This window comes from Lytechinus pictus, chromosome 1 (assembly GCF_037042905.1).
Source record: "Lytechinus pictus isolate F3 Inbred chromosome 1, Lp3.0, whole genome shotgun sequence".
Lineage (NCBI taxonomy): Eukaryota > Metazoa > Echinodermata > Echinoidea > Temnopleuroida > Toxopneustidae > Lytechinus > Lytechinus pictus.
In genome coordinates, this window is record NC_087245.1 from 4,196,038 (window position 1) to 4,340,216 (window position 144,179).

Genomic DNA, 144,179 nt, shown 5'->3' on the forward strand with positions numbered 1-144,179 from the left:
AAAATATCATTCTTGTGTAGAAGCAGATCTTAGTTATATCCGCCCCCACTAGTTTTCATCACCATGAATGAAGTGATGGTTGTTCATGGGAAAGGATCTCTGGTTATCCTCCTTAGTCATTAAGATCGATCGAGTTTGTGATTCCAACCACGAAGCTATCTGTCAATCACCGGTATCTACTTACTACTGATTGGTAGCTGATAAGGACAGGTTGATTTTTCAAGAACACTTTGCGATCACAAATCAACACCAACGTAGTCATGTGGCGTCAAATGCATTTGTATTATGATTAACATTGTGGTCTAAATTTTAACAATATACATGTAGTCTAAAGTAGTGTACCCTTTGGTGACATTGATTATTGCGCTTGAAGGTGATTAGTTTTATTCATTTTGCAATTAACATAGTTATATACATCCTTCCTTTTGAGTTGTTTTTAGGAGAGACGTGAAGATGTGATAAAAGTGGGGCTGAAGTCAACTAATTATTTTTTTTTCTCAGAAGCGAGATCATCCCTAATCATTATATAGTTGGTGAGAATCGTAACCATAGACAATGTTTTAGTCTTGTTCTTCTGGGCGTTAGTGTATAATGTCCTGACCTTTATCAACTTGGTCCATATATTTACTTTTCGTGGATACTGTCATCGGTAACGTAACGTAATAATTATAATGAGTCTTTTATCAAAGTAAATAAGTAAAACCCTTCTCCCATTCTTCTCTCTTTATTTCTCTCTCTCTCTCTCACACACACACACACACACGCTCTCTCTCTCTGATTGTTTATATAATGTGTATGGTTATGTCTTTAGGTGCAGCTATTAGCTCCAGTCGGTGTCTTTGTACCAATTACATTAATGTACATGTCGAGTATTGTAATGAAAAGGCATTTTATCAAATACATTTTACAATAGCACAATGGACTCACCCATCTATTAATGCCCATCATCAATTTACTCATTATATTAAATCTGATTATTACTTCTATCTGAAGATGTCTAATTTAGAATATATTCTGTCTAAGGTCGGTTTTATACAGAACTTAAGATTAGGGTAATTTACTACCATTATAGTAAGGTTGCCATTATGTTACGTTTTCATGGTTTCTTGCTTTCTCTATTCAATAAGGTGATTGAAAACCTGTTAAGCTGCAAGGCTTTTTTCAGCAAGTAAGAAAAATTAACTATTTGGCAAAGTAAAAGTAACAAGGATGCTACAAATCATTTAAAAAAAACGAAACGTTACATTAAACAGTGTTAGAAAAGATCAGGTATAGCAAAAACTTTAGGGGGAAAACGCTATAAAAACAAACAGAACATAAAATCTATAAACCACAATGACAAAATTACCATGTTCGTGATTCTAAAGAAAACGAGGCACAGATTAAAATCCCCCTTTCCGATTTCAAAATCACGTTTCTAATAAGATGCATTTTACCTTCCTGAACACTCCTAGTATTTCCCATGAAGATAATGTACGGAAACAATGAAATGAGAGATAGGAAGAAGATACTGATTTTTCTCCCTGTATAAAAGCTTCCTTTAGCCAGCAGCATTTGCTCGAAGCTCACTCACTTAAATTCTAACCATTTATATCAATTAGAGGTGATGCATGTGCTATTAAAAGGAACCGATTTCCTCTTTCGTTGCCCAACTTGCCTCTAAACTAATCGACATGGTTTCCTTCCCTTCCATACATTAAAGGGAATATCCAATTCTACTTCAACATTGAAACACAATGTTGTAAAAAGACGATTTGAAACTCCTTTAGAATAATAACAAGAACAATTTAAATCGTGGCCAAACACGAATCATGCTTGGGCTAGTTACATTTATTTCTCGCTTCAGAGGAAATGCGATCATTTCAAACAGATAAAAGTATAATTGAGAAAGAAGACACTAAACCACTTGTTAATGAAAATAGACCCAAACTCTTTTATTTTGTATTACCTAGTCATTTAAGTTATTGATTCAATTTACTAATTCATTTAATTTTTATTCACTACCACTTTTATTTAATTAGGGGAGACTCATCAGTTGAAAATGCAATACTGAGGGCTGTTACTGTTAGTATAGCCCACTGGCCGATCCAGGGGGGGGGGGGCAAAGCCGGCCCGTGCCGGCTTTTTGCCCCCTCCCGTGCCCCCTCTCCCTTACAGGCACAATTAAAAATTTGTAATGTAAATTGCCGTTAAAGCAGAAGTGTGCCCCCCCTGAAAGTGATTTTTTTTTTTTTTGCTTTTAATTTTTTTTTGTGGACGAAATAATTTTATATTTTGTTGAAAACTTCTTTTTTTTGCTTGTCAAATTTTTCCAGGGAATATGTCCCCCCCCCCCCTTGGGAAATCCTGGATCCGCCCCAGGTATAGCCAATAGCCCACTTTAAAGTATAAAACAGATTTGCAAGATGGTACGAAATAATTAACGAGGTAGCACATTATTTTAGTAACCAACCCCTTAGTAACACCCTATGATCGGCCCGACCTTTAATACATGCCTTTAAGAACCATCATCGATCGAAATAGAATGTTCTACCGCCAATACCTACACCTGATAACCATCCATAGTTATAGTGCACTTGTCAATATCCATTCGTCACAAGTCTGAAGCACGAATAGTATCATATATGTGATCGGCCATACCGAAATGAGAGAGAAGTCGCAAATCAAAATTCCTAGAAATTCGACGAACTAATAAAAAAGTCGAAATTTTGAAGGTTTTTGTTTTTTCATTTTCTGATTGTTCCATGTTTCATGATTACTCTGTGAAAAAAATGAGTGAATTTGATGACGGGAAAGTGATTAAAAAAAAGTTTTTCTGCGAGTGTTTTTTTCGGTCAGTTCGAAATTTTCTGATACTTGGCACGCTCGACTTGATCGAATTTCGCTTCATACTAAGCTCCGCCCCTAGCAACGTACGCCATTGTTGATTGGCTATTCATTTAAACTAGAGTACAGCTGGCGGCGTCCGACCGGCCGCTCGATCGATCGATCGATCGGTTCAATGAGCTTCAAAAGAAAGATCAAAAGCATCGCTTTCAATACGTATTCTGAAATTGAAAAGGGGGCTTCTTGACAAAAGTTAACAAACGGGATTCAACTTCTAAAGGGTTATTTTTGTGATAATGGTAGTTGGTACCAGGCGGGGGCGTTAGCGATTGATTAATAGGCCTACCTGATTTAGAGCGTATAGCTTGTCTATAATCGCGCAAAAAGTCATGCGTAAACGCAAAATTCATAACACGGTTTGTTGGCGAGGATTTATTTCATGAAACATAACATGGACATGTTGAAGATTCTCTTTATTATTTGCAAGTGATCGGGATGTTTCAAAGAGAAAACTTTATTTTCAAAAGAAATGGTTTAAAATCCATAAAAGTATTGTATGTTCGCGAATGTGGGTTAATGGATCTGCAGTATCATTAACAAAAGAAAAAAAGTTTATCATGAAAGCTTGGTGGGCTTCATTATTTCCAATTATTTTTGCCTTCAATTTCTATCATGTTTGAATGAACGATAGAGAAAGAAATAACTGTCAGAAATAACAGGAAGTCAGAGACAGTAGAATAATTATCAACTTCGACAAGGCGCGGATCCAGGGGGGGGGGGGGGGGACATCCCCCCTTGAGAAGAAAAATAAAAAATTTGTAATGTAAAAATGCCATTGAAGCCGAGATATACCCCGGGATGTACCCCCCTTTTGAAATTGAAGACCTATTCTTTTTTTTTGCTTGAACATTTTTTGGCGGGTATACGAAATATCCTTAATTTATGGTTGAAAACCTTTTTTTGGAAAATCCTGGATCCGCCCCTGACTTTGACCAATGAAATATGGCCCGAAAGGACCATTCAGTAGGCCTGCATTTTTTTATTTTTGATAATGGTATACGGGTCTTACGATATTGATTGAAAATATTAGTCATTTAAAATACACCTATTGAAATTAACATTAACCTACAAGTCATTGTCATGTTGTCCCCTTCGACTTTGTCCAGATCTATTCTCTCTTTCCCTCTCTGTTATTCTCTTACCTTCAGTTCTTCTTTCGTCTTTCTTGTGTTTTATTTCTTCCTTTCTTCCCTTCTCCCCCTTTTCGTTTGCTCTTCTCATTCAGGCCATTCGGTCTCTTCTTTCTAAATCTCCCTCTTGTTCTTCCTCAACCCCTTTCACTTCTTTAATTCTAATTTGTTAATTCCTCTTTTGTTTGCCGTTCTAGTTCCCTTTCGATCTTCTCTTTTTTCTATGTCGATTATTTTCTCCTCCTTTCCTTCTTCTCTCTCCCCTTTGTTCACCCTCTACATTTTTTCCATATTTTCCCCCTTTTCGTTTTTTTTCGTTCTTTCCCAGTTTGATCTTCTCTTTTGTGTGTGTTAGCAAGTGCCATTTTTCGTACGCCAATTTTTACCCCCAAATGCCATCACGAACGTGTTTTGTACGTGCAGCGCCTTTCACACCCGAGAAGGACCCGTTTTATGCCGTTAGAAGGGGCCCCTTTGATTTCTTATACGGTGCCCTTTCTCTTATCAGTGCCCCTTTTTACCCAAGAAAGTGCCCCTTACCAACATGTTCTGTGCCCCTTTCACCTGGGAAGGACCATCAGTTTAGTCACGGTGTTAACGAGTGCCCCTTTGAAACAAGAAATAAAGCAATATACTTCTGAAGGAAAAAAGAATAATCATACGTGCATTAAGTTTCATCAGTCAGTTGAGTGGGTAGATGCGTACAGATGGGGGGACTCTTGCCTCCCCCCCAAAAAAAAAATCACAACCAAGAAAAAAGAAAGAAAATATAAGAGAAGGAAAGAGAGATAATGATATTATTTCTGAATAGGCCTATAATTTATGTCAAAATCTAACACAAAATTTGATTTTCGTTATAAAAATGTTCATTTTTGCTCGCTCGAAGCTTCGATACTGCAGCCAATTCAAAATTTTTCGCTCACCACACTACTGTAGATTAGTCTTTCTTTTTTAACGAGAAGGTGCCATTTTTCCCAGTGCCCCCCTTCAAATTCGCTCCACCGCGCCCCTGAAGTAAAGTGCTTTAAAGGGCTTGTGATTATAATTTTTAATCTATATAAAATTAAAGGCAATTAACGGGCCGTGGCAGAGAAATGAAAACCTAGGCTCCCCCTTCCCTTTCATTCCCGCCCGTGCTTCAGAGAGATTTTAATAATTGTCTTTTAATTATATTTATCAAAGAGTTACTAACCGTCAAACGGGATGCGAAATCTGAGTTATAAGGTTGGTCAAGATTGGTGATAACGTAATAATGGCGAAATGAAAGCCAGGCACAAGACCTGTTCAAACAAAGGAGATCAGCGCTTTGTAACTTTGGTAAATTATCATTATTATCTAAAGCTCACAATCCATCGTAGTTTGGGCGGCAAGGACCCCGTAACACAAAGGCTAATGATCAATTGTTAATACGAAATCGCGCCGGCGCTCGTCGGGCGACCGCCGGGTCTACCGTAGTCTAGGTTTTGTTACTCGCAACGTCCGGGCTTTTGTTATTTCAAAACGTGTGAAGTGTTGATCATCAACTCAGAAATGGCGTGTTCAGTGCGATGTCGAAAGTCGAGACTGCATTTAAAGACGGATTATTGTAGCTTTTTAATCAGTTCTCGCACTGTTATCAGTGCTGGATCCGCCTATGAAAAAGTAAGAAAAACATACAAAGGGAAAACGGAAGGAAAGCAGGAAAGAAGAACATGTGAGAAAGAACAAATCATTCCAAAATACTATGCTAGCGTGATTAGTAAGAAAGGGAAATAAACAACAAAGATGACAAAATAGCAAACAACAGTGGGAAATTAAGGTAGAATGGAATGAGTCAAAAGTTCTATTGGAAAATTAAGAAAACAGAGAACTATAAACACAACCGGGCTTTTATTTCGTTTTATTTTTTTATTTTGAATTTATTATTATTATGTTTTTTTCTCTTTTTAGGGGGGTTCTCTCTCCTCCAAATTTAATCATTCAATCTTACAAAGACTTGTTGCACAAGGCATTTGCATGTTCTAATTCTTTATCTGTTACTGTGTTAGAATAAAATATTGGTTGTGTTTGATATCGATCCGAATCAGCATTCATGTTGGAGGTGCCGTGGCCGAGTGGTCTAAGGTGCCTGGCTATACATGGAGAGTCCGGGATCGATCCCCGCGGCTACGACACCTTTGCTCTTATATCCTTCATTCAGATAAATGGAAATGCTGTTCGCATTATTTGTAACTAGGTGTGCACTTGTTTGTTTAAAAAAATTGAAAAGCGTATCTCCCCTAATCTATCCTCTGTTGGAAATAATTATAACGGGACTTTACTCAGGGTATCTCCTCGCTCTTTTTGTTGTAGAATTAAGACGTTTATGTCAAGGTTTTTTTTTTCTGCACCACTTTTAGAATCATTATAAACCTTTTTCTATTGCCTTTTTTCATTAATATACCTTTATGTATTTTGTACTAATTTCAAATCATTCCAATGCTGTAAATTATACCCCCCCCCCAAATGATCGGTAATAGATGATATTGAACAAATTATTCGCGTTTTTGTTCTCACTGTCTCAATCTAACATAAGCATTAATAAAACATGAACACACAAGCCATTAGTAAAGGTGAGGTACAAATTATTTTGAAGGCCCATCTTACCATTATTTTTACAAGGGATAGTTTTTTTTTAACATGCGGTTAAAGTTCAGGTCATAATGACTCGCTTGATAGATTACATGTCAAGAGTCCGGGTGAGAGTAAACGCCATCGACATTCAAACAAGCCGATGGCACAATTGGAATACTCCCTCCTCCGTGGTTTTAGGTCCAACCTTTTATATCATGGCATTCTTTTTCTTTCATGAAGATTATTATAAAACCCCAGTTTAACCACTGATGTGTAGAAGATAATTGATTGACACGGAACGTTGTTTCGTCTTGCAGTCGCGCGTGACTTGCAAGTTGACTATTGTTCTCAAAGCAGCCTCCTCATTGGTTAATCGTTTCGCCTTTTTTGGCAAGCGGTTACTAGGGCATTTCGGTTAGCTCGGCGGTGGCAAAATAGATTTTTTCATGGAGCAGGGTCAAAACGGAAGTCAAACTTCAAAGGCGTTTTTCTCTTGATTTTTATTTTCAAGAGCCCAATTCTTCTTGCATTCTAAGGCTAATATCTCTACTAATATTTACTTTTAAGGGTCGAGTGATATATCAAATTAAAGGTAAAGAAACGGGGAATAATAATCACTAAAAAAATTGGATTTGGAACATTCCGACTTGTCTCTCATTTCGGTGTGTCGAGTCACATATATCTTGATATGAGATGACAAGTCGAATGTCATGTAGGGGATTCGTGACGGCATGCGACTCTTTTATGGATATCGATATCAATATCGATCCTTAAGCACTTCTCGTTTCTTGGTACGTTCACCTTTCGGGAATCACGTGATCAGTCAAATTTAAGCTGTGTTTCGCCCCGTTAGCCGATTATCTACAGTAGATATGAATGTATTTTCCCCCGATAAGCCATTAAGAACTCAATTTTACATTATAAGAAGTAGATAGAAAGATGCATTATATTAGCCTACATTTTTATATGGCCAATTTTGCTTGCTAGATCTATTTTATACCGCTTATAATTATAGAGAGCAAGAAAGGCTTTCACTTTCATACCCCCTTTCTTCTCAAAAGAGATGAAGACATCATAGGTATATTGATCTTAACTAGATAATCATATCAAATCTTTTCACAAGAGAATCTCAAAGAATTAAAGAGATTTACTCTGTACATAAACAGAAAACCATACTCATTTTAAAACGATATTTCATCCAAGTCAAAGTGAAATGTCAATAATTATGTTGTATGAAGAAAGTATGACTCAATCTTTTGCTTCGTTTATGGGTTCACGAATGTGTCAGTCAGTGACTGAAGTGTTTTCTTGCATTCTTCATGAAGATAAATTAGTTCGAAGCCTTAAGGGATTTGAAAAATTCATGCAATTCATCTGACCTGCATAGGCTGCATGTAAAGTCAATGGCCTATCTATTAATATTTTGCTGTTTTTTATAAACAGTATAAATTCACTGAAAATGGCGGTAGTATTTTTAGTTTGGTAAACAACGCTCATTTTTCTATCATTTCGAAGCGTATAATGTCATTATTTTCATAAAATAATTTTGTAAGTGATCGACAGGAAAAAATTATTATTAGGATTACTGTGAGTGAGCTACTCTTTTCCTAGGAATGTTATCGTTTTATCTCTTCATACTCGGGGGCGGATCCAGCCTTCGCCAATAAGGGGGGGGGCGAAATATTTTTTACCCATATTTTTCCCGATCGGCCGCTGAAAGTTGATTTTTATTTGTTTCTTAGAAGGGGTAGTCCTAACAGTCACTTGTTAGCTTTATTCTCACAAAATTCTCACAATAAATAATAATCTCATAAATGAGCCCTAATTGACAAGTACGAGCGCGAAGAGCGAGCTATTTTTTAAAAGGAAATTTCATGAATTTTGTCCTGAAAATTGAACATTCTGAGCAATGATTGTGATCGTAAACAAGATGTCTATGTAACTTAATAATCACTGCGAGTGCGAATATTAGTACATTGTTAGTACATTCTGGCCTGATGGGAAAACAGACAAAGAGGGTAGGTATATAACTAAACATTTCATGCGAGCGCGAAGCCCGAGCGAAAAAAAAACGAGATTTAGACCTAAAAATAGGACACACTATTCATGTTTCGTAAATCACAAAAAGGATGACTAATTGGGTATCTTCTTACATTAATAATACAAGCGCGAAACGCGAGAAGGAAATTTTTGATATTCTGATATGAAACTGGATAATTCAAGCACGTTTTGAATAAAGAACAATTAAACTCCGTATCTATTGTGTGCGCGTGTTTTGATACTTGTCCGATGAACGTTCTTCGAGCAAGACGTATAAACCTCCGCTTGAAATGCGGATGCGATGAATGAAAGTGACCCACTAGTTCCCCAAACTCATTATCTGGTTTATTTGCTAAATCCCCTTTCCCATCTACCTGATGAGTATCATTGCGTATCCGGCGGAAACCTATGGTATAAGATTCACTCTTAAGATTATCTCAAATGTTCGTACCAATCATTCAAGCTTGAACTCATGAGGCAAGGCTTATGTCAAACCAAATTGGGAAGTTAGAGAACCTCTCATGTTCATGAAACAACATCTATAGTACTTCAGTCACTTCAGAGGCATATCTCTGTCACAGAGGGGAAAAAAGCCAATTTAGCTCATAAGGCGCCATGTTCTTGGATGTAAATGTCAATGATGAGATTAGTTACTATCTGTACCAGACATCTTTATTTTGATCAGGGTTTTTTTTTATTCGGAAAGGGGCGCAGTATCAGACTCTCTGTTCATCCTAAAGCCAATTCCCTGTCTTGTGAATAAAAGATGTGTGATGTCTGTCAGGAATCTGCAAACGAGGAAGGGTTTACTTTGAAACTAAAAGTAAAAAACAAACCATCAGCCTTAATAGTCCCACCTTAAGTCCTCAAATACATATTTCTAGCCAGATGCATTACCCAAAATGCAACATTCTCTGCAGCGTAGCCTTTAGATATAGGCCCAGTTGAAGGATGAAACACTTAATCCACTACGCAGTACACTCATATCGCAATAATTATCTTAATATATCAAATAGCAAAACATGCATTCTGAATGAAAGGTAAATATAATCATTCAGTTTGATGCTCTTTTTCTATCAACACTGACTGTATAATACTGACCAATGGAAAAGCTTTGTGCCAAAGTATATAAGCTCCATGTATCCTGACTATATCCATGATTTTCTTCGCATAATATATATATATATATATATATATATATATATATATATATATATATATATATATATATATATATATATATATTTATGAGGCAAAGAGGTAATGCATTGTACTTAGTTCCAACAGTTTATTTTGAATTATTTATATATAAAGAATTATATATATATATATATATATATATATATATATATATATATATATATATATATATATATATATATATATACATATATATATATATATATTTATATATATATATAATTCTTTCGGATACACTCTGTTATTGTTTCCACTGTCATGATTGTATAGGTACTGAAATGAAATGTAAATAATTGAAAATCACTTTCTTCTTTAAAGTGCAAAAAACAGTCGTTCTCCTATATACAGCAGCAAAACTAATTTGTTACCAGTACCCATTAAGTGCTCTGCTTCACTGCCTATATCTTTAAACGAATTGTCCGTTAATTCCAAGCAAACTAATTTTCTACTGTTTTGTCATAGTATGTATAGGCATTGCATTGTGTATTTTAATTGTTTTTTTTTTTATAATTGTGATTTTATAATGTTTGAATTGTGAATAATAGCATAGCTCCCTTGTAAAGCAGGCCTCTTGCTTGAATGGGACTACCCTGCTTTTTTAAAAGAAAACATGAATAAATAAATAAATAAATAATTAAATTAAAAATAAATGAATAAATAAATAAATACATGTAGATAGATAAATAAATAAATATATATATAAACAAACACAAACTTGATTAATCGCAGCAGCAGGAAATCTGCTCTGCAGCATAAGGACTATAGTAATCTCAAAATATGTTAATAAGAAGATATGAAATCTACTTTCGGCATAACTTGAAATTCCGCAGATATAAGTCTTATGTCAGTCACTGGACCAAATGGTAGACGAAATTGTTGAATGTTGAAAACTATCACGTTCTTAATTGACCATGTCGTTATATTTCTATTTATATTTAATTCACAGGTCTCTCCCACGACTTGAGACGTTTAAATCACATCGTCTGAAAACAGACTATCTCCAACTAACTTGCCAACATGTATCATAAAACAACAACAGTTGCTCTAGCTGTTCTACTTATTGCCTTAGTCTCATTCTCAGATGCTACAAATTACTGGAGAATCGCAAAAGGCAGAAACGCTCGATACACAGCCAGGTAGGAGTTTTACATTAATTATTTCATTTACAGGGGCCTATACACATTGGTTGCTATGTACTGAACATGACGAGGTTGGTGTACAGTTTATGATATCTTTAGGAAACATGAAACGTATTCTGCTCGATCCCACTCATCGCAAATGATATCGTCCTTTTCCATGTCACCTTTTAGTGATCTGTAACCCGAGGTCATAGGTCGAATGTGATAGGTGACATCCTCTCAGTTTTAGCAATACGAAAATTTAGAGTATTAAATGTACAATCATCACATCTTGAACATAAAGTATGTTTCTATTTACCATCAAATGATGTATTTGATTGTTGAATAGAAACACGAATTGCACAATATATGCATTCTTCCTGATATCTCAAGTGCAAATTACTTTAGAAATGATAAAGATATTTTTGATGTTTATATCTAGATCACCAAGGCTGTACGACTCACTGAAGAACACACAGGTTAAAAGGTATGGTGGAATTGAAGATGTGGAAGCGGCGGAGAATACCATTGATAATTGGCTAAGAGATTGGATCATCTCAAACAGGTAAAATACTCATTCAAGTCTAGTACTTTTATATCACTCAACTTAATATATTAAATAAACTAAAAAATATGATGTATGACACCTAACCTAAGTTGTCAAACAACATGTATATGCAGGGGCTGCGGAAAGAAATTGGAAGTGCGTGGGGTATAGTATAGCCAGTACTAATACCGACATTTTGTGAGATATCATGCCACCAACAATTTCATTAATAACTAATGTAATATTAATCTTGATGCTTCATTTTCAAGGACGATGCCAGATTATATTGATGGGGGTAAGACTTGTTATGTCATTTTATTTCTTAATGGAAAGTATGGGTGTCGTAACTACGACCAAGCTACGATGATACACCAACCTGGTGGACTGTACTTTAACGGATGATGATGATGATGAAGCTCTCCAATACCTTCTAGTTTTGGGGGCCATGTCTTTCCTTTTCCCTCTGACATTTGTGTTTTAAACACTCCTGGTAATTTTGTTTAACGCTTCATCTATAATTTCTGAAGTCTCGTGATAATGATTTTACTGTATGCCCCAAAGCTACGTCAGTGTCCTTGTCCTTGAAATCAAAGTAAAGGTGCTTTCTTATTTTCGGATATATATTTAACAATTGTCATTATTGTCAAAAACATTATTCTCTTTACCTTACATTGTTCTGCTGGAATTTAAAAACATTTCTTACGACAGTATTGCGTGATTTCTTTTAGAGCATCAATAAATCTCTCACATTCCAATTTTCCATTAATTCTAGCCGTCAGGCAGTCATGTTTCCATTATTTTATATTCCGTCAGTTCAACTGAAAGATCTATGACATCGATTTTGTGATAGCTGCATCTCGATTCGATCAACACTGATATAAAACTATGCCAGAAAAAAATAAACCTTCTTTATTATTTAAACAGTAGCAAGAGAGAAAGAAAATGTGACGTACATGACATCATAAATAAATTTGTGCTTTGGTTGTAATGAAAGACAGTTTCATTGATTTTCTTTTATTTCATGGAAGCAATCATAACTATAGTATTGTTTTAGTTTGTTTGTTGTTGATATTTATCTTGTATTATGTTCGGTTGTCATAAGATAAGGTATATATTTCAATTTGCAGTAGTGGCATGATGATATTTGATTCAGTATTCCTTCAGTGATTATTATGATGTTTCAATTTAATCAAATTGTTTTGACATATTCTCTCCCGAGTCTGTGCCCTGTTTTGCTCCATTTTCAATTCCTCCATCTCATTCCCTCTATTGGTTTACAATAATGAGGACAGTGAAAAGATTTGTAAAATCTAGTTTATAGAATAAATCTGAGGATAAGAAGGATGATGTGCATTTTAATGTATACTTGTAACTAAAAATATTGAAGAACAGAGAATATGTATTATTCACGAAAGAAGGATCTTATTTTGTTAAAAGACTAAAGCATAGACAGATCTTATAATATTATCTCAATGTATACATTAAGAGGATTCTTCATGAATACTAGATCTCATTTGTATCATAGCTTGAGGACATTAAATACAATCCATTTTCACTTTCATTGTTTCAACTTAACAGGAATTTCATCAGAGGCACTCTTTTTGACGACACCTTCACAAATGAAGTATAAAGCCTTTCAATCTCCCATATTGTCTTTTTCTTGAGGTAAGTGTCCAATCAGAAAAAAAGACACGTCGAGATTATCTAGGAATTTAGTCCAAAAAATCATGAAAGCTTGAAGCAATAAATTGTTAAGTGGGTTGTATTGTGAATTAAGAATGAAATATATACAGTAAATACAGTAGGGGACATATTAAAATTATTTGAAATGTCATGATGAAGCCCCATCTGATCAAGATGTTGATGACTCAATTTTTCCCCCGAGAAATAAGAAACTTTTTACTATTGATTTAAAATGGTTTTCCAGGAAAGAACAGCAAAGGCAAAGACGACAATGCAATATAAAATGCCAACAAGGTTTCACTTTACGAGCAATACGTTCTGCTACCTTCTTCTTCTTTTTGTTTTAGAGAGTATTCACAATGGGTATGATCCAATTTTCATTGTTGCACCCGTCCCCCTTCCTCTTTCCTTTTTCAGAATTATACGCCCGCTTTGTGACCTACCGAGTTCAAACAAACGTTTTACTTCAATAATCATGATAACGCATTTCCAGTAATGTGATTGACCACTCTAATAAAACGATTACAATCTCTCTGATATAAGGACAGTGATGAATGATGATCGTAATTATTTCATATAATGATATCGTATTTAATGATATTACATGAGCGATCCGCTGTAGATATGACATCCTTAATGAAGCTGGAAAGGGAGAAACTTTTGAAAAGCCATTCGTTATTGCCAATTTGATGATTTTGTAGAGGTCCAGTCTGTATTAGGTTATTGATGGTATACTAATCAGGGGGATAAACTAATTATACAGTATTTTAGTAACAGAACTGAGAGTGTCATGTTTAATTACAATGATGGAGACGTTCGATACGGAAATCTGATAAAACATTTTAATCATGCACATTAACGATAATTGATGAGGGGTTGAATGTTAATTCATTGAATCTAATATAGGATAAGTGATGTTAGGAGTGAAGTCATGCAGGAATTATTAGAAATTTACCTCGATTATATTTTTATATGATCATAAATAGTTTCAAGTTTCAACCCCAATAGTGTATGCTGTATAAATGATAACTGGTGAAATCAAATTAGCGAAATTACTAAATTAATAAGATTGTACTTACATTATGTATCTTTGAACTGGCTTTCATTAGAAAGTGAATATTCAAGGGTGAATCTTAGTCAACTTGACAACTTATTTCATTAACTTTATAATATGAATATTAACAAAATTGCGGCTTCTTTGAATAAACTCTTTGATGTTTTAGAAATTACGTGATATTAAATATGCTACGTTGGTATATGTTTTAAGGATGTCAAAATTTACCGTTCAATTGTCATTTACCCATGTATTTTTCTTGTAAATAGTAATTACTACTATAATGAGAATATGGTTATAATGTCATTGATTTAGGGTAAAATTATGATGTTATTCTGAAGATAGTATTGATTCACATTGTTATTTTACCATTGAAGTCTATTTATGTACTATTATTACTTTAATTCGAAAAAAAATCACGATTATATTTTATATAATAATTTTCTTTTTATTCAATTTTCTACTCTTTTTTTTTTATCTCACGTATGCTTCTGTTCTTCAATTGTCACTTTTCATTCGTTTTTTTTAATTATTTTTTTTCTTTTATCATCATTTTCTTAAAACTAAAATAAATCAAATACTGGTATCTCTTTTTTTCTCGTCTATTTTGTTTGTCAAATTTAGTCCTGAGACCAACCAGTCTATGCCTGTTTTCCCAAATGCCACCGTGGTTCATGACGCTCCCTTTTTTCCTCAAAGATGAAGGGCGACCCCACTCACCATATATACATGTAGTTCATCACTTCTTCCAAAGCCAGGAAATATTATATTACGTTTGCATCATACATACTAAGTATTCATGGTTAAAAGTTGCATTTTACAGAATAAATGATCTTTTTGAAAACATGTGCTCACTCAAATAATGTAATTTGAAACATGCATGATTTAGCGCAAAGTAATAATATTTTTATCAACTATAATTTTATGTACACTGACAATCCCATTTCGTTCAAAATGTTTGTTATTGTCATTACAATGTAATTTTACTTATACATAGTTTAGATACTGAAGACCAACGCCTTTGTCTATAACTTTTTTTTTATATCAGTGATCGTTTATTTACCAGTTGGTTTTGATAATTTTTATTTTCCGTACAAAATATATTTAAAAGAAACTTGACTGTTTATATTAAGGTCGATCATTCAATCTTTCAACTCATATGTTCAGATATGTATGGCTGATATACCACCAGTCTGTGATGGGCTTAGTAATATCATATATGAAGCTTTCCAGAGACCAAGCTCGTGAATTTGAAATTATGTGTTGTGATTAGTTAATACCCTAAAAACGACGAAAGACAATATAGTTCTGCTACGACATTGGGTAATATTCTGAGGTATGAAGGTGGAACTTATTATGATATTAATCCACTGATGCATTTGATTGTACTCATATGTGATAAGTGTCAAGGTATACATGGTATCGCAGCCCTAAGCGTACCCCTATAGCGTGAAATGTTGATTGGATAAGAAAGATTACACATTCATGATTAGGAGTGTGGCTGTTCTGTTGAGTAAGTATAGCATACCATTATCTCTGATTACATTTTGATATTACAATTAAAAAAACACTTCATCTGAGATTAATCTGTACTCAGTTGAATATTTGAATGAATTAATTATGGAAATTACAATCGATGCGTTACACATTAAAACTTAGGCAAAACTTATTTGGAGAATGCGTAGTTTGAAATATTCATAGAAGGACATTAAAGAAATTATAGAAAAGGGTAATATCATTCTCAAATCAAATAATGGGGATATGTATCAGCCTCAGTGAACAGAGGATTTGTTTATTTTTTTAAAATCATAATCAGTCCTATAAGTTGGTTGGATATTGAGACTTCATAAAAAATTATTTCAAACCCTATATAATGTTCATGTACATGGATTCTAACGCCCTATATTGTCACTCGGCCTTACACCCAATTGATCTGACCCCATTCTCCATTGCCCCCCCCCCCCATTCCCGCTGCCACGCCCCCGTTCTCCTCCCCTTTCCCTCACACACTTCCTATCAATTTATTACCACTTCAAACTTCTTGATCTTTGATAATTGATTTCCTCTGCCAAGTACATTGCCATTACCCTAAGGCGAATCTTTGAAAAGGAGAACCTAATTGTCTCGATGGTCATTCTAGAGGCAAAACACAAATTATGCGGTTGTATTCACACGCATATGAAAGGTTTGCACCCATCTTTGACTGGGTTATATGCCTTCTAACTGGTTACCCCACCCCCATCCCACTCCGCTCTCTGCATCAAATTCACGATGAAAAAAAAACCTGACTCTCTTGGAGTTTAATTTTAACATTCACTAATGATCTATTTTACTGTAACAAAACTTAAAAAATTGTTACATTTTTTATATGGGAACAAAACTAATTTGATCACTTGAAATTGTATTTATAATGTTTGTATCCAGGATACACCGAATGTGTTTGATAAGACATATATGTTTTAAGTGCAATGATTTTCTTCAAGTAATTTTTGGACATATTCATATCAGACGAGTCCCTGCATTGTAATAGATGATCATAAGGAAGAAGAATTCGAGCCATTTTTTGAATTATTATAAAGGATAGATATAATATAGAAGTGACTCTAAAAATATTTTGCTTGATCAAATTCCTAATATACTGAATACGAAGTTTAGTTATGTAAGGTTAAATAACGAATGTAATGAGGGCGTGTGCTCTTATGATAACATTTCAATCGCACTTAATCATATTAATATAAGATAATATACATGTAGATTACATTGATTAAATTCATAACGAAGAAATTGTTTATATCATTTATTTGAAATTGCCGACATTGATATCTTAAAGAGATCTTAGTAATCATTATACTTTTCAAATTCTAATGTATTGTACAAGAATAATTATTGCCATTGCTGAAATAATGTAGAAGCACACAATATTTATCCAGCGCCACCTTATCCATGTTTGTATTATCCTTTTAAGAGTAGTGTGTAATGTATAGTTGATATAATGTGTAGATTTAACAAATAACTCAAGATTATTAATGCTGTTTTATTCATCTTGTATTATAGTATGTAAATAGAAATATTTTCCTTTGCTTCCTCTTATAAATGGAATGATTACTTATTGAATATTCTGAATATTGTTCATGAATAATGTTTCCTCGTCAAACAGTGTTATATAGGTTGTAGATCGAGAAAATTCTTAATTGAATTGATATTCGAATGCATTGTATATATTTGTGTGATCATTTTCTGGGATTATAATATTCGGATTATCAAGCAAGTATTAAACACTTTAACTGCTTAAATAGAAAATCAATCCTCGCTTTCAAGGCGGTATGACGAGTATATATTAACATGATAATAGTGAAGGAGAAAGACATTAATCATGATTCATTTCACGTGAAGATGTTAAAACTACTATCATGTCACAAAATATTGTTTGATTTTTTATTTCACGTCATGTCATGTTTTGAAAACACGGTCGATAGATCTCTATCCTCATCAGCCACCCCATGGCATGAGCATCAGGACGATCACCACCGCCACTACCAACACCACCATCACCACCACTACCAACACCATCACCACCACTACCACCGCCACTACCAACACCACCATCACCACCACTACCAACACCACCATCACCACCACTACCAACACCACCATCACCACCACTACCTTCACCACCATCACCACCATCACTACCACTACCAACACCACCATCACCACCACTACCAACACCACCATCACCACCACTACCAACACCACCATCACCACCACTACCAACACCACCATCACCACCACTACCAACACCACCATCACCACCACTACCAACACCACCATCACCACCACTACCAACACCACCATCACCACCACTACCAACACCACCATCACCACCACTACCAACACCACCATCACCACCACTACCACCGCCACCACCAACACCACCATCACCTCCACTACCTTCACCACCATCACCACCACTACCACCGCCACTACCAACACCACCATCACCACCACTACCAACACCATCATCACCACCACTACCACCGCCACTACCAACACCACCATCACCATCACCACCATTGCCACCACCACCAATACCATAACACTATCACCGCCACCACCATCATCACCCGTACAACCTCCACCACCGTTACCACCAACACCACCATAACTACCACTACAATCACCACCATCGCCAACACCATTAAAGAAAACACACTCATCAATCGTTTTAACCTATTACTGTTTATCTTTGTCAATTAATAAATTCTTGCAACCTTACAATAAGTGTCAATACGGTGTATTGAGAAGAAAAGCCTTTGTGATGCTGATTGAGGGAGACAATAATTGAGAGAGAGAAAGACAGAGAAGGGGGCATACGTACAGACACATAGACACACAGGTATTGCGACAGAAGAACAAATTTGTAAGTCATGAAGACATTACAACCAATAAAACAACAGTTCTTTTTTATATCCTCTTTATTAATCATAAATCATCTGTATAGAATTTATTCATAAAAACAATGCATTAAATGAAACTATACATCTCAATACTAATGTGTATATAAATTTGCCTACACCTAATTTCACATAAATAAGACATTATAAATACAAAGCCATTACTTAACGTAATATATCTTTCTCATCGCCGTATCCTGTACTATTTTGTTTCCCAAGGAGCAAACTGCCTAAAAAATTCTAGAATGAATGAAATAACGAAATGAAGCGACCGAGATGATTGTGGAGGAAATTTTGTAAGTTTAAACAAGAAAATTAGATTCCAGTGAAGCCCCTACCCCCCCCCCCCTGCGTACGGCTAATTAATTGTTAAGAAGATTGAAATATATTCGTGCATAAGATACAGTATTGCATCGAATATCTTATTTTATTCATATGAATTACAAATTTCAATGGGATGGCAAAAAACCCATTATGGCTTCAATATCTGTTGGATCGTTATATGACCATTTAACGCAATTTCGAAGAAGATAGGAGTAGAATAGTACTTTGTTTTTAATACGTTAAAAAATGTATAATTTATGTTTTTAGAAACACATAAATCGATGAAAAACTTATCAACCTGGGGGCCGTTTCATAAAGCTGTTCGTGAGTTAAGAGCGACTTTAAGAACGACTGGTGAATCTTTCTTACATGCTAAATTATCACCAATGAACATTTAATGGTGAATATCATTTACCACAAGAAAGGATCACCAGTCGTTCTTTAAGTCACTCTTCACTTACAAACAGCTCTATAAAACACCAAGCTGGTCTAATGAGATTTCAACTGAAATGGAAACTTATTGATTTATTAAGGAATGAAATCTAAACATTGATGACATTGCTCGTATTCGATGTTTATGAGATTTGGTTATCGTAGCACAACTCATCAACTGGGTTGATTCATGATCCAGAAGAGCCAAAATGGCGTTAAGTTATGTCTGACGATCTGTCCTATCCCGTCGCCCTATACATCCTTGCTATTCAATAGACTGACTTAATAAAACATTATACCATTTTTTATGATAAGTATTTCACTCAACGGGACGAACAAAAATGTAATTTTTCTTTCATCTCATTTGACCCAACCATTTTCACATCAATGTTCTCAGTCAGTTGATAACAATATATGCATCATGAATTTACGTTTCACTGATTTACTATTGAAGTGTAGGCCATTGTAGTCAATAATTATCAGGAAGAGGTGAGAAGGGTGGGGGCTTTGGGAAGGGGTCTGATCAATAATTATCAGGAAGAAGTGAGAAGGGTGGGGGCTTTGGGGAGGGGTCTGATCAATAATTATCAGGAAGAAGTGAGAAGGGTGGGGGCTTTGGGAAGGGGTCTGCTCAATATTATCAGGAAGAAGTGAGAAGGGTGGGGGCTTTGGGGAGGGGTCTGATCAATAATTATCAGGAAGAAGTGAGAAGGGTGGGGGCTTTGGGGAGGGGTGTGATCAAAAATTATCAGGAAGAAGTGAGAAGGGTGGGGGCTTTGGGGAGGGGTGTGATCAAAAATTATCAGGAAGAAGTGAGAAGGGTGGGGGCTTTGGGGAGGGGTCTGATCAATAATTATCAGGGTGAAGTGAGAAGGGTGGATTTCTATTGTTTTCACCAATAGACTTGCTCTTAGCCAATCAAATGACAGTATTTCAGTGGCTTATAATAGTTGTCGATGAAAATCACTCGCAAATTGCTTCATGAAAGGCTTCAAGGCTTGCCATTACTTGCTAAATGCGATTCACTATGCCTCTCAAAACGAATCATTACTGTTGACTTTTCCACACATTTCGTAATGACAGTCATGGCATTTACACCATCATCATCCTTTTAAATTCGGATAGGATTGGTTTGATCTCCAGCTGATCTTATTGCACCTATGTTCAAGTAGAATTATCATGATTATCGATGTCCGATGACGATGTTGGTGATTCTGATGGCATATCGGTAGCATCAATATCGTTTTCCATATCAAACTCTGTTGGTGATTCTGGAGATGTACTGGTAGCATTGATATCGTCTTCCATTTCAAAACCAGTGTTATCGTGGCTATTATCGATATCCTCCGAATTAGTATCATTCACTTCTTCAATCTTTTCTGAAACATCTTCAGTATCAACGTTCACATCGTCGGATAATTCACTCTCTTTTGTCGATACATGATCGTCTTCTTTATTATGACTTTCGATCGTTGTTTCGTCAGGGGGGTCGTACGGAGGATCATCCGGAGGATCAGTCGTAATTATCGAAACATCCTGTTCAAGATCAGTTGGAGATTGACTTAAGTTCCTTTCATTATCACTCTCCTCTTCTCTACTCGATTCCCGACCCAACTTAATTGGCCCGTTAAATAATGATGTTTCAAATATTTCGTCCAATCCTATATCAAATCCTGGATTATCGAATCCTACGGACAGCGGGCGTTCATTGACGTCCTCGGCAATCGTCGGCAATTTCGAAGTTTCTGACGTGATTGTTTCATTTCGTAATCGTCCATATTGATTATTCTGAATGACTTCACTATCATTAGTCCCAGCTATTAAGTCTGGTGTGGAGTAACCCATCTGCACGGGTGTGTATTCTGAAGCGTCTTTTTGTTTTTCTTGGTTGGTTATCGCTTCTTCCCAAGTAGATAGGACACGGAAAGTGGGAGCTTGATCTCCAATCGGATGTCTTTCGTGAAAACTATGACTGAAATATAAAAAAAAAATATTGAGAAAAGGAGAAATAGAGAAGCGTAAGGGTCCTCTTCTGATTAAAAAATAATTTATTTTCATAACAAACATTATGCCCATTGCAAAATATAAGTTTTCTATAGATGTAGGAAAGAATCAACGCTTTAGACGATGTATTTTAGCTATCAAATTATCTTATTAAAATGTATCATTTTCATATTTTAAGGAGTTAATGATACGGACAAGAAGTTAAAAAAAAGAAGAAATTGTTAAATGCTGCCAAAGCATGCATTCCCATTATGAAGTTGACAAACTCTTTCTTAATTCTCTTTGAGGTTTGGATTGCATATTTTTTTTCTTAAAGAAAACACTATTCAATCATATTGAGGGTAATCCCGTGGGGGTGGACGGGGGACGTGCCCCCCCTCGATTTTTGAATTTTGTACAGCAATATACGGGAGAGGGTCGACGGAACAAACATCTCACGAAATTGCCGCCTATGATTCAAATTGAAACAGAAGTCACTAAACCTCTAACATGCAAATTGTAAATTTTTTAACAGGTTTATGACTTCCCAAAAAGAAGTGGGATAGATTGAGCTTTAACATTCGGTACTTTATCGAGTGGACACTAACACACCTTACTAACTTCCTCAATAAACCGTAACCATCAAATATGCTTACCTTTGCTTCTTTCTTTTGAAATAGCACCAGAAGTATACAACAAGGCCCACAACAACAATAGCTACAACAACCGCTACAACAGCTCCAATTATGGCACCTAAAACAAAACCAAACATGTTCAAATAATTATACACAAATGTTGATAACCACATTACACTCAACAACAAAATTGAAATAATATACCTTATCACAGTGGTATAAGTTCTATCAGAAAAAAAATATTGAAAATGTTAAAATGATATTCCTTTAATTGACACGATACTTGGTTTTTGGACGATAAATGTTTCATTTTTTATTTAAAAAGATGCTAAATGTCCCTAAGGCGAGGCACATTTTGAGTAGACTATCAAAGTCTATTATTCCTGCAGTAGATTTCAGATATGAGGAATTGGTAGGCAGGTAACTACGATATCCCCCTATAAAAAAAAAAGCTGATGGAAAATGTAAGCATTATTGAATTAGTAAATAATTTCGGTTTATTATGTAGTGTGTGAATACGACACTCAGAAAGTAAATTAAAGTATATTTGTGGCAAGTTCTTACACTAATGAGAAGAGATTGTATAAATCATAATTTGTCATTTGATTTATTATTTGCTAATGGGTGAAAGTAGATATTTAATCTCATAAATCTTTCGTGAGAATAATGAGAATGAGGGGAGACATCATATCAACGTAACAGATGGCGGTATAATATTCTCTCTGATAAGCAAACAAGATCTCGGAGTGAGAAAGGGGGGGGGTGAGAATTTGCTTAATTCAGAAGACATATACAGAGAGTGGGGGCAGAAAAGAACACAACAAAATAATCAGAGATACGTGTGAAAGTACGGAGACACTTCATAAAGGAATAACAAGAGTATGAGATGAGTTTTAAGTTTCATTTTGTGATGCCGCGTTCAAGCAGCTCCTGATTAACCTGCCATGTGATTTTTTTTAATGAAAGGCTATTTCCTCAGAAAATCAAAATAACTTTAAATATGTTTTTAAGACATTATCATGCAATGATTGCTTCTCTGGAAAATTGTCAGTCATCATAAACCATTAAGAAATTGGCATTTACACTTTAAATCACAAGACATATCGGGAAAACTGCTATCAAGTAAAGACCAAAAAACAAACAAAGGGAATAATAAAAAATATAAGTTTTTCTTGACGCACAGTACACTTTAAAAAGAAAAAAAAGACTGGAACTGAATTCAACCGATATCTTTCAAAATAGATGTGACATAACTCCTTTAAAAGTGACCCTACTCCTTTTAATCCACAAGATGGCGCACTTCTGCCACGGCACTTATGTTACCCGGGATGTTACCATGGTTGTAGAAGATGCCGTTGGCCAAGTTGTGCCTTATTTTTCGTCTGACAAGGACATTACTAAAGAATCCGCACCATATTGAATGGACACGCACTATATGTGACTGATCCAGTTTATTGAACCAGTTTGCGTCTGTGAGAAAACTGGTTCTTTTTTGTTATCATGGCCACACTCTATTCCTAACTTCGGATTCGATATTTATTATTTCATTCCGAACAGTAAGGCAATCATAATGCAAACTACTTAGGGTGCGTTTATCCGCCACTTTTTTACCCTATAATCATGATTCCAATCATGATTCAAATCACGATTCTGCAGAATCACGATTGCGTTTAGTCGAAATTGAATATAATCATGATTAGAATCACAAACATGAACTACGAAAAAAAGGGCGTTTGGAAAGACGTTTCTGCAGAATCACGTACGAAAATGTTCGGATAAACGATATCGTGATTTGAATCATGATTATATGACGTCATTGTGTCGAGCTATTTCCGGTTCTTGCCAAGGCGCGCGCCCCACGTTGTCACATCACATGTACGTCGCCGACCTCCAATTAAGTGTCCAACGTTGACCTATACTTCCTGGGTCAAACTGCGCACTGTGATGCGCACTGGATCGGTCCGAATCCGAGGAGAAACAGCGTTGGAACGAAGGTCGTCTAAACCCTGATTCTGTAGTAATTGTGATTCATGTTTGTGATTTGAATCATGATTCCAATCATGATTCAAATCACGATTCTGGCTTGAGGTCGGATAAACGCAGCCCTAGTCTCCTCTGCTGCAACAAATTCTTTCTTACCTGTGTTAACCGAAGATCCATCCATATTCGGCGGAGATGTCGTCACAGCTGGTTGAGTTTGTGATTGGTTAGTTGACATCGATGACAGCCGATCGAGTCGTTAACATATATGATAATGAGTGGTAATCATCACACAATATTAAGGTGCCCTGAATAACAAAAAGAAATAGAAATAAGATGATGAAGTTATAAGCTACGGTAAAAATGTTCGTATGAACGATGCGCTCGTACGATTCTCACTGTTCGTACGAATTTTGGAGTTATAGAGAATAAATTCTTACGAACACCTTAAGACATTCTTGAGAAAAGGAATGATTTTTGGTCATACAATAGCCCTAGAATTCGTACATTTTTCGTAAGAATGCCTCGAGATATTCTTTCGTCAGACTTACGGCCATCTTACAATTTCTTGTCGTATGTGCAACTTACGGTACTCTCGGTCATTCGTGAGAAGATTTTATTCAACAGTTGCGCAAATTGCCGTAAGAGCCTTTTATGAACAACAAGGCTTTTTTACGATCATCGTAAGAATTTAAGGCGTCTACAATTGACCCTCGATCATACATCGTTCTTACGATGTTCTTATGACGTTTGTAAGGCCCGCCTTACGAAGAGAGGATTTCGTACGACGTTTAAAAATCTTGCACAAGACCATCGACCAAGAACGGGCTGACTAACATATTTTACATCATTCTTGAGAAGATCTTAGAAAATCTGGTTCAGTAAAAAAAACAAAATCACATATACGGCTTTCGTAGCCGTTCTTAGTGGTATCTATGACCGTGTCATTTCTATTTTATTCATATCTGGATCATTCGTTTCATTTTCTTTCTTTTTGTATTTTGTAGACCTGAAATATGATTTATAATTTGAATAAAGGGCTCTAATTATAAGGTATGATGATAAGAGTGAAGGTGAACGAGATGATTTATTTAATGTCCTACATACAGGGGGGAGTGAGAGGGGGAGTGAGTGAGGGGGGTTAATGAGACGGGGAAGAAAAGGATGGACAGATGGTTATAAATATAAACAGAGAGAGAGAGTGGAGTTGGAGGAGGGAACAAGGCAGGAAAATAAATAGCAACTATATATAGAGAGCGAGGGAAAATAATTGACCAGCTTTTACTTGGACTAAGATGAATAAACCGCAATACAAACGGAACCGGAAACAGATTGAGGTTTTGACCATTCTTGTCAAATCTGTTTAACAAAGACAAGTCTGCTTGTGTTTATTTATACTTATCATATTCAATGATATAGCATCGTGTATACAAAAGGTGAAAAATTGCATCTTTGGCGTATGAAATTTACAATAAGTGATGAATTGCAAGCATTAGCAGTGGTAATTAGGAAATGAATAATTGCTTACTTAATGTTCGTATTGCTTAAAGGACAAGTCCACCCCAACAAAAAGTTGATTTGAATAAAAAGAGAAAAATCCAACTGGCATAACACTGAAAATTTCATCAAAATCGGATGTAAAATAAGAAAGTTATGACATTTTAAAGTTTCGCCTAATTTCACAAAACAGTTATATATGCACATCCTGGCTGGAATGCAAATGAGGAGAATATGACGTAGTCCACTCACTATTTCTTTTGCATTTCATTGTATGAAATGTTCTAATTTTCTCCTCATTGTCAAGTGATACAACGATTAATTCCTCCCTTAACATGTGGAATTGGTCTTGTTTAATACTATATGATTCGGTCAAGTTGGTCCTTATTGTCAAATCTAAAAAAAATGAAATATTGTATAATTCAAACGATAAAAAAAAAAAATAGTGAGTGATGGACATAATCGACTGACTCACCTAATTGTGCATTTCACTGTTTTGTGAAAAATAAGCGAAACTTTTAAATGTCATAACTTTCTTATTTTACATCCGATTTTGATGAAATTTTCAGCACTATGCTAGTTTGATTTTTCTCTATTTATTCAAGTCAGCATTTTCCTGGGGTGGACTTCACCTTTAAATATCTGTTTCATCAAGGCGCATGATAATGTATCCCTGGAAAGACAGGCTGTCTACCCCCCCCCCTTTATTGTCTAAAAGCAGGATAACAATACACACCATTACCTGACCAGGTGTTTCATATAGAGGGCGTCGTGACTGAAATCCATTAGGGTGTTGACGCTGATCAACGCTGAAATGGAAAACTAATCCGTGTCTGTTCAGAACAAAAAAAATAGGGAAAAGGAATAAGTGATAAAAAATGCATTCGAACACATTGACAACACTCTGTCCCTCTTAGGAGGAACAATGAGTATCACAATGAGTCAAAATGAATAAAAATTGGGAACAAAGCACTGTAGAATAGTCGAACCTGAATACAAAATGTTACAAGATAATCGTGATATCGAAGAAAAAAAAAACAATAGCAGTGCAGTGGTATGGTATACCTGAATTGGAATTTAACCTCGCTGAAGCATGCACGAGTGCCATATTTCCGCGATAATGACAGGAAAATTCCTCCTATATTGTTAAAAATCGTGTAATCAAATCTCGAACTGGGAGTTAAACGCAGTCACATTTCACATACATAGTCACATTTCCCAAATACATCTTCAGTCTGATTAACCTGTTACAGAACATAGGCCTATGTATATTCTCTTGTAAATTGGTTACTCGAGCAGGATTCGTTGCATATCCTTTCGACAACTATTTCCATCGGCTTTGAGCGTCTCCCTTTTTTGTTGGGATTATCTTGTTCTGTGGAGATTTTGATTGTAAGATATAATTGAAGCAGAAAGGAATTTCCCCGGGCTTCACATTCTTACCATGTACTCTATTCAAATTAATCCTTAAACGAGCTATTATACCCAAGATGTAAATTCCATAAGGAATAATCATGTATTTGCATAATATGTTCGAAATATCACAGAGTATTTAAAATTTGAATAGATTTTGCGTAAACAAAGTGAAACCGTTAAATCAGTGGCGTAATAACCCCCAAATTTAAAGGGGGCTAGATATGGAGCATCGCGTAAAGTTGGTTGTGATTTTTATTTATGGGGGGAGCAGCCCCCCCCCTCCTCATCTGTACGCCAGTGATTTAAATGATGTGAGTCTTGAAGATATCATCCGAGGATATGTCCGATGACAGCCATGACTCTTATAATAGGCTAAAGGTTAAAATGAGGGTTGAACTTATTTTCACGATGTTTTGGGGTAATTCGAATTCAACTTTCTGTTATAGTAATTCATTTTCCATAACTTTATACGATGTCGCTAAATTGTTCAGAGACATTCATAGATCCAACTCAATATTGTGAAACTTTATTTTGTTGTTTCTATATTATCGCTAACTTCATAAGCTAAAAAGTCGTCATCGAATGTTTTAGTCCCATAACACCACGAACGTGTAGGAGGTGTATAAATAAAAATAAATGAATTTATTTCAAATATGTATTAATTTGATATATTAGGTGTACAATATATCCACGAGATAACACAATATGTATCAGTCACTATTAAACACAAACACGACATCATCATGTTTTGACAACCCCTTAAAAGACAAAGGATAAAACAATGAAATGGAAGAATATATGCGTAAAACTAAAAATTGAAAAACAAAATAGGAAGCAAGAGAAAAAAAGGGGGAAAAAGGAAAGATGACAGGGCAGAAAGAAAGGAGGAATAATAGACAAGAGATGTTTATTAATCCTCATTTCCACTGTATTGTGATCCATTATGAACGTGACGATTGGCCCTTAGTAGCTGATCTCGAACTTTTTAACCGTTCAATCTTTTTTCTACGATCAATTCGATTGCCACGACTAATCTAATACGATCACTACGAATACTTCACGAGTAAGATCGCCGTTTCAGTCGCGGCGCGAATTCTTACAGTGGGAACTAGATAAATAAAGATAATAAGTAGAATATCATGAATGTGATCAAATGACGGGACAGTGCTACAGGGGCAGGGGGTGGACCATTAGACTTGTACAAGAGGAGAAAAAAGGGAGGAAAGAAAAAATAGAATATCAGAAAAAAAAGGGTGGGTGTAACACTCTTTTAAAATGGAACTGGCGTCTCTTTTTGCCTCCCTACCAAATACAATGGCGCCATCCATAAATAGGAACACCTGTACAGGTACACGGTCCCCCGCCCTTCCCCTTGTCACAATTATGTACTAATAATGTTATATAATTCTAGCCCCCCCCCCCCCGCCCCTCCCTGCCCATTGGTACTTCGATTGGTTGGAATCCTTCCTAGAATAGAAAAGTATATTATTGAAGAAGTCATATCACGTTCCCATAATATATATTACTTTAATAATAAAACAAAAATGTGACTTGATATGAATTTAAACCATGAGGAAATGATCTTGACGGATGAAACCACGTTAGTTTATGGTTGATGTATTATGGTCAGGATTATTAATTAGATAGACATGTTATTGGTGATGATATTATATGACGTCATAATGATTGACGTATCCAGAGTGGGGCATGTATACTCCTATGGAAAGCCGTTTCATATGCGTCCCCATTCCGACCTCTCAACGTTTCAAGGCAAACAGAAGTCCTACAACCGATACCTCAATACATAATCGCAGCGATATTAGTATATCATTATATAAATATCATGATAGAAACTGTTATAAAGCAAAATGGTTTGGAAAAGTTTAAGGGAAGAATGTACATGTTTCGTCGTTATTGATGAGCAAAATTATTTTATTTTATACAAGCAAACAAACAATGACAAACCAATGTACTTAGTCACAGTTTACTAACCAAGAGTAAAACGCCAATATGTGAATGAAAAACAGTTACAAAAGACATTCCCTTGCACATAATTATATAGAGGCTGATTCATTCTCGAAAATAATGAAATGAAATAAAAATTGAATCACACACACGACTGAAAACAAGAACAGAACGAAATCTAAACATTTTATTTTCCTTTTGAAATGACTCAAAACATGTTTGTGATTATATTTTAAAGCCATGTTAAAAACAAATATCATGGATAATACAATGAGTCATGGTGAATAAGCTTTGTATGTAAATCCGTTTAAATGATCCATGACAAAAACTGATTTTGAGATACATTTTACTTTTAAACAGCGCAATTTGTTTGTTTGGCAAGTGATCAAAGCGTGATGTTGAAACTTTTTTCCAATAATCGATCAATAATTGTTATCGTAAAAAAATGCGGGGATAGGCTTTCTAAGAAATACAAAAATAAGGATCAACATTATTCAATACTCTGAAGGACAACATTTTAGGTATTAACATCTCAAACTCTATACAACCCCAACATCTTGTAAGGCTATTGAAGTTCTTGCAATTTCTTGTTAAAAATTTGTCTATGGCTAGGCACTTGTACAGATACTTTACAGTGCATTCAAATAGCGATAGGGCGTAAAGGTTCAAATCACCCCTTAAAATGACCGAAATTTCTTCTGAAGGAACTTTTTTTTAAGGTGGATAAATCTGACTCCTCGATCCCTTTCTACCCTTTCCGTCATTTGCGTTTTAGCTGTGAAAGGGATATAATAAGTGCTAGCCATAGAGATAGTATTACATCTCTATATGGTGCTATATAGCCAAGTACTTTGCTAGGTAGCCCTCATGTGTCGCTAAAGGAATACAAGAATCATGATTCAATTGTATAGGCCTATTACAATAATCATAATTATTTTACCAGTAGATTATTCACATATCAAAGGTCCGGGCAGGAATATAACTACACCACCGCTCTTATATTTTGGCCCGTCCTTCTTTGCAACCTCGAATGTGTTATAAAACTGAACCTAAAGAAAACATCTTTATATAGAGTTTCGTTTGTGCAATGCATAATGGTCCGTAAAATTAAATGGTTAATTTTCATAAGGAAGTGCGGAATCGAGTCAATGGAACATACTTTGAATTCATTGAATCGCTACTACATTCAATTCATGTTATTAAAATAATCTTTACATTAGGTAAGGAACATACTGTAAGATATTGCCCCTCGCTTAGGAATATTATTTTTTTTGTAAGTTTCAGACTTCAGAGCGTTCACCATGATACCTTTAGGGGCAGATAGATAATTTCCTAAAGGGGGAGGGGCACAGAAAATGATTCTACTCTTCTTGGATTTTTAGGAGGCAGCCCATGGAAAAATGAGCTCTCGTTGCCAAGAAATTACTTAATAACATCTTCTCCGAAAGTATTAACAAGGACAAAAAATGCTATCAGTTTAAATGCGGTCATAATTTTCCTGGGTTTTTTTCATGTGAGAAGTGAACAAAAACAGATTTTCGCCTTTTTTTCGGGGGAGGAGGGGTGGTCAATAATTATACAGATCCACCATTGGATACTTCTATCTTATCAATTCTACCTTTAGTTCATCTCACTCATTCCAATGCCCATGTGCTCTTAAAAAAGTGAGGAAAAAATAGATGAATATGAAACTAAGGACTGAATCACATGAAATGAAAAGTAAATCTATATCTCGCAAGTACTGTAAGAAAACGAACTATTGATTTTGTTTTCACATACTGTTTAATAGACGGTTGAGCATACTCACCACTAGGATTCGACCGTTTTTTTGTGTGAGTCTGCCATAATGATTGCTAGTTTTAAAGACGCATTGATTATTTACCTTCAGCATCTCCATCCATTGTTAAGCAGGGTCACCAAAAATCAAAGAGACATTTCTATTTTCTCGAAGCCATCAAAATTACAACGGATTCATTTGAAATGATGGTATCCTGCATGCATGTATCACACTTTGATATACTTAGAGATTTTCAGGGTTCTAATGAAGGGTTTTAGCAAACAACACAGGAAGTTTGTTGCTCAAACTTTCAAAGTAAGATTACTTCAACCAAACCAATGTAAAAACACAAACTGTCTGCCTATTGTTGTATTTATCTTTTTATTTATAAACAAAAAGTATGTCTACCTGAATAGTCACATTAATATCATAATTTAGTTGGTGACATCAAACATCGTGTTTAACATTGTCATTTATCGCGGTAGAGGTATCACATACGTATCACATGTAAATGCAAATAAAGCAGAAACTTATCCTACATGTTTTACAGGGACTAAAGTTGATATGCAATTTTCATTAAATAATTACTAGTTGCAGGTAAATAGTTTATAAAATCCATAAACTTGACCGGATATAATACTATCAGTGTGTATAGATAGATAATTGTAACAATTTTTTTTTTCTGCATTACATTACATGGACAGAAAATATGCGAAGGAAGGAAAATAATCGCTGTCCCCTATGTTCTCTTTGCTTTGGACTTTCGTGAAGAAACTAAGCTAATATTGACATAACTCCTCTCAGTATACATTCGAATACAATCAAAGTCTTTCTCTTTTTTTTTCTTACAAAGGCATTGTGTGTACTTTTATAAACAGACAAGGAATTTTTTCACTATAGGTAAGAATCCCAAGGGTTTTAGTCATAGGAATGTGTAATGAATGTTACGCCCCCAATATGAAAAACGGATGGAAAAAAATATTGGCATGCAGCGGCGTACTGATGCAAAATTTGACGGAATTGGGCTCTGATAAAGTGCATTATTTAAAAAAAATACAAGCGAGTGAAGCAAATGATATTTTCAATCTGCCTTTAATAATCAATTTGATTCTGCCATAGATTGCATTCAAAGAAATTCACAATTTTATTTTTCACAATTAAAAATATATATAAATTGTTGCGTATTTTGCGTCGGGTGGGAGACCCTTTTATCCCCACCGGTACGCCAGAATTGGTGTGATTCATTATGATACGATAGGCCTATACCATCTTACAGTTAGGTCAGGATATCAGCTTGATAATAATAATAATAATAATGATGATGATGATGATGATGATGATGATGATGATGATGATGATAATAATAATAATAATGATATGATTATGATGATGCTGATGATGCTGATAATGATGATTATGATAATAACAATAGCAATAATAATAATAATAACAGTAATAATAAAGATAATAATAATAATAACAATTTATAGTATTAATGTATTAAATAGATATCTACATGCCTTTGTAACACCTCTTTATATGATGCTTGACAGTTTAAGATTAGACCATATTACAACCAATAGTACACTCTGCAGAATATGATTATGATAACGCTATATACAGAGCATTGAGAGCAATCAAAGTATATCAACAAATAACTCTACGCCACTTATATAGTCACGGGGAATCATGGCACAGTTTTTAGCATAATTGTTTTACATTCATCATATCAAATGGTTCATCTTTTGTAGATTTACATAAGTGAGATTTCTACTGATAAAACATTACACATAGGAATCATACCTGTGAAGGCTTGCTTTAGACCCGAGATCGATCGTCTTCGGATAGTACACGCCCCACTGGCAGCTACACTCCTACTTCGCATTCAACAAGTTATTCTCAAACTCCGATGATTGCTGATACTGTATATTTCCATCTGGGTTCTGAGAATAAAGTAAAGCGTCAACTCCGCTTAATAATACCAATATATATTCCACATGTATAGTTTGTCGTATATCTGTACGAAATGGCGTCCCTTACAACGACATGTGAAACATATCCCTATCTTTTTTCAGAAAGGTTGTTCCGCATTTACGGTCTATTGGGCGAGATCCAAAATGGTATTATTCATGTTCTTTTATCTACTCGTCTCCTCTTTATCCGCTAATATCTCCCTCAGTGAGTTTCTTTTATTCTATTTCGTGAGAACGTTTATTCAAACTGTCGCCACCACTGTGTGTTCGGTTAGTCCTGAAACGACACACACCTTTGGACTAGACTATAGAAGCCCGTATAGAAGTCTCACGACGTCATTATCATCGGTGAATGGAACAAACAGAGTAGAATGCAAATGGCTGGGTCTACGAATGATGACAGAAAGGGTGATTCCCCGTTAAGCTTATCTGAAAGATGGTCAATCCTAGGATGAAGATGTGTTCCTCGAGCTAAAATCGGAGCATAGTCTGAGATTAATGTTGTTATATGTACGTTTTCCACCACCAACAGAAAGATGTAAACAAAAAAGCGCGTTTTGGTGCACAAATAACTGACTATATACCAGTAGGCCTACCGGTATTCTCATTCCTTCGTGTTTTAAGCTAGCATTTGAGGGGAACCAAAGTAACATGAAACACGTTTTTACCCCCCCCCCCTTTTCCTTAAAAAAACAACGAAAATTTCCCCTTCTTTCATCATAATTTATTATATGAGTATATCCTGCTAGACCCAGGTGAATAGAAACTTGTGAACTATAACTATACTAGTGCATGATGGGTCAAAGGTGACACTCCTTTCTTCTTCTCTCTCTTCATGTATGCCTGTCTGTATATGTCACTCCTTCTCTCTCTTCATGACCCCCCCCCCCATTCTCCCCCTCCCTCCCTCCCTCTCTCTCTATCTCTCTCTCTCCCTCCCTCGCTTTCTCTGTCATAATTTTACTGAAGAGATCTTGTTGTTTTCTTCCCATCACATACCCACCCAAGGCTAACTTGAGCTTGTTTTTCGTGTCAGGAGTCGTATTCAAGGTATTCATCAGGGCTTGTCATTTCTATTGTTGGTTTGGTTGTATGACTAACAGCCTTATTATCATGACAATAGAAGTCAACCAAAGCTATTCATGGAACGTGTTCGTATTCCCTGCATTCATTGATGACAGCTAATGAAAAGTCGATAAAAGTGTATAAAAATGCCTGCTTTGTCGGTCAATTAACAAAGGTTATTATGTCAAGATTTTATTTTCTCTGTTTATGGAAGCAAACGTCTTTTTAATTTTTTTTTCAAAATAAATCTACACCCATGAATCCCACATCATAAATTAAAACAGAAATCAACAATGAGCACATGCAAATTTTAATGATACGTAAACACTTTTTTGGGGAGTATGTACTTAGGCTTTTGATATCCAGGCTGCTGAATGAGTGACGTAATATGTTATTCTATATTGTAGCCCAACTGAACAGGTCTCTCGTCATCCCAAGATTAGTACAGAATGTCGTGTATTGTCAGTTAAAAATAAAGAACCGTTTAGTATACATGTATGTGGGTAATTATTATTTAAAAGCATATATAATTCAATGAAATATGACAATGTTTATGCGGGTAAGTCTTTCAGTGAATAAAAAATATTACATTACTTCTCAAGACAAAATCTTATTAAAAGAACATATCGCCATCTCGAAGCATCATAACTGAAAACAACCTGGCCGAGAAAGAAGTTCAAATTTATAAGGCAAAATGTTCAATATGAAGTACGCCTATAACAATCAATATACTGAGATACCGTACTGATATGTTCCCTTTTATTGTAATATTCTATGAGATGTCGCTTTATATTCATTATTCCTTTTACCTTCATTAAAATTTTAAAAAAACTTAGCTAGTTAATGTTTGTATATTTTACGTCAGACAATCTAAACCCCCTCTCCATCAGTACCCAATGGCCCCCATCCAATACGCTCGTGTCATGCAGGGGGGGGGGGGGGCAAACATTTTGAATCAAGTATAAAGTGTGCTCATCTTAGGGGCAGGGGACTCACGTCCCTGATTGGGGGTAAAGTGGGAGTAGGGGAAAGTACACCCTCCCTCTCAATTCAATCGATCTTTCATCACACCTGGATTGAATACATAGGTGACTTCATCAAACCTTTCAGTATTTTGTATGATGAAGTGACGGAGGAATTAGTTTGATCAATTGATTTAATCACAAAACACGCGACATCTTGATACCATACGAGCAAACGTACCGATCGTTGAATAATGTTTTATTGTGCGTACCGTGCGTCCCACAAAAAATGAAACCCATTTTCAGAGAAATATATTTTAAAATTATTAAATATGTTTTTACTACAAATTTGATATTTATGGTAAGAGTAGAATCTCATCATTAATATGACCAACATCTTAGCAAATCGTTCGCGCATGGCAGATTAAAAACTATAAATATTGAGGCATGTCAGAAATGATTTGCGCCGAAAGTCACGTGTGAATCCGAATCCACTCTCATTTCAGGGATCAGTGAGAGAAATTTAAAACAAGTGAGCCACTCGTCGAATAAGCACGGTCGTCGCATCACGATCCAATCTTGCTCAACTTTTCTGCGCAACCTGATTTTGACATTAAAATTTCAAACTCGTCTTGTTCATTAATGCGTGAAGTGTTCATCTCATACTAGTATTAGGTATCAAAATATAAAGCAATAATTGAATTGTATGATGTAAATGAAATATCATAAGTTATTTTTCTTTGAAGAAAAAAAAGTGGGAATCCCGGTTTCCCTTTTCCTGGAAAATACTGTATTTAGTTTTCACCAAGACAATAACAATCAGCACACATGCAGGCAGATATATATAAATATTTCGGTCACTTTCTCTCCAGTTTTATTTTTTACAATATTCATGACGTCAAAACTATTTTATTTCTTACGTTTCTAGAATATTAAACGAACGGATAACAAAGAGATTGTCTTCTATAGAAGATTCCATATTTCATGCCCAACCCACTGATCTGAATATCATTGGCCCAACCCGCGAACAGTTAACTTGGAAACAACTGTAGATGGCAGTATCACGATGAAAGTTTACAATATAAAATTTATGTTATAGGAAATCGGCAAATTGTCTTCTTCCTCTTCCTTCCTCCTCTTTTTTTTCTTCAGTCCTCGTTTTTCTTTTAATTTTCTTGTTTTTCTTGGGGGGGGGATCCATGTCAAACTAATGGCGCAGTCACATTTCCCCTACGGCGGCCGTACAGCGAGTCGAAACAGCCATTTTATTCATTTTTATTCGAACCACCTATACGTAGCTGGTTAAAAAATTGTTAAAACGGCTGTTTTAGACTCGCAGTATGTAGGAGAAATGTGACTGAGCCATCTAGCACCGGTTAAAATGGCAAAATATAGCACAATATTCCTGATGGGGGCAACCCTTCGATTTGCAGTGAACCTAGAATATTGAAGCTTATAATCACAAACTAAGTAACTAATCTCTTTTATTTAAATAATCGAATCATAATCTTTTAAGACATTCGTCTCATCATTTTTACCTGCGAATAGAGTAGGCCCTTCAAAGACTATGTAGACTGTCTTGTAAACTGTAGCATCTCTGTGACCATCCGCGGTCTACCATGTTAGATTTTTATGGGTATGAATTGTTTTTACCGCCTTTACAAAGTATACTTTTCATTAATTTTTATCCACGTATATACAGTATGCGTTATGTTGTATTCAACTCGATCTAAAGCTTGAAGATCTCGTTGACGAAGCCATTATATCATAACACATGACCCAACCAACTATATTGTAAAGATAAAATCACATTTATTATGGCAATATGTTTTGTTTTTGTTTATATTATTATAGATTCGTTGTAAGTACACATTTTCATAGAGCATGTGTGGATAAAATAAGTAAATTTTGACAATAAGTGATATAGTTTAACATTATAATCAACTTTTTTTTTACCACATCTGGAATAGTAGAACGAAATATAAATCATTTTAGGTGATTACACAAAATATACAAAAATTACGAACTGATGGTGTCAAATAATGTCAAACTGATGTCCTATACCCAGTCCTTATAGCTTTTTTTTCAGAAATAATAAATTTGGGTTTCGGGATAAAGCTTTCAAACTTGATTCCGATGAAGCAGATGATGTGGAATTTTCAATGGATTCATGTTAAGGTGCATTGTTCCGGCAAGCATGATATATGCTAGGTCCCGGCTGACAACTATACCAATATGACCTCCAAAGAAATGTTAAAACTGACCAAACAATTATCCGTTGGCAAGAAGTTGGTTGTTCTTACTTACCCGAAAAAGAATACCTAAATCTATCCCACTATTTCTGAATCGTGGCGTGACAATGTACAGTTTTGCTCATTAGCTTCTGAACGTTTGTCAGATGGTTTTTCCGATCTAGCAGTTTTGTTGACTGTTGCATACTCGGGTATTGAAGAAATTGTATTTTCTTTGCTGACTTCATGACTTGTGTCATCAGGAGTTTCGATCAGGGTTGAACCAATCTCTATTTGTCGTGGAGAACTGGCAGGTTGAGGCTGGATATCGTGATATGTCGGGCAAGTGTCCGCAATAGGACTGCTTACTTCTGAGTAATGGCTACCGATGGGATCTGATTTTATTTCATAATAGTTTGGAGATAAAGAATCTGTTTGTAAGTTCAATTTATCTGTAGGGTTGTTAAGACTATTATCAGTCATATTTGAACGTTCTGGTTCATCGCAAAGCTTGTTATCGGTTGAGAAATAATTCTCGTGTTTATTCGATGTTAGATCAATCTTCATCTGTTGGGATTTAAGGGATGCATGTTGATCATGTGATGTTTCATCTTGGGAATGTGATTCCATTTCGAAGACATCATAGTTGTTCATACTTGAGTCTCCTTCTCTCCATGATGGTTTGTAAAGGACATTGTCTATGAGTCCGTGCTGAGGGGTATCAATCGGCGATTCGAGCTCGTATTGATGTGGCTCCGATCGGACATCATCGGCCGATTCGTACAAAACCGTAACACCATTATCGAGATCACTGCTTTTAGGAGCAGAATTCTTTACAACTTCGTAGTAATTTGGATCTTCATTGATTAAAACGTTCTTCGTATTATGAACCAAGACATCTGATTTGGGTTTATAGCTTATTGTGTCATCTTGCTTCATTGCAGATCTGAATAAAAACAGAAAAGAAAGAGTATCCCTTTGTGACTTATTCAAACATTAATGAATATTGCTGTTGTTGATTTGTGTCAATCTTCTACACAAGCGTTCATATGGGGGTTGGGACTATGGACCCTACCCCTCCCCCCAAAAAATAAATAAATGAAATAAAATGAAGCTTAGGGAAAAGGTAAAGGAAAGTAAAGTAGAATAGAATAGGGATGAAATTTACTTTTTTTCTGAACATTGTATCAAACTTTTTTTTTTAATTGGTATTAACAAAGATCAAATTTTTGCTACCTCGTTACGCTTGCTCGCAGTTTTTTTTTAATTGCCTTGCTATAGCCATGCCTGACCCCATAAATTTCTTTGGCCCATAACGCCACTGAATTACTATATTCAATGTTCAAGTACAGTATAATAATTCTGATCATCCACGGACATCGAAAGTTGGGCCTTTGCGTTATACAAGTAACCACCAATATGATTATTGTTATTATTAAATGAATATATATTTTTTGAATTGCACAATATTCTCCGTCAAAATGGAATATCGGTGTAGATACTTACTGCTTTCTTTTATTTTTGATGAAGTACATTGCTAAACAGGCTGCCATCAGTACCACAATGCTAACAACGGTCACTGCGGGTGCTACTACCAAAACTGACATATAGGATTAAAGGGGGGAAACAAGATGGAATGATTGTCTAATGATCCAGATTGTTGGTAAATTCGGATGTTTTCTAGATATTTAAGAATATATAGAATATATTGACCAATGTATTATCATCTCGGAAACGAGGTTATGGGTTTTAATGGATGCACTTGGAAGAAGTTCCTGTGACCCCCTGGTCAAGAGAAAGGGTCATTAAATAATACGTTGGCCATTAAGGGGTACTCCGGGATAAGAATATGTGTATGTAGATAAATAGAGCAAAATTCACAGAGCAAAATGCCGAAAGTTTCATCAAAATCTGATAACAAAAATAGCGGAGTTATTGAATTTTGAAGTTTAGCAATATATTGCGAAAACAGTTTTATACACGTTGTCATGAATATTCATTAGGTGGGCTGATGATGTCACGTCCCCACTTTCCTTTTTCCTATGATATTACATTAAATCATAATTGTTTCATTTTTTATTCTGAATCAAATGCGTTCAAGGAAACCTAATTTCCATAACACCTAATCACTTTTTTAGTCGCGTTATAACCCAACTCTGTGACGGGCCCCAAAATGATAGAATGAAACATTCCATGATACAATAACAGTTTTAATATTCGTTATGATTATTAAACAAAGATAAAGAAAATCTACTGAATCCTTACAAAGGCAATGAATTCTTTTTAGTCTTACCAATGATAGAAGATGAGCCCGAGTCAATGACCATGGTTACAGTATTCAAGCTCGTGGTATCTGAAATAAGTATCAAGTAGATAAATATTATGAAAAAATAGTAAAATCGAAGTAATGTAGTAAAATACATGTAATCTACCGATTATCAAGACCACTTTAAAAATATGATTAGATTAAGATGTTGATGAATGATAGCGATGACGATTCATATAATTTTGTAATGCGCCATACCTATCTCCCCCGCCCCCCCCCCCCCAAAAAAAAAAATGAAATGGCTTTCGAGTTATCAGGCGTAAAATGTTAGCAATGACTTTAGGTTTGAAGTCTACTCTATCAAAATAGATTTATCATTAATGAAGGAAAAGTGGTAAAAGCAGTAATGTTAGTATTATCGATTTACCTGTATGAAGGTGAGGTGTCAACGTCTTTCTTGTCTGATCTGTTGAAGGGTCACTTGTCATTCTTGGTTGAATCGTAATCATATCTGTATGCAATGTTTACATAATACACAGTATTAAATATGGATACATAAATCAATATTTTAACCTAATGCATTTCCCTGATATTTTTCATCGAAATATTCGAACATCTTTATCAAGTTAAAATAATTAGAGTAATATCCATGGCCCTGGGAAGCGGGGGTGCTGGGGGTGCTGAAGCACACCCAAGATTTTCTCAGGGGGTGCTGCGTGAGTATTATTTTCCAGAGGAAGCATCCCCTGTAATTCTGTGTGTCAAATTGGAGAAATGTATTGAAAATGGTCACCATTTTGCAGTGAAAACTTTTTTTTTTGCTTGTTAAATTTACTTCAGCACCCTAGCATAAATGTTTTCCAGGAGGACAAAATGGGTTTGAGAACGTCAAAAGACATAGGTTTCAAACTTGAGGCAAGTTTTAACTGTTTACCCAATATGATTTTTGGGATACTTCTTTTTCTACAAAGTTATGTTTCGAGAAAAACGCTCATTTGGACCCCCCCCCAAAAAAAAAATACATGACACAGGTTGTCGGGAAAAGAAGATGGTTTCATACCGATACATGCAGGAATTGTACCATTCCATTGAAATATATCAGGACCGCCCACACATTGCAAGGCATCATCGCCCATCAGCTGTTTGCCACCACTACAATTCGCCCTCACTATGTCACCAAATCGGTACCTTCCATACACGTTCAGATTGACGTCGGAGATCTCGGGGCAGAATCCTACAGATACTGGAAAAAGGGTATAAAATGGAAAACCATAGGAGGAAGCAGTATCATCAGTGACGGTATTACCATTGACGATCTGTCAGTAACTCTGATAATGAATCCTCTGTTAATTGCCAAATTGAGACAGTTTCTCTATTTAATAGCACGGCCCGCTGGTATAACAGTTTTCGAAACTGAAGTGGCTACCCTGGGTAAATATACTTATATTATTATTATCATTATTATTAATTATTAAGAATGAGAATACGTCATATTTGTTAATGAAACTTAATTGAATTGTCTTCTAACAATACAATTCGCCCTCACTAAGTCACAGAATCAGTATCTCCCTTAATTATTCTAATTGACGCAAGGAATCTTGGGGAACATTGGTTGATTATGTTACGGATTTACATTTCATTGCTTCCCAGATAAATGTCAAGAAATTGCAAAAACCATTCCAAGCACTTTCTAAATTTATTCAATTCATGGGTTAAAAGAAGTTTTGATTTTTTTTTCCAAACAAATAAATCTTTTATGTGAATGCTTACCATTGAATACAATATATGAATCCCTCTGTTTTCTTCCGCAAAACTGTTCTGGATTTCCGGTGCATTTTGTGTTACAGACACGCTCTTTGGATGAAATCGTGAAGTTGTTCAAGCAGTAACAGGTATCACCCCTTTGAGCAGCAAATGAGGCCGATAGATCCATACATATATCAAGACATTGTTCATTGGTTAATACTTGACTTGTCTCTGAAATATTGATGTGTGGCAATTCAGAAGAGCGAATCAGAAAGCAACCTAAATATCCAGGTTCTGCAGAAGATCGGATGGAAAACGGCATTGTTATATAAATTCGAAATTCGAAGATATAGTAATATGAGAACAAAATTGTCAATGTTGGTGGGTGCTTAATAGACAAACTTCATAAAGCTGTTCGTAATAAGTTACGAACAACTACGAATGGCTAGTTCCCTTTCTTGAGGTAAATTATGCGCACAAACCTATTCAGTTGTGTTGATTTAGAAAGAAGGGATCACCAGTCGCTCGTAACTTACGAACAGCTTTATGAAACAAATACCAGTTAAATATGACTTAGAGTCACACTTAAATTCCCAGTTACGTGCGGTATATTAAAGAGTTAAGTATGACTTAGAGGCACACTTAAATTCCCAGTTGCGTGCGGTATATTAAAACACATCAACGTATTGGATTGCCAAGAGGACGAGCGCTGTATAATGCGTTCCTCCTGTCCTTTTCTTTCAAAATTTTGAATCTCTTGAGAAAAGAAATGGCAAATTTCATGTCAATGATAATCTTTAATTCATGTTTATAGAATATGGAATAAGTCAGTTACCAGTTACCTTTGTTCTAATGCACGACCATCTATGAGAATAGAATCACAATAATATTTAATGCTAAAATTCAAACTTTGAAATTATACCTACTTTGGCACACAACGCCAGCTGCTTCAATTTCGCTACAGTTGCCCAAGCCATCTGAATCACAATCAGGAACTACTAAAAAACAATATCACATTGAAAAAGTAAATCTGTAAAATGAATGTCTCGATGAATGAGATAACAACTAATATTCAAGTCAAGTTTTCATGATGATGAATGTTTTGTGTAACCAGATTCACTTGCAATAGTTGTATGATGTATTATAATTCAGGATGCTATTTGGATGAAAAGAACAAGACAATAATAGGTGATTTGTTGCATGGGGCTTATACGACCTGAACACAATTATCAAACTGACTGCTTCTTGGGCGTTGTGACGTTGTGAGCTGACTGACCTTGAAGTGAACATCATTATGGGCTTGGCCACACTGCCCCAGTCCTCAGACGACAACGACACTATGGTTATTTCAAGAGCAATTTTGACATTCCCCGAAAATAGAGCCAATCAATATATGTGTCTTTTCAAATATATTTATATATTTTTTCTAATTTCTTGCCTCAGTTTATATTTTCTGACCTTAGAGAATTCTAAAGTAAGTAATTTTACTAATTATGAATAAAATTCCTTACAGACCTTAAATTCTTATTAAGACTTGATATTTATGGAAATCAATAGACATTGTAATGGTGGCCACCGGGGTGGCCAGTTGGGCAACGTACCCTTCACCCCCTCCCTTCCCGGTACGTATAGGGATCCCATCCAGACAGATGGAAAAGTGGTCCTGGACCATAATTACATATACTACTTTATATATATTTCAGTCATAATGCGGGTCATACTCCCTTGTAAGCATGCATGGTAATAGCAAATGCCGTGGGCATTATCTATCTGATTCATACCCCGGTCCCCGGAGAAGAACATTTTCTATAGACATCTTTTATCCCTAATTGACAAAGAAAAATACTATTTAGATGTGTTACATCAGCAATATACGACGTTACCTAACGTCCTGTTGTCAATGCTGAATATATCTGATTGTAGGCCTCTCCCAAATCTGTTATCATCAGGTAGAAATACTGCATGGCGATATTCAAGCTCTTCACATACCCAGTTAGCTTCATCGATTGTCCACCTGTCATTAGATACTACAACACCTCTTAACTCTTCACCATCTTCGTCTATTACTGTCGCCTCCACACGGCCTTCGTTAGGCGAACCACCGTTGACCAAGTGAACTACGTAGTGACAAATGAATCGAAAAGGGCTCATAAAACGCAATTTTGTATCAGAATGGAGCTTCGAATCAAAGTTTCGAAGTGACAATCACAACGGACATTTCATATTTCTGTTTGTTTTAAACATGGACCTACTACAGTATACTCTAGGTCCATGTTTTAAACAAGGTAACAGCATGGGTAGTAAGGTACTGTGAACATTTTTTTCGTTATCAATAATGTTTGATAATATGATCAAGGGAATGATGCTCTGAAGAATAATGGCTAGACATTTAATTACTTTGGAGTGAAATATTGTTCAATACCAATGCAATCATATCCTCTATTTGAATCAGAATATTTTGTTTTGTACCTTCTACTGATCAATGTAGGATCAATCATGTTATCAAGGAGGTCATTTCCTCTCACTATCGGACAAGGAAATAAAGACAATGTAAGGCTATAGCTTTCTCTATATTTCATGTATTTAGGGTCGAAGTATATAATTACATCAACTCTGTTTAGAATTATTAGTGAATGCGTTGTGGAAAACATATTCTTGAATTATTATACCAGCTGGTAATTTAACATATAATTCATTATGATATAGTGTCCTATAAAAATAATATGAATCTTGAAATCTTAAAGGATGTTAAGATGATTGAGAAATAAGATTAAAGGGTTGAGACCAAAAATTTAGATTTCTGGCAAAATTGAAATGTCCAGAATTTTCGGAACGCAAGATTGTAATACAGAATTTTGCGCGCGTACCCAAAAATGTGAAATTTAGAATGTTTATATATATTTTCATATGCCAAGTTTAATGGTTTTATAATGCTTTCCCATGATCTTTAATAAATGTATTAGCATTGCATATTCCTTCATTATTAGGAGGGGAAATCGATCTGTTTGCTCCCCAATATTTCCAATAGCTAGCGATCGCCCCTTTCACTCCATGATCGACACAATTGTTCAAAAGACATCAATTAAATCATTGATTCTTTTTCTCTTCATCGCTTGAATATTTTGTGTTGTAGAAATTCATTCCATGCATTCCAAGACTATACCTCATATCAAAACTGATTTTAAGAAATAATGATCATAATTGATACTTACATGATGAAAGGATATAGCAATCTGACCAGGCAAAATAACTTGATACCAGATACATCATTGACACGCAATATGATGACTTCATGGTTATAATTTTTCCGAACAAGTAGGCTTCTAATTAATGTTCTCAATAATAATTTCACCCATCGATACATTCTCTGCTCAGAAACCGACGATATACATGCATGTACTTCAGAAACACGTCAATTTATGACGAATTGTTTCTGTGTAGTGTACGAACATTTCCTTGTATGAACATACAGCACTTTTGATCACTGACTAAAATCTAAGAAATAATGCGGATTGTCCACAATTCAAACGGAGAGAAGATTTCATTCAAGGAAGACCAACGAGATAATGCGCTTATCTTTTTTTTTAGTCTTTCTCCTCTGCAGAGGTAGCCTCTTGTCGAGGCCCTGTCGGCTGCTTTCCGAGCGAACATGGCAAAGCAAGGGAGAGAGCGCCAGGCCTAATTCGCTTCGCGAATTAGGGAATCCCTCGCTTCGCTCGGGAAGCAGCCGCCAGGGCCTCGACAAGAGGCTACTGCAGAGGCGGATCCAGGGGGCGATAGAGGGCGAAACGTCTGCGACTCCGCGCCTCTTCTATAATGGCGGTGGGGGAAAAGGGGGAAAATAATAACAAAATGATGAAGAATATTTAGGGAGAAGGAAAAGGGGAATAAGGAGGGAGAAGGAAAAGGGGAATAAGGATGAAGAAGAGGATAATAAGAAGAAGAGGAGGAGGAGGATTGTTGGTTCGATTACAGGCCATGGCGTTTTCCTTCAGCAAGAAATTTACCCACATTGTGCTGCACTCAACCCAGTACCGGTTGGAAGTCATTCCGTAAGAAGCTGTGAGCACCGGAATCGATAGACTAGCGTAGCCGGGGTAATATAGGAGCGCTTTGAGCACCTAACAAGTTAGATACGTGAGCTATACAAATCCTACATTATTTATCATAATATCAACCTATACCTCCATCTACCCCCTCTCTCTTCACTCTTTATCCCCTCTCTTTTTAATAAGTGCTTTTTTTCGTTTTTAAGCTTTTCTCTCGTTTAACATTTTCTTTCTCCCCTTCTCTCTCCCCCTCCCTCTCCTTATATACATTCTCCTCCTCCTCTCCATCGCTTTTCACTATTAAACTTTGTTCTCTCCTACAAAATCTTTTTTTTCTTCATTTGTATGACATGAAATAGAAGTTCAAAAAACAATATTTAGTATTAATTTGGAATATTACAGTTAAGTAACATAAAATTGAAGACAATTGAGAAAATCATTATAAATAAACGAATAAGGCAAAATATATATTTCTATTATTTAAAATTTAATTTATCAATAAAGACACAAATATTTTTAAGGCATGTTTTATTGTTTTTACTACATTCCCAACAATAACGACATAACAATTTCGAAATGTGCAACAACGAAATTGAAAGTAGTATAGCAAACGATCTAAAACAAATTCTTACTCGGACTGGACGTTACCATGATAATGGGAATGAATGAAAGGGTAATCTTTTTACCCCTACTCCCCCCTCTTTATGAAATTGGCATGGAGGAAGAGTGGATAAAGAACAGATTTATGGAATACCGACTTTAATCATTTTCTTGATCTACACCTGGTATGAAAAGACTATCGACTCGGTATATGCCTACGGGAAGTTCACATTTTTATGAACGAATTAGGATCGTGTATGAAAAATACTCTATCTTACCCCAATCACAAACACGTTTTGATGATTTTCTAGGATCTTTTACGAATCTGAAGTGAAAACCCCAAGGGTCGCCCTTCGTGAAACAGCACATGGGGTCGTCGATTGATTTTTGTAAAACGCTGTGAATATTATCATCGTAAAATATGTCTCGGGTTAGTTTTGGATGCAAATTTTATTATGTAGTTTCTGAAATACCCGGGACTGATTGGCCGCGGTTGCAAATGAATTAAAGCCCCTGTCCCCCCTTTTCATGATGGGGACTAAAAGTTTCCATATATTTTTGGTATATGACCTTTGCTTTAAGCAACAAATAGTTTGACAATAATCTATCACAGACGTTCTTTGTAGTGTTATAAATACATAGCACATATTTTCTTTAGAGCTATTTCAACACCTAAGTATGCATTTAACGGCCACTCCAACTCCTAGGCCTATGTCGTTTCATTCTATATTTCATTTTATGTTTTAGTTATTCCAATAACTGGTCCTTACAATATCAACTTTCTCTGGGATAATCAGTCTATATTCACCACTGACACATAAGCAAACCTTTGTATAAAAATATATACGATGATTGTTATTTGGAACATTATTGTAGTCTATTTCATGACAGGCAATTCAGTATAAAATTTGATTATAAAATATGATTAAAATGAAAGTTGACAAAATAGAAAAATGGAATTGCGATAACTCTAAAGAAATAGATAATTAATAAAATAGCTATGAATTTCAAACAACAAACGACGACTTAAATCTATACCTAAATCCCAATTTGGCAAATCGTTTAGCATGCAGGGCAAAACATTTATATGATTAATGATAATCAATTCTTTGTTTCCTCAGAGTATCTTTCAAGATAAATCACACATAGCATATTGTGTAGACGAAAACAATAGTTAAAATTACCAAAGGTTAGTCTGTATCTTGTAGTTAACATGAAAAGTCGTATTGTCCTGAAATAATACCATGGATTGAGCATTTCATGAAGAGACGTAAGAGTTGAGAAAACAATGAGAAGACGCAGCAAAAGGATTGATTAGCCCAGTGTCGTACCGTGGGTCGAGGCATTGGGGGGCACCAGCAAAAATTTTGAGTCACTTTTTGTGCGAGCGCGAAGCGCGCTTAAATGCCAGGTATACTAACATAATAGAGACATTTTAAGGACTGTGCCATTAAACGGATATGTATCTCACTCATCAAACAACGCGAGTGCGAACACCGAGCTGATTTTTTTTATATTCAGACTTAAAAAAGGGACATTATAAGCAACTTTTTGTAATCATGATATGTACCTGTCTCACTATACAAACATTGCGAGCGCGAAGCGCGAGCTGAAATTTTTTCTATATATTGACCCCAAACGGACATTTATGGACTCTTTTAGGAATTCCCGAAGAGCACACATTTCTCAACATACATGACATAGTCATCTAACATGTCTAACGCGAGCACCAACACTATAAAAATATTGGGTAAAAATGTTCCATGAGGGTAATTATGTGTCCAACCAACATTGGGCATTTCTTTTTGGCATTTTTATTGATCCAGTGTGATGAAAATTTTGTTCATTCTTAAGTAATTGCTGCTTATTTTTTAACCTTACTGGACAATATGCTTCACGCATTGGGTAAAATACGTACTGCCCAAAATTGGTTGGACACATAATTACCCTAGTCATGCTAGTGTTGGTTGAAATTTAACCCAATATCTTTTACAGTGAAGCACTTGCTGATTTTGATAATGATTTCAATAAAAATCCACCTAAACACATAAAGCACTTTTTGTAGTCATATTAATCATGAACATGATACGTATCTCGTAAAATAATGCGAGCGCAAAGCGCGAGCTGAAAATTTTTGAAATTCAGACCTGAAGAGGGGCATTCGAAGGCTTGTTTGTGGGAATTCACTAAGACCAAGTATTTCACAAACTAAATGATGCGAGCGCGAAGTGCGAGATGAAAAGTTTTAATATTCAGACCAGAAAAAATTGACATTTTGACTGTTTTTAGGAAATCATGAAGAGCAGACATATCTCACCAATCCACTGATGCGAACGTAAGCACGGACTGGCCGGGGCCATTCACTTTAAGTAGGCCTAGTCATGAAAAAGAAGCATATGTCACTAAATAAAGCAATGATAACTCGAAGTGTGAGGAAATTTTTGGTGTATACTGACTTGAAAACGGGATGTTTTAGATTAACAGGATTGTTTTTATCTTCAACTGACAATGCGAGCACCAGGAATGATGAACACATAGGCCATATGGCCTACGCAAATTATGTTTCATATAAAGTTATGAAAAAATATTTCTTATGTAATATGATATAACATAATATATACAATAATTTCTTCTTCCTCCACTATACGTTTCTCCTTCTTTCTCCCTCTTTTTCTCCTTTTCCCCCGTTTTTTTTTTTTTTTTTTTTTTTGGGGGGGGGGGCACGTGCCCCCCATGCCCGCCGTAGTTACGCCACTATTGTTTTTATGAATTTAATAATTTCAATATCATTATTATTAATATTATTAATATTCTCATATTGTGAAAGGTACATTATTCAATGAAGAGTAAAACTTTGCAAGGCTTCTACTCCACTAGCGCAGAATTTGAAATGGTTTATGACTTCTTCTGCACAGTGGCGTAGCGAGGAAAGGGTTTGTTCTTTTCAAAGGAAGAAGTAGCAACATATGTAGAAGGATTCTTTGATGCGAAGTCCCCATCGATATCAACATCGATGTATTCATGACTCGTTGATGTCGGGTCATCTGAGCGAACTACAAGTCGCTGACCACTACGATCTGAGGTCGTAAGCTCTGAAGCATCGTCGTCGATGCCGTGTACAGAGTCGTATCCAGTGAATTTGGTACGTGACGGAGTGGGTGCTGACTGAGGTTCGATGTCATGATACCTTGGTCCGTCCGTAACAATGTTCCCTGAAAATAGAGGATCTGCTCCTTCGTAATCGACAGGAGTAAATCCTGGTTTGATTTCATAGTATTTTCTTGAAGCAAAATCAGGTTGTCTTGTTTGGTTATCAGCAGGTTTGTAGAGTATGTTATCAATCATTTTTCCTTCTTGATGAAAGCCTCGAGATGTTTCTCCGTCTGGGTATGCATACTCGGAATCATTCGGTGGAAGATCGTTGCCGTTCGGTGATTGCCGAAAGTTATCCGATGCATGAATTTGTGTGTTTCCCGCGTTTTCGACTGGTTTGTAAAGAACATTGTCTATGAGTCCATAGCGAGGTGTGTCATTTGGTGAAGTCTGATTGTGTTTCTGTAGATTCGGATCTCTTCGGATATTATCGGCCGGTTTGTACAAAATATTGTCAATCAGTCCGTACTGAGATGGATTTTGCGATGAGCCCTTATCAGGTTGTTCATTCGTATCTCTTCGGACATCATCGGCTGGCTTGTACAGGACATTGTCTATGAGACCATCAGTACCTATAATTGTGTCTGGTGCAAGTGTATTTGGTTTAACTTCATAGTAACTTGGCCCATCGTTGTTGGGAATTTTGTGCATACTATAACTCTTGTTGTTGAACTCCGATTCTCGACGCGTCGGTTCTGGTTTCATATCAGATCTACAGAAAATGAAAATCAGATAGGGACAAATCATTCTTTTTTTCAGATGATAGTCTTATTTAAATTACTTTCAAGGGATAAAAGACATGAATAAATGATGTAGACCTGAATGGAAAATTAATACAAGCATTTGAAATTTGTGTAAAAATTATTCAGCAGGCAATGTAAACTAATTCATTTTGATATTTCCAGGAATAATACACTTTTTTTTTGGGGGGGCGAGGTGTTACAATACTTACTCTGTCTTTCTCATTCTGTTGAAGTAGAAGAATATGGATGTAGCAAGAACCGCTATAATCACCACACTGATAACAGACACAGTTATTGGAACTAGAATTAACAAGGGAAAAGAAACAAGTTATGGATACGCCTCAACCTTTCAAGATATGTTTATTACTTTTTATTATTTTCATTTATTCGTGTTTTTCATACTGCATGACCATACTTCACAGTAAAGGCAACACTGTTTTGAACATGATTGTTTCTTCATCAATCTAATAAGTTATTATATTGATATTTTGTTTTGATATCCTAGAACCAAATTTTCCATACTGATTAATTGGTTGGCTCATTGACTGGCAGGGAAGTGTAATTATATCAAAAAGTTTCTATTAAGGTGTCATCTGTTACTGTAATAAATGACATTGATGCCTTCAATCGTATTCAATTAATAAAGATCAGTTTTTTCCATCAATAATTTTTATTTCCTAGTAAAACTCAATAATGAATAGCTATGTACTGTTAGCAAACCAACCATAATCAGGAGTCCGACTTAATATCACCTAATATCGTTCAACTTCTTTTCGAAAATTTGGGCAATCATCCAAAAATAAATAAGTAATCAATTTGGGTTTCCTTAGAAATTCCACAGTTTTATCCCCTCCCATACGTGACAGTTTTTGGTGTAGATCAAATATTACACAATCATTCTCTTACCAGCTAAAGATTTGGAGTCCGATCTGGCTCCCATCCCCATACCGCTTACCGTTGACATGGTTGGTGAAATATCTATGTAATGGAAAAAAAGAGTTCTATTTATAATTTTTATTACAAAACAAACTAAAGTCGATTTTGGGAAGAGGGTTTTCATCGGCCGTACATGTCGATATTTAGATCGTGTTAACAAAGTTACCAGATTAGTTGACAATAGTTATAAAAGCACAACGGATATTAACATAATGCTGGTATTAATGAAACAGGGAAGAGTAGTTTAAGAATTATTATTCATGAGAAGAAACGCAGGCCTTACATTTTGACATTTTTATGGCAATTTTTTTCTTTCTGTTGGGCGTTTTCACAGCATAAATACCAATGAGAGTGGCAGTGATGCCAATCAGAAGGGCATGGCACTGAATTCAAGCCTTGGGAATCCCATTCTCGATCAAAAGATAAAGGTTTATGCTTATATATTCATTTGATTAGATTGATTATTGATAATCACTGTCATCCTAATGAACCACGTCATCCTATTTTGATTTGTTACTAATCACATATTGTTTTACCTGTCATTATTTCACCTCCTGTACCTGTTGGTGTGAGTGTTGTACCCATTCCTATAGGCCGAGTTATTGGAGAAATGGTAACTATTGGTCCTACTGTGGAACCATCTGATGATAGATAAGAAATATTTTTCTGTTTTTATGCTCAGGCGCAGATCGGGGGAAATGGGGAACGTGCCCCTTTATTGAGGATTCCTTGTTACGTTTTTTTTATATAACTAAAAAAAATTGCTTCCTGCTTGTGGTGATATGTTTTTTTCAATTGTATTTTTGTTCTGTATCCACCCCTGATCATGCTTGAATGAAAACGATGTATCTGTTCCTTTTAAATATTCATCTAATTGGATTTAACCCTACATACTCGATTTCCATTCTACTTATACATTTACATCACCCTTTTGTCATAATTTTATATCCCAACTCTAAAAGAAAATTTTATATACTTTACGCCTTATTACTTTGCTCTTCTTCTTTAAAAAAAAATCTGTATGATCTTGATCCTTGTCTGAGCTAGTCATGTATCATGAAACATAAATCACATTTCTTCCAGTTTATTTTCAATAACATTTTTCAAAACTATTCGTTGCAAACAGGCACATCGTAAGCCTAAGGCTTAAGCAAAAAAAAAGAGAAAGACATGGGTTTCGTTCATGCGCCATATTCAAGATTTTAAGATAAACCTCATGCATGAAAATTTCGTTAATTGAAAATTTTCAAAAGAAAAGGATGAATTTACTTCATACCTACACATGTCGGAATGGTACCATTCCATTGAAATACATCAGGTCCGCCAACACATTGCAAGACAGCATCGCCCATCAGCTGTTTGCCACCACTACAATTCGCCCTCACTATGTCACCAAATCGGTACCTTCCATATACGTTCAGATTGACGCCAGAGATCTCGGGGCAGAATCCTACATATACTGAGGAAATGAATATAATATATTTTTTTAAATAAATGAATAAACGCATTGACCGTACATTTACCAAATTGTTATGCTCTGTAACGAAACACACGTGATGGCTACTAAAGGTTTATGACACGGGTTCAATGCGCTCGATCTTTAGAAATTCCACTATCAATAATTGTGATATCAATTTCAATTCAATTCAAATTCAATTTATTCTTGATAATAATAAAAACGTCATCAAATTGTACATTCGTATATATAGAAATATCATTACAAGAAAAGGAGGGCAACAAAAAGTTTACACTTGAAAATAAGAAGCCTCCAAAGAAATGACCATTCAAAAGAATGCACGCTTTATCATTTTTCAGAGATTCATTGCAATTTATTTTAAGAATAGGGGCAAATAATTTGGTAACACCTGGTCCTGTCATACATTATGAATGTATACCAACGATGAAGAAATAAGTTCGATAAACATGTTTGTATAAATTCTATACACGCAACTTAAAAACCTCCGGTCCTCTATCAAATTGAAATCAATAATAAAATATAAATCAAATCATGGTACATGTATATAGAGACATAACGTGGTTCTTACCATTAAAAACTGTAAACACATCTCGTCCCCTACCACATAGCTGTCTATCATTACCAGTGCATGGCCTGTTGCAACCCTCATCTGCATCATTTAAAACGGAAGAGTCATTGAAGCAGAAACACATTTCGTCTCTCTGTGCAGCAAAGAGAGTTCCATCTCCCTGACATAGCAGCAGACATTCTTCGTTGGTTCTTTTTCCATTTTCTTCTATTATTTTGACACTATTCCGTTCGGGACCGGGAATTCGAAAACATTTGGGTTCTGTATATAAGATAAAAAAATTAAAATGTCACCTAATCTTCAAAAGTTATATAATTCAACACTGTCCCTCAAAATGCAAATTAGTTGTTCCACATGGAAATATAAAAAAAATCATAGAAATAATAACACAGACATAATAACTTATTCAGAAGTACTATGAATTTAGATTGAGTGATTTACTGCTATGAATACTTCATGTTGAAAGTTTGTCGATTTAGATTTTTCGAACATAGTTTTTCAAATCATTCATACTCTCAAAATATGCCTGACCACTTGGTAAAGATTGTGATCATCATTATTTCCAAATATGTGTTAAAATGTTACAGAATTTGATTACTCTAATTTCAAAGCCATTATAGAAATATTATTTCGTCATCAAATTACTACAGAGAAAAAAATGCTTGATATTCGCTTATCTATATAACTTATTGAATCCAAAAACCATAGGTATCTGAGCGAGTGCGGCACTATACAGGAATAATGCTTATTTCACCTTTGTTGTCGCATTTGTTTGACTGTTCCATTAGAAATATACTTCGCTACCTGGGGCGGATCCAGGATTTTTCGAAAGGGGGACACATTTTCCCGAGAAAAAAAATTGACAAGCAAAAAAAAAAAAAAGAAAGGGGGTTTAACCCAAAATTTAGGGTGTTTCGTCCATGAAAAATTTTGACAAGCCCTCCCCCCCAAAAAAGGTCTTCACTTTCAAAAGGGGGGCACACTTCTGTTTAAACGACATTTTTACATTACAGATTTTTATTGTGCCTCTCAAAAGGGGGGAGGCGGGCCGGCTGTGCCCCCCTCCCATGGATCCGCCAGTGTTCGTTACTAACCATAATTTCCAACATAACATTGTTACATTGCTTGCCTAATCTGATTAATTACTTAACCATCTTGCATAAAAATGTTTCCGAATCATAATACGAGTGGGGTGAAGCAATCGAAAAATAAGCGTTATTATTGAGGAAATTATATATACTTTCTGAGGGGTAGTCCTAAGAAGAAAAGGAGTTTTATCAATATTTACCCAGGGGCGGATCCAGCTTTCGCCAAAAGGGGGGGGGGGTCGAATTATTTTCACCTATATTTCCCCCGGTCGGCCACTCAAAGTTGATGTCCTGAAAAATTGAATATTCTGGGCAACGTTTGAGATCCTGAACAAGATCATAAAGATGCGTATGTGGTTATATACTTACTGCGAATGCAAGCAGAAATTTTTAATATACGTTCTGGTCTGATCGAAAAGGGACCTGTTAAGGTCTACCGTGAAGACGATGCATATTTCAACAATCAAATAATGCGAGCGCGAAGCGCGAGCTGAAAAGTTTTGACAATACAACCTAAAAATTGGACGTTCTAAGCACTTTTTACAATCATGAAAAGGATAGGTACGTAACTAAACAATGCGAGGGCGAAGCGCGAGTAGAAAAAAAGAAAGTTAGACCTAAAAGCGGGACACTCTATTCATGTTTTGTAAATCATGAAAAGAATGGGTAATTGGGAACCTTCCTAACATTAATAATGCGAGCGTGAAGCGCAAGCAGAAATTTTTTGATATTCTGATCTGAAACGGGATAATCTAAGAATGCTTTGATAAAGAACATGCTTGCGCGTGTTTTAGATTTAGACATAGAGGGCCGGATTCTGAAGTCAGGTTTAAAGGTATTGTTTAACTTTGTGAGGAGCCGATTAAAAAAATTCTCAAACCAAGATGAAACATGTGTACAAGTGCATGTATTAGAACTAATAAACCCTGAAAACAACTATTATTGAGAATGAAAAGCTAAAACTACAAGGCAAACCCCGATTTTGTAAATAGGCGTCTTATAGACGCCTAAATAGTACACATAAGTGTATGGGATGAAATTAAGATGGTGTTTTCGGTCACTTTATATTTCAATTTTTGAAGCACTAAATAATTATTTTCGAACGCAATTTTTTCTGGGCTTCTTTTTTGTAACATATCACAGACACAGGTGACAAGTGTGACCTTCTAGCTCAGATTTTTTTAAAGTCAAACCAATGTTAACCAATCACTTTAACTTAGACCATGGTCTAACTCTGTGCTAAAGTTATGGGGAGCCAAAAATTCAAAAATTGTGTGCTATTGTATATTTCTTATGTTAAATATTTTGCTTTCATAATGAAGAAAAATACATCAAAATACTTAAGTCATCATTCCCAGACAAATATGAACAATTTGGGTGTCATATGAGTTAATAAATTTGATGTGTTCTGTTACTAAGGATTCGTGCCCCATTTGGCTCTTAACATGCTGAAGCACTAATTCAAGCACTGTTTGTGAAAATTGTGAAGTGGATATGGATCGAACTTAATAAATGATGCGAGCGCAAAGCGTGAACTGATATTTTCTTTATTATTATTTTGACCTAGGGCTGGGAGTCTGGGACTGTCATATGAAACATGATGAATATCTTCCTATTCTTCTTCCCATAAGCGCGACATAAAACTTGCCGATATTCCCTTCTGAAAAAAGGGACAATTTAATTATTAGGAATTCATTAAAATGTTATTATCTTGTTTATTGATATAATACATTATGAGAGCCCGAAAACTGATGATATTGAGTCCTGGAAACTAGACATTTTAAGCACTTTTGTAATAAATAGGACGCATGGGTTAATATCGCGATCCGAAATTTTTGATAAACTGTCATGAAAAGGGAATTTTAAGTAGTTTCTTATAAATTTATATACTACTCACCAATGAAAATTCGAGTGCGCAGCGTTAGCTGAAAGGTTTTGATAATCAACCATGAAAAGGGATATTTTGAGAACTATTATGGAATACACGAACATAGCAGGTAATTGACAAATCAATAATGCGAGCGCGCAGCGCGAGCTGTAAATGTTGATATATCAATAACACGGACATTTTACAGAGCACTTTTTGAAAATCAATTTGTAAATCAAATAAACTAATGAAAGCTCGATGTCCGAGCTGAAATATGTTTTGTATATTGACTTCAAAACTTAATATAAGCTTCATATTAGCCTATTTATTGAGCAAGATAATCTCATCGAACATGCAATGCGAAAATTTTATATAGTGACACGATATTTTTTATTGTCCAAGTCTTCCCCTCGCCTTACTCCTCTTTTTTCCCTCTTCTTACTTTTCCTTTTTTTTCTTCCTTTCCCCTTTTTCATTTTTTGACTAAGCCATTAGGGGGCCCCCCTGGATCCCCCTATGTTTACCATCATCCGGGCCATCATCTTACTTTTCTTACTTACTATTACATGTAACACCTGCGGTCTGTACGTTCACCTGGCTGCAGTCAGCAACAGATTCTCCGCTTTCGTCATCACTGTCTCCCTCATATACACAAACCAGTGTAACTGTACACAACAACCACAATAAAAAGTGAATGTAAGTTGTTTTTTTCCAAATGTAAATAGAGTACCGAAGTATGACGTCATATGATTTTTAATTTTTTGCATATCCGCATTTCTTTATACCACATTTCGGTGGAGCAATACACCCAAAATCAAAATTGGGTGGGAATCGGTCAATGGGGGCCCAATTAAGATATGACCTCATGAATATAAAATAGCCCAATTGAAATAATTGTTTATTGGCCTGAGTCTAAATTTGTGAACTATGTCGGCCAATATACATTGATTTCAATATTATTAACCATCTAGGTGGATGAAGAGTCTCCACTTCACCCCCCCCCCCTCCATCTGTTCTACAATTCATGATAGGCCGGCCGTTTTAGGTCACAATAGCCAAGTAGTCATGATCTTCTCCGATTAAATGTTTTCTCAAAATAATCAGCATAATTACCATTGTTTGGGATATCTTCAATTCCGAAAACTTTCGAGTGTTGCCCCCTGCCAAATCTCGAATGACCAGGGGCAAAAATAGCATTGGGAAAGCCTACAATCTGACAAACCCGATCTGCTGTGTCAATTGTCCAGCCAATGTCCGATAAGACTCCATATTCATCCTCCTCATCAATATTGACCTTGACTTCAATACGTCCTTCATGAGTAGAGCTCCCATCCACAAGGGCAACTGATAGTAGAAGAAAATAGATAAATGACCTTAACATCACACAAAAATTTAACTACGTACACTCTAAAAATATTGGGTGCTCCATGAGGGTACTTTATGTGTCCAACCAACATTGGGTTGGACATCTTTTGGGCATTTTTATTTATCCAGTGTGATGAAAATTTTGCCCATATTGCTGCATATTTTCTAACCTTACTGGACAACATGCTTCCCGCATTGGATAAAATACTGACCAAATTGGTTGGACACATAATTACCCTCGTGGTGGTAAAAAATTTACCCAATCAATATTTGCAAGATTTTTTTTACAGTGTATACATTTAGCCCAGCTATGCAATAGTTAGGTCCATAGCACAACCTCTATCCGCTGCTGGAGGTCACATTGAACAGTTGAAGGAGGGCGACACTGCATGGGACACTGCATTATGTGCGGAAACCACAAAATGTCATCTCCGGGAAGTGTAGTGGGCAAATAAGTTTTGTGATGACCATATACATAGGGATTTGTCAGAATGTATGTGGTAGAGTGTCAGATCGAACGTCGGATTGCACGCTTTAAAAACAATTTAGTAAAGGGCTAGCAGGGTGCAATTGTTATCTCAGTATGTTTCACTATTATTCTAGTCATGTTTGTACTATAATACAATCTTTCGATCCTGACGAGAATAGCGCGCGCCCATCCATCTTGTTAGGTGTTCAAGACGCTCCTATTACACCAGCTTTAATTATGTTGCTCACAGCTATTTGATGAATTATCAACCCTTTACACATCATTCACCTCACCTGGGTTGAGTGCAGCACATTGTGGATCAATATACATGTAGTAAAATGTATGAATCTAGAAGTTGCACCCAGCTTACTACTGATCGAGTCAACTTGATTGATTTGTTTTTAGAGAGTTTGTTTTTACCGGCAGTTTCGTATTCATGATCATCACATTTTAGTAAATCTTTGGTCACGTTGGTAGGCTATATTCAGCAATGATGTTCTTATATAATTCTGTGTATCTGAAACATTTTCAATATCGAATTTTTTTCTCAATATATATATATACATATATATATATATCACAGAACTAAAAAAGGTTTATAGGTCATACATAAAAACTAAGAATACACTCAAAAGGGATGTGAAACAATAAACCTCTTCACAATATTGTTACCAATTTACGTTTGACTAATGGCCACGTTTTTTTTTAAATAATAATAATAGTTGGATTTATAAAGCGCTTTTTGCCAGAGGATACAAAGCGCTGCTATTATTACCCCGGCTTTAGCTCGAGCTACCATCACCGGCGCTCAGTGCATGCAAGGAATTACTCCTGCCGGGTATATCTCATACAGGGATATCTCATACAGGGAACTCATATCAGTATCTTTTATTCATGCACCAATCTACAGCACTGCTTTACAAGGAAATACATCAGAGTAAATGAATTACGTAATAAGAGAGACAACGAGGAAGAACTTCAATTTCATCGTGCATTTGCGTCAACTCGGTGCAGAACCCCCACCCCCCGAAATTATTTCGACCCTGTTAAAAAAGAAAATGACTTGAAAAGGTGAATTAGCAGTTTGAATTATTTGTTTTGTGCAGTATTCCACTACTAAATCTCTGACTAAAATGAAAAAGGTTCATTTATACTTACAACCTGAAATATAGTATCCGTCTGAAGAAAGCCATAAATTCGTTTCCAAAATCATTACAAACAATAAACAAAATGATTTCATAATTGGAAGTTTGTTGTACACATTCACGAGTTTGCGCCAAAATTATTGTTCTCAAATGAAGTAAATTGTGAAGGCTTTTCTTTTCTTTATTTCAGATTAAGGTTCCACAGTATATCCATTAGTATACCAAAACACAACTCGACCAATCGACTAGATCCGTATATATCGTGTTAAAATCTGAACAATCACCACTCTTCCACAGTCCTCTGGAGGCGAAGAAAATTATCGCTTAATGACTATATGAAATATGACAGATATACAAAATACTATGACTTCTTGGTCGGTGAGATCTCATGTGCCAGCATGCTGTTTTGGATCTGTGCTTATTGTCAGAGATAAACTGGTTATGTTCCGGTCTTTTGATGACGATATAACCAGTAAACGATGTCATCGAAGCGGGAAGTTGATCAGAATAGTACTGTTGATCTATTTCTGCCCTTTTTATTGTGCGCATTTTAATTAGCCTGGATCCACCCCCCCCTCTGGGTCGTTTGTGGTATCTGTTTCTGTCTCTTCTAACCACTTCCCTCTGTCACTGGAATCTATAAGAGTAGCTGTAAGCAGAAAAAACCTCACATTTTGCAGGGAAAAGTCTTCTCTATCATGTTTATAGACACTTACCTTTAAAAAAAATCTCTACAACAAAAATGTACAATTTCAGGTCAAACGTTACAAGTTAAAAGTCTGATCGGAGATTTAGGGAGACAGAAATTGCATCTCTAACGTATCCAAGTTATTTTGATGTTTCTCTGTTTCTCTTTAAACGTAAAAAAATTGTAGGTTTACAGAGGTTTAAAAAAAAATATTCCCCTTATATTAAGATTCAGCAAACATGGATATCAGACAGTTCTCGCCAGAAAGAACCCATTTAAAGGCAGTATACCACACCCACCTTGAAGAGCATCTCGGCTACAGTCATGAGCTCCAACTGTCCTGGAATCCCTCCCCAGAATGCAATATTCTGATGATCAGATTGGCATGGTATCATATGCCCATCAGGTAACTAATCTATCTACATTTCCCAACATTCACATCACAAATAACTTCACAGTTAGAAATAATTACAGTAAGCTTTCAAACAATATGTTGTCTTCCAATAGGTCAAGACAGTGGCAATCGTAAATCATTGCATCAAAATTTCACAGGTATGATATAAAGACAAATGCTCCAAAACAGGGGTCAAATAAGAGGCCAGTCCACAAACGACTGACATTTTGTTTTAATTCCATCGTCTTTGATCGATTCTTTACATTTCTAAGGCTTAAAAGAAATGATCGCAAGTGACGGCATGAACTTAAAAAGGAAATATTATGTTGAGTGGTCGGATATATATAGGGAAGTTATACGATGTGGTTTCGGGAAATGAGCATTAAATAGATGGTCGAAGACATGAATTACTAATCCATAATAATGAGTCAGCTTTCTGATATGATAGACGATTCAGCCGTGACAGGGCATATTCTAACTACAGAAGCAAACAAACAAAAGAGGCGTAGAGACATATTAGGCGGTTCGATCCCCCCCCCCCCCCCCCCTATTGGCGGAGCAAAAAAAGGAAAAAGGGGATAGAGAGAAAACAAGAGAAAAGAAGAAAGAAGGAAAAAGAGAGGAGAAAAAAAAGAAGAGAAAAATAAGAGGAAGACGAGTAATAACATAAAATTATGATGAGGGGAAGACTTGGAAGAAAAACAAATCTTTCATGTCGCTATATTAAATCCCTTCTCCTCAGTGTGGCATGATTAGTGCTGGCAAACATGAATTCCAATAAAGTATATACTACTGTTGCTAACACTATACACTGTTGATGCTGCAACTATATATAATAGTAGTAGTAGTAGTAGTAGTAGTAGTAGTAGTAATAGTCCCGGGGGGGCCACTTACATTGACGAGTGGATACCATGCGCGACCAAAAAAACACGTAAAAAGGATGTCTTTTTCAAGATAGGGCACGTTACGTACGTAACGTGATAAGGGTGTCAAAAACACAAAAATAATGAAAAAAGGGTATCTATTTCGCTAGGAAAGCTACGTGTTTAGGGTCAAATTTGCGGGGATGATGAAACAAAATTAAAATGTTGTATAAAGGATGTCCTTTTTGCCCCAACACTACGCGTGTTTAGAGTCCCGATTTGCGCGAGGTGAGGAAAGTGGGGCCGTATAAACCAAATGGTGTGTAAATTAGGTAAAACCGACGACCGACGGACGCGTGACACAACAATAAAATATCGCTGTATACTTGTTTAGGGGTTCATTTCAGGGAATACTTGCCAAGAGTATATTTTTGTTTCCAATACTTGTTAAGGGTAGGGTTTCAGACACCAATACTTGTTAAGGGGTGCATTTTCAGAACATGGAAAATACGTGTTTAGGGTGCTTTTCGAGACCCCGTGGTCGCGCATGGTATCCACTCGTCAATGGAAGTGGCCCCCCCCCCGGGGTAATAGTGTAGTAGTAGTATAGTAGTAGTAGTATTAGTAGTAGTAGTAGTAGTAGTAGTAGTAGTAGTATTAGTAGTAGTAATAGCAGCAGCAGCGGTGGTGGTGGTGGTGGTAGTATAGTAGTAGTAGTAGTAGTAGTAGTAGTAGTAGTAGTAGTAGTAGTAGTAGTAGCAGCAGCCATGGGCGGAAATCCCAGGGGGGACAGGGGGGACGTGTCCCCCCTACCAAAAATAGTAGGGGGGACACAATATCAAATGTCCCCCCTACTATTTTTGGTCTTTTATGATGGAGAAAAATGCATGATATGCATCATTCACATTCGAAATAATACGTGTATTTTGGACTAAATGACCTTACATTTTGGGCGAAAACCTTTGTTTTTTTTTTGCTTGTCAAATTTTCCAGAGTAAATAAAATAAGATGAGGGGAAAACTTGGAAAATAAAAAGAATCTTTCATGTCACTATATAAAATTTTCGCTCGCGCTTCGCGCTCGCATTGCCTGTTAGGTGATTTTTCAATATGGAGCTTAAATATCATGTTTGGAAGTCAATATACATTATACATATTTCACCTCGGAAATCAAACTTTCATTATTTTGTGTGATTTACAAACGGATTTAAAAAAAAGTGATCTGTAAAAGGTACATTATTATGGTCTGAATATTGACATTTTCTACTCGCACTGAGCGCTCGCAAAATTCGATTTATTCAGTACCTATTATTTTTGTGTATTCCATTTAGTTTGAAAATATCCCTTTTCAAGTCTGATTGTCAAAACGTAGCAGATAGTGCTACTCGTATTTTGATAGGCGATCTATGTATGTCTTAATATTGATTTTCATGACAGTTTATCAAAGATTTTGGCTCGCGATTTGCGCTCGCATTGATGGTTAAAATGTTTTAACTGATGCATTCTATTCCTAATTACAAAAGTGCTTGAAATGTCCAGTTTCCAGGCCATAATATCATCAGATTCTCGCCCGCATTATGCACTAATAAATAAGATATCAATTTAATGATTAAATTGTCCCTTTTGTTTCATCTTGCGCTTTATAAGAGGAAGAGGAAGATAGTCATCATTTTCATATGACTTGTCCTAAGGATGTCACGGTCCTATGTCAAAACTCAAATAATAATGAAAAATATCAGCTCTTTATTAAGTGTGATCCATATCCACCTCACAATTTTCCTACAAAGTGCTTGAAATATATAGCTGAAATTGACTCTTTTTTTCAGATCGGAATATCAAATAGTTTAAACTCGTGCTTCGCGCTCGCTGATAGATGTGTAAAATGCCGAGATTCTAGGTCTAAATCTGTAACACGCTCATGTTTATTCAGATATTCAATTTGTTCTCTATTTAAATCATTATCCAGTTTCAGATCACAATATCAAAAATTTTCTGCTTGCGCTTTGTGCTCGCATTATTAATGTAGAAAGATCCCCTATTACTCATCCTTTTCATGATTTACAAAACATAAGTAGAGTGTCCCGTTTTTAGGTCTAAATCTCGAATTTTTCTGCTCAAGCTTCGATTACATCAATTGTTTAGTTATATAGCTACCCTGTTCACGATTACTAAATTTGATTAAAATTTTCGATTGTTTTTGAAAAAATGTCAAAAATTTTTAGCTCGCGATTCGCGCTAGCATTGATTGTTGAAATATGTAACGTCTTCATGGCTAAGTGCAAGCAGTCCTTAACAAGTACCCTTTCGATCAATTCAAATTAAACGTATATGAACATTTTCTGGCTGCATTTTGCACTCGCTTTATTAATGTAAGGACCGGGTGTAAGAAAGACCCCAATTACTCATCCTTTTCATGATTTACAAAAAATGAACAGAGTGTCTCGTTCTTAGGTCTAAATCTCAAAACCTTCCGCTCGTGCTTCGCGTTCGCATCAATTGTTTAGTTAGATACCTATTATATGTTTAAGTTACAAAAAGTGCTTAGAATTTCCAGTCTTTAGGTAAAAATTTCAAAAAAATTCAGCTCGCGCTTCGCGCTCGCATTATTTGATTGTTGAAATATGTAACGTCTTCATGGCTAATTGCAAGCAGTCTTTAACAGGTACCTTTTCCATCAGTTATCCTCTGTTCGCACTTCGCGATCGTAGTAAATATTTAGTTGTATATACATCTTTTTCAGGATAACAAACATTGCCCAGAATGTTCAAATTTTAGAAAAAAAATACATAAATTTTCCAAAAAAAATTTGCTCGCGCTTCGCGCTCGCATTATATAAATAAGGACAACGATATCATATATTTATGTTGATTTATAAGGATAAAGCTAAAAAGTGACCATGAGGACTACTCCTTCAATGAAACAGACAAAAATTACCTTCGAGCTGCCGATCGGGGATTAACATATGACTGAAAATGTTTTCGCCCCCCCCCCCCTATTGGCGAAGACTGGATCAGCCCCTGTTGTCCCCCCTACCTTTCGGGACAGATTTCCGCCCATGGCAGCAGCAGTAGTAGTAGTAGTAGTAGTAGTAGTAGTAGTAGTAGTAGTAGTAGTAGTAGTAGTAGTAGTAGTAGAGTTTTGTTTCTCCTTTCTCTACTTTTTCTGTACAGTATAGTTAAAAAGTGTGTTAACCTCCAGAAAATAAGGATGTCACAAAGCAAGTTGGCGAATGAGGGAGTTGGGAGGCGAGGGGTAGAAATGGCGGGAGGAAAAAAGTCGCTGTGGAAGGGGTAAAGTATACATGTACATCAGTACATGTATATCTTTACCTCCGATGACAAATCATTGGTCGGATTTGGTGGATCATAATTATATAGTAAAATTTATTTAGTTCGATTATACCTTCTGGCAATACGAGAGATGTTCGAATTCAAAGGTTTAAAATAACCATAAAAATGAATAAAAGTGAGGTGCCTTGTGCCCGAGCGCACCTACAATTGTATAAAATCATTGTAAGAAAAGTCACATAGTGTACTTAATATTTCTACTTGTTTATCGTTATTATAAACATCAGTACACTCATTCTGATTTATCATTTCCGAAAATTTCATAATCGAAACCGATACACATTTTTTGTTGTTGCTGAATTCGTGAAGTTTCAAATATATCCAGATATAGTAACAAGCTTTATTCGGGATAACACACGAACGCGGAAGAGCTTTTCATATAATAGACCTAATGCTCAAAATCATATTTAATGGAGATCATATCGTATTCAGTCTGAGACTGATGATGAAAACCAATCAGAGAATAATATCTCTAATCATGAGTGTCTACCTCGGGGGGGGGGGGGGGTAGGGATGGGGATATAGGCCCTCCAAATATTTCAGGTGGGGGTGGTCCGTGTTATCATTCCAAATATAAATATAAGTTCGAACATCATTTTTTGATGAAACATTTGACAAGAATAATTATGATGATAAGCAGGGATTCAAAATGATCTTGAAATTCTTGATCATTATATGAAGGCAGTACTGCCTGTTGTATACTGGTATACGCTTGGTGACCAAGTTCTCTTTCCTCTCGGAGTTTTGAGATAATAATTGGCTTCCAGTTTATATTTTAGAAATGGATGTCGATCTGTGTTCACGGCCTTTTGGGGGGATGATCGAGTGTCACACACACATTTTGTTCTCTGTAAAGGAATTTTTTGGGCCGGGGGTGGGGCAGTGGCTTGGCGAGTCTAAAAAATTATGGGGCGCCAGACATGGCGTAAAGGAAAAATGCCGCGAGAGGGTGAAGAGAATGAGCCAATTAAAATGTTGACCTTTTTAATGCAAAAATCTAATATTGTGATAGATTTTGACATTTCACCCTTTTTCTTTTCTTTTCCTTTCTTATCTTTCTAAGTCGTGAAATTTTTTGTGGTCCGTGTCCCCAAAGCGAAAGCCCCACATCTATATGCCGGGGGTATTAATATAAGACTGAAGTTTTAAGTTCATGTTTGTTAGCTATATTTTTAAAGGAATATTTCTGTAAGGACTAGATCAATATTCAGGTCGCCGAAGCTCGAGCTGCCATATTATTTTTTCTAAAGATTTACCTGATACGAGCGGCCATATTGAAGACTCTTGGTTGTTCTAAATGTCCCTTTTATACTTTATTTCGAATTTCAATTCTCATTGCTTTCTTATGGTCTCCTCTTAGTTTACATTATAAACCGGGATAAATAATATAGGCCTTGTAACAAAATGAATAAGGGTGGTAAAGTAAACGCCCGGGGGGGCGGGGGCACTCGACCAAAAAAGTAGTAGGTGTGTGCCGCGGGCGAGACAAAAACGCGGGGGCCTTGGAGCGGGCTTATTGCAAAAAGGAGGGTCCTCGGAACGGGCTTCGGAACTACAAATGTTTGTGAAAACGGGGGTCCTTGGAACGGGTCGCCTGCGTTTGAGTGCGTATATCCCTATGGAACGTGCATGCAGCTAGCCCGGCGGCACGACTGCCGGGCGCGCTAGCGCGGAGGCGATGGTCGGACAGCGCTCTGCGGCCGCTTTTCACCAAAATTGCGACCGGAACGGCGTAACGGAAAATATGCGAAGCTTTGGAGCGGATATCTTTCTTCTTTTTTTCTCGCTAAGAAGAAAATGCTATGCTTTGGAGCGGCTTTCTTTGTTCTTTTTCTCAATAAGACAAAAATGCTATGCCTTAATGGAACGGAAATTTGAGTGTAAAAATGGGGGTCCCCTCCGCGACACATACCCACTATGCATTATATACTGAGTGCCCCCCCCCCCCCGGGGAGTAAACGGTTCACGTACCCCATATGCGCTTTGTTGCGGAGAGGAGTGATTAAATTTAAAAGATAAAGTCATATACAAATTTTTCCCCCTTTTCCAGTCTGTTTCTACCAATTTTTGTTTAAAGGAACATGGTTTTGTTCAATAACAATAAACATAATAATTCAGGAATTCCGTCAAAATATCTTGATTTGTAGCCTATAGCAACTGATTAAAGCATGATTAAAGTAACCGAGAATATTGCATTCAGCGCCGATATCCAGTTGGCCCCTCCCCCTCCCATTGTCTTCTGCTGTACCTTTGACCCCGCACCAATGCACAGCTGACATGTGTACTTGTTACTACGCAGAGAAATACTTCGGTCCCATGCGTTTCGATTCATGTAGAGTCAACTTGCAACTTTAAGAACGCTATTGAATTCAAGTAATGTTTTCGAAGTTTTAAAAGCTAGAAAATTGGAATTGAGCTTGCCTACACAGAGCACATTCCTGCCAGCCTTGTGTGAACAAACAACGCCATTATTTTACCCGGTGATATGGTGAGTTAAGACTTGTTTTATCGTCGGCCTATGTGAAATGAAGATTTTAACTTGAGTCGTGAGACCGAGTTTCTGAGTTGAACTTAGACAGCTGGCAGCCGTCTGTTTCGAGGAGTTTTTTAACTTTTTTTTTTTTAATTTCTCCTCGTACACAGACGGCTCGCTAGCGTGCAGCCACCATTAGGGGACTTGCAATGCAAAATCCCCCCATCGGGGCTCTTCAATTTTTGTCTTTACTGAATAAAAATTTTGAAAATTAACGCGACCAAAATGCAAATTAATATTCCCTCTTGGCATTAATTGCCAAAAAACAGAGAAAAATCAAGTTAAAAGGAACAAAAACAGTGACTTACCTCGGCTGTCGCGCAAATTCACTTCCCCGTTTTATCCGATCTTAAGTACATAAACATATGGCCATTGAGTCCCCTGTACAGATCGCGCTAGAACTTCGGTCTCTGTATTTGGTGAGTGAAGCCAACAGAGTTCAGCTGAACAACCAACATAACAGAGAGACCGAAGCTTTTGGTCTAAGTTGAACTAACCCAGGGTCAGACATTATTTCACCGGGTGATATGGTGAGTTAAGACTTGTTTTATCGTATGTGAAATGAAAATTTTAACTTGAGTCGTGAGACTGAGTTTCTGAGTTGAACTAACCCAGGGTCAGAGCCGGAGCCCAGGACTAAGCCACTCACACGTATTGCGAGGTTAGTATTAGTATACTAACCTCGCACCACGAACCGCGTTTGGCAGTGGATTTCTAACTAGTGGGTCGCGCGTGCTGGGATCTCAGTCTCGCTTCTTGGGTCCACAACACACGACTTCTATGGCTTGAATTTTCTGTGCGCGGCGGCATGTAATGAACCCTTGGGTGGGACTAAGCAGGACTCGTCCGTGTAATACGAGGCGGACATATGCTTTCCAAAATGGGGTAGAATGGCCATGGGGTCGCAATAACACTCCAAATAAAAGGGGGGAAAATAAATTATGCACTTACCTCGATTATATGGATTATGGATGAAGGTCTATCCTGAGACACAGAATCCTGACATCGAGGCACAAACTGGACCCTCAAAAAAGGAAAAGTTAGACCTGTCACGTTCGATTTCGATCGGCCATTTTGTTTTCAATTTTGACAGAGGGAGAACGAACGAGACAGAACTTTTCCTTTTTTTGGGGTCCAGTTTGTGCCTCGATGTCAGAATTCTGTGTCTCACGATAGACCTTCATCCATATAATTGATAGAGGTAAGTGCATAATTTATATTTTCCCCTTTTGAGTGCTATTGCGACCCCATTCTACCCCATTTGGAGAGCATATATCAATAAAATTTAACATCGAAATCTCATCACTTTTGTAATTTGTTATCAATCGTCAAAATTCACATGCAAACGCCACAGGTTAGGAGCTCCCGGGATAGCTAACGTGTACACATAGTACTAACATGGAAAATGGCAGAGATTATAAAAAGTATTTTGCAATGATGTGGGTGCAATATGGAAATCTTGAATTAAAGAAAATATCTTTGAAACAGTTGTCATTATTACCCCCCCAAAAAAATTAATTAAATGTACAAAGTTAAATAGATCTTACGTGAATTCTTTTAAGTAGTTTTTCTAAATTAAAAATAGAGATTGAAAAATGACAATTTTCTGGCAATTTTATTTTCCACACCTAAAGGGCATGTACACTAATAAAAAATATGCCCAAAATTCATATTTTTGAGCGATCTGGTGAATGAATACAAAAATGATCCCCATTCCCCAAGTTACTAATGAAAAGTAAATTGCAACTGTATGGAAATTAGTGATAGTGATATTTTAATGAACTTTTTAAGTGTGTGCTGTGTACTGCATTGCCATTGGCATACATTCCCCACAGGCAGGGTAGTTGCAGCATGCAGTGAACAAGAGGTCTAATCTAGCCATCTGGCTCCCATAATCTAGATCTAGAAAAAAAGTCAGTCTATTTGTCAGGGATATGCTCTGCAGAGTCTTTGTTTTGCTTCGCGTCATCCCCTAGCAGGAGGACTAAAAAATCAGAAAATGTTTAAAGGACAAATCCACCCCAACAAAAAGTTGATTTGAATAAAAAGAGAAAAATCGAACAAGCATAATACTGAAAATTTCATCAAAATCGAATGTAAAATAAGAAAGGTATGACACTTTAAAGTTTCGCTTAATTTCACAAAAGAGTTATATGCAGATCCTGGTCGGTATGCAAATGAGGAGACTGATGACGTCATTTACTCACTATTTCTTTTGTATTTATGAAATATTCTGATTTTATCCTCATTGTTAAGTGATACAACAATTAATTCCTCCCTGAACATGTGGAATTAGTATTGTTTAATACTATATGGTTCAGTCAAGTTGGTCCTTATTGTCAAATCTATAAAAAAATGAAATACTAGTATTGTATAATTCAAACAATAAAAAACAAAAGAAATAGTGAGTGATGGACATCATCGACTGACTCACCTAGTTGTGCATATCACTGTTTTGTGAAGAATAAGCGAAATTTAAAAATGTCATAACTTTCTTATTTTACATCCGATTTTGATGAAATTTTCAGCACTGTGTTGGTTTGATTTTTCTCTATTTATTTAAGTCAGCATTATCCTGGGGTGATATTGACCTTTAAAAATTCATACGAAACTGCAGATTTTTCAGTCTGATCTAGATCTATCAATAATTATCATGTCTGAGAATTTGAACGATGACTTCAAGATCGGAGCCCAAATAAAGCTGTTTCCGATCGCGATATTCGGAAAAACCATGGGCATGTTGTCGACCTTGAATTGTGATTGACAGACATTTGCGAACAATTTGAATACTTATAGGGAAATGGTCAACTGGTGCGAAACTGCATTAAAACTAAAAGCCATTAGCGCCAATCTTTTGATACATCCAATTTCGAAATCCAATCTGACTTTAATCTAATTAATCTAAAGATATAAAGGGATGTATATTAATGAATCTACCCAGCATTCCTCAAATTGGTAAGAATCCTACACAAGATGTCAAAAGACAAAATTAGAGTGATCATGAAATTGAAATGCATTTATGGATGTACATGGAGGATAATATTTAAAAACAAAATTTCATTATAATTTTTCAATTTTTGTTGTTTAGATTTGGTTTTAGGGGATGGAGTATTCTGCAATGAATTGAGCCCAATGCAATGGATACTTTTTTTTTCATTTATTACTTTGGAAATACAGGTATCAGGCACCAAGAGCTCATTTTCATCAAGGGGATGAAGCACTGCCCTAAGAGAATCATTTGCCATTAGAACAGAGACCATGGTGAAGAAGAGAAGTATTGCCTACTTCCTATGGTTAGTAGGTGGTTGGTTTGGACTTCATCATTTCTACCTTGGAAGGGACAGACATGCATTTGTTTGGTGGTGCACATTAGGTGGATTCTTTGGACTTGGATGGCTCCGAGATCTCTTCTGTATTGGGCGTTATGTTGATACAGCAAACGATGAACCATCTTATGTTGAATACTACACAGAGCTCTTAAGAAAGGGCAGGTATCCATCTTTCAGTATATCCAGATTTGCGGGTCAACTTTTTGTCAGCGCATTCTTTGGATTGCTTGCAACCTCTGCAGTACCTAACGATGTCGCAGATGTTTTCCCCATCCTGCGACCACTTCTTGCCCCATTTGCTGTAGCCCTAGGAGTGCATTTGGTTGGAAACATTGGCAGAGAGGAAGGGTCATTGAAAAATGCTCTTATTGGAGCATATATACCAGGTATTCTTCTGTATGCTGACCCCAATAATATAGTGTATCTATCAATATGCAGTGCTGTTTACTTCAGGAAAAGTGTTGCCTATAGGCGGACACCAGAAAGATGGAAAACAGAAGACATATGTGAAAGGATAGTTATCTTAGGATTAGCTGGTAAGTTGATAACCAAAGCCATTGGTAGATTTCACTCTTTCTGTAATTTTTATTCCAGATCAGAAGGTAAATCTGACAATGTGTGAATCTTTTGAATATATGCTATCAAGATGCATCCACTGTCAAATGTGAAATTGAAAATAAGGGGATCATTTTAAAACAGACTGATTTGATTACTGTGACCTGGAGATCCTTGAATTAAGCGTGTTATGTAAATCACTTTTCCATTGAGTTTAAGTTGTTTCATTTGTTGAAATGATTCATGTTGTTGACATAACTTTAACAATAAGAATACTTAGCAAATTAAATAAATATGTTGGAGTAAATGATATTTGTATTATAAATACCAATTATACAAGAATAACCCTTCGCTATCCTTGATTTACCATTTATAGGAGCTTTAGTGTGTACTGCTTGGGGCTGTGCTATATATTACAACATGTCTGTGACCACTGCCGAAGGAGAGACCATCTATGTAAAGGATGCCCTCACACATTTCTTTGAGTCACCTGCCTGGAAGGACTTCAAGGAAGTGATTGGACAAATCTGGAAGTTGATTCAGGAGCGAGGTTGGAAGGAGGCTTATAATGAGTTTGTTGAAGCCTTGGATCCGGAAGGAGAAGCTGCTGCTCATAAGGTAAGCTCCTTGGGCTTTTAAAATCAGAATTGATAATAATGTAGAGGTTTTTAAGTTTGAGTAAGAACATATTGCTTGCAGTATATCCTTACTACTAAATATATGATCAGGGTCTTCAAATCTAAATTTATAGGCATTTACAGTAGAGCTGGGGAGCGTGTTCATCAATATTTGTCAGATCTGACATCTTTCCTTGCTTTTGATTGGCTGAGAAGCACCATTACTATGACGATTGTCTGATAAAACAGGACTCGTCGGATAAAAAAAATAATTTTCATGAAATGCTCTTCTGATATAGAAATATGCACACTATGCTTACTGAGCTGAAAATAAGTACACATGTAATTACGCTACATTAACCTAATATTTTGAATGCGATTTCAATTGTTTAGTAAGTTACATGTACATACCACATTCATTTTCAGATATGTATTTCCTACTCATCTTCTAGATATATTTTTTATTTATTTTTAAGTACAGGAAATTTTGGTTCACAAATAATAAGTAAAAAAGGATAGTTCTTGATTTGAACAATAGTATGCATGCTGTGACTGTTGGTTGTATCATCATTTTCAAACAATCATAAAATAGATTACAGTGTCATCTCATAAATCCACATTTTGAAATAATCATCATATCCAAGTCCAGTGGTATAAAGCTAAATGTTTTGTGGTGGTTTCATTCATGTGAATTACGTGAAAAAAAGCCCAAAACTTGACAGATTGTTGATTTTTGCATTGTGACCTACATGTAATATGTAAAAACTGAATGAAAAAGCTATAAAATTGTGAAAGTATACTCACATGAATTTCCTGTCTTGAAGAAAAATTATGAAATACATGCATGTCATATTGATTGAAGATCAGCGTTAACGTCTTTAGTTTACTTTGAATTCTAATATTTTCAGACTTTAGAGTTAGAGGAAGGAGCAAGCCAAGAAGAAATCACTCAGCGATATCGTAAACTAGTGCGTAAATGGCATCCTGATAAACACAAAGGTGAGAAGAAGGAAGAAGCTTCTATTCGTTTTATGGAGATACAGGAAGCTTATGAGAGACTGTCAACCATCAACGCTCGCAGGGCTAGTCATAGGAAAGAACATAGCTTTGAAGACGAACCAAGAAGGTATTAAAGATTAACAGAGAAAGCATTCAAAATTAGTGAAAGGAAAACATCTGAAGGAAAGCTCAAAGGAATGCAATATTAAAAAAAAAAAAAATTCATTCTATCATTGAGCTTACCAAACAAATAAATAGCTGTGCCTTTAAAGAATGAATGAACCAATGGGGTTTGATGAATTCAAAATAGATCCACGAATTCAGGAATTTTGAACATGAAAAGAAAATCATGTATAATGATGATGACATAACTGGTATCATCATCATGTATAGATTTTTAATTTGATGTAATTTTCTAAATGTTGTAAATTATCAGTCTTGAAGGTTTTCTTCAAAACTTGTTATGCAATATGCCACTTTCGTATAAAATTGCTATGTTTCAATGTTTACAGTACGAGTAAGTATAATTATATATTTTATGTGTGATAGTACTGCTCATATTAATAATTCCATTGTGATGAAATATTGTATAAATAATTTGTGATCTTTAGTTATTATATTTCATTTTTTGAATTAATAAGTTTCTAGTGCTTTTATTACATGTATATTTTGCCAAGAAACATTCCAAAAAGTCAATGTATCAATGCATTGTCTATCAGAATATTCATAGTTATGCATAGGCAGGGAAAGGTTCTTTAAAAAAAAAGATTGCATTTTTACGAGGATAAGTCACTCTAATCAAGGTGATTGTTGGGTAAATAACTGAAAATGAAAACAAATAAATTCCTGTCTTGAATATTTTATAGATTACGAGTTAATCTTATATTAAGTTGCTGTGCTATCACCAAGCTCAGTTTATGAACTTTATGCTTACTACTTCCATCTTTTGGATGTCTGTCGTTTAATTGCATGATTTGACCCAGCCAAACATAAACTCTTTTATGGCGTCTGATCATTCTAGGTTTGTTCATGAAATTGGGAGCCATATTTATGATCCTCATATGAAGTTAGTGGCTCATTTCAGCCTTCCTTTAAAAGTTTCTTTTTAATTTAGATCAATAACATGTATGTTTCACTGCATGTGTGATACAACCACATTTTAGTTTCAGATGGATACACCCCCAACACCCCCCCCCCCCTGACTCTTCATGGGCAGATCAAGTACAGGCAGTATAAAACATGGTCTACTTGGTGTAAACTTGCTGAATGACACACTTGACAAATTATCACAGTGGGTTTTAACCAAAAAAAAGGTCATCTGATAACCCTGATTCATTTAGCTTGTTAGATGCTATCATTTATAGGCCACCCAAATGATGGAAATTGATTAGTTATTAAAAGAGCACATTAATTGTTCCAGCATTATTATTGATAAAAATTTAATTAAAGGGGCTACAGTATTTGATGGCAGAGAAGAAATCAAGGCTATGAGAGAACAAATAAACAACGTCTTGATTATAAAAAAAAAACCATGATTGTATGTATGATTTGCCAAAGACCTGTTACTTTATATTATGAATATGATTATAATGCATTTCTACCTCCTTGTAAAAAATAATAAGCTTTTAGATATTTAAACAAGAAGAAGAAACCAATCCTCCATGTTGTTACTGGTTTAGTACAGGAAAGTGCCCAATGTGATAGTATCATATTCAACCCCAGGGGGGGGGGGGCACTTCCATTGACGAGTGGATACCATGCGTGTCCATGGGGTTTCGGAAAGCACCCTAAACAAGTATTTGCAATGTTCTAAAATTACACCCTTGACAAGTATCTCCTTAATTTGACCCCCTAAACAAATACAGCAATATTTTAATTATGTCACGGACATGATCACATACGTAGGCTTTACCTCGGGTTTAGTAACGCCCCACCTCCCACACCTCGGTCAATGCAAATCGGACACTAAATACGTAGTGTTGGGGAAAAAAGTACATCCTTTACAAAGCATGTTAGTCTTTTTATACCCACTCACTTAGACCGTAAACACAGCTTTCCTTGCAAAATATATACCTTTGGTCAGTATTTTGGGATTTTGACACCCTTATTACGTAACGTGCCCAATCTTCAAAAAGAGATCCTTTTTACACATTTCTTTGAACACACATGATATCCACTTGTCAATGGAAGTGCCCCCCCCCCCCCCCATATTCAACATGTACATTTATTATGTAGAGGGTGTGTGTGTGTCCAGGGTATTATATTCAAAGTAGATATAGCAAGAAGGAAATCATAGCATGACAATCAGTTTATTAAGAAAAATTAGGGTGTCATACTGGAACATTTTAGCTAGTATATGCCATCATACATAGGCTATTACAAGCCATTTCCATTCGAGAATTTGTGAAACAAATTATTTTATTTATTTGATATACATAGTACTACTCTGATATTCAAGATTTTATTCTAATCCTATGCATAACAAAGGTGGAAAAATTTTCATGCCATTTGTATCACGTTTCTGTATTTCAGTACTTTTTCATAATGGGGGCTCATATTACCCCCAAAAAAGAGAAAGAAAATAATATGAAATGTTTTAATTCTGTGAAAAATGGGATTTTGGAATCAAGCTACATTAAAAAAAAAAGGAAATTAATTCTAATAATAGTCACTCTGAAGTAGTTTTTATAAGCAAACAAAACTGCATGTAAGTCTGCATAACTCTATATTTTCATTGTCCAAAAAAAAATGTCAGTAAAGGTCATTTGTGTTAGCTTTCATAGGAATGGATTATTACATGTATTTGCTGATCCCAGAATTTGTACATTTACCTGTAATAGAGACTTCTTTTGGGATAAGCAAACTTATTATACCAGCCATAAATTCTTTGGCCAAGTGTAGCTCAATCTCGGGCAACAATGTCAGGCCAGGGAAGGTGAGATGACTTTGCCATAAAGTTGGTTTCCAGTGGCATTACAATATGTCATGCCACTCGAAACTAACTTATGGTAAAGTGAAAGTCATCTCACTTTCCCTGGCCCGACATTGAGCTAAGCTTGGGTAATCTCTGCTGGTCACAAATCATCTTCTACTCTGGGTGATTTGCATCCGAATGGATTCAAATTCTCTTTAAAAAGTGTCACCCATATATGACTTAAAACAGGTCTGCAAATCAAACCATCCACTTTTTTTCTTCAGCCATTTAAACATGCAATTTTTTTATAAGTTTAGTTACGATTAGATCTTTAAAGAGTATATTAAAGTAAAGAATGATATGTATGAATCATATTATAGAACATGTAGTACGATTCATGTAATTTGTATTATTGCTTTCAAAACTTTATGATCATGTGTCTTGAACTTGATTAAAATTAATGGTGCCTTGCCTTCTACATACATGTATTTGTTCATTTCTTTGGGCCGTTCACAACATTAATTTTCAATAGCTACATGTATGAAGTGATTCCTTTGTTTGGAATGAGGGTAGGGCAGCTTTTCACGGAACAGATTAAGTTGACCAATAATATCCCTTCTACTTGCTTTAGATGTATTCCAAGAAGACTGTTTTTGTGAAATCATCCAATGATTTCATCCAGCCTTATACCTTGGTCACAATTGCTCTATGGCGGCTGTATGCCGAGTCGAAAACAGCCGTTTTAACACTCTTGAACCAGCTAAATATAGGTGGTTTGAATAAAAATGAATGAACTGTTTTCCACTCACCATAGAGCAAATATGACCGAGGTATTAGCATACCCTTAATACAGGCCTCACAATTTATGCCAATTCATTGTGTATACAATGGCATTTTTAATAGAGGGCAGAATACATGGATTGCCAGTAGCAGCCATCTTTAATTTTCATAGAGCTCTACATTAACTTAGTTGTTTACCTTGCTTTACTTTGAAATCTTATATTTTCACAAGGCTTCACCTTTCTTTTGTGAGGGTTTAAGATAGAAGACAGAGAGATATACATGTTAAAAGACAAATGCATGAAGAGGAAGATATGAAAGAGGGAGGGAGTAGTGGGAATAACGAGTATACAACAAGAGTGAGACAGAAAGGATGAGATGAGGAAGATGGAAGATTGTGAGAGGTTGGAAAAAAAAGCCAAAAGGGGAAGGAGTAAGTTAATTTGAGGTAGAATAACAAAACAAGTGGGCTGGGGGATTAAGGGGTTTTAGAATATCTAGATACACTCAACAGAATTTAATATTATTTTTAAGTTCCTTTATTGATATTTTGAACAAGCACTGAAGGTGAATGTACCATATTGTAAAACAGAATAAAAACCCTGTAACTGTACTATAAAACTAAGTCTTTTTCCCCCCTTTGCAATTTGTCAATTGAGTACCAGAGTAGTGACATCACATTTCAATGTTTTATGATAACATGTCTTGATGGAGCATGATGAGAAATATCCCAGCCCAAAGTTGATGGGATTTGGTTCATGGTACCAAAGACTAAACCTATTTACACTGATTTCAATGGAGATATTCATGTGTCCTTACCATTGGCCACAGGGAACCTATTCAATCATATTTGGTGTGAGGTTTCATAATGCGCTACCAAAATATGAATTTCACACTGCGCTACTAAAATATAATCGTAAAAAAGCATAAATGCATAAAAATAGATTAAAAAAAATTGATGACATCCCACTTTCATACTCTATTGTAAAGTTGGGTACCAGCTAATCCACAATATATTAACACCGGTATGTAACAAAACATGAGCCAAATAAATTAAGAAGTGGCACTTGATTGCACCAATATAATGTATAATTTAAGATGCCTATCATATTCATGAGCAAGCACTGATTAAAGTTATTTCAATTATGAATTGTACGGAAGAAAAAGTGCCATTGACTTGACGAGATGGGACGATATATTATCTTTCCAAGTTGACTTATGGACGTTCCACAGTTAAATGAAATCCATGCGCATGTACATAAATGTCACCAAAATTTGCATAGTGAATATGGTACCTATATTAAAAAAAAAATAATAATGTAGGTTCATGGCCTAATTTTTTTTCTATGGACTTTTCAAGTTCACAAATGTATACTGATGGGATCAAGATATTTTAGCCTCTGTTGTTAGGCCTCAAGGAATAGCAATGTTGAGTTAAAATCCTTATTCCACTGACAAGACCCATGCAAGTTTCATCAGACTTTTACTTTCATTCAGAAATATACATAATTTTATATTAAGTTGACACTCAACTTTTGATAAGCTGACAGGGCATGATGGTATATTTCGCCAAGTCGATTGCACCTTTAAGCTTCCGTAGAATGGCAGCAGATTGGAACACAAAGAAATTCACACTTTTATGATAAAGTTATATTAGTGTGAAACTTTTGTTGCTACTTCACTTACCATTCTACCTTTTTTTCTCAGATATTTATATCATTCTAGAAATTTGAATTTCATAATTGGCAATCAATCAATCAAATCAGGGAACTTTGAAGTCATGAATTAACAAGTTCCAATCATGTGAATACTTTCTGAAATATGATTGGTTCAGTTGGAACGAAAGATCAACCCTCCATTAATTTTCAATCATCAATAATTAATTTAGGTAATGGTACATAATGAGATACCTGTTGTTATTCAGACACACAAATGAATTCTGAGGAATAAATGTCCAGCTGAAATAGCTATCGGTATTATTCTATAATCAGTTGCAAGTCTATTGCCTTGACTATATCTTCATAATCCTAATCAGAGCTTAGTTCACGAAAACAAGATGAAACATTCAAGCATCCAGGTTTTAAGAAGCCATGTCAAGGTATGTCTGCTAAGACTCTGTAGATATTTCTTTAAGGGGTTGCTGTCCACTTATTGCACCATCCATTGCATGTTTCTTGTGAATTTTAATCCTTGGTAGAGTCCATGGGTCACATGTTGATGCTATAGAGTTCCGAGGGACGATAGGAACGTCTTCCCCATTCTCAGATTGGAAGATTGATGGAAGGCTAGGACCCAATTTATGACGGTCCTCCTATACCATGAAAAATTGACAATGATGAAAGGTTCATAGATACTTAGTATTTAACCATTTGGTCAACAGCCAAGATCATCTAACACTGCAACGGCTGTGCTTATAGGCAGAAACAGATCCAGCCGGATGAGACACAATGGCCCGAATTCACAAAGATGTTTTTAAAACCATCGGTTGAACCCATGGTTTATGCATATTTCCTTTTTAAATTACACTTATTTACCGCGTATATTTAAAAATGTCCAATGCTGATGCGCGCTTTTGTCACAGTGCACCAAATTGATGCATGTTGCCATGGTTAACCCTAAAAGGACGGGGGGGGGGGGGGGGGGGCATGATGCCCCCCCTTTTAGAGTTAAGTACGCTATTTTATTCGAGTCCACTGTTTGAAGAGTAGACTCATTAATTCATAACAGTGGACTCATGAATCAATTAATAAATTAATGAGACTACTCTTCATACAGTGGACTCATGAATAAAATAGCATACTTAACCATGGCAACAGGCGTCGATTTGGCGCAGTGTGACATCAGAATTGGACATATTTTAATATATGCAGTAAATGTAATTTATACAGGAAATCTGTATTTGTGAATTCGGGCCAATAGTTATGAGAGGCCAAGTATTGTTCAAAACAATATGGGACCTGAAATAGTATTTTTTCACCTGGCTAGATTTGCCACAGCTTATAGATCCAATTGCCATTTCAACATATCCTTACATAATTTGGGCTGAATTTAATTGCATCTAATGACAAAATTTGTATAATCTATCTGGAAATTAAAAAATATGTTAATTATTAAATGGTTGCTAGAACTTGTTGTAGAAGAAATGGTATTGAACCAAGTAAGGTATGATACTTACAGGAATGAGACAAGGCAGATATTACACCGAGCGGAATTAGCCCAAGAATCAATTCTCCAAAGTGTGTAATTGTGCAAAATCATGATTTTCTTAGGTATGTGCAAGTATGTCACATGAAATAATTAATTTTATAAAAATAGAAAAAATATTTACATTCAGTATCAGTAAAATAGAAATCTACATGTATATAGATGTGTGTCACAAACTTTTTTTTATGTAATACTTTAACTCCCAATTTTCATTGTGCTTTTAATTTGACCCCTCCTTTCTGTCTACATTCTCTCCAATTAGTCCCTAAAAATATAAAATGCAGAGGATATAAATGTATTCTTGTATTTACCTGATCACAAAGGCGACATGGTTTCTTTGGCTTCTCAGTTTCCTTTTCTGTTGGTTCGAAAGACACCATAGGCAAAGGTGTTTCCCATTGAAATAGATTCCCCTTCTTGTTAGGACGAGGTTCACTGAGCCTACAAAAATATAATTAAGTAAAAACAGACTTCATGTAAAAATATATTTACAAATATTTTGGCGATTTATTACTTTTTTCAATGTGTATAAATCAGAACTATTAAGGATAGAAATTTAAAAAATTAATTTTTCACAGAAATTGAATATACAACCAGAAGTCATCTCAGAAGTGGATTAAGCCCTGAAATATAACAAGGGGCATAGCAAAGTAAAGATCATTAAGAATAGTTTATGACCAAAAGATCTGACAAAAGCTAAACCCCAAAATGGCCAGGGTCCCCAAGACATTTTTGTGCCATATCTCTACAACTCATGAAGGGGTATGCAGGATATTTCATGACTTTCTTGCTAAGAATCTTGCTCATCTTTAGAGACTAAGATCATAACATCTAGGTTTGTGGCTCTGAAGTTATGCAATACATGTATACAGCAGTATCTCGGACTGGAAATTGCTTTTAAAAAAGCGATTGCATATACAACTTCAATATGATTTGTTTTTTTAGCCAATATTAAGAAATGTATGATTGATATTACTTTTCTTGATAAAAAGTAATACAATACTTGCTCTTAATAAAGTTTGTACCTTGAACATTAGCCTAATCTATGTATTAACAAATAGTAGTCAAATAGAAAGTTCATGCCTGTATTTTCAACCAACCACTGTCCTGAAATAAGAAAAGGTTCTATTGCCATGGAGTATTCCTCACCTTCTCTTGATGAAATCTATCTCCTGCAGAGCAAAAAGAGATGGATATAGCATTTGTGTTCTCAACCATATCTTCTTATCAGCATTATATTTCTTCCATTCCTCTTTCTTTCTCTCAGATGCCCCTAGAGACAAGTCATGTTTCCCGGTTCCCATGGTAACACAATGACCTTCCTGTCTTTGTTGGGCAGAGTATCGTGGAACCATGTTAGACCAGGTCATCTGCAGCGCGCCATATCCTGTGATGCCTCGCTTTCTAAAGTCGTGAAAATCAAAATGTTTTGGAAGGGCAAAAGCAAAACATATTGGATATATGTACGGTGTGAATTATATATTCTTCAAATTACTACATGTATCTTTAATAGAATCTCCTGTAATAATTGTGTTTAATTAACTAGAATATTCGGTCTTTGAATCTGGGAAGTGTTTCATTAAAGGACATTGTGGCATTTTTATCTGACAAAGCCCATGGTATTGAACATTTAACATAACAGTCGGACATCTGTGCTTCTCAGCGAATCAAAACCAAGATAAGGTGTCAGATCTGATAGATGTTGATGAAACATTCTCCCGGTTTTCAAACAGACTTAATCAATTTTCTAAAATGGTATTCTATATTCTCATCCAGAATCATCAAAAGATCAAAACAGAACTGACTCTACATAACTTCTTTGAAAAACAAATAATAATGTACAATCACAACATTACTCACCCCAAGGATGGACCCTCAAGGATGTCTCCTCGTCCTCCAATGCCTTGGCCTTTGCCCTTTGACCCCACTGTGATGTCATGTAGTACCCTTTGGTTACTAATGCCTGGAGTAAGAGGGATTCCTGATGGAACATACTTGATCTTTGTTGGTTTCTTAGGTCTTTTCTCATAAACTCTACTATTGCCCCTTTGGAGCTCTTGAAGTAATTCATGGTGCCTTCGCTTGTCTTCGATCATCGGAAGGTGAAAGAAGTCACGCCAATTTTCTTTCGGCTGAAGGTAAGAGGAAACAGAGCACTAATATGTGAGCAAATACATACTGACTTTAGTTTAACATTGACACAGATGAGGATGATGATGCAGTTACCATGTTTTATTATGCAATGATGTATACAAAATTTGAAAGAAAAAAGTCTAACAAGCCAAGGGCCTTCTTGCTACTTCAACATGAGCCATGATCGTGTTCTTCTAAATAAACAACTTGAGTAATAGGTATCATCACACTGAGAAGACTGATAATCTGATAGAATAATGTAACAAAATGAAAACTCTTCTATACTTCAAAATTTGAAAATCACACTAATCAATAACTTGAGACCTACCACAATCTGTGAGTCTCTGTCATCTTTGTGTGCACTGAGGAGTTCATGTCTTTTAACATTAGCCATGGTGAGGTTTGACTTTGGTCTGCTACTCTCATCTTGTCTTGATTGAATCCCACTGCTGCCACCAGTTTTTGAACCAATTACATATTCACTGAATGTATCACTAGTACCTGTCCCTGTACCAGTCAACAAGCTTTCTCCAAGACCAGAGTCTCCTGTGGGTTCCACAGGGGTGTTGAACCTGGGTCGAAATGGCGCACCCCAACCCTTAGCGATCATCTCATCATCCTCCAATCGCCTCCTGTCCCTATAAAAATGAATCCCTTTCCCAAAGCTCCTTTTCTCAATTTTTTTCTTGCTGTTTTCTCTTGAAATTGGCTGAATAACTGGCTTTCTGAGAGATTGTTCTGGAGTGGTGGCCTCCTCTTCTTCTTCCTCTATTGGAAGATGCACCATTTGTCGGAGGCTAGTTTGAAAAGAGGTTTGTTCTGTTTCAGATACCACAGATTGATACGACGCCTCCTCTTGTACCACTACAGATATTTGTGAATCATGGCTGGATCTTTCTGCCACAATGCTTGTGGTTGTTTCAGTCCTCTGAACAGAAGATTGAGACTTCAGTATTGCTTTGATATCTCGTCTTGCTCCCTGGTACACTTTCCCACCCACATTCTCTGGTTTTACATTCTCTGGTTTAGAGTAATACTTGTAGTACTGCGCATCATAAGGTAGTAGATGCTTTAGCTTTCGCCGTTTCTTCTTCATGGCTTCTTCATACTCCTCCATATGTTTCCTCATCTTTTCTTTAGCTTTTTTCTCCATGATTGCTTTTTCCCTCTCAGCAGTCATCTCTTTAGCTTTCATCATGGCTTGGTGTTTGTTCAGTTTCACAGGTCTTGATAGATGCTCTTCTTCAGGATGTCTTGCAAAGCTCTCCATCTCCACAAGCTTCTCCTCCCATTCATCTTCCATACTTTCATCTTTTTCTTCATCTTTCTCTTCATCCTCCTCCTCATCTCCTTCTTCACTTCCATAACCACTCAAAGCTTCATCACTTAATTCTTCTTCTTCTGCCAGGGCTATTTTCTCCCCAGTTGCTGTGGGCCTATGCACTCTGTGTGTGAGTGACATTCTGCGCTTTTTCTTGTGGATAGGTGCATGAATCTTTAAACCTTTGGGCTGGGATAAAAAGAAAGACAAACAAATAAGATCACACAATACATAGAATTATATATAGAACTATATAGATAATCTTACTCAACAATCTAAACTTAAAAAAAAAAATAAGAGGGGAAAAATCCTATTCAGATATAAACATTTTCAAAACACAAAATAGTTGTGGGATTATACAACTTTTTAACATGGTCTCTGAATCAACAAATCATTCATGACAATGGATTCTTTAAATCTCTTTTTAATCAGCTTGTATTTTTCAAATTGCCAACAGTATTATTTTACTTACATTCCTGCCAAAAAGAAAAAAAATAAATGTAGCTTATGCATCTTAAATACATAGAGATTGAAAAACAATATATTTTTAAATCAAAAATTACTTTTATTTTTTGACATTCCAATACATTGCCACAATCTCAGAATTTCAGCAATTTTTCCCTGAGAAGTGAATCCATCCTGATGACAAGTTGAATTCAATAAACACGATTATAAAATAGGTGTATTATTTCAAGCATCGCGATTGGCCAATACACGTCACATGACATCCAACTTATTTGGTGCACTGCACGGCAGTGCAAAAGGTGCGCAACGAAAATTGACATTGCACGCTCAAGCAAACCAGTGCGGTAGAAGTCCAACAAAACTGTACTGTAACTTTTCAAGAATTTGTTTCTGTGTTGCTATTTTATAAAACAAATAATGCACTTGCTATGTCGTGCGTAAAAGTAAAAGCAGAGAAAGCTCGGTTTCTTCAGATGGTGCACACTGGGCACTCGCCGCCAGCGGCTCGTGCACAGTGCGGCACCCATCTAAAGAAACCTCGCGTGCTCTGCATTTCCACTAATGCACTCGGCTGCATGCATTATTTGTATACAATTGAGAGAAACATATTTAATGAAGTAAGGTGAAATTCCCCTTTAAATGCTTCTAAACATTAACAAAAACTAGTGCTATAAATGGCTTTGACTTGAAAGACTAGCAAAAGAAATTAAATCAAAGGAAGGGGGAGGATCATACAACAATTTCATTTTTTTTAATTCTATATAACAGGAGTGAACTGCTAGTTTTAAGAGTTGTTTAGAACAGAAAAAGGGACTAATCAATATCAAGAGTTTTTGCATGAAATGTTAAAATTGTTTGAATTAAATATAATACACCCTGCTAAACCTTGTTTACAATTTTTCCCCCTAATCCCTCTGGAATTTTCATGAAAAATTGGCATTAAATCTATGGTTGTAGTGTACATTACTTCTCCCCTATCATGAGTCAAATATACAAAAAAGTCATTATTGACTTTGATGATTTGTTTTAAATTATGAACAGCCCAAAGTTGAGTTTACTTTGAAGGGTTTACCTTGTACTGATAAAGATCTTTGTTGCCTAGGTAAGTCCGTAGCCAATCCTTCACTCTCTCTGGACTATAAGATGAAGGAAGGTGAGATTGTGAGGATTGACTGCGTTCTAGGAAATGAGTCGCAGCACTATGTAGTTGGGTCTCTCCTTGTCTGGCCTCGCGTCGGAATCGCCTGGCAAGGTCATCCAATGGATCCTGTGATACAAACAATTATTACATCATTTTTCATTCCACTTCCACAATCATTCATCCTACAGAGAATTCAGAACAACACAATACAACTAGTTAATGAATAAAAACAAAGAATATGTACACAATTGTGTTTATGGTCTGAATGAATACAACATGAAAAGTGAAGGAATTTGGAACCAGCGAAAGGCAATCTTCCCAAGTGAGGTATTCACAAGACATAACAGAGAAGGATGCAATCGAGTATAGGGGGAGAAAGAATTTACCTTTAAAAAAGGAATGAAGTAAACAAAATTATGCAGATACCAGGTAAAACTAATGGTGAACAAGAGATAAACATGAAAGTGATTTAACAGAAGAAATCCAACCAAAAAAGATGGGTAGTAGAAAAGGAAGAATATGGTGGCATTTTTAAAAACGCAGTACTGATCACAAAAGGAGAGATGAAAGCTGAAATATATTTCAAAATTGATCTCAACATTTGAAGTTACATACCGTTGTTTGCGTTTGCATGATACCTATATTGGCCAGATAATCCTCCATTGCATTCTTACTTGAGATACCAGCTAGATTAGCCAGAGCCTCTGCTGCTTCTTTCTGTATGGAACTCTGAGTGTAAGCAATCAAAATAAGTCAGGTAAATTAAAAACTCTGAAATTTGAAGCATTGCATCAACTGATAATTTCAAGCTGATAATAGCGATCAAAATATTGATAGCAAACAAATGATACTGTCCCCTATATAAGAAATAATATTTCACTCTCCACTACAGGGCTTAAAATTTAGCAATGATTCAATTTTTTCATCTTTTTTTTTCTATATGAAAAAAATTACCTAAATTAATTTTAGACTTGCCCCCCCCAAAAAAAAGCTTTCACACCCCGAACCTAAACAGAATTCATCATTAACATTCAAACTTCAATATTATCAAATACTTCTAAAAGTATAAAGGTGATCTCTGACCTCATTATCAGCCATAGCATTGAGGATACCCAGTATAACTGCTGGTCTGTTATCTCCAAGGCCCTTCAGAGTATGGATGGCACTTAAACGTCTTTCATTGCTGGAGCTTTTCAGGTCTCGTACATATCTCCTCACAAGAAAATCCAACATTGGTCCTCCAAAGTTCACAAGACTAGATGCAGCATGGAATTTAAGTCATAAAAAATCCAGTTGAAATCAATCCAAAAGTAAAACATGGCTTTGTGAACACTTGGTGAAGAGTTACCAGGTCAGTTCACCAGTTTATTTCCAATTCGTCTAATGCCAATTCGTCCAATTGCCAACCCGTCTATTATCATTTGGTCTACCATCAGTTCGTCTACTCACCACATGGTCTTCTTTCATTTAGTCTAATGCCATTCCGTCTAATAACCAGTTGGTCCAATAGCCATTTAGTCTATATACCATTTTGTCTAATGGGACTACGTGTTAAATTGTGCAAAATGAATGAAAATTAAATGGATATTAGACCAACTGGTTCTGAGACGAAATGGTCATAGATGAAATGGTGATTAGACTAAATGGTTGTTAGACGAAATGTTGATGGATGGAATGGCATTAGACTAAATGAAGGTAGACCATGTGGTGAGTGGACGTATTGGCAATTTACCAGCTCACCTAGCCCACCATCATTTATCCTAACTCATCTATCAAGCTCATTATTCTTCATGAAGTTCACCTTCAATTGTAATTCTGCAGTTCACACCATTTATTTTGTGTCTTGTACCTAAAGAAAGATTATGATTTATAATCATCGCCAAAAAAAAAATTGAAATAGACTGCTCTAATTTACATGTATATTAGTTTTCACAGAAAAAGAGTCCTACTGCATTATCATCATACATGTAAATCCAGTCATATCATGTACATGTATGTTGTGGGATGGTACTGTAATACCATAACCTGAACACAATGACTATTTTGTATTCCTTTGGTAATGCTAAAAAGATATACCATTAATGATTCCCACCAGATTAAAAACAATTATTCTACCCACAGAATGATCATATGCAGGAAGCACTTTTTTTGTATCCCTTGGGTCGTCATTATCGTTGAGTTTCACTGTAGTTTGATTATTCTGAATCTAAACCAACTACGTAAACTTTATGAGGCATACTTAAGCTTACCCATTCAACTCAAGAAGTAAATCACATATAGACTTGTAGCGGTCACTAGATGATTCTTCCAACAGGGATACTAAATAAACGCAAAAAGAACAGTGAAAACAATCAAAACTCATTAAAAGCAGAATGAACTAAAACTGATCAAAAGCCAGGCTAATAGCTATTAATTCAGAATTCCAGGTTGATGGCAATATCAAATTGCTTACTATTGTTGTTATCATAAATGAATATAACCACTCCATTTCTCTCCATATCATTCATGCAGACAATCAAACTGAACTAAGATGAGTTTTATCTCAGAGGAACTAAACAATATATATATCACATTAATAATTACCAATATCAAAACTGCACAAAGAAAAGCCATACTGAAAGGAATATTTCATGAATGGTCATTATTTTCCTTACACAATGATGAAAACGATGCCAGAGTTAAGCAGAAAAAAAATCTAACTTTAGACCTCATTACTAAAACTGCTGTGCTATCTGCTATCTACCAATCCAGTTCTCCCAAACTATTATCTTTCTATGACAACATCTGATCAAAAGGTAAAACTGATAGTATAGACCTATCACCTACATATATTCTTAACATCTTAATATACTCAAAGGCATATATACCACGTACCATATAGGTAGAAACTGTGCCTTATCTTAATCTTTTTGTTAAGACATTTAAAAAACAGTGTAATGTTATTATCACTTGAAGAGACCTTGTGTTTGATCACAGGGGGTCAAATGTCAATGAGGTATGTACACAATTATAAAACAATGATAAGAGATACCACATTGACATAATCTACATGCCATCCTCATCATTCTTGCTCTAAACGATATGAATTATATCATTTTGCACCCCCCTGTCCTTTCCTCTCCTAGCCTAATTGAAGGCAAACATGAAACATAGTCTTGTTCATGACCAACGAGGCAAAGGTTTATTTTCAATTGGTCTAAATGCCAATTCGTCCAATTGCCCGCTCATCTACCATCATTTGGTCTATCATCAGTTCGTCCACTATCAACATGGTCTAACTGCCATTTCGTCCACCCACCATTTCGTCTAATAACCAGTTGGTCCAATTGCCATTTAGTCCATATACCATTTGGTCTAATTGGACTAAGTGTTAATTGAGCAAAATGAATGAAAATAAAATGGATATTAGACCAACTGGTTATGAGACGAAATGGTTATAGACGAACTGGTGATTAGACAAAGTGATGATTGGACCAAATGGTTATTGGACTTGTTAGACGAAGTGTTTGATGGATAGAATGGCATTAGACTAAATGAAGTTAGACCATGTGGGGAATGGACAAGTTGGCAGTAGACAAATTGGCAATTTACCAAGGCAAATTCTACTTTCTTTGTAAAAATGGCATGGCAAGATATAAAAGTATCCTATGAGTGAGCAACAAAGCTAGGGGTTCACAGGGGGGGTTCAATTGCACCCATACAAAAAAAAAGCCTGAACTACTTATGATAATAAGTTATAATAACTTAAAGATCCAGACCGGACCCGAAAATGAAATTGATAAATTATATACCAATCGAAAGCTTATAAGCTACTAAATACACCAAGGTATGCTTTATGCATTTTCACCGCTTCCCAGCTGAGTATTTTGCTTAAGAATATTCCAATTATCGGGTTTCGAACCCCGCTTAGAAAATAGGATTTATTGTGCTTTTCACCTGCCTCGAGACCGTGACGTCACGTTGTGTAAGAAGCGTCGTGATTCCATAGGTTTGTACACAGAAAAACTGGGTGATTTTTTTGCTTTCCAGATAACGGATTTCATTCTCTTCACTTCTATCACAGAGGGATATCACATATATTTTTACCCACAAGCTTGAATTTATGAAATCTGCAGTTTTGAACTAGTTTTTGCCATATTTTATTTCCTGCTTATTTGGCGCAGATTTCAATTCTATCTGCATTTAGATTATGTATAACAACTTTTCCTGACATAGCAATTTAGGCCCAATAAGAGCCAAACAAAGAAATCACAAAAAAGGTAGTGAATAGTTGTAGGTTTACAACAACTTGAACAGTGAATAATTTTGAGTGCCATTTTCATCTGAAAACGAAAAAAAAAATGGATTCATAACATGGAAATGGAAGAAAATACCCAATGCTTTTGTACACAAACCTATCGAATCACAACCCTCCTGACACAACGTGACGTCATCATTTCCAGGCGACGTGGGGGTGCTCAATCGAAGCGTACTTTGGAGGAGCAGTTTCTTTGATTCTTATTTAATATTTTTAACTATTGGAAGGAGATATATGTAATATTTTTGGTATATTCGTATGTATGAATCATTACCTTTATTTTGATATATGATTGTTTTTACACCGGTCAGGGTCTTTAACCTAATAATAATAATAATAACCTAATAACTTATTCTACCTATCTCATTGTACAGTGATTACATACATGCATTGTTGCATACTCACAAACATATAATTGTTATGCTGTATAACTCACAGAGTGTTTTGACTGTGGTGTATACATCCATTTTGAGTCCCTTAGGATACCAGTAGTTATCACTGATCTTTTGAAGGAGTAAATCTAACGGATCTTTCTCACTTTCATCCTCCTCTGCTTCCTCAATCTCTTCTTCATCTTGACTGATACCTGCCAATGTACCACGCTGCCACAAAAAATGAATCAGGTTGTGAAGACAATTATGATTTTTTTTCTAATCTTTAAAATAATACACACATTTTATTTTCTAGTATTAATATTAAAAGTGATATTCACTATTACAGAGAGCCATCAATCTTGCTATGTTCATGATTGCTTCACTTCAATCTTATTTTCATCACTTATTATATTGGATATATGCCCATATTGTTTCTATATTGCCTAATTATATTGATGCATCAATGTTCTTCTATGTATAATTACTTTCATGATGTGTTAATATATTATATGTACGTACACAAGAATTTCCACAAACGGGATGATACGAACTACAATTAAAGGGAAGTTCACGAAGACAAAAAGTTTATTGCAAAAAAAAACAGAAAAATAATGAAAAATATTGCCAAAGGTTTGACAAAATCCATCAAAGAATAAAAAAGTGATTTGTGACGTCATAAGCGAGCAGCTTTCCTACATATTGAATGGTAAAAAGATCAATGAAATGTCATTTTCTCAGGAAATTCAAAATGTTCTTCCTGTACATTCAGTAGTATATCAATACACAAATCATTTTACAACCGTTCCTAAATAGAAAAAAAATAAGGCACCACGAACCATTAAAAATTGAAATCTATGCATTTTTTTATTACATAACATATGGGGCAGCTGCTTGTTTATGACTATCCAAAACTTAAAATTCTAATAACCTTAATCTTTAAAGGTCAAGTCCACCCCAGCAAAATATTGATTTGAATAAATAGAGAAAAATCAATTTAGCTTAATGCTGAAAATTTCATCAAAATCGAATGTAAAATAAAAAAAGTTATGACATTTCAAAGTTTCACTTATTTTTCACAAAACAGTTACATGTACAACTCAGTGACATGCAAATGAGACAGTCGATGATGTCCCTCACTCACTTTTTCTTTTGTTTTTTTATTGCTTGAATTATACAATATTTCATTTTTAACAGATCTGAAAACAAGGGCCAACTTGAACAAACTGTAGTGTATTTAAACAATGCTTATTCCAGGTGTTCAGGGAGAAATTTATCTTTGTTTCACTTGACAATGAGGAGAACATTAGAATATTTCATACAATAAAATACAAAAGAAAAAGTGAGTGCATGAGGTCTTGAGTCTCCTCATTTGCATACCAACTCATGTGCATATAACTGTTTTGTGAAATCAAGCGAAACTTTAAAATGTCATAACTTTATTTTACATCCAAATTAGATGAAATTTTCAGTGTTATGCTCGTTAGATTTTTCTCTTTTCATTCGAATCAACTTTTTGTTGGGGTGGAATTGTCCTTTAATGGATTTTCCTCAAACCTTCACCAAACCTTCATCATTCAAAAAAATAATTTTTCTGCTATTTTTACAACAAACTTTTCTTCAGGGTGAACTTCCCCTTTTATAGACCTATTCTACAATCAAATGAAAACAAATTATAAACTGATTTTTTTTTTGAAAGACACAACTGGTATCACACTGATTATTATCTCCATAAGTTCATTTTTGCAACAACAAAAAAACAGAAAATTTGTGAAAGCCTGCAGTCTATGAAAAGAATGATATATCATTTGGTACCGCAAATCCTTCTCACAACATAATTCATGAAAGATGTATGACAACAATTCCAAATAATTAGCTCATTTGCTTATTCTTTGCTGATCTATCGTCTACATCATTTCTACCATATTATCAAACAAACATGATTCAAATTCAAATTCTTCTTCAATTTCATTTGGCTAATAGTTCTGTGACTAATCTTCATAAAGTATATGAAAGAATTTGCATAAGTTGATATAAACTATTTTAGTATTATTTACCCTTTTATATTTTTTGTGAGATCCTGCTTCCTTGTTGATACCTCTTCCTGTCCGCTTGGTCTTCTTGGTCGACACCTTGCAATGAGATAACAATCCTCAAAAATCAATTAGGATCTTCTAAATTTTATTCATTTCTAGATCATATTGCAAACACACAACATATCAATGCTTATTAATGTGATATTCATATTTGCATTAATTTATATTACATCAGAAGAGATAGTATTCAGACAACCTATAGCCTTAAAGCAGATAATTAAAGGCCTTATTTTATTAATATAGCATTAAATTATTAATTATTCAATTTGTGACTATCTATAGGCCACAAAAGAAGAGATACAGAGATGACAGCGTGGACATAAAAAGTGCTAGTTAAAAATGAATTATAATTTGGATTCTTGATGAATGTTTCTACAAGGCGACATGACATTTGTTCCTGCGACAATTGCTCCGGTCTTAATATCTAAGAGGGCACAGGTTTAGAATGAAGACTGTAATAGAGTTTTTGGTTTAGAAAAATGTAAAAGTAAGGATTAGGGTTTATTTTGTTTTAGAGGTTAGATTTTATGCTTGGCTTAATATACAGATTTTCCATCATAGCAAATGTCACAGAAGCTTCTACACTGAATAAATCAAATGAAGTCATATTAACTTACTGTTTTTCCTCTCTCTTCACTAAACCCAGGGTGGCTCAAGACCAGCTTCCCAACCACCTCTGAAAAAATAATGAAAATATTTTTAAAGAATAACAATGATAATAAACAGTAAAATATGCAGTAGATGGTGTGTCTCTTGTTAAGGCTTTCTCCTTAGGGGTAAAAATAAACTCTTTAAATCTAAAATCAGATTTGAAGCAGGTGCAATGACATACATACATGTATACAATTTTTATATAAACAGTGCGATTGCAACAATTGCCACAGAGAATAAGTAGATTACTGACAGCTCTAACTAACAGTTGCTACACAAAGAATCTCAATCAAAGTGGTGTGCAGCAGCTCAGATAAACTAAAAGCAAGCATTTACAGATTCATAAGAAACACTTCTGACATAACATGAAGATTGAAGTGAATTCTGATGGGAAAGAAAGAAATACATATTTCATGATGAAGCAACTTTAATAGAAATATCTAAAAAAAGAAAAGAAGATTGTATTACTGCACCGTTCTCTGGCAGTTTTAGAAAAATCAAACTATTAATCAGGGTTGCCAGCAAGATGAGAATACACCATATATGTATAACATGATCCAATTAAAGATATATATTAACAAATAAATCTCTATGTACATGTATGTTATGCCTTATTTCTACAATCGTGCAATCCACTATGAATGCCACAACTGGCTTTTCGTAGATTGTGAAAAAAATTTAGGCTATCCAAAATTTGTCTACAATCAATACCACTGCCAAGATCATGATCTGATTTGATCTGATAAGATGACTATATTAACTCCAAAACTATTTAAAGACCATGGTTTCAATTGTGACGCAATTCATGACAGTGGGAACTAGTACGTATCAGTAAGAAATGTTCAGAGGACACAGACCGGTTGCACAAAACATGCATTTGAATGCAACTTTGTTAAAATCAAATAAAAATCATCAAAGCATACTTCTGATTGGCATGAGAATCGGTTGGCATATGATTTTCATGATTTATATTCAAATACATATGTAATGCAGCAGGCTTTCAAAAGCTTTAAATCATCAAGTATTTTGTTTCCGGAAACCTAGACTTACTTAGGCTCAGCCTCCTTTTATTTTTGCTACCTTCTATAGTTTCTTCTGTCTCACCATCCGTACGGAATCTTGATTTGAATGGTTGATAGAGGGCTTGCTCAGTAGGAGGGCTAGGAGAAGTCACCGGGGTGACCTCATGTCTACTGCTCTCCTCTGAAGAAGCCCATGTATAAGGTTCATGGTCCTCCTGCAAACATCAAATAATCCTAATAAATATGCAATTTTTTCATAAATGACCAGCTGAGAAGTTATTACTACATGATTTATATTTATTAGTAGGCACAGCATGCATGCATTTGTATGCTGAATCCGTAATGACATGGTTGTATATAATGGTAAGTCCACAGAATATTTATGTCCAAGCCCCCCCCCCCCCTCTATTGTGGGGCCTTCCTGAATGATTTCTGTTTTTCTAGTTCATATTGAGGTTTCATTGTTCACGAATTATAATAGCTTGAGCAGCTGATGAGGTGAATCAAGAATGGAGGGATATTGGAAGTTGGACTTACAAAAAGGTTGAATATTTCATGGAGTTGGCAATTAGTTGAAACAGGAGTACCATTTTATACAAGCGGTGGACTACACCAGAACAAAAAAAGAAGAAAAGGATACCATTTTCAAAACTTTTTCATAAATTGATATCATTTTTCTATGTTCACAGTCTTAAATTAAAGACTGCAAACAGATAGTTTTCTAACTTTTTTGTAACTGCAATGTAATAGATTAAAAAAAAACAGAAAACTTACATATTCTACATCAGACTGATCACCTTCAACAAAGTGTACACGGCCTTCGGGGACCTACATTATCAACATGAAAGGAATAACATTACAACAATTTTACAAATCATAAAATGGTGATATAGAACTTAATCAAATGACTGAACTCTATCCTGTAACCAGTAATTTATTTTACCTTATAAGAAAATTTGACAGGTCATAATGAAAAGTTCCATTAACCAATCATGGTTTTAAGATGAAGATTGTTTATCAGATAACAAGCTAGGATCCACATCACTATATTATAAAACATACAATACAAATCAGTTTGCAAGGGCATTAGAACGAACACACACTTGTTAACTTTGAACAACAAAGCCCAAAGGTACTGCATGCATGCAATCCTTCATAATGCCATCGGATATGTACTATTTGTATACTGGTTGAAAATAAAATGCAAAAAAGATGTATCAATGAATGACTATCGAAAACAGGAACATTGCTAAGATTTTTTTTGCCATATAAAAAGATGAATTTAGGCCTGAAAACAGACAGCAACTTGACAAGCAAATATATTTTAGGCCAAATGGTTGTATCACTAATCATTATGTTGTTTATTTGGCCCATAAAATATGATAATTCAACTCAGAAAAAATAATCTAAAAAACAGTATACTTTCAGTGATATAAAAAGGATTTTAAAAGGATATTTCTTGAAAAATTCAAATGAAATAAATTAGTGAAATACAAAAAAAAGAGAGTGTAGCATCAGTGATCTAAAAGGAAAAATTATAAGTTATTTTGAGACATCAAACAGGTGAAATAAGTAACTGAATAACAGAAAAGTATAGGTTATGTAATAGATGAAGAATTGTTACTTACATCTTTGAGCTTCCATTCCTTTGGTGAGGATGGAGGTGGAGGGGGTGGAGGAGGCTGCACTATCTTCCTAATAACAGAGTTTGGTATGTAACCTTAACAGGAAATAAGAACATTAATGATATGAACAAATAGGAATGTTCATGGAAAATTTGAGAAAGAATAGTATCTTTATACATTTTATGAAAAAACATACTGTATTTCACAGAAAAAGTCATCAGGACAAAGCAATCCAATGCATTTGTACACATCTTGTGAAAATGTACCTCGTGGAAAAAGCACTATACCAATACAAACTGTTATTATTATTAAGATGATGACACTAATAATAATTATAATAGTAACATTTACAATACACTTTATACACATGATTCAAAGCTTCTACTTAGAACAGTAAAAGAACTTTATAAAAACAAAAAGATAGACTAGTTTTCTTTTCAAAATCATAGGAGTGTTTCATAAGGCATATTGTCAGTAATTTTCACTAATTTGCTGCGAGCCAGTCAGGGGCCCGTAACACAAAGCTTAGCAATCATCGTAGAACATAAATCAAGCGTACGATCAATCGCTTACCTTTGTGTTACGGGACCCAGATGTAAGGATTTTGGTAGCTTTTAACAATAGCCAGTGAAATATTCTAACTATGTAATACATACCATCAGGAGCAATGGGTAGCTTGATCTTAGGTTCTTCCACCAACCCTTGCATCATCTCATCAACTGTTTCATCTGTTGGTTCTTCCTTTGATGATATCCCTTCGGTCTTTTCTCCTTCCTCCACGTCCTTTCCTTCACTTATCTCCATGGCAACATCATGATCCACCTTCAATTTGTTTGTCTTTACTTTGTCATCTTTGATTGGCTGGTGTGGGACATCCATTTTGGCCTGCTTCAAAGATTTACTAATCTTGCTGGATTCATCTGTTCAATGGAAGAAACATCAAGAGTGATAACTATACAATGAAATGAAAAAGTTTTAAAATATGATAATTTTAAATTCTCATCATAAGTACCAGTACTCAAATCCTCATAGCAAGAAGCTTTAACAAATAAATACACTATCTATTTTTCTGTGATTCATTTCTAGCACAAGATTTTCTCTGGATTGGAACTGCTTTCAAATTGGAAGTTTAATTTTCTTGAATAAACTTGAATGAACATTAGTGAAGGTCATATACACTGTATGATCCCTACATCTAATATATGAAATTTAAATAATGAACCTTGCATTGTATCATATCCCACCATGATAATGATCAACTATTGATTTGAAGAAATGTTTATTTCCTTCATACCCAGCTTATTTAGTTAAATTATTTTATCATCTGTCAAGCTTGTTTGATATATAATGGAGTAGATGCACCAAAATGATAAACATACATTGCTATTTCTTCTGTTTTTATCTTTTTTTTTAAAGCTCATCCACCATCTTTCATCGTTTCCATGTTCTCTGTAATCATACAAAAACTAACCTGATATTGATAGAGCCTGGTCACCATTGCCATGGCAACTCACTGATCCATCAATCTGTCTGGATTTGATTTTCTTGGGTTGGGTAGGTGCTGTCTTTTTACTTTCTGCTGTCACTAGATATATACAGTGATAAAAGATGATTTTTAACAATTAGAAACATAAAATGAATAAACCTATAATATCAATTTACAAATGTAAATGTATGCATTGTTGAGTGCATTGTTGTTTATGCACCATTATCAGAACTCACAAAGGGAAGGAATAATTACAAAAAACACACATAACTGGAACATTTGACATATTCTTTTGCAAATTTTATCAGACCATTTTCAATATTACTTTCATGAACTGGAAAAAATCCAGAAATGGGATTCATTTTAATTTGAGAGATAAAGTTTTGATGACATGTATGTTTTTAAGTACCCACCTCTTTTCTCTGCCAGCTGGATGACACTCTCTTCTATAACCTTGAAAATACTTTCTGAATCTACTAGTATCTCAATACTACTTTGGGCATCCTCTTTAGCCTTCCCCTTCTCCTCTATCTGGGATGCAGCCTCTCCTAAGATTTGCTTTCTCAGCTGAGGTAGCTTCTTTCTAACATGTTGCCTCATCAAAAGATCAGTGGGAAATGTTGGAATAGTTTTCAAGTTGAACCTGACCAAATCAATTGAAAGAAATAAGGACAGTGGATGTTGTATTCTGAAATGGTAAAAAGCTTTGTTTAGAATTTGGACATGGGAGATTTGAATCTTACAATAGCTAATTTACAATACAATTTAAGTGAACTGTTTACACCTAATATCGTCCTTTGAAAACTTAGATACTGATCTGAGGTGAGTATTGTCTGACGTAGTATCATTGTAAGAGGGACTACTTTGATTCTTAACAATGCATTCTGCTTTGAGTACATGATGAGTGTGATTTTACTATGTCCCTTCTCTAAAGTTTATCAGTTAAGAATCAGTGATTCAGTGATTTCCAAAAATATGTCTTGCTAATCATTTTCAATATGATTCACATGTATTTGCAGACTCACAATCAAACTCAATTATTTACCATTCCTAATTATTCCTTCCTGTGTTTTAAATTGAGTGATTCATGACAGAGCAGTCAAATTCTTGTAGCTCAGTATATTTTCATCAAATTTTGAGATGTTTGTGAATAACTTGCCTATGGTAACATATGATAATGATTGTACACTCACCATAGAGGAAGATCAGGATTAAACTGGAAAGGTTCTTCTACTCTTTCATCTTCAAACTCTATCTCAACCAGCAGCTCCATGAAAGATAAAGGAAGGTATGAAGATATACTCACATGACTGAAAAAAAGATAACAAAATAAGAGTTTAAAGGGAAGAATAAGCTGTTTTAAAAACAAAGCGATACTAACACCAATGACCAGAAATAGACATGGAAAGCAATGCCAAGTCCCAACATTTCAACGCAAGTCCCATTTCAACTTCTGACACTGATGGCTTCACTGACTTTGCTTGTTCAATATAGTTTATATATTTTACTTTTGCATTTTTTGTTATACATCTGTTGAGAGTGCCACATAGGGCATGGTTGCCTTCTTCTTTATAACAACCATCTGCCCCCACAGGCCACTTGTCAATGTTGTAGGACTCGATGAGTCCAAGACCAGACTCGAGTCCTTTAACACTGGATGATAATGAGATTCATATCGTTAGCATTCAGTGATACAATATTGCTTTGTATCTCTACACATATACCCTAAATGAATAATCAAGCTCCCCCCCTGAAAAAAAATATATTACTAAAAAGTTGCTCATATTCTCACTACCCCTCCACATATCTGAATCTGGTTATATTCATTCTTGTCTGGAGAGATTCCTCCTTTGTTGTTAATCACCTTTACTTCTTTTCTCTATGATCACACAATAAAATACAACTTTAGCGATCGGGCAAGAATTAGCAAAATGTCCAACAATCAGTCCCGAGAACGAATGAACTGTGCAACTGTTCTTCTCTAGAACCTAGTGGCTAAAACAGTCTATGAAGCCTCAATAGTGATAGCTGCCTAAACTATGGACCCATTTATGGAAGTTTACAATCCTCATTAATTGATACACGTTTACTTTGAATTCTACAAGGAACTTCACAGGACAGGGTCTTTCAGGGGAATTCTTTATGACAGATCAAACACAATTTGTAGGATGAGTTTAGTCGCTTATCTCATTGATTGTATTTGCATTACCACCTACTGATTGGTTATTTACATATCATCAAATGTCCATATCCGGGGTTATTTAGACTATTCCTTGGAAAACTTTGATTTAAATGATTGGTTTATAGTGGTAACCGATTCTTATCAAGTTTAATAATAATCATATTTGCTTATTATAGTTTCCTGCCATTTCATCATCTGTCTTACCTGTGTTTATTACTCATTATTTTCTTGATTAACAGTCTGAAACACACTTCTGATAATATCTCACATCATACTAATTAGTCTCTATTTATAGGGATTTCAATCCTTGTAAGACAACATTTTTCATATTTTGAAATGATGAAACTTACATTATAAATAATTCTTTATAGGTTTTAGTCAAATTTCGACTAATAGACTAAACATCTCATGATTGAGACTAATCATTGCAATTATTGTTATGATTTATTGAATGAAAATGTTACTGTTCTACTGGACAAGACATAATTTTCTCATACAAAACAAATCTTCCATCTATTGTTTTAATTTTTGATGCCATGCTGCATGCATAAAATTTTGAAGAAGTAAAATTAATTCAAAGACAGCAAATAAACTGTGTGATTTATAACCAGGCTAAAAAGTTCTACAATAACTGGATGTATTAACAAGGCAAACGCCAAGCGTTGTCTCGCCTGCATATTGCAGTCATGAAGAGACTGCATGTCAAAACTATGCTATATGACTTAGATGGACCTCTGTTACGAGTTTGGCGATCCCACCTCAAAGCTATAGAAAGTTATTGTGTGTACAACACAGCACAGTGCCAGTCATGGAAAGTTCATTGACCTTTGACCTTAATCAAATTCAACTCACATTTGAACTTGACCTGCATGCACCTTCAAAAGATGGACCTCTTGTATGAATTTGGCAAACCTACCTCGAAGATATAGAAAGTTATTGTGTAGCACAGTGCCAGTCATGGAAAGTTCATTGACCTTTGACCTTATTCAAATTCGGCTCACATTTGAACTTGACCTGCACCTTCAAGAGATGGACCTCTGTTATGAATTTGGCGATCTCACCTCGAAGCTATAGAAAGTTATTGTGTGTACAACACAGCACAGTGCCAGTCATGGAAAGTTCATTGACCTTTGACCTTATTCAAATTCGACTCATATTCGAACTTGACCTGTACATTCAAGAGATGGACCTCTGTTATGAATTTGGCGATCTCACCTCGAAGCTATAGAAAGTTATTGTGTGTACAACACAGCACAGTGCCAGTCATGGAAAGTTCATTGACCTTTGACCTTATTCAAATTCGACTCATATTCGAACTTGACCTGTCCCTTCAGGAGATGGACCTCTGGTATGAATTTTGTGATCCCACCTCGAAGATATAGAAAGTTATTATGTGTACAACACAGCACAGTGCCAGTCATGGAAAGTTCATTGACCTTTGACCTTATTCAAATTCGACTCATATTCGAACTTGACCTGTGCCTTCAGGAGATGGACCTCTGGTATGAATTTGGTGATCCCAACTCGAAGATATAGAAAGTTATTATGTGTACAACACAGCACAGTGCCAGTCATGGAAAGTTCATTGACCTTTGACCTTATTCAAATTCGACTCATATTCAAACTAGACCTGTGCCTTCAGGAGATGGACCTCTGGTATGAATTTGGTGATCCCACCTCGAAGCTATAGAAAGTTATTGGGTGTACAACACAATTGTTGACGACGACGACGCCGACACTGGAAATAGTGATACCTATGTCTCGCTCGGCTACGCAGGCGAGACAAAAACAGGGTGAAATTTCATTTTGCAAAACTGGATCTAGATATAAAATTTCTGCAAAATCAAACAAGTCTCTTGCTAATAAAAAATTGTATTGAGGGATCTAGAAATGAATGTAATGGACTGTATTAAGATGCTATGTCAGACTTACCTTATATGATTTTGAAACCCTACCAAAAGATCTCCCCTAGGATTGGCAAAACAAACACTGCGCAGTGTATCATCAAACCATAATTCACGCACCAAGGTATTGGTTACATCCCAAATCTGTCACAGAAAGGTAACACCACAATTTAGGAATGAAAAAAAAAAAATTCTGAACACTGCATCAGCTAAATCAGTGATTGGGTAGTTAATTTGTTCAATGTAAAACATGAATTCTTAATTCTGAATGTAACCATTTACAGGGAAATAGCCAACATGTGACAAATAATATTTTCTGCATTCATATAATATCAATGTTTAAAATACAGTTGTTCATCAGGATAATAATCATTCAAATTTCTCCTCTATTGTTTTTCAACCTACTATAAAATACACATTTTTTTTCCTGTTTAATATATTTCTTCTTCATCCCATATTACCTTTCCTTTGCAGCCACTTTTTTCTTGGCTCCCTTCTCTCTATCTCATCTCAACTCTCAATCTTTCTATCATCTATCTATCTTTACCCTTTCTCATACCCCCACCTCTCCCTCCCTCTCTCTCTCTCTCTCTATTTAGTTAGGAAACGACCCTGTTGGAAATTTTTATACTTGTATTTGTATATTTTATACCTGGGGGGTATTTCACAAAGATTTAAGTATGACTTAGAGACGCACTTAAATGCCGACGCGTACATGATATGCAACGCGCAATCTTATCGATCAATATAGTGCTCGTCCTCTTCTTATAATCTGACCAATAAGATTATGCTTTTCATAACACACGTAATTATATATTTCAGTGCAACTCTAAGTCATACTTAAACTTTGTGAAACACCCCCCTGGTGAAAAAAAATCAATCAATTATACACATACACACACTAGGTCTTTTATGAATTTACCTTGAGAGCCCCATCATCGCTGGTTGTAGCAAACAAACCTAAAGATGGACAACTGCATAATGCTGTGATCTGAGAAGAAAAATAAATATAACTTGTACACATGTAAAGTATAATGTAATAAATTATTACAACTCATACTACAGTAGGCCTATGTATCAACTAAATTAATTAATTATCACTTTATTAATTTGCAAATTGCCAATCTCATCTCCATCATCATAATCATCATAATTGTCATCATTGTTGTCATCATTATCATCATCATAACCACCACCATCATCATCATCACAAACACCATTAACATAATAATATATTTTGTTACATTGGTATAGAATATTGCTACATGTATCTTCCCTATTACATGTAGGTCTATTATTAAGACAATATCCTGACATTAGTGTAGTAGGTTTCACGGTACACCATGTATCTTTCTTGGGCAATCTTGACGTTTCGACAAAGGTGTGTTCTTGTCGTCCTCAGGAGGAATCTGCTGAATGTCATAAAGATGGTAACGTCAACATCTAAAATGCAAATTTGTTCAAAATAGTTTCTAGATATGGTGAATATTTATACATTTGAAGGTTCAGTGCGATTCTCTTTGTTTACTAAGGATATGTCCTGAGGACAACAAGAACACACTTGTCGAAACGTCGAGATAGGGCGGTCCTTTTCAGGACCAACATTTGCCCAAGAATGCCCAGGTACATGGTGTACCGTGAAACCTACTACACTATTCTTCTTCGTCATGGAAACCTTCAGAAGTTATATCCTGACATTGTTTCGTTCTTAATCCTTAGCATTCTTATTCTCCTCCTTCCACTGATTTCTCATCTTAGTCCTTTACCTGTTTGGTGTGATCATGATCTTTAAGATGTTTAAGGGGTTTGATCCCAGGAATCTTATTGGCAGAGATGTACTGGGCTAGCTGTGATCTTGGTAGGTTCAGTGATGAAAAGCTTTCACCATCATTGTCACATGACAACTCATACATATCCACCACACTGAATTGAACAAAAATATATAAACAAAGCTTGGATAAAATGGCAATCAATCAGGTAACTTCCCTCAATTTTGAGAAGTATGGTCAAATTTGTAAACAAAATTATAAATGTTTCCAGATTATGGTATGGAAATTATGTACTGTTGGAATCCCTTTTGGAATTTCTTTTAATAATCATTATCACATACCGGTAATAACATGGTTTAAAGAATTTTCCAAGAATAGTACTTCAATGAAAGGAAAAATATGAAAGTAAAGAGTCTCCATAATCGCGTGTACTTTAGGCATGATTAACAAGGAAATGTAGTGGATCACAAAGCTTCAATATCTTGATAAATAGAAATATGATTAGAGAATTAGGTCTACAATAATTACCGGTATCTATTATAATGGGATTAAAATCATTTCATATTTGTGAATGTTGAATGAAAATTGAGCATGGCACTTTACACTACATTCACAAATAAATAAATTACTTCTTCAGTCTTTTATCATTCCCAAGATCCCTTTACGTAAGAATTGCAAATCACCTATTGTGTTAAAAGTAATATTTGTCAATTCCAGGCTGCAATGAGTGTGGTGAATACAAAATTAGATTAAACTTATCTCCATGCTACTCACTATGTTGGTAAGACAGTGCACAATATATTGCCTAGCATTGATAAATGGGAAGGAGAAGCGGTGCATGCTATCTAGAAATGAGAAGAAACGTGCGTAGGATTCAAAGAAAAGAACAGAAAATAGGGAAAATAATGATAAGCGATGAAAAATAAATTAAACAGATTAGAGTAAAGAGTGAGGAATAGAATATGAAAGATCATACAATGAGACAAATGCGAGGTAGCAGAAGGGGAGAAATGTAAGGAGAGATATAAAGATAGAGATAGAAAGGTGTTGAGGTGCAAGAAAGATGATAATGTATCAACAAATATAAACTCAAGTGAATGTAGAGAGATATACATAAAGTTATATATAGGGCAGTGATAGAGATTTAAAAAGTGGGTCCCATCTTAGAAGACATGCAATTGATCCCATTGATCTATATAAGGGAATTTAGAGACACCATCACCAAGAATAAATATACAAGTCCAAAGTATTATCCAAAGTATCAGGAACAATCGTGCATGCAGTAATACTGTATGTTCCTTTTATTGAATAAGGAGCAGCAAATACACCTCTTTTATGAATTATGGTATCAATGATTTGCCATATAAAATTTTGAATTAAGGACTAGTGAATATACCATTTTTGTAAATAAACTTCTTTTATGAATAAAGATATCTATGACAGGTATATTTGATATTCTAAATATAGGAAAAGTAAGCCCTTTTACATTTTATGACATTCATTTTTTTTTCCATATTTGAGATCAAAAGATCCATTCCAAATGTAACATATATCCCTTGGAATCTCTTGGGATGATAATTACCAGTGACAGTACCATTTTCATCCAATAAATTACCATGGCAACATTCCTGAACAGACAGCCCAGAAAAGTTAATATCAAAAGCAACAATTTCATCAATGATAAGTTTATGCATGACACCTTGATTATTTAAGTATTTGAGAATACAAGCATTATGACACCAACAAAGCCAAAAAATAAAAGTTTCACAAAAGAGAGAAAAAAATGACTTCCAGAAAAGAGGTACCGCATGACTTAATAGTAAAACTGAAAAACAATGAAGGTTATTGTAGAGCAAGAATCATTTCAGACGAAGAGTTGCTGATCAATAAACCAATGATATCTTGTGATCATTTTATCTCCCGCCAATTGCTCAAGGTTTTAGTTTTTATCGACACTAATGGGAAAAAAGTTTGCATGTGATGTATGGTTTTTAATATAGGATTGGGATTTTCAGAAAGAGTGATATGGGAAATTTGTTAACATTAGTACATTGTGTATTGCAGGAACATCTGAAACGCAAGAAGAAGCAATAGGAAATGCAATCAAGGAGTAGACTACAATTACACAAGACAGACTGTGAGAATAAAACATACCACTTTAAGACAAGAGAGCTTGATAGCCTGAAGAGAGTTACCTATTCCTATCTCCCAGATCTTGACAAGCTGAAAATAAAGATTGATTGATGAAAGAATATAATGATCACAGAAAAGGATAAATAATAGACTGATTAGTAGCTTGTGAGAGGTGAGTTGGTATTGCAGTAAAAGATGTTTTACATCTACAATGTTGACATTGATATATCCAACATACTAAATGTCATTCTGTCAACCTGATTCACTGCCCCCCCCCCCTCCCCAATAATAAGGCAACTTCCTTGAATTTTCTCTCTCGTGGAACTGACTCATGCTGCAAACTTATTTTCATATCATGTTCTTTCATATTTGGTTAAAATTCGAGTCTTGTTTTAAATTGTGTAGATCTGTAGAAATGAATTATGAACCAAGATTACAATACAGTTTTTGTGGTATGAACTTGTGTGAGTCAAGATACCACTATAAATGATCAGCAAGTTTAGAAACTTTATCATTTCAGACTGCAAACAAATATATATATAATACTGATTATCAAATAATGCATTAATAGTTAAGGCATACAATGCTATTATTTCTCTCGGTCACCTGATCAGTCACCTGATGATCAGCCGTGAATCTTTGGTCATTGGGGTCATACAAAGCACAGAGGATCCTTGGAGAATACAGAAACAACTGTACCTCATATTCAATTTCAAATAAATTCATTTATTTTCCACTATTTAATAAAAATTACATCAAAATTGCACAATCACCAATCAACATAGAAATCCTTCACTCTAAATTGATATTGGATAGTCTTATACAATGTATATTCATGTGTAGAATTCACAAGAAAGATCTAGTGCTTGGCAGGAAAAGATTCCTTTATCTCACCCTGTCTGAACCACATGAAATAAGCCTGTCTGCACTGGCTATATAGTTATCCACCTCTGGTCCATAGACTCCGTGGGAACATTCTAGTGCTAGGACACCCCCTCCATGAGCTTTCAGTGGGTACTTCATAGAGTGAGATTGACATTCTATCAGTGAGATCTGACCACTAACTAGACCAGCAAAGATGAGGTAATCACTAGTAGGAGTTTCCTCACAGCCATTAGCACAATCCTGGGAAGGAACACACACACACACAAAAATTAAAGAAGGGAGGAAACAAAACTGCGATGAACATAATTGATATATTACCTGATTTAACCATGAGAAAACCTTATACTAGTAGTTTTCTGCTATTTGATGTTTCTTTCCAAACAAACAAATTCGTAATAAATTTCTTTGCATCGATGTTGTGTTGGAGAAAATCATGATTATCATCACCATCACTATCACCATTATCATCATCATCATCATCATCATCATCATCATCATCATCACCATCATCACCATCATCCTCACCATCATCCTCATCATCACCATCATCATCATCATCATCATCATCCTAATCATCACCATCATCCTCCTCCTCATCATCATCATCATCATCATCATCATCCTCACCATCATCCTCACCATCATCACTATCATCACAATTGTCACCATCATTACCATCATCATGATGATGATAATCATTGATAAAACCACCTGGAATTCTATGTAATTCAACTTTCAATGACTCACAAGGAAGATCATGACAACCCTCTGGTATTATCTTACCAATTTGACTAAGGCAAGACTTATAACCGATTCTTCAGGCATCATGGGTACCAGAAGTTCTTTAGCCTGACATGGATTGGTTGAACTATCAAAGATTAACACATCACCCATCTCAAGAACAGTGAAGATCAGAGAATTCTTGGGGTCATAGACGATATCAGTCAGCACCTACAGAAAAAAACACCATTAAGACCAAAACAGACCCTAGAATGGATGTCGTTGGTCGTCGGATGAAAAAAAAACCAAAACAAACACATAGAACCTTTAAAATTCTGGTTTAAACTTGCGATTTAATACTACTTGCAGGTGTTTTAAATGAAGAGCTATCTGGGAATATCAACAACTTGTATATGACAAGCCTGAAATGATTTTTCATCATTTATAATCATATAAGAGAGATGGATGATGGAAGTTACAGCCAAGCCTGTCAGGGCACTGTTTAATGATTATCATTGATCAACAATTACAAATTACATTCTCTGGAAATTTCACTGATATGATTGTGAAAAGGCCCTGAAACATAAAGTTCAGAATTACGATTGATCTTTAGACAGACTTCTATGATTTATTGTATTGATTATTGATCAATCACTATACCTCAGCCCCACCATAAATCAATAAGCTTTACGTTCCGGCCCCCCCCCCCCCCCCTTTCTCTGACTGTGACTATATAACTGTTAGAGAATGTTATCTTCTGACAAGTTGAATGACACAGTATCCATTATCTGTCCTGGATATAGTCCATGAACAAACTTACCTGGTAAGATGGCATAGGATATATGATGGTAAGCTCTGTCCCTGATACAGCCGATATCAATCGTACACCACCATCCTATTTAAATAAATTACAAAAAAAAACATGTAAAGGATATATATTCAAGTTTGGGGTTTTGTCATATTTATGGAAGCAATGACCAAGTACAGAGATGAAATTCATTTTTATGGGGAGAGGGAGTACAAACTTTGAAAAATGAAATCCACTTTGAAATTTCTGCTGACGTAAAGACAAAGAAAAAATCAATATAGTAATAGTATATAAAAATAGAATTAAATCAAATATTAAAAATAAATGTTCATCCCCGAACTCATCAGTAATAATAAAAAGGAATCATACATGTATGTCTAAAAACAGAACATTGAATGAGAACATTTAACTTCAGTTATTCATCAATTAAAATGTAACAATTATAAATGAATTTTCTTGTTTAAAAAAATGAATAATTTCATATCAAATGTTTACTTATTTCATGAAAGTCTAATAATTGAGGATGACCTTTGACATGTGACCCTGGACTCACCTCAGCTGCACATAGTATTCTAGATGGTGAAGAAGGACTGGTAATCCTAGCCAGCTTGTGAACGCAAGACCTTACTGGTGTGAATAGATGATGGAACTATGGACAAAAAAAGTATAACCACATGCATTATCAAAACCAAGTAATCCATAGATTTCATAATAATGAGATATTGAACATTTACAAAACATTACAAATGAAGCTTTGACAGTTAAAATGGAATGAAAGTGCCATTACATAATCTTTCAAACTTATAGGCCCGTATTCTGAAGTCGGATTTAACTTAGACCATGGTCTAACTCTGCTAAAATCATGGGGAGCCAAAAATTCAAAAATTTTGTTTTTATTGTATATTAATTATGTTTAATATTTTGCTTTCATAATGAAAAAAAAAATACTCTGAAATACTTAATTCATCATTCTCAGACAATTATGAACAATTTGGGTGTCATATGAGTTAATAAATTGGATGTGTACTGTAAGGGATTTGTGCCTCAATTGACCCTCCATAGTTAAACCACAACTTTAAACCAAACCAGGGTTTAATTTGAACCTGAGTTCAACACATGGGTCATTGTTTTTATGATTCTGTGCATGTAAATACAGTACTCACCAAATTGAAATTCCACACTTTAATATCATGTGATGTGTAATAGTAAAGTTGATTGGAGTTTGCCAATTTCATTCCTAATACTTTCTCCCCTACATTCAATCTATGAGTCTGTGAATAAAAAATAATAAAAGAACAGCATCAATTATAATTGGTTTTACTATCATTTTATTCCAAAAGATAAGTTACTAAAATGCTATCCATAAAAGGTATTTTCTACCAGACCTGTATAAAAACAAAATTGTTAATTGATCAGATAATCATAATCACGAAAGGCACCTAGACATCTTAATGTCCTTTTTAGCATTTTGGGGTTTTATTTCATGAATACCTTTTCAAAACTGCAGTGTGTTGAATATTGACTTGCCATTACTTTTATTGTTGTCATTTTTATTCAACAAATTACATATATGTTTAGTTGATACTGTTATTCATTTTTCATTTTTTTCTCCTTATTCTAATGAATAGTAATATAAAGGTAACAGCGTGTAACACACAAATTGACAACTGAACAGTCAATGAGTACTAACCAATTCAAAGGTATCCAGCCTCCAGATCCGTAATGTTCCATCTTTAGAACTTGATATAAGGAGAGGATCCGCAGGATGAATAACAAGACCTGCAAGACAACAAAAATAATCAATACCAAAAATATAAGTTTTGTATATTGGATCACCACAATTTTTCTCCACAGGAAAATATAAGTACATGTATGATACAATAATATTCATGTTTGATAAATCCTAAACTAAATAATATGTTTCCAGATAATATTTCACTTTGCTTTTCCAAGTTTCACACAAATAATGCATGGGCTCTAGATATTTGGTTTTCAGCTCCGATAATATAAGTGAAATCTTGGTTTTGATAATCAGTTGAGACGCACTGGTATTTGCTAATAAAGCAACTGTTATAGAACATTAGTGCTGATAACCTACATGAAACTGTACAGAGATAATGAGATAGCAGTCCAAGGAAATGGTGTCAAAGAAACTTGTGTATGTTTTCTTTTTGTTCAACTTTACAACTTCAAATTTACAGTATGGAGAAAAATTGCTCTTTCAGATCAGGTTATTTTCTCATGTTTGCTATTTGAAGACAAAATTATTATTTTGGTTATTTTCAGAGAACTTTCTCTGGCGACTTATTATTGGGTTGGGGGTGGCTGGTCACTAAGTCATTAAGTGCATCAAGACTCTCTTGAGTCAAATGCAAGTTACATTCATTAGTATTATTATTGATATCATCTAAATGGTAAAGTTTCGAATGAATACAAGAAGGTCTACTTCTGCATATTGCAAGAAAAAGATAACAAAATTGCAGTAAATAAAGGAAATACTTTCAATCATATGAAGTTAACTGACCAGTAACACTAGCATAGTGGCCAATGAATTGATGGACTTCCTTAAACACCACAGCGTTCCAGACCTTAATAGCCCCGTCCATAGATGCTGTGATGCAGTACTCAAGCTTGCGGTAGAAAACAAAACTAAAAGACAAAGGAAATACATGTTCATAAAAGATATCCGGTTTCCTCGTGGAAGTAAAGGATTTTACTTTAAGTACCCTGTATTGAATTCCTTTGAAGAAATATGGGGAAGTGATAGAACATGTGGATTTTCATGCAAATGAAAGCATTTGCTTTAAGTTTTCAAATAAATGCAGATAATTTCTCAGTTTTCACTGTGTTTGAATACAGTACTGAGGTCTTCGTATTTATTTGTTGAAATACTGTACCTATAAGCTTCGATAGTAGTTAATGTTGGTGTAAGACAGCACCCTGATGTAATATAACATATATCTACTGTCCTAACAATAATTGATGTCTGCTATTTTGACAATATATTCAGAGTTATTGCTGTACCAGGAATTGTGAAATGTTTTTTAACTGACGTTTACACAGTTGTTAGAATGATATCAGAGCAAAGCAATATATCTCTCTCTTTTAAATGATTGGAGAAAACCTGATTTATGAATTATAAAACACATAACTTGTCTTTGTGGCCTTCTAGTATTATGATACCCATAAAGTAAATGTGAGGGATTATATCAAGATTCTAATTTGTTTTCATTAAAGTGAAAGAAACAGATGCTGAAGGTAATCCTATATTGACCTGTATAAAACTTATCATTTCTACTTTTGTGAGGATTCTATGAATCATGAAACATTCTACGGAATCTTATTGAATCCTTTCTCTATAGAAGTTGTATCAAATTTGAAAGAAGAACATGCAACAGTCATACATGTAGGCTTACTCTTAAAATGATATAAAACTAAAAGTGAAAGAGCTAAACTAGATTGATCCTTGACTGCACACACTCAAATGTTATGCCTTCTCCACTGCCAGATTGAAACTATATTGCATATTTCATTCTAATATTGTTTAAAAAAGTGTATTTTAAGGTAAATAATGATGACCTCTGTTATCACAAAAATAGGACGAAAGGACGGACAGAAAACATGCATCCGCCAAAAAAAAATGACATCATTTTAATACAAAAAGGTCATCAAATTTCCATGTCATATTGAAAAACATGTTGGATTAAAGAAAGGATTAAGATATTTTTTGTTAATTCAATTCATGGGATGGTATTGAATAAAGAGCACATGAACACTCAGGTGGTTAAGTGGTGTAAAACACTGGTTTAGTAACACAGGGGTCATGGGTTCAAATCCCTCAACAGCAGTTATTTCTCATAACAATTGTAAATGCTGTACTGTTTAGAGACATATGATGATATTTGATGTGAAAAATGCACTAGTGTTTTGGATACTGCATGATTGTAAGGCATCATAGTGACATACATGTAACCAGTTCAAATTATTATTTCCTTCTTCACATAATTCTACAATTGACAGATAAACCATGTGCATTTACCAAGTAAGTGCAGATGCATGCCAATTCTTGATGCAGTAAACCTCGTTGTTTGTGATGTAATTGATGATGTGAATACCCTCATCACAAAGAGCAAATAATTGATGACGTTTGCGATCAACCCGAACATCTCTAACCCAGTCATCTTCTGTTATCTCACTCTCGATTGGCCGACCTCGAACAAGAGGGTCCCGGATCTGCATGCAAGTAACAATCAATTTGAAAGTAACCATGATAATCCCTTTTGTTTTTATTCAAAGCTTTCCAAATAGTCTCTTTTTTTTGGTTCAGTAATACCTTTCTATATCTAGATGCTTAAACAACCAGGAGCCAACCTTTGATAATTAAAGGACCTGCTTAAGTTGATGAACTAAGAAAAGTAGATAATAGTTTGCAAACAATGTCCAAAAGACATCACTAATAGTGAACTCAAATAAATTCTAACTATACTTTAACCTAAAAGTTATCAGGCCTTGTTTAGTATATCATGCAGATCCACACTGAGTCTGAAAGATTGAAAATACTCAAAGATTTTGAGATCTGAATCACAGTTATTAAAAAGTTATCCCAGAAGATCATGAACTAACCTCCACATGGGTCATCTTCCAAGCTTGTAAAAATCCTCGGCCACCAGTCACAAGTTCATCCATGTCTTCATTATATACCATACTAGAATTTCAATCAAAAGTCAATTAAAGATATACATTTTTTATTGCAAAATGACCATATTCGTTCTCGGTATCGTTCAGCAATTTTGTTTTCAATTTTGAAAGAAGGAGAACGAAGGAGACAGAACTTTTCCTTTTTTTTGAGGGTCCAGTTTGTGCCTCGATGTCAGGATTCTGTGTCACCACAGACCTTCATAGATCTATACAATCCAGGTAAGTGCATAATTTTTTTCCCCCTTTTATTTGGGGTGCTATTGCGACCATATTCTACCCCATTTTGGAAAGTACCATCTGCCTAATATTACACTTATCATCTTCATATTGATCATAATCTGAATTTTCTATTCCAATGTCTTATCTTATTTGTTGAAATCACATCTCAATCTTAATAAATAATTTGTGTCTTAAATATATTGAAATCTTTAATCTTATAAGATACCTACCATAGGATAGTTTCTGAGCAGTGTGATTGAGTAAGTTCCATGCAATTATTATTGAGATCGCTGAATACATGCAGAGTCACATCAGGGGAATAACCAACAAATACCTGAAGAAATAAATCAATGTACATATGTGATCCATTTACATTCATTTTTTATTTTATAATATTTGATATCATAGGAATGAAGGACAGCTGCTTCTTTGCAATACTTTCAGGAATTAATTACTACATTATTTAAATCACTTCCATGAAATATTGCAGATACCTGAAAAATCTTTGTAAAAATTAGAATTGAAGACAAATATTATACATTCATACTTTTTAGTTTTCTTCTCACAACAAGCATGAAAATGACCATAAAATTCTGAAATGACAAACTCAACTACCATACCATCATTACAACTCACCCGATGTTGTGGTACAAATATAATCCTGGACATGAGTGTGTTTATCTTGATTCTAAGGTGATTGAAGCAAGAAAATAAACATCAATGGCTAGTGTTTAAAGACATGAATAAAATAAATAGCCCAGTCACTTACTTGAAGAACGTATTTAATTCAAGCTTTGGATCTCAAATGATGGATGAGTAAATTAATTTTGGCATTTTATGAAGCATATATGATATATTTTCATAGCAAATATAATTCATAATATTGCCAGTGATTAAAAACAATCTTGTCAACTTAATGAACTTATAATCCTGAACAAAAAATATAAACAATTTTTTATTTAAGATCTTTATTGATCATTTGTTCCTTTCTCATTTTCTCAAAAAATGGTCAATAAAATTTCATAATTCCACTCACTTAAACCTTTTTTTTTAAACTCTCAGTTAACAAAAAATAACATTCAATTTATTCTTAAACCATGATCACCAACTTTTGTAAATTCTATATTCATATCAAAAACTATTTTAGCAAACTATTAGTTACCATCTCATCAATTTTTTGAGACAGGATTGAAAAGCAACATATTAAAAAAAAACTGACCTTTGACATTTGACCTCCTCATCAGGCAAAGTGCTGACAGACCAAAAGTAGACTTCATTGATGACACCAGTGTCTACTTGAGTTACATATATGTTACCATTGGTGCAATGATAGAACGTCATACATCTGATCACATGACGATGATGAAAGGTTTGGGCCAGCTAAAAATTAGAAGAAATAAAACTTGGGATCTTAAGAGCTGTGGTTCTAATGTTCAATAGACCATGTATAAATAAATGAATCTTTATTTCAATTTAAATGAAATATTACATACAGCATTTAAGATTACACTTTCATAACTAGGATCTAAAAGAAGAGGTATTACTATCCCCCACACCTCCCAGATTAAAATCTGTGGACAATAGCCATAATGTTACAAGTTCTACCTGTTAGACCTACATGCTTGAATGGTAAAAAAAAAAATCATTATTTGCATCAGAGCAGAACATTTTTTTAGCTAAACTACTAGACCAAAACTTCAGTCTCTCTGTTTTGTCATTTCTTCTACTGGACTATCTTGCTTCATTACATCTTATTTTATACCATTCTGTTTTAAAATGCTAAATAGCATTCTCTATAGGGGACCAATTCCCCCCACATTTATTATTCATTTTTGCTATTAATACATTTTTCATGGAAAGATAGGTCTATAAATGAGTGAAGTTTTGAAAATAATCAGAATCTAGTAATTAACACCATCCCGTAACAAAATAAGAATCAATGTTATTTACATGTTAACTAAACTCTCTTTTTTTTAGGGAAACAATATTACTTAGTCTATAGTATGGGGCATCAATCCCTCAAACTGTGAGACGACTAGTCGTGTTGGAGGAGAAACAAAAAAAAAGTTAACAAATATGTTTTTAAAGTCCTCTAGATGGATTTCAGCTGTCTACTATTAAAAGTTTCAATTAGACCCCTTGCATCTTTTTTTATTCAGAATGGGGGTCAGATGTCCGGACAAATAAGCAGATAAAAACATAATCTTTTGCTCTGGATTTACAGATAATTCTTTACAAATAATTACTTCTAAATATCAATATTTCATTAATCAATTGGAAGTTCCGATTAATGAAATATTGATAAAAAAATTCCTGGAATTGCAGTCTTGTTCGGAAATGTAACAACTGGGTACACATTCAGTCAAATGTCATACCATTACCCACTCATTCAATGAACAAGGTTATGATATAACCTTGTTCTCAGTTATATCTCCATGTGTGGCAAAATAAGGGTGGCAATGTTTGGCTTATTTTCTCTTTTTCTTTGGGACAAATGCTTGAATTTTTTTACACTGACAGTTTTCATTGCACCTATTCGTAATACAACTTGGCTCTTAAGTAAATTTGATTCTTTAAATTATTTTTTCTTAATTAAAAATAGAGATCAAAAAATGAAAATTTTCTTGCCATATTACTTTCCACCAATAGAGGGCGTACACAAAAATATGCCCCAAAATCAAGTTTTTGAGCGCTCTGGTGAATACAAAAATTATTCCCAAGTTACTAATGAAAAATAAATTGCAACTGTACGGAAATTAGTAATTTTGGTCACAAAAGTGACATTTTAATCATTTTTTAAAGTGTGTGCTCTGTACAGCATTGGCATGCCATAGTCCAACCTGTAGATTCCCCACAGGCAGGGTGGTTGCAGTGAACAAGTGCCATTACCAAGAGTTAAAACTTCATTCAGAATGCAGGCCAATTACTTTAAAATTTTGTACCTTGAAAAATGTACTTAAAAAAGGGCTAGGCCAGTAATGTGTATGTATTTGAGTTTTGTCAGACGTGTATCAATCAGATATAATTATTTACGTCTGGGACCGACCTTTAACGTCACCATTCGAAAGACGTGACCAGGGCTCGAAGCTCGAACCTCTGCATCAATTTGTAACTTCCTCACATAGCTTGGATTACTAAACAGGCGCACGCCACAACACCGTAATGTAGAAATAGATCTATGCTTAATGCATGATATAAATGGAGAGGTATCGGTTAAAAAATAAAGAAAAAAATATACAAAAATCGTTAAAAAATGCAGTGTATGGTCTGGTTCCTAATACCGTACTAGTACTTCTTTATTTGATCTAGTAAGATGGGGGGGGGGGGGTGTCTGGACACTTTTCCATTTTAAAATGTCAATGAACTGAACTATCTGATGCCTCGTTATCCATGTTGTAACACTACAGTGTGTATCCATACTCTAATAATCCATTATGACATTGGATTGTAAAGTTACTCTCAACCTTCCTATCCCCTTGGCTTCCATTACATCCTTTCGGTTAAGCGGTTATCCCAACAACTCAATTATCATCGCTACAGAAATTCAATGATCACCACCGGGCCAGCTCAGGCAGGCATTACGCACGATTTGCGTAGCAGTACTACAAAACTTACCTGGAGTCCATAGGGAACCATAACGCAGTGTTCTTCTGGATCTGTAGTTCTTAAAATGTGTTCAAGTTGTTCCCTAACATTGAGCCAAGGCCGGAATTTAGAATCCAGCAATGCCATGGCCAGAATTCAACCCCCTTTCGGGGAATTCGATCTGGAATTCTTAAGCAATATGATGTGATGTGGGTGACTAGCCGGCGTGACCCAAAACTAGCGCATTGTGAAAAATGTAAACAATAAACACGTGCTACTCTCGTTTCTTCAAGCGAGGATCATACAATGATCTATCAAGTCATTATGACGTAATACTCGCGGCATGCGCTCAGTGGTGGACTTTGGGGTAAGGTAAAACATAAACAAGCTATTAATTAAAACAAAGCAAAGCAAAGTAAATGTAAATACACGCACCTACCTGCATTACAAGAACAATAGGTTTTATTCGGGGTTTTATTATGAAATAACAGTATGTGAAAAATTCTACACATATACACACTCAACCAGTGCGTTTATCCAAGGAGATATCACTCTATCTCCTTGGTTTATCCTTATCTCTATGGTTTATCTTCATCAACCTGAATAAGCAGCACTTACTCTGGAAGAAGAAGAAACCCCCCCCCCCCCCAAAAAAAAAAAAAAAAAAAATGAATGGAAAGAGCTGAACTTGAGATTTAAAGGAAATAATTTTTTTTCTATTCTTCAAAAAAAAAGAATGAAATGATGGGGGGGGGGAGGGCAGGGGGGTGCGCTACTCAATTTTACAGGATGGGCTCGAAAAGGCACAGCAGAGGGTCCCGGAAAAGTATTTACAAGGATTCATATTCTCCACAAAATCCCATAACATGGTTATAGTTAATGTATGTATTTACAGTATTTTTTCCAGTATAAAATAAAAACCCAAACCAAAAAGTGAAGTTACACTAGATCTTTTTGAAACAGGCCCCTGGGGACTGTTTCATAAAAGTTGTCAGCACTGACAATCTGTCTTCCTCTGACAGTACAATAGTAACAATCAGAGGCAGGTGCCTCTCAGCCAATCAAGTTAGTAGATTCACTGAAATTATCAGTGCCGATAACTTTCATGAAACGCCCCCCCCCCCCCCCCCCCCCCCCGCTCAGATCATTAGGGGAATGATTATCAATTTCAACCCTCATCCTATTTTACCATGATTACTGATGTAATTCTCTCTAACATTTCAATTTAAACATTCATCTCATTCATTCAATTTATTAATTTATTTGCACAACTCCTGTTTTATTTCCTGAAATATTATCATTTATCTCCATCCCCACCATACCCAGTCTCTTCCTTCTATCCCCCTTTCCTCTCTGCCCCTCCCCTCCCTTTCCTCTGCTTCTCTCTCTTTCTACCTTTAACTTTCCTCTATTTTCCTTTCTACTCCTTTCCAGTAATTTCTCTTATCTTACACTCAATTTTCTGATCTCATACAGAAGAAAAAAATAATGAAACAAACAATAATGATTTGGTTGTTTAAGAAATTGCTTTTTCTTTCCAACATTCTTACACAAATGATATATAATTTCTGCAATTTTAGAAAACCAGCACTTTTGATTACAAAGTAGTGTATAGTGTTAGCATTGTACAATAGATGGAGAGTAGGTTTGGGTTTTGAATTGATTGCATAATAATTATCCCATTGGAGAGTGATACAGTTTTTATGTGATCATCCAGGCACATATCAAATCTAATTAGGATGATTAAAAACACTTTTGTTTGAATATCTAAATATGCTTCTATATGAATGCATTTGCATACAAAGCGTACTATCATACATCAGAGAGCTTGTTCATTTTCATCTGTTGACAGCTAAAAAGGACTTTCACAGTGAAGTGGAAGTTTTTGTTATCATGTTCTTAAATCAAACCCATTCATAACCTTACTCTAAATGTTAAGATTATTAATCAATCCCAGTTACCAATAATGTTTGTTAGAGTGAAAATTACTTTCAATTTTTATTTCATTTGAACAAAAGTTTGTTGATTTGTTGATATCTTATATCATTCTATACTCAGAAAGGTGCGAGTTATAAGAAATCCAGTTATAAAGTGCAAACTTTGCATTGCAATACCATCACACATGATTTATACTGGATGATTATAATCAAAAGCCAGTTTAACAGTTCCCACAGGTTACAGATTCCATTGGCTACATTGTGTTCATACAACAGAAATTAATTACACTGCTATAAACATAATGACATGTCTCTGCCTCATTTCCCAGCATATTTGATCATATATTTGATATATTGATATACATTAAAAAACAGATCATAACTTCTTATACAACACAAAATATACATATATTTTCAGCATGATATTGCAATCATGAGGAAGTCTTAACATTCACATTAACTTCCAATAAAAATATCATTATAAAACATCCATCTTACAACATTAAGTGACATATATATACAGTAATGATGCTTTAATGATAACCGTTTGGTAGTTTCTTTATGGAGTTTCTTGCAGGTTTGAGCTATTCAGCTGTTGAAATCTTCATTTACCATAAGTAACTCCATTGGCATGATCATTGGATGAAAACTCTTATCACGAAAACATATGTAAGGACAATAGTCATCTGAAATATCATCAGATGAATACAAAAAGGACATTTCCCACTTATTGTCCTATATACTTTTCAATTTCATGATTTTTGGACAAAATTAAGCTTGAAAAAACAGAACAAAAAAAAATAAGCTCAGCAATAGTTGGTGCCCTGACATGGTCAAATAAGTCACCCTACTTATCATATCCAGCAATTTTCTAACAAAAGATTTGCCCATAGCTAGAGAAAATCTTGGGGGATTGTGTTTTGAACTATTTGTGATTTAGATTAGTCCAAAGCATAAAATGGTTCTTCCTTCAGCATTCTATTCCCTCACATCCCATTGACACTGTATACAATATTTTACTGAGCTGGTTCGAGGTCCAACTGAACGAGCCATGTTTAGCATCATGAAACTCTCTTTACACAACTATATGGTTCTCTGAATTTCTGGTCCCACTCTAAGTCAGCAAGCAAGCAATCTCACAGAGTCTAATGACTGTGCCTTCTGCTCTCTGGCTTCACAATCAGAGGGCGCCATTTATTTTAATCCAAATTTCTAGAGTTAACACCCTCCCATTAATCAATCAACATTAATAGCTATTGTGAATGAAAGGACAGAAACTACCTGAGTGCATATTTAATGGTATATACGGTAATGGTGGTGGTGAATAACATATCTTTTTGTATGTAAGCCAAGACTAATGCCTGATACTAGCAGATGATTCTTTGCTATAACTGCAATGGCTGACTTGAGATTATGAAATAACAAAATATGGTAAGATGGTGCTCACCATGTTGGCTTTGTTTCTTCATGTTCGTGGCAAGCATAATATTGAATCCTAAATTGCTCATGCCTGAAGGCTTTATATGTTGTCAATCAGTTTATGAAATAAGTCAATACACAAACAACATGGATGTAATAGGTTAGATAAGACCATCTTCTGTTAATAATGAATTCATATTCATATACAACATACAAATGCAAGGAGCTTACATGGATGTATCTCTGGATTTAAAAAACCAATACAACCTGAAATAATTTATTTGTTGCTAGGTGAGGCAATTACAGTTTGTACCTCCAATGAAGTACATGTATATGTGTATGTCATACATGCAATTAGCATCCCAGCTATTACATATTTTCATTAGACATACAGAATATTTTTTGTCATTGTAGTGAAGTTATTAATGTATGTCCAGGCACTTTGCAGAAATATGAATTACATTCAGTATACGTATCATTTCTATGGTAGCGAACTAGCGATCCTTTGTAAAATTAACCTTCAGAATAGTGACCATTCCTATCCCTTTCTAGATACAGTAGGCCTATTTAATCAATTTACGATTTCCTAAGGGTCGGTAAATTTTGACTTATTGATTGACTTCTGAAAAAAGCTGTAAACATAAATGCAGTTTTCTAGAAGGAATGTATTTTCAGTTAATTACTCATTATAATAGAAACCTTGTAAAGACTATTCACAATTTTTTTCTTACTACACACAAAATAAAATTAGTAATTGGAATCTTGATGAACATGTTTACATTGTATTTTATCAATAAAAAAATCATAAAGGGGGTCTTGAACTTTGGAGATGTAAAATGAACTTCTTGAAACAAATTAATATCTGTTTTGAAACATCAGGTAGAATACTCCAGTATGTTAAAAAAATAATTGTAAATGAAAGCATTATGTTGAAGTGTACTCATCACAACCAAGGAGAGAACAAAAGTAATTATAATTCAAGATATTTCTAGATTTTGGGAGCAATAACAAGGCTGCTTGTTGAAAGTAACAAATTCCTTCCACAAAATTGCACACAAACAGGATACTTCAGATATAACTGAACCTGATTATACACAATCCTAAGAAGTCAACCAAATTAATGTAGAATCATAAACCATACAAACGTTAATTTACCATCTTTACAATCCTTAGAGTTATTTAAAACTTTATATTCATATTGCAAATTTAAAAAAAATGATTTTCTCTTATTTACTTAGGTAAAATCATCAACTTAGGACTGACTTGCATATGACAATTATCAAACATGACTGTAATTCAAAAATATTTAGCAGCTTATCAACATATATCATTCATTTCATATAATCTCATATATTTGTATATTTATATACAGTGTAAACATAACCTCTGATTAAACATTCAATATCATACAGCAAAATATACATTCGATGAAATATACAGTCACAAAATTACAAGAACAAAATTTTTATACAACGTTTGGAGGCATTAACATGTTTAAGTATTAAACATGGCATAAAACACACACTTTAAAGCGAAATCAAAGCAGTAAAATATCACATGAAAAAAAATTATATATTTGGTTTCAGAATGTACACATATGAGATGAACAGAGTTGCAAAAAAAAATTCTACAGACCAAAATACAAAACATAAATCCAGTTGTATGTACAAAGTTTTTATCAGTAATATTACTGCTGTATTTAAATCTATTGTGTTTACAGAAAATGGTAACATTATGTGTAAAATGCAACAGTAAATGACATATTTTTGAGATAGTCAAAGTATACATGTAGATCACAATGTCAATTTCTTCCTTTTTTTAAATCTCTTAAATTCTGATTTCTCTCTTTACAAAAAATAAGTTCAGCCTTTTTAAGCCTCAGTTTAGACATTGTTTTTACTATTAAATAGCTAAATTATGAATAAAGAAGTGATGTAATCAACACATCAAGCTCAAATTATTGTAAACAATAAAACAAAAATACATGTACAACAAAACAGAGCAAAGTTAGCACTTATAAAATTGAAGATTATAAGCCTGCAGTCTAAGACAGAATATATTGGGGTTCCCCCGCCATGTTAACTTACTAGTATTTCATTAACATTTATCTAAGAGGTCTCACATTTATGAAATAATATATACTACATGATATGAGATTAAAAACAATGTTTTAACACTCAAAGTAATGATTGTATCACTTACCATGAACATAAAACAGTAAAACCGTATTTTTATAAACAAGACCAGCACTTTGCATTTCTATCATAAGAAAAGCATTGCAAAAAATAATTATCCTCCACCTTGCTAAATCAATTCAAAATAAAATCTTCATAGAAGATATAAAATGATAGGAAAAAAGACAAAATCATATCACTACATTGTTTTCATTTCATATGTGCAAGAACTGTGTGTCATAGGACATCAATTTCCTTGTGCAATTCGGACAAAGAAAATTTTTGAAAAACAGAAATCATATTTCATGTCCGATCACAAGAGCAAATGATAATTACCTATTGATCAATACTCAGAGTATAACATATTTCAATAAGTATAATAATGAAACAAAGGCTTGGAAATTATAAAACAACAAAATATGACTTACTGAAATATACTTCTCCATTTGAACTGTTAGCTTTACATGAAAACTGCTGGAACAACATTTTTTCATCATATAATTTTTCAGATGTGTTTCATAACATGAGTAAGATAAGACAGGCTCATATTAATTGCAATGATATAGTAAAAAAAAAAAAAAACTTGGATAGAAACCATTCAGTAACCAATACAGTAGATAAGCTAATAAGATCAAATCCACTAATGTTTTAGTTATGCCTTGTCAAGGTTAAAGTCAGCAATTTGATTTGGATGATATGGAATCTCTTGTATTATGGAGTCTTAGATCTTGGTTCCAGCTTTTATCACTGTCACATCATGGATTACCATAAACACAGAACCTTTTAAGTAAAATCATGGAGCTACTCCGTTAGTAGCTCCATGGTAAGATCCTGCTTAACTTTCCTGAGATGCTATCACCATCTCTGAACTCCTCTATTCTCAGAATACAAGAGCTTTGCAGATGAATCCGTTAACATTTTGTAATATTTGTATAGTGTTTTGAAGCTCTATATTTTACTTCTATCAAAAATGGTAAATATAAATCACATAGTCTAAAATCCTATTATCATGTTTTTGTCAAGATGATAATCACCATTCCCTGATTCTTTTATCATATGATTGCATATTGTAAAATGTTTTTATTTCAATGATTTCTTTGTGTAAATGAGATTATGAATAAAAAGCAGATGGTACTTTTTTTTTCAAAGATAAAACTGTAAGTTTGAAGAAAATGAATCCAGTTCATCTTTATGAGAAATTCACATCAATAATTAGTTAGAAAGGAAATTTTTCTAGAGGGCAGGAGAAGTACAAATAGTAGAAGAGAAAATAAATGAACGGCTGAATTCTTTTTGCTTGCTGCATCAAGCAAGCGAGCATGCCTCGGGCATTTCACACCCAATAAAAACATCATGAGGAAATAATGCATCAAAATGTCATTCTCTTATAGTGAGGGCTTCAATTGGAAATGACAATAGGTCAAAAGACAAGGAAAAAAAACAGCATGAAAACATACCTCAAAGCTATTCAGTCTTTTCTATAATCCATGTTTGACAGTAGAAATATCTAAGCAAGGATGAAAGTTAATTACATTTTCATCTGAGTTATCAAGAAATATACAGGGAAAATTAGTAAAATTTATGTTTGATAAATCTTTTTCAAATACCTGTAAGCAACATAACCAGAACCAATTTTCATTAAGAATTTGTCTACTTTGCTTTTTATTATCAAGGCAAAAACGATGATTAGAGAGAGAGAGAAATATTAAGAAGCCAATTATTTCATGAACTTTCATCAACTCACATGGGATTGCCCTTAAAAACAAATTTCTAGATATCTTCCTTGAAATTAAAGACTGTGAATTGATCATAACAAGGGAATGAGATGAAAATCCTTGCCCAAAGGCTTCATATGTATTCCCATGTTTGATCCGTTTCTACTGATAGGGGATCAACTTTCACTTGTTTGGAATTGGCAAGTAATCTGAATATTTTTAGCTCAGTACAATTCTAACTTGGCATTAAATTGTTTTGATACAAATGCTTACTCTTCTTGTGTATTTCTTATTCATGTCAATTAAAAAAGGGTAATTGAAGGTTTTAAGACAGATTTGTACTGACCGGAATATTAGTTCAAAACATCTTGATTATGTTTATATCAAATATTTATTACTTCATACAACTTAGAATAACAAATAAAATACAATATTTTTATATAAATCTCTTTGGATGAAAGAAATAATCTTGCATTTCACCCTAATTCTGATCAGCCTACCTGATAATATATAAGAATGATAAAACAAAATCAGATCAAAGACATTTGTTAGTCCATGCTGACTTAAGGCCACCGCACACCTTACGACTGTTCGCGATCCGATTTTGGAACAAATCGAATTTTGCTCATTTTCTGAAAATGTGAATGGAACATATCATTTTATTTGAGGTTAAAATTTATTGAAAGAATACTAATATAACCATTTTGAAAGATTTCAAGCTTTTATTTTGGAGTAAAGGCCAAGTTAGTTTCAAATCGTAGCCAATCGTACGACTGCTATGACTTCATTACGACTAGATATTAAATTCGCTTTTATTCTAAGAAGGATGATAGCATAGTTACAGATTTGAACATAGGTATTCGTACAATGATTTAGAACATTACACAGTGAGATATTCCAAGTCTCAATATTAGCATCAAATTCTACTACATTTTATCCTGAAATTGGGTCGCACACCAATCGTAAGGTGTGCGGTCGCCTTTAGACATGGATTTTATCAAGAATCAAATAATAACTTTTAAATGAAAGAACAGAATTGAATAAAGCACAAACCTGTTCCCTGAATTAAAAAAAAAGAGAAATCTTATAAATATTCAGATCAAAACCACGTAAGAATCTAGGTATCACGGAAATGAAAACAGGCTCCTAATATCACCTCACTTTGTGCTGATGATAACAATACCATATTGTTCATTACATAGGTCATTTAGAGTTATTGCTGGTCACTTTAATGGGGTATTCACTATGTCATTAGGGTGCTTAGATGGTCAAGAGGGAAGTAATAGAGACCATCATATCTTGCGTTCCATAACATAACCATGATAGGCTAACCAATGCTAACTCCACACAATCACAACTTTTCACTGTATGAAGGCCTAGTTATATTTCATAAAGATCTGTTTTCAACAGATCATCTAGGACTAGTTATATCTTATGAAGATATATGTTTTCAACAGATCTGTTGGCAAATTATATGATTTATCTACAACTAAGTTCTTTTATATGTTGGTGAATCTAAATATTACTCCAAAGTTTTTAACATACTGAAGCTTTTCGACATGCACTCTTCGGAGTAAAATAAAATGAATGACTACACTAGAGCGAAACGATATATAATAGAACCGAAAGAGACGACGGAAGCTAAACGGCGAGCTGTGATTGGCTGTCATGGTACACAAAGTTTTGATTCAGTTTCAGGTAAAATGAGATGTTCCAACATAGAACACTCTAAATTGGATTTTTGCAAGCTAAAGAAAGAAAAGTATGGTCGGCCGTGCATTTTCACTACTTTTGTACTTATAGTGTGAAACCACTTTCCACCCTTTTGACAACCAATAAAAGTATTAAAAAGCAAAAAAGCATTCCACTAATTCAGGGATGTCTCTTCACAGCCCACATATCCATATGTGATTTAAAAACAAAAGAGTGGAATATTCACCTAGGTGTACAAGATGTTAACCAAAATCTTGATTTTGGTAGTTTAATTCCAGCAGCACATTTTCAAACTAAGGAAGCTTCTCTATCTGTTGCACTATAAAAAGAAGGATAAGGCTAAAAACTATGCAATAAATGAAGAGGACAAAAGCAATCATTGAAATTGATTAGGCTTCACCCATAGCACAAACCCTACTGAAGATTCCCCAGTGATCCAAGTTGGTATCATCTTACTCTGTTTGAACAAGTCCCATGCATAATAACCACTGGCAACAAGCATAAACGCAAGACCCTCAAAACTAATGACTTTCCCTCTCTGATTTCCCCCGTACCCTCAATACCGCCGTTGAGGACTGAGGACGACGATGACAACCAACCGCTGGAAAAAATATTGCTCTTGATTATTTATGGAAAGTCCTGCAATATGTAATGAAGATAAGAAGAGGGAAATAAAAAGGAAGCAGGTTTCACATTACAAGGTAATGATCATGGTGGATGTTTATAAATAGGCTACTGCATTTCAACAAGTGAACTTCGCTTGTGTTTACAACATCGTTACGAGATCTAATTGCAACTGGGGAAAGCAATGTTGCATAAAGATATATTCATTTGTCCATATTGTGTTACAGTATGTTTTATGTTTTGGGATATCTAACCTTCAAATTGCTATCTCAACAAGTAGATAAAAGCACAATGCTCAATTGGCTGGATATAATATTACCTGCTTGAATAAAGATAAAACACAAGTTTATAACTCAATTATTTCACCAATATGCTTTTGTTTTTCAACTTGCCAGCGTGGGAAGAAGATGAATTTTGTTTTTCTCTCCTTGTCTTGAAGTATCCCTGAAGTGGGGCGGATAGGAACATGGTTAAATGCATACTGTATAAATCTTGTAGCAATTCCACATCCTCACGCTATAAAAATACTTACAAATCAATAAATGATGCCAATATTTTACAATACTGAACAACCAAGTAGGAATATTGATTTTAGTAATGCACTTTAGGCAAGGTGAATGAATTGGTTGGGAGGTGGGTAAAATGTATTTAGTTGTCTCTCTTATTTCTCTCGTGGATTTAAAGTGTGGTTAGAGCAAAATATAGAGATAAGTTTGTTATTTTAAATACGGGCGAGAGGCTTATCTTCTCTTTAACATTGCACTGATTTCTCTGCAGTTATTAATTGATATAAAGCAATTTATAATTGACAGTAGCTAAAAACATAGCTCTCTGAACCCATTAGGTTAATTAACACAAACATATTATATCTATTTTTTTATAGTTGGGCATTGTCGGAAGTGGGATACTCGTTATCAACAAAACAAATCAATATCACAATTGGATTCATCATGCAATTACAAGTAGTAATTTCCGTTGATTAAGCATACTCCAGTGTGGTGTTTTACATCATCAAATCTCTCTGCCAGATAGTTTAAATTGACCAAAAATCATTTTAGGTTGATTTCATAAAAGAAAATACTTATTTATATTGGAAAATGGAAGTTCTGAGATATTAATCTGAAATAATCAATGGAATCATTTTTCAAAACTATATCATTTTGATTAAATTTTGTTTTTTCAATTGACATTTCAGATTACTTTGATACATTCTTAAAAATCTTTACTAAAAAATGGTGTAATGAAAAATAAAAAGGTTGAGTTTAAAAAGACAAATTTTAGTGTAAAATTTTGTAAAATAGTGAAAATCTTGGCAAGAATATGTTCTCAAAAACATCTGTATTTTCCAATCTAATCCATAAAGCTATCATCTTGTCTTGGATTTATACTTCAATCTAATGCTTGTAATGTTCCCTAATGTAATGAAGCCACACCGGCATGAAGGCCACCACTTAACATACTGGCATTAATCTGCTACAGTTTTAATTTGATCACATAATAAAGCAATGCAATTAGATCATCTTATAATAAATCTAGGCAAAACAAGGTACTTGAATACATAAGTACACAGGGCAGACAACAAGGTATGTGAACAACGTTCACTGAACCACTTTAGAAAAATATAGGGGCAGACTCACAGGAACAAAGTGGGCCCAGGTCAAAGTCCTTTGTATTTTAGAGAAAAAATTAGAGAATATTCAAGTGAATACCAAAAATGCCACTATTGATAATCCTAAATCCTGAAGCTTACATCTTTAGCAGCCTGACCATGATTGTAACATTATTTTTTGTATTTGTTTATTTCAAAAACTAGACAAGATGATGAGATGATCATGAGATCTCACCTCAGACACCTTCAATTCTTCAAGTAAAAATCCATTCAATGCTAAAGAAAATAACACGGATATTATTAAAAGAGAAAAATCTGATTTGATCTTTAGACTTCTTAACCCCAGACTTTCCTCATACCCATATTATCTGTCTTTTTTTGTTTCAGACTGTTTTTCTAGACTATTTGTATCCATTGCCATTCACATTGTGAAAAAAAAAATCTGAACATACATTTCCATATGCCAAACTCACTGCCAACAAGATGGAGGGCCAATTTCTGTTTACGAATCAAAGTGAATATGAACTGCTCCATTCATCAAACCAAAATAGGTGTGAAGAACAAAGACTAGAGAGAAAGGAGTATCTGATTTCAGGGGTAAATCTGTAGAAGGGTGACTCATTCAAAGTCACTTGGGATAACTCATTATCCTAATTCTGGTGTGACTTCCTCAGTTTGCCTTATAGCTACCAGGGAATCTCTTCCTTCCAATTACTATAGGGGTAAGGTGGCATTCTTAATTGGGAAGGGGAGGGGGCATTTATTCACCCTGTGCCACTTTCAAATCAAAGCTGGCATTCCTTACAAAAGCAATTACCGGACATAATACTTTATGCTTTATTCAATCAATGTCATACAATATTATTTTCTTGTCTCCTTGCATGCTTAACCAATGTTTTTTCCCCAGTTATATTCCAACATCATCCAAAATATATTAAATACATTTTCCAGAACCCCCTCGCCAAAACCCACACCCAAACCTCTCCCTGCCTCAATCCTAAAACAGAAAAAAATATATGTTTCATAGATCATCAAGAGAGAAATGCTAATTTCTAGATTCAAATCTTGTTACTGTATTACCAAGCAGTCTTGAGGTTAAAGTTGATACAGTGCATAAATTAAACAGACACATAGACTGAATATAAATAGGATTGAAAGGCTACGAGAGCTCTAAAGCATCACAAAAATAGGCTTTGTTGCTCGATAAATCATAGAATGTTCAAACAAGTTTCCTGGACGTCATGCAAGGTGTGCTCACACTAAATCCAATTTCAGGAGATCAGAGGAATTTTCTAGATGAAATTGGATCAAGTAAAATTGTTTCATCTTTGGAGGTACCATTCATACTACATCAGAAGAAATGACCAAGTTCTCTGAAATACACTACTGTATGATCTTAACAGATTGCAAATTGAGAACAAAAGAAAATGAGATTGTTTTAAAACACCCAAGCTAGCTTTTTGAAATAAAGATAAAAACATCAATAAATAGAAATTGCTGGTATCCTCAAACATCATGGCACATCTGTTATTAATCATACTCACCCCTCACACAAATGAGAAAGAAATCACAAAGTCATGAAAATTTTCCAAAATTCAATGAACTGTTTTGAGATCCAATAAAGTTTCTTGTTAAGAAAAAAAAATGGACAAGGCAAAGTAATCTATCCTTAATGAGAATTTCACCAACGTCATTGCTAGAAGCACTCACTCGGCATGAATTAGCAACAAGTTAGCATCCTGCAGTAGTACATACGTAAGAAAATTAGTTACAGATCTAATGTTATCTAAGTATTCAATTGCAAACTTTGGCATTTCTTTTCTATCAGGTTTTGCCTGATTAGTTTTTTTTTCTTCATAATAACACATAGATATCAATCTCTATACACAAAAATACATTCAGAAGGTGAATGAATAGGATGTTATATGATATGTACATGTAAATGGTAATGGGTTGTGGTTTTTTTTATTTCATTTGTTTGTAAAATGAGGCATGACTTTATGAACAACTTGAATATGAAATGCCAAAATATCTGTTTTATCCAAATTTTTTAATAAATAATCACTGTATTTAAATAATTCTAAAAACATTCTTTGTATCTTTAATAATTTTCACAAAAAATTATTGTATTTTTTAATAATTTTCACAAATGACTAGTATCTAAGATATGTAGTGACAGAAAACTTAATTTGAACTAAAAATGTTTTGATTGGAATAACTTTGATCAACATAACTTTGTTTCTATTGTGGTTAAACTGATTTAGAATTCCATTTTGCTTGCCATATATTCCAGTTACTTTCTTTTAAGTCATCCATGACAGCTTAAAGAACATTTTTCTTGGAAACAGATAAGTACAGCTTTTCTTTTTCCGTACAATGCAACAATCCTTCAGAGAAAATATATGGTGAAAAATAGGGATTGCTATCTTTCAGCATATCATTGAGACTCTATTGACATATAAATGAAACTGAGATTCCTTAGATAGTGCGAGGTAAGAGCAGACACCCCAATTTCCCCACTTCTCCAAAAATAAATCCATGCGACAAGAAATCCAATTTGTGGGCAGGATATTAAAGAACACATTCACACGGCCGATCTTGGACAGCATCAAAGGTTCTGCAAGTTCAAATGGCCAACTCTTAGTCTTCAAAAACACAAACCCATTCAATAAATTCTTCACTACTGGAAAGTATTCTGAGATCTATGGCAAGCATTATCAATTTAAATATAAATATTCTTATAATTTGTTGTATTAGAATCTATAGATAAATTATTTAAGGTACAACACAGTGGTGATTTAACTTTGGAAATAAGTTTTTCTCCTTAAGTTTATTATTTCTAGTGAACGGGGGTATGACATTCTAGACTAGTTGATCCTATCCCCAATATATAAAGGAAGGTAACCCAAATAGTTCTATTTTCTCATTTATATCTCCCCTTTATTGAGGCTAACTTCTTGCTGCCAATAAATATAATGAAGATGTCTCAGGTGATCATTGCTACATGTATTTCTCATTTTGTTACTTGTCACCCTCAAATCTACAATTTTGGCTATGATCATGAAGAACACAACTCATCATACTTTACAGGAGATAAAATATATTTATAGTAGATAACATGAAAATGAGGTGATAAAAAAAAAAGAAAATAAATAACTCTCTCTTTGTAGTGTCGATGGGTGGATACAATGTCACTGAGTATGTTTTGTCCTATGTTGTTACTTTTTAACAATTTTTCATTGCTTTGATAATTTTTTTTGAAATATTCAGCTTTTATGCATGCATTTATGAGCAGTGTATGATATTAAGGACTATGGTTTGAAAGATAACAAATAACATCAAACTAAGTGGATCATCTTCAAATTCATGGCCTTCACATTGGTACTGAATGGTTTCATCAATGTCCTCCAATTAGTCCATTAATTAGGTTCGGTTTGTCACCCTCAATACCTTGACCCAGCTACACACATACTACCGGGGTAGCATTACATGAAACCATTTCACAATGATTTTCATCAATTATCTGTTTTAAGCTCGTGAAATCCTTGCACATATTTTGCTCCTAGCAAATTCATCAATTGAATTTGAGGAAACACTACCCAGTTTATTCCCTCAACCCACACATGTGACAATTACTACATGTACACTTTCTGTAACATTTCATGGCATCAATTAAGTGTCGGTGTGAAGGAAACAGAAAGTTCCATGACATATCTTTTCAGAAACTTCATCTATGAACGTAACATACCCAATACATCCTAAACTGTTTCAGCTAATTCATCACATGAGATTTAGCAAAAAACAGGACATAATGTCTGGTCATTTAATAATTTCAATTTCCCTTTGATGTCTTAATTACAGACTTTTCTCAGATTAAACTTGGCACTAATATCAACATACATTAAATAATATTAAATCACAAATAAATGTTCCATGCAGATAACTTACATGTACGCTGAGTTTGACGTTTTCCTTTAAATAAAAAAGAAGCAAATAATCAGGGGGAAAAATAAAAAGCACATATGGGGACCATTTCATGAAGTGTCTCGTTAACTGATTTTAACTGACAGATTCACTCCCACCGAATCAAATACAGTTATTTCAGTAGCTTATAACAGCTGTCTATGGAAATCACGGACAAATTGCTTTATGAAACTCTCACAGAAGAGGTATACACACAAAGGCAATCATCGGTATCTTTGGTTATCTTAGGTTCATTTTTACTTTTATATATAAAATATTTTAATGAAGATAATATCTAACCTGACATGTGTTTGAGTAAATTTCTTAGCTTGTTTGTCTACATCTACCTACTACACTGAGTGCACAGTATGGTTTTGTTTTAGACGTTTCACTTGTAAGAGTAATTATTCTCTCAATTCATCATAATGTATCATCATACGTATTCATTTATTTTTTTTACACATGGGATGTTTACTACAGATCTGCAAGGAGTTCAAGAGTTGTATTTTGTTTACTGCATATGTACAAAAGACATTTCACTAGTTCCATCCATTCACGTGAGCAAATGCCTTTCCCATTAGTGCATTATTACTTTTCACTTGCTTCAAGAAAATATGAATTATGAGGAACGTATGGATGTTTGATAACTGCAAACATAGAAAGAAAATAGAGATCCTCAATGAACCTTGCATCACTACCTTCGCAAATTCTTCTATAACAATTCAAATCAACCTCCCATAAGAAAGTGAGAGAGATTAGTAACCAGGTAAAAACAACTTGGAATCAGTGAATCAAATGTGAGTTGTGTTGTTGATTTTTTTTTTCTCTCTCTCTCTTAGAATGTTCTGGACTAATATTTCTTGTGAAGAAAAAAGTCATCCTATGAATGTTGTTCTTTTCTCTATTGCACTGCATCTTGATTGAGCAGAAATCATGGAATTGAAGGTGGAACCTGCGCACCTTTGAGCCCATGAGATTTCATACTGGCAGGTTACCATGACAACATCCTTTCAAAAAAGGTGAGAACAGTTGCAGCAACACTCTACACACTTGTTAGGTCAGAAAGGTGGTCTTTGTCACTCTTTTTTACAGAATAAATTAAAAGACCATGGAGACTGAAATAAGGCAAAGTCTTACATCAAGTTTGACATTATAAGTCTCATCTTTCTTATAACAAATCTTTTCAACACATGTGGTAATCACCTCCTATGTGCCTATACAATGACAATTTCAAGTAATGTATGTCTTTCTGTTTCCTATGTATGCAGTTATATATGTCATAAATTGGTTTTCAGAAAAATTCCTGGATCATTTCATTTTAAGTGGATTTGGCATCATATCATTTAATAAAACCTCAAACCTTTATAAAACCACAATAAAGCAACATTAACTACATGTATAAACCCTCTATCTTTGATAAAAACCTCAAATAGCAGGTCTTCAATACAAAAGAAGTAGAATCCTCTTGATAAATGAACAACAAGTTACATGTACCTTAGAAATAGTTGGGTTTGGCACTGAACTATATGAGTTGATTGGCACTCGGATATGCATAATTACTCTCCCTTCTCTGAAAATAATTAAAAATGCATAATTTCCATCTATTTTTTTTTTTGGTAAAAAGATTTGTGTGTTGGTAATGGAGGGCACAAAGATATAAATTAGGAGTAAGAAATTCAAGAGAAAATCCCTGAAATTCATTACCATGCATTCATCAATTTATATGAAATGAGTAACAATCCTTTCAATGCAACACTGAAGCGATCCATTAATCTGAAGTACATGTTGCCATTCAAGATTTAACAGAACAGGGGGCCGTTTCATAAAGCTATTCGTAAGTTAAGAGCGACTTAAGAACAACTGGTGAAGCTTTCTTGCGCGCTTAAACCATCGCCAATGAAAATACAATTTTCCACAAGAAAGGTTCACCAGTCGTTCTTAAAGTCGCTCTTAACTTACATGTACGAACAGCTTTATGAAACACCCACCTGGGGGCAATTTCACAAAAGCTATTTCTAAAGTTATGTGTTTCACTAAAACCAAGTGCAAATCCATATGGGCATTTTTTGTGTGCAAGTGACTGTTGATCTTCTTGCAATGCAATGTATTTGATATTGACCCTCTGTTTCATATATACCTGTGGCTGCTTGCTTTTTAAAAGGTTAAAATATTGTATATAAAAATAACTTTCTACTTTCCCTGAATTTGGGTGAATATTTGTATGTGCAGAGTTATTACTGATGTACGCCTCTATACTCTGGTGACATCATCATGCTTGCAGTGATTCAAAGTGCAATTTCTACCATGAATGCGAAGTAACTTACAAATGCATTGTGACAACATTATCTGAACCTCTTTTAATATGAAGTAGGCATATGCCACTGTTGCTGAAATATCAACTGCATCAATTATCTACACTATATCAAGTTTTTTAGTGTATACTGAATTCAGGTGAGTATAACGATGTATTTAAGTAATTCAAAACTATTCATTACCATGTCTTTCATACAGTTTACTGAATAATTTGTGATTTCAAAGTGATATATGCTACATATACTTGAATGTGAAACAAATATTTCTTTTTCTTTGTAGCAATACTGACATAATAACTCTTTGACCTGGCCCTTGAACTGTTCACATATCATTAGTTTGGTTCAGGCATGACTGAAAAGAGATATTGATTTGAGTTATTTGTAGAACTGTAAAGAGAGACAATGGAGGGGTGGGGGTGTTTTGTGGTTTTAAGTTTTGTGGTTTTACCACAGCCCATTATTACACATCAAAATAGCAATCTTCGCAACAAAGTATGCTGTAATTAATGTCCTTGAGGGTGAATTGAAATTCAGGAGAAATATTGTTGTGATTATGACAAAACATGTTTAATACTCATCCTTTTACTCATATTCACATTGACATTAGCTTAGGGCTTAATATCATCTGGGGTATAATACTGCCCTTCCCGTAGATACTCCTTCAGTCGTCTTGGCAACGGGAGGGCATCAATATGGTCGAGCCGGACGTGTCGGCGGATGACAAAGCGGCACATGTGCTGGAGGGATCGAGCCTTCTGGAACCGAGAGATTGGATAAAGTAGCTGAAGAGGGACGGGAGGGAGTCCTGGCCATCTTGGACGAAGGAAGTAGAGGAAGCGGCCATTCCTGGAGTGGCGCATCGCTTCCTCTATAAATTCTACGATAGATGAACTCCCATGAGTTGTTGGTTGGGACCAGAAGCTGAACTTGCCTGAGGATGAAAGAAATGAAGAGGACTTTGGTTAGGTGAGAATATGGAGTCATTATGCAATGGTAGAATAGAACCATTTTTCACCAAAGATCAATATAAACATAATGGCAAAGATGATATTGGCCAATGGAATGAAAAGAATTAAGGCCCTTCTAAACCATACGCTATTTATTCCAATGCAGTGAAAGATGTACCACTCTTTTATTTTAATAAAAGAAAATGCTCTTTCAAATTTGGTACTCAAGGAAATTTATTTCAGGAGATGTAATAATAAAAAAAGCTATTGTCTTGTTTAAAACAAGAAGTCACGAAATCTGTTTACACACTGTGGTACTTAATATTCACAAAATCAATAGACAAGTTACTATAGGTTATTTTAGAAAGTGATGGCAATTCCATTTCATAGAGTAATACTGTAAATGTATAGTAGGGCATTTTCACCACAGATGGACACAGAGGCACAAAAATCAAGTTGATATTCATGTCAAATGCTTTATGTTTTTTAATAAAACAAGACCTGAAGTTTCTGAGACAAAATTTTTTTCGGACTCTGGCAGCCATTTTTTATTTCAAAATGGCTGCCAAAGTATAGATACAAATTAGTGTTGAAAATAGTATATTGATACATATTTTGTTTTGACAGATTTTTAAAGAACAGGTTTGATCATGATGTTTTCGCCTGTGATTTAGCTTGCTATTATAACACTCTTTAAAATCCCACAGAAAGAAACACTAGTAATTCATTCATCTGATAAAAAAACATTGATGAAGTATGTGATATGGTATGTAATGTCAGTTACCGAAAACATGAACTTTTTTTTCTCATTTCCTGGAAAAGAGGATATATTATATGAAACTTGGTAGATTACCTCTCTAGGTAACACCCCTCCCTTCTACACCAAAATTAAAGATTACCAATTAACAATGAAGCCATAGGGTACCATTAAATATATGTAATGTCAGTTACCAAGTGGAAAATGTAATGTCAGTTACCGAGGTGTAATGTCAGTTACCATGATAAAACGTTGGTTACCAATATTGAAATGCAAATATGTGGTCAATTTTGTGGTGAAGAAATATTGTATACTTGTTATTTAAGTCTTTCACTTTAAAAGTCACACCAGAAGGAGCTTGTTATTGACTTTTAAAAGGTATAGTTCACAAGGAATACTATATAAAATTATGAAGGAAGTTGCATTCCCATCGTGCAAAAAAAATTAATATGAAATTGTTTTGTACATGCACTTACCAAGTACCTACATGTAATTGTTTATATCAGACAATTTTTTGTTTGGTTTTCGGGGGGGGGGGGGGGTAGGGGGTACTTTTCCCAACCTATTGCCTAAATCTGCAACATTTTTTAAGCTTAACATTGTGATGAAGGGGATTTCCAGGGTCCCTTTTTTAGTTTCTAGGATTCTTTTGAGCATTGCCTCGCTAAAAGTAAATTCCTGGTTTTTATACCTGTTAGTAGTGTGGATGTGTGATACAATTCTGTTTTTGGTTTACAAGTATAGATGAAGAGTAAAATTTGACAGTTCTGATCAATGTTGCGTGGATCTACTAAAACTGTGTTGTTTTTTTTTCTAATTTACAAATCGTTCAGTTTCAGTTTAGAAGCTGGAGTTTATTTTTGTTGACAGCTTAAAAAAGAAATTAGCAAAGAAAATTATTAAACAAATTATGAAGAGAATTGAAATCCGAAAGATATGAACAAGCATTGCTTGCACTGACCAGAATAGAAATCAATAAAACTACATGGCTGCATGAGATTCAGGGGAGGGGTACGTGTAGCCTAGGGGAGGAGACCCTTATTCATTTTGCCTTTTTGAGGGGAGGGGGAGGTTGGAGAAGGAAAAGGTTTAAAAAGTCAATATAAAACTGATGAATATATTATGGGTGTATGTACATGTATAGTCAGAAAAATCCATGTTTACAGTCAATGCAATATTAAATTACTATAGGAAAACATGTAGCTGCTATGACCCCCCCCCCCCCCCCCCCCCCGAGTAAGTAAAACATACATTTCTTATCTTTTGATAATTAAAAATGTGAAGTATTATGAAACTTTTATGATTTTAAAAACCCTTACATATAAGTACCAAGAAAATTATGCCTTTGAAAATCATATAGCACTGGTAAATGTTAATGTGTATTGTCAGTTACCGACAAGTAATGATAAAAATGTTCAAATCAAAGAAAGGAATTGAAAAAAATAAAAAGTTTTTTCATTGAAATGTTCCTAGAAACTCGGGTATACTTCCACATCAAGCTCACTTTCATGTGAAGCCCTGCACAGAAGATACAATGCAATGATTCCACACATTTGACTTCCATGTGTTATCTCTATGGCAAATTAAGTGTAATGTCAGTTACCAGCATGGTTTTGGAAAAATTATCATAGCCCCCAAAAGACAAAAACAAATCGTTTAATATTTTGACACATCTTAACCTAGTAACGGAGGTATATTTACATATTCAAATTATTACTCTATCTACTCAGGGACATGAGATATTTCAATTTTAATGAACACCCTGATATTGCATGTCCTTTTGCGTAATGTCAGTTACCGACACATTTTTGCTTGCTGATGCGTAAAAAAATGTGGTTACATAGGAAAACTTAGTATCAGAGTATACGGCAAGGTTTACTTTATTAACTCTATCAAAAGTAAACTCCCATCATTTGTTGTTTTAGAGATACACACAGTGAAAGGTGTGAAAACATTGTGCCGTGTAATGTCAGTTACCGTGAAAATGCCCAGTAGTATTTAATTTGGGAGATTTGAGAAAGCATAAAAAGGGCAGGGGCAACAATTCCAGGGAAATTACTGCAATATTGCTGAGCCATGAATGGGCTTTGGTCACTCAATACTGCAGACATATATCCCCCAAAGGATTTAGAGTGAAATCAATATCAGTTTTCAATTGATCCCTTGCAGTAAATAAACAAAATATACACTTAAGCTTCATCACTCTCATTTTGTTTTATACCATCAACAAACTATTAGAAGTGACCATTGTAAGAAACATCTTTATAACATTAAGTCTTGAGCATTATAAGAATTCGGAATGAAATAAGAATCAAAATTTTATAGTTTAATTATTCTCTCTTGAAGATTGAGATTTGAATGAAGATGAATGAAATGACAGTTTGACCATCAATATGAATAAATGGAGACTCATACATGGTATTGGTTGCTTGACTTGCAAGCCTTCATTGATTGAAAAGGTAATGTTACAGGATCAATGACAATCAGAGGTAACCAGATAAACCATTACTGACGTCATTCTGCCAATGCAGGACAGGTAGGCATGGCTCCCAGGTATCAAGGAGTGACTGGATAGAGGTCCAAGGTGGCAGGTTACAAGTTAATCAGTATGTGGGACTGTACTTTACTTTTGAGTGGTAAAGACTTCAATGATTCCAAATTTGCAATAAATGTATTTTGTGGATGGATTAATACACAAATTATGAGAAACAGAAGTCTCACATAAAAAAAATAATTTCATGACAATCAAATTCATCTAATATTTACTTTATAATGGGCCATGCATTTTGCCACTGGAAGACCACTCAGGATTTAGAAATCTTCTTTTCCTCGGGATTCTCCACCAAAATTATGCATTCATATTTTGTCTTGTCATTTGTCATGCAATTCGTAACATAGTATAAATGAGAAATTAGCATCATACATGTATATCTTATTCATTTATGTGTCAATTTTCTTTTTTGCTTCTTTTGAAAAATGCGAATTTATACTATGGTAATGTTGTATACAATTGTAATTTTGGAATAAACTGAAAATTGAAATGAGAAGTTAAATAGAAAATGTGAAAATTTATGAGTCATGGTGGAAATGTATCTGATAAAAATAAAGTGAAAAGAAAAGGATTTTTTTTAATTGAATAAAACAAATTTTAGATATTTTCATATAACTAAAAAGATCATAAATTTGAAGACAAGTTTCTAGACTATAATTTATTTTCCCAGTGCCGAAAAACAGAATATGTTAAGGTCAAGGCCACCCCAGAAAAATGTTAAATTGAACAAAAAGAGAAAAATCAAACAAGCATAATGCGAAAAATTTCATCAAAATCTGGTGTAAAATAAGGAAGTAATGACATTTCAAAATTTTGTTTACTTTTCACAAAATGTTCAGTGATATGCACAATTCAGTGACATGCAAATGAGACAGTCAATGATGTCCTTCACCTACTATTTCTTTTGCTTTTATTGTCTGAATTATACAATATTTCATTTTTTACAGATTTGACAATAAGGACCAACTTGACTGAATCATATAGTATCAAACAATGCTAATTCCACACGTTCATGGAGGAATTAATCGTTGTTTCACTTGGCATGGACATCATTGTGAAAACAATTCCAGTCATATTTTTCCCCAAAACTGTTATACTTTGGGATTTGATTTGTAATTATCGAAACAAATTTTTAGTACACATGATGAAGAAAAGTTTTCATATATGGATGTTTTTCTATTTTTTGTCATTTCTCATTTCATAATCACCTCATAGGCTGACAAACAGATGCAGGAAAAAAATACAATTTCTAGTCCATCAGACCTAGAAAGTTTGCAAAAAGCTGTATAATACTTTCAGCTCTCAAGCTATCCTAAGGCAACTCTCACGTAAAATGACACAAACTCCACAAGGAAATCACCTAAAAGGGTCAGAGGGATTACAATTTCACAATAACATCTCTGAATTGCTAGTACGAATATTCAGTTTTTGTATTTGTTTTCTAAATCATAGCATTATATCCGTCTTTTGGCTGCCATTTTACAAAACCTTGAAAGTGAATCTCTTCTCATCTGGGTTTTTTCCGTATTTTATCAGGTTATTGCTTAAAATGAATGAAGAAAATGCTTAAAAATGAAAAGGAGTAAATGCACAAGTAAAGATCCTTGATAAATGGATTGCCTTGTTACACTCTGAACTCATACCCTACAAAATGCCACCTACATGTATCTGTAGCCCCACATTAAATATCTTTCATAATTTCCATACTTCTAACAGTTGTTTAGTGAGAGGAAGACCAGTTATGTAGGTACATGTACTCAGTCATTTCAACCATGTCTCTGTACCAAGGGAAGAGTTTACTTCCTTTCAGCATTAGCATCCAACCATCATTACCCAACAAGCTTCTGTCTTTTTCAAACAGTTTCCATATTTCCTGCTGAATAAAAAAGATTGAAGTCCCATACCACTTGAAGATTGCGATATGGTTGTCTCTTTTTTTTTCTTCTGTACATTTTGGAGTTAGAAGGTACAAAGGTGATGGATGATTTACAACTGTTTTATGAGTTGAAACACAAGTCCCAAGAATGGCCGTAGAATGATTACTCAGAATATTACATGGTTCTTGAAATGTTGAATCAGGATCATCAATTTATGAGTTCTAAGTAATTTCTCAATGATTCTTCAACTATTCTTGGAAATATTCTCACATATATGTAGTATTTTACTTCATGAATATGGAAGTGGTGAATAAAGTTTCAATTTCAATTTCAGAAGAGTTTTACTACACAAAGGGATAATTATTGTAACTTATACAGTACATTGACTAACCATCCCCACCCCCCCCCCCCACACACACACACATAAACACAAAAACCCTGCACTTTTCCTCTTGTGATGAAATGCAGAGAATTTCAAATGACTGAGTTGTTTTTCTTGCGTAACATCAGCAAAGAGTTGCATGGTTGGAAATTCTTCACTTTAAAGTAAATTTCCATAATTCTTAAGGGGGCTTTCTGGAGTCCAATGCAGGAGTAGTGGTCACACGACACTAGGAGGGGCTTCACAATCATGAAGGAATTTTTTAATAGCCTTTAGCATGCATGATCTTGCATTAATAATGTCTCAAGGCTCGTTAATGCAATTTGATTTGGTTTTCTTCATGCCTGCAGTCCCATAGGTTTCCACTGCAGCCTCAATATCAGAAGACTTGTCCATACAATATTCAGATCAGACTTCAACTTGAAGGTGGGAGTATTTTGATTTACATTCATACAAGTCCCTAACAGTCCATAAAATTCATTTTGAATTTTCACTGGCATACTGTAAACAACAAATTGTACCATGACTTTTGCCTATAATAACAGGGCTCCACAATAACCTTTTTTTTTCTTCTGCTCCAACCTGTTCATGTCTGACCAGTAGATACCCAGTTTCTCAATTTTTTACTGGTCCCAAGAAATAAAGAAAAACATAAAAAAGACCTGAATTTATATTGCTGTCTTTTTCTGCTTATTGCTACCCCCTTGCGCTGCTAATAAGATTTTCATTATCCAAGATTATGAAAGATGGGTTATTACCATTATGATGTTCAATGCGTGTATGATGTGTGCTGCCTTGAACTCTGAATGTTAAGCTGAGTATATGACGATCATCTGAACTATCTCGTACCAAGAAGGAACCATCTGGAGTATTCTCTAATCTCATCTCAGCATCATCCCAACTCATTGGACCCCAGTACCAGCCACACTAATAACAAATGAAAATAGAAATAAATCATTTAGTACACGATATATAAGCAATTTGATATTGTGGTATAATTTTGTTCATATGTATATAGATTATGGTAACATACACCCATACAGAGTTGTACTTGGAAATTAAATTGTTATCAGTTGTTTACAATATGAATGTAAAATGGTTATTCATATTCATAAATACACATATAAATATTCAGTATGATCTCATAAAGATTAATAAGACAAATCTACAAGGAACAAATATTTATGCACAGTGACATACTGTATATTCGATATTAAAAATTTGCTGGTCAAACGTCAAAATATAATAAAACATAGTCAAAGTCAACGTAGAGTGAAAGTTAGATGGACTGTATGCATGCGTCTTGTATGACATTGCACTTTGTCCTAGCTAATGGATACCAAAAAAGGCCATTCCTCTGTTGTTCATGATTTTTCTTTACAATATTCTAATTGAATTGCGAGAGTAAGAACAACAAAATAATGACACTTCCACTCTTTAGGGGATATATGTTGCTGGGGACCTCTCATCTTTATAGAAAATCACATTTTTGTTTGAATGACAAGATAATCTATCAATTGAAATTCTCTCCAAATCTCTACTTTTTATCTTCAAAATATCAAAGGGTACACTGTCCCACTGGAAATACACACGTAAGGGCAGCCATATTTGATTTTCATATTAGCAGAAAAATGTGCACTTACATTATTATCTTAGTTGCTCAACATTTACTTATAATTCTTTCTTTTTTCTGATTCACTTTCTTCATTATTCGCTTTGTTTTCAATGGATGTTGATAATCATTAGATACCACTATGTAACATAGCTAAGATCAGTTATTCAGTGCTTTTTTTTACCTAGATGTACTCTACATATAAGAAATATCTTGAAAATGTTAAATAGTGAAATTGAAAAAATGAAAAAGAAGAAGAAAAATACAAACAAAAAAAGGAAAGAAAGGGAAAGAAAAAAAAAAAAGTGGGAAAACTAAAATCAAAAGAAAGCATCAGCAAACAGATGTAAGTCCACATCTACTGCAGATAGTATATGTGCTAATAGAGAGATAGATAAAGAGAAAGTACAATACCATATATACAGTATATATATGTATTCTTGTAATTACTACATGACCATTTCACACTTTACATTCCCCCCCCCCCTTCGGAACAATGTGCATAAACTAAAATTTCAGTTTACCAAAAAAAAGCCAAAATTACAGGAAGTTATGATTAATGCCTGGAGAGGTTTCAATAATTTATTCAGCCTAGATTATCTCCGCCCGAGAACTAGAGTAGAATTCTTCTCTTTTATCCTTCTCACTTGTTACATCAATTCATCATCCTTGCTGTAAGCGTTACCACAACAACGTCATACTACATCACAAGATGTAATGCTATATTTTACATTCTGACAATGTTGTAAATCAGGCAAAGCTAACTAAATGTCAGATTTAAGATTTTAGTAGAGATTCTCAGAAAATGTTACAAATTGGGTGGTGGGAAGTAAATACATGTGACAACCAACACCAATGATTTGCAATCGCTCTTTCTTTCTTTCTCCCAGTTTTATTTGCCAAAGCTCACCAGTGCTGATTGGCTATTCTAGGAGTAACTCACATGGGACCTATTGGTGGAGAGATCCAAAGTGATCGTTTCTCATCTGGAAAGTGACAAATCCCAGCGTGGTCTTGCCAAATTGACTCCTTCTATGGCTCGGCTCATTCAATCAGTACGTAAAGCGCTTGTAAAACAGCTACTGAATAAATGCATCGGGCACTCCAAATAGACTGAGGCGTATTCGACCGATGTAGGATTTAAATTAACTGATAAAGCACTGATCACAATGGAAGCACACTATTTTTACAAAAGGATGTAACTCCATAAGATAAATGAAAAGGAGTCACAGAAATAAATCAAATCATTCTTCATGAAAAAAGGTGTGATTGCTGCATTTTTCACTTGTCATTTACTGAAGCAAATATATTTCAGATAGAGAAAGGAACATGGATCCATATCAGGAATTTATAAAATTGAAAATTTCTGAAAACTACATGTATATGCACAATAACTTAAACCTAATGAAGTCAGCAACATTACACTTTATTTCTTAGAACAAAAAAAAAGAGTTGTGTGAAAAACATAAAAGGTAAGCAACTCCACATTTACAAATAGAGGACTTAATGCATTTCAAACCCCTTTATTCCAATAAAAGGAATGTAGCAGGATTGAGGTCTTTACTGCATCTACATGTACAGTGCACACTGTTAAAAACAATTTAAACAACGCTGTTTACTATGTGAATCGCACAGTAGTTGTTTAAACAGTTTAAACAAGTGTTTAAAATCTTTTTAAAAAAATTTAAATTCAAATATTCAATTATCAATAATTAAATCATGGTTGTTTGATTTTAAACACTCGTTTAAACTGTTTAATCTACCGTGTGATTCACATAGTAAACAACGTTGTTTAAATCATTCTTTAGTAACCATAAAAGTGTATTCCATAAAGCTATATGCTAAACACACCATCTAGAGGAGAATGATTTATAGCTGATAGGTTCAAATGAGAGTGGAGGGATACAGTATCAGACACTGTGACTCTCAGCAGCTATGCTTCAACACCCATCAAAACCCTGTTCATATTCTCATTCACAATCTACTGAAGACAGCATATCAGCTTTAAAGGCATGAGATGGTATTCTAGTCCAGCATTGTAATCTGCATGTACATTTTTTATGCAGATTCAAAAGCTTGATAATATGGTCACTGATGAAAAACAATGGCAATCAATCCACAACAAAGTTTGATTTTTGCATGTACATGAATATATCTTCATTTTACTAGTGCATTCATCTCTGCTTGAGTCTTTCTTCACAGATCCATTCTTGATCAAAATCACAATAAAAGGCAAATTTAATACATTCATATCAATGAAGATATTTGGTACCATAGTATCTAGAAATGGCAATGAATAAATACATGCTAAATAATTGACTTACATGTATAGAAGAACAAACATAAGAAAACATCAACGTGTTTCCATTTTACTTTTAGTTTGATTTTGGCTTCTGCTGAATTCTTGCATTTGCTCTTCATAAGTGTAAGTCAAACTTTTAAGCATGTCTTTTTTTCCGTGCCATTTTTATGTTCATATCATATCTTGCTCATGAAAAACTGTACTAGTTGGTGAATCCTAATGTTATTAAAGGACAAGTCCACCCCAACAAAAAAATTTGATTTGAATAAAAAGGGAAAAATCCAAAAAGCATAACACTGAAAATTTCATTGAAATCGGATGTGAAATATGAAAGTTATGACATTTCAAAGTTTCGCTTAATTTCACAAAACAGTTCTATTCAAATCTTTGTCGGTATGCAAATGAGAAGACTTATAATGTCATCCACTCACTATTCCTTTTGTACTTTATTATGTGAAATACGAAATATTCTAATTTTCTCCTCATTGTCAAGTGAAACAACGATTAATTCCTCCCTGAACATGTGTAGCTACCATTTTTAATACTACACATGTATATGGTTCATTCAAGTTGGTTCTTATTGTCAAATCTGTGAAAAATGAAAAATTCTATAATTCAAACATTAAAAAACAAAACAAAATAGTGAGTGATGGACATCATCGACTGACTCATTTGCATGTCACTGAGTTGTGCATATCACTGTTTTTTGAAAAATAAGCGAAACTTTAAAATGTCATAACTTTCTTATCTTACGTCCGATTTTGATGAAATTTTCAGCGTTATGCTAGTTTGATTTTTCTCTTTTCAAATCAACATTTTTCTGGGGTTCACATAACCTTTAAATAACTGCCTTAGAGTAGGAAATAACCTTGTCCGTACACCAAGCCGAGTTCATATTCTTCAAGCCATGACCATGAGTGGGTGTTTTATATTATACAGATGAACGATTGCCAAATATTTTTTTCAATTTTTTTTTTTAAATCAAAATCTATCCAAGCTATCAATCTAAAGTATGTGTTTTTCCATTGCCTGTCAATCCCCTTTAACTGAGATTGATGTGCAACAAGTACATGTATATCTCCAAAGGAAGCAATGCGTATTGTGTAGTTCAATTAGAAAATGAGTCTCTGTACTATACTGCATGTTACTGATGTTTTCACAAACTACCCGAAGAAGTATTCAACAAACAAAACCAACTTTAGAGATAAACATATAAAATTAAGCTTTGTCTTGGGGCTCAGTAAAGTACCTGATTGAATCTAATTTCTGATAACATGAAAGTTTAAACATCTACTGAATCGAGTGAGAATGTTATTAAACTCTGGAAAAAATTGTGAAAGTATCCAAAAGTCTAGTTCAATCATTAAAAAAAGACTAGTAATTGTTACCTACATGTAATTATCTCTGCATTTCACTCTCATAAATTGCTATTAGATCAATGAAAAACATAATTCAAATAAATTGAATAACATGTAAGCCAAAATAGAAAATTATATATAGAGAGATTTCTTTCCCTTCAAATCCATGATAGATAAATTATTCATACTCTTTCTTTATCATGGGGTGCACATTACACGAAAAAATATTCTCAAGCTAAATAATGGGTTTTTTTCATCCAGTGACACAACACTAATTGAACATCAAAGATGTTGGAGGCTGACAATAAATTGAGTACATGTAAGTGTGAAAATCTGGATACATTTACAGCGCCTTTTTCTTTCATAATGCTGCAGGGGAATTTCTGATGAAACGTGATCATACATTTTAACAAACATGGCAGCTAACAATCCAGCTAAGTGCTCTCCATGGTGCCATAATGGGTGTTGTATAAACGAGCACAAATCATGTCCAATATTTCTATTTTTTCCAAATCCGTATTTCATGAATTCTGTATTAATTAAAGTGGAGGGGGCAGTACGGGATTTTGACATCAAACTTGCCTGACAGTACTATTAACTTGCTGAAGTTTGCAACAACTTAATACTTAACAGGATATTGTTCTTTATTGTTCGTATGTTGGGGTTTTTCTTGGAATAGTTTTATCATTTCTTTTCTGTCTCATGCTTTCACCTTTGTCATGAAGAAGTGGAACTGTTTGAAAGTGTTAGGCTACATGTATTTCATGCTAACTACTGT

The 144,179-nt window shown here is 34.8% G+C and overlaps 6 protein-coding genes across 13 annotated transcripts; 1 reads left to right on the forward strand and 5 right to left on the reverse strand.

Moving 5' to 3' along the window:
- Positions 1 to 18,552: 18,552 nt before the first annotated feature.
- Positions 18,553 to 33,473, reverse strand: LOC129255990 (uncharacterized). Of its 5 annotated transcripts, XM_064107853.1 has the most exons (6): positions 33,438 to 33,473; positions 32,517 to 33,073; positions 26,298 to 26,388; positions 24,218 to 24,366; positions 22,100 to 22,196; positions 18,553 to 21,432 (listed from the first exon to the last, which is right to left on the reverse strand). In XM_064107853.1, exons 4-6 carry the CDS (start codon positions 24,294 to 24,296, stop codon positions 20,625 to 20,627), a joined length of 984 nt encoding a protein of 327 aa, XP_063963923.1. In that variant the 5' UTR covers positions 24,297 to 24,366; positions 26,298 to 26,388; positions 32,517 to 33,073; positions 33,438 to 33,473; the 3' UTR covers positions 18,553 to 20,624. The 5 variants fall into 5 exon arrangements, with proteins under 5 accessions (XP_063963923.1, XP_063963868.1, XP_063963951.1 ...); XM_064107798.1 differs by lacking the exon at positions 33,438 to 33,473 and having other exon boundaries at positions 32,517 to 33,300; XM_064107881.1 differs by lacking the exon at positions 33,438 to 33,473 and having other exon boundaries at positions 18,708 to 21,432; positions 26,292 to 26,388; positions 32,517 to 33,302.
- Positions 33,474 to 35,558: 2,085 nt separating this feature from the next.
- LOC129278720 (uncharacterized) lies at positions 35,559 to 44,670 on the reverse strand. Of its 4 annotated transcripts, none has more exons than XM_064108092.1 (9): positions 44,169 to 44,596; positions 42,840 to 43,073; positions 41,883 to 41,951; positions 40,981 to 41,250; positions 40,271 to 40,453; positions 39,638 to 39,721; positions 39,238 to 39,297; positions 38,451 to 38,544; positions 35,559 to 37,890 (listed from the first exon to the last, which is right to left on the reverse strand). In XM_064108092.1, exons 1-9 carry the CDS (start codon positions 44,248 to 44,250, stop codon positions 37,041 to 37,043), a joined length of 1,926 nt encoding a protein of 641 aa, XP_063964162.1. In that variant the 5' UTR covers positions 44,251 to 44,596; the 3' UTR covers positions 35,559 to 37,040. The 4 variants fall into 4 exon arrangements, with proteins under 4 accessions (XP_063964162.1, XP_063964116.1, XP_063964215.1 ...); XM_064108046.1 differs by having other exon boundaries at positions 41,883 to 41,954; positions 44,169 to 44,575; XM_064108145.1 differs by lacking the exon at positions 42,840 to 43,073 and having other exon boundaries at positions 44,169 to 44,670.
- Positions 44,671 to 48,212: 3,542 nt separating this feature from the next.
- Positions 48,213 to 59,823, reverse strand: LOC129256018 (uncharacterized). The gene is made up of 9 exons (XM_054894332.2): positions 58,430 to 59,823; positions 56,551 to 56,781; positions 55,998 to 56,102; positions 52,483 to 52,743; positions 51,714 to 51,896; positions 50,974 to 51,078; positions 50,408 to 50,479; positions 49,711 to 49,801; positions 48,213 to 49,470 (listed from the first exon to the last, which is right to left on the reverse strand). The coding sequence occupies exons 1-9, from the start codon at positions 58,509 to 58,511 to the stop codon at positions 48,501 to 48,503; spliced, it is 2,100 nt and encodes a 699-aa protein (XP_054750307.2). The 5' UTR covers positions 58,512 to 59,823; the 3' UTR covers positions 48,213 to 48,500.
- Positions 59,824 to 65,938: 6,115 nt separating this feature from the next.
- Positions 65,939 to 75,132, forward strand: LOC129256036 (dnaJ homolog subfamily C member 22-like). The gene is made up of 4 exons (XM_054894349.2): positions 65,939 to 66,195; positions 69,418 to 70,105; positions 70,501 to 70,742; positions 71,650 to 75,132. Exons 2-4 carry the CDS (start codon positions 69,499 to 69,501, stop codon positions 71,872 to 71,874), a joined length of 1,074 nt encoding a protein of 357 aa, XP_054750324.2. The 5' UTR covers positions 65,939 to 66,195; positions 69,418 to 69,498; the 3' UTR covers positions 71,875 to 75,132.
- A 450-nt stretch (positions 75,133 to 75,582) lies between these two features.
- Positions 75,583 to 114,393, reverse strand: LOC129256047 (uncharacterized). The gene is made up of 37 exons (XM_054894360.2): positions 114,180 to 114,393; positions 111,784 to 111,944; positions 111,201 to 111,252; positions 110,795 to 110,898; positions 110,271 to 110,352; positions 109,687 to 109,880; positions 108,172 to 108,296; positions 107,338 to 107,426; positions 106,811 to 106,918; positions 106,201 to 106,296; positions 105,660 to 105,734; positions 104,903 to 105,070; positions 104,129 to 104,359; positions 103,256 to 103,324; positions 101,876 to 101,946; positions 101,099 to 101,255; positions 100,255 to 100,323; positions 99,361 to 99,476; positions 96,440 to 96,556; positions 95,660 to 95,889; positions 95,232 to 95,345; positions 94,417 to 94,680; positions 93,764 to 93,855; positions 92,910 to 92,963; positions 92,164 to 92,350; positions 91,080 to 91,138; positions 90,424 to 90,498; positions 88,432 to 88,597; positions 85,948 to 86,017; positions 84,782 to 84,953; positions 84,314 to 84,427; positions 83,630 to 83,824; positions 81,100 to 82,281; positions 80,499 to 80,770; positions 79,788 to 80,042; positions 78,950 to 79,079; positions 75,583 to 77,745 (listed from the first exon to the last, which is right to left on the reverse strand). The coding sequence occupies exons 1-37, from the start codon at positions 114,294 to 114,296 to the stop codon at positions 77,542 to 77,544; spliced, it is 6,036 nt and encodes a 2,011-aa protein (XP_054750335.2). The 5' UTR covers positions 114,297 to 114,393; the 3' UTR covers positions 75,583 to 77,541.
- A 17,830-nt stretch (positions 114,394 to 132,223) lies between these two features.
- LOC135156784 (suppressor of cytokine signaling 7-like) lies at positions 132,224 to 139,735 on the reverse strand. The gene is made up of 3 exons (XM_064110391.1): positions 139,709 to 139,735; positions 138,888 to 139,056; positions 132,224 to 132,546 (listed from the first exon to the last, which is right to left on the reverse strand). The coding sequence occupies exons 1-3, from the start codon at positions 139,733 to 139,735 to the stop codon at positions 132,224 to 132,226; spliced, it is 519 nt and encodes a 172-aa protein (XP_063966461.1).
- Positions 139,736 to 144,179: the final 4,444 nt, after the last annotated feature.

What these genes read in the sequence shown, in the direction of transcription:
- LOC129255990 (XM_064107853.1), bottom strand. Translation starts at nt 24,296, where the DNA reads ATGTCAACTAACCAATCACAAACTCAACCAGCTGTGACGACATCTCCG. An exon ending in TGGATCTTCGGTTAACACAG is followed by an intron (nt 22,197 to 24,217) that starts GTAAGAAAGAAT and finishes GTTTTGTTTTAG; the next exon opens with GTGCCATAATTGGAGCTGTT. An exon ending in TTCAAAAGAAAGAAGCAAAG is followed by an intron (nt 21,433 to 22,099) that starts GTAAGCATATTT and finishes TTTATATTTCAG; the next exon opens with TCATAGTTTTCACGAAAGAC.
- LOC129278720 (XM_064108046.1), bottom strand. Translation starts at nt 44,250, where the DNA reads ATGAAGTCATCATATTGCGTGTCAATGATGTATCTGGTATCAAGTTAT. An exon ending in TACAATTCCTGCATGTATCG is followed by an intron (nt 39,722 to 40,270) that starts GTATGAAACCAT and finishes CATTGCATACAG; the next exon opens with ATATGATTACGATTCAACCA. An exon ending in ATCAAAAATAAAAGAAAGCA is followed by an intron (nt 37,891 to 38,450) that starts GTAAGTATCTAC and finishes GTTTTTATTCAG; the next exon opens with ATCTGCAATGAAGCAAGATG.
- LOC129256018 (XM_054894332.2), bottom strand. Translation starts at nt 58,511, where the DNA reads ATGAAATCATTTTGTTTATTGTTTGTAATGATTTTGGAAACGAATTTA. An exon ending in CGCAGGTGTTACATGTAATA is followed by an intron (nt 52,744 to 55,997) that starts GTAAGTAAGAAA and finishes TCTTATATACAG; the next exon opens with AACCCAAATGTTTTCGAATT. An exon ending in AACAGAATGAGAAAGACAGA is followed by an intron (nt 49,471 to 49,710) that starts GTAAGTATTGTA and finishes CATTTTCTGTAG; the next exon opens with ATCTGATATGAAACCAGAAC.
- LOC129256036 (XM_054894349.2), top strand. Translation starts at nt 69,499, where the DNA reads ATGGTGAAGAAGAGAAGTATTGCCTACTTCCTATGGTTAGTAGGTGGT. An exon ending in AGTTATCTTAGGATTAGCTG is followed by an intron (nt 70,106 to 70,500) that starts GTAAGTTGATAA and finishes TACCATTTATAG; the next exon opens with GAGCTTTAGTGTGTACTGCT. An exon ending in GAGAAGCTGCTGCTCATAAG is followed by an intron (nt 70,743 to 71,649) that starts GTAAGCTCCTTG and finishes TAATATTTTCAG; the next exon opens with ACTTTAGAGTTAGAGGAAGG.
- LOC129256047 (XM_054894360.2), bottom strand. Translation starts at nt 114,296, where the DNA reads ATGGCATTGCTGGATTCTAAATTCCGGCCTTGGCTCAATGTTAGGGAA. An exon ending in CTCACAAAAAATATAAAAGG is followed by an intron (nt 88,598 to 90,423) that starts GTAAATAATACT and finishes TTTTTGTGGCAG; the next exon opens with CGTGGTACATTGGCAGGTAT. An exon ending in TCATGCAAACGCAAACAACG is followed by an intron (nt 83,825 to 84,313) that starts GTATGTAACTTC and finishes TTTGTATCACAG; the next exon opens with GATCCATTGGATGACCTTGC.
- LOC135156784 (XM_064110391.1), bottom strand. Translation starts at nt 139,735, where the DNA reads ATGGCTGCCCTTACGTGTGTATTTCCA. An exon ending in CCCTTACGTGTGTATTTCCA is followed by an intron (nt 139,057 to 139,708) that starts GTGGGACAGTGT and finishes ATTTGTTATTAG; the next exon opens with TGTGGCTGGTACTGGGGTCC. An exon ending in ACGCATTGAACATCATAATG is followed by an intron (nt 132,547 to 138,887) that starts GTAATAACCCAT and finishes TTTCATCCTCAG; the next exon opens with GCAAGTTCAGCTTCTGGTCC.